The sequence below is a fragment of the Cydia pomonella genome, chromosome 3 (assembly GCF_033807575.1).
Source record: "Cydia pomonella isolate Wapato2018A chromosome 3, ilCydPomo1, whole genome shotgun sequence".
Taxonomy (NCBI): Eukaryota; Metazoa; Arthropoda; class Insecta; order Lepidoptera; family Tortricidae; genus Cydia; species Cydia pomonella.
This window is the reverse complement of record NC_084705.1, coordinates 15,556,579-15,700,757: the sequence shown is the minus strand read 5'-3', so window position 1 is coordinate 15,700,757 and position 144,179 is coordinate 15,556,579. Positions and strand designations below refer to the sequence as shown.

Here is a 144,179-nt window from a genome sequence, read left to right as displayed (position 1 = left end):
AACCGACCTCAATCAACAAGGCTCTATATACCGCAGGACTTTAAAACAGTAACAAACCTGTACCGCCTGTATGTGAAGTATTGTGAAGACAAAGCAATCACACATCTTAGTGACCGACTTTTCAGGAATCTTTTTTCTGAGTACAACTTAACCTTCCACGTACCGAAAAAAGACAAATGCAAGCTGTGCGTTAAATATGAAAATAATACGAACGTATTAAATAAAAAGGAGACCAACGAATATCAAAAACATCTCGAAGAGAAAAATGCATCCTACAAACGAGCTGAAGAACATCGAAATATGTTATGTATTGATAATTCGACGGTGATGGCTAGTTTCGATCTACAGAAAGTTCTGAATACCCTATATAGAAAAGACAGTAGAAAAGGCTAAAAAGAGACAAGAAGAAGAAAAATTAGGAAAAAGAGTGAAAAAAAATACGAAAAAGTAGAATAAACTACGTCTTTTCTTATGTTAGTTTCGTAAAATATTATAATTGTATGTGCCAACTTAATCAAAAAGTGATTGTTTTAGTAATTAAACTATACTTTGTGTTTAAAAGTAAGAAACAGAAGTAAAAATAAGGAGTTTATTTTTGTTTATTAAATAATTGTGATTTATTATACACTTGGTTACTCGATGATAAGTGTTATCTAATAGGTAATTAAAGTAATTATGTTTAAATTTTTGAGTAAATTTAGTGTTTTTCTAAAAAGAACAAACCTTTTTTATAATTAAACGTGTTTCTGATTATAATTAAAACATGTTGTACCTTTTAATCTGTTTTTTTAATTACTTACTACCTTGCCTCTGTTTATCTTAAATCAATGGGTTAATTTAATATTTAACCTTAATAAAAGTGAATAAGTGTGAAAATGCATTAAGATTGTTTAAAACGTAAGTCCACTTTTCTAAAACTGTGCGCCTTACTTTAATATATCTTAGATATTTTGTGACATACATTAAACTGCCAACTGTTTTTCAAATTATATCCGTACATCAACTAGCGTAACTACATATTTTTGCAAAAAAATTGATGTAACCGCCAGGCTATTTTCGAAACTATAATAGCTATCTTATTTTGAACCAGTTCATCTAAAAGATCTCACAAAAATAGGATAATGGTGAAAAACATACCGAAATTGGACAAATAAATAAAAAGTTATAACACTCTATCTGATTTGTAAAACAGTTTTTCGCTTCTCCTGTAAAATCGTCATTTGGCGGTTACAGCAATTCATATTACAATCGACGATTTGCTGTTACATCTGTGAACAGATAACTCAGATTTCGTAAATCTAGCTTCTAATACGACAGAGAATGCCAAAAATTAAAAAGTGTTTGAACACTCCTCGGCTTTCCCTAGCAGACATACAGACAGAGTTACTATCCGATTTATAATCTTAAGAGGGAAGTATACCACGTGATCGTGATCCCTACAAAACGAGAAAAAGTTTTTCCACTTCTAAATATTTCCCATTCTCCATGATTTTTAAGTATGTTATTGGTACAATAAAAAAACTAGGTTTATAGGTTTCCCTTTTTTTTTAAATTCGCAAAACAAGTTTTATATATATATATATATATATATATATATATATATATATATATATATATATATATATATATATATATAGATAAATACATAGAAATAAATCCATAACTCAGAAACGATTATCTGTTATAAACACACAAATAAATGCCCCTACCAGGATTAGAACCCGGGACTTGGCTACGAGGCCGTTAAGTACCTATTTCAAAAAATATTTCGAATGTAGATATTTATAACTAAACCTGAATATTACGATTAAAAACGTACCTCTTAAAGGCTAATTCTTATACTTAACAAATTGCTTTCTTTGCATAGGATGTAAAGAGGTAGGTACAACTTCGCCTATGAGCTCAAAGTAGTTAAACAAAGAAATAAATAATAAGTAGATTAAAATAAGCAGTTAAACACATTTTACCTTCCACCTAGAGGCACGTGTTTACCAATTATATAGGTATCGATTATTTAGTATTTCATTTCAATTCAAAAGTATATTACTTACTCCCCTTATTCCAGGATCGTAAGAATATCAATCAATCTCTTGTTGATACGAAATTTACCAACGTTCCATTTTTGTCGGTCCCCTGGGTGTAGACGATCCTCGTATTATTTTGTCGTCACACGCTAAGGTTTACATTATTTATACTCAACTGTCTAAACGAGAATGACGAAAAACGAAAACGTAATTCGCGGCGTTAAGCTTTAGTTTTCCTTTTAGCAGTTTTGAGGAAAAACATTGTGGATTCACTACACAACTTTTTTTAATTCCTTCTAAATGCTGATAGTGAAAATATTAAATAATATATCGAAAGTTCAATTTTAGGACTAGCCTAACTAAACATAAATAGTAGACACACAATGTATAAGTAAATACTCGTACACGAAATAATTTGAAAAATGAAAAGATTTTAATAAACTTTAAAGATACATTTCAATGAATTATGGGATATTTGTGCAACCGTCCGTTAATTTGTTAACCAACTACGCAAAAACTACAACGTTTGATGATTTTTTTAAATAGTATTAGAATAAATTACCTAAGCGCAATATTAAGATTGGTTTTTATTCCCTTTTTGTCATTATGTATGGGTTCCAAACGTGATCAAAAGTGATAAAAGATGGTTATGTTATGGAGAAGGTGGACAAGAGACGGCGAATCAGTATACAACTGTACAGTTGTTATGAGTTTCTTTCAAAGAAAACCGAAATCATTATTATGCATTGCGTCTGATGCATGTCATGCATAATCCCTTTTTCTATCTTCAATTTTATTATTATAACAATGATGCGATCCGTCATTCCCCACCTAAGAATAGGTTGATTGTAATAAAATACCAAATACGAAACTGTTGATTAATTTATCCAAAATTCACTTGCGTAATATAAAAACAGTAGAAAACTCTGATAATTCAACTGGAAAACAAGAATTGGCCGCGGCCTTTCGAAAGGGCCCAGTGATTCAGTGCCATGAGATATACAAGAGTCGAATTGAGGATACCGTCCCTTTCTTGCAAATGAAGCCGACACATGAAAGCTCTATTTTTGTCTCATAAGACGTTAACTTCAAAAGATTAGGGATTGGTATGCCAGCGTTCACCTTTGTTAAATGAAGCAAATAAAATACTGACTGTGGGATTTTCCGTTGTTTCTTTTGTAGGTACTAGGGCTTCTTACGAAGCTGGTTATTATGATTTTGAGAGGAAGCATTTGCCCGTTGTTGTACCTAATTCTTAATTAAAATTTAAGTATTATACTTTTTCAATTCAATAATACGCAATATCTCATCAACAGAATACTTACATCAATAAGAAATAATTTGAGGTTACGTCTTAATGAAAAAAAGGTATAATTGTATAGTAATGCAATGCTGTAATGTTATAAGTTACATATTTGATTATTTTTCAAAGATGTGTCAGTTAACTTTCGTGCGATAGCCGATTACCGTTTTAGCGCTACCTCTGTTTTTTGCAACGGTTCACTAAGGGTGCATAGGTTCCGTTTCGTAACCTAATCCCACGAATTTACACGGGCACTAGAGTTTACGAAAGCAACTCCCATCTAACATTTTAACCTACAGGGATTTATAGGTTACAGGGACCCATTGAGTAGGATTGTTCCAGTTTCCTTACAGCGTTTACTTACCCTAGAAATCTCCGGCTTGAAAATCGCACGCATAACGCACTGATCTAAACATATAGTTTAATTTTATAGAATAAAAGTTGCGATTGAGTTGTATCTTCCATTAAAACATTATTTGTACACCGCAAAGAGCATATTGTATTAATATAATTGAAATAAAATTATTAAAAAGCGGCCAAGTTTGAGTCGGACTCGCCCATGAAGGGTTCCGTTTCATTTATGACGTATTAAAAAAACTACTTACTAGATCTCTTTCAAACTAATTTTCGGTGGAAGTTTGCATGGTAATGTATATCATATATTTTTTTTAGATTTTTCATTCTGTTATTTTAGAAGTTACAGGGGCGGGGGACACATTTTTTTACTTTGGAAGTGTCTCTCGCGCAAACTATTCAGTTTAGAAAAAAAATATATTAGAAACCTAAATATCATTTTTGAAGACCTATCCATAGATACCCCATACGTATGGGTTTGATGAAAAAACATTTTTTGAGTTTCAGTTCTAAGTATGGGGAACCCCCAACATTTATTGTTTCTTTTTTCTATTTTTGTGTAAATATCTTAATGCGGTTCATAGAATACATCTACTTACCAAGTTTGAACAGTATAGCTCTTATAGTTTCGGAAAAAAGTGGCTGTGACATAATCGGACAGACAGACGGACATGACGAATCTATAAGGGTTCCGTTTTTTGCCATTTGGCTACGGAACCCTAAAAATACTGACACATACCTAATGACGATATTTTACACTTACCTAGTAGGCAATCCAAATACAAACATACTGTAACTGCAAACAGATTGGAACATGAGTATCGATTCGACACGGCAGGTGCTCCATCTGGATCGAGTATTGTGCATATATCGAACACCAATCGATCTGAATAGTAGAGTAGCGAATCTTGACCGAAATAGGACACCGAGTGTGTAGACATAATGTCTTGCATTTCAATGGGTGAAAGCAATTACACAACAAAATAGATTCGAGATCTATGATTAGGTTATAGATTACCTAACTTGGAATAAGTATGTTCTTTATCAGAGGATGTATCTTCTACGCAAAGGTGCATAATTAAGCGAAATTTTTAATAAAGGCTTTTTAAATATGCAATACAAATAATAAAATAGAACTTGGTATGGGTTAAGCACCAAGAAAGTGTATTTGGTTTTTTAAGTGCAACACGTAGTATTTTGGTCAAACTTATCTACTTATTGTAAAATTTTGAGATAACTTTAAAATATTCGTTTTATAACATGTCAAAGCCAAGTTCTAGCCAAGATAACAACTGAAAAAAGTTGCAAACCACTTTTCGCGAAATTAAATATACTCACCCTCGAATCCTTATACATCTTGGAAACTTGTAAATTTGTGTGAAAATACGAAGACTTGTTTAAAATCCAAAACCCCAAGCCTCAACTACATAACTTACGTAATCGGAATAAACTTGTGCAAGCAATTCCAGCTAACCTCCAAATGTTCAGTAAAGGCCCTTACTCAATGTCCATTCGAATTTATAACCTCATCCCTCAGTATATAAAAAATGAAACCAAATATAATAATTTTGTAAATAAGCTTAAGAGTTACCTTCTAACTGAATGTACATACAACCTACAAGAATTTTTGAATAATTCGAATAGATAAATACTTAATAATAACCATTATTATTTGTAGGCGTAGGGATGTGACGACCCCATTGCCCGCTGGTTTTACCAGTGCAATCAGTCAACGCAGGGCAGCTTGTGGCGAGCTGTTGGGGAGTAGCGACCTCACGTACCCGAGTGCTCCTGGGGAGTTCTGTTAGCCGCAAGGAGGGTGGGTGGGACAGGATTCTCTGCCTCTGGCTTGCCTTAGCCGGCCGCCCAGAGTGGAGTCGTTAGAGCTATAAGCTCTAGGGGTGGAAGTGAAAAATTACATAAGACGCGAGTTGGCACAGTGGCTGCTCGGAGCCACTGGGTAGAAAGCGGCGTACACCTCTCGACACCCCTGAGCCGCTCACACCGGTGTTGCCCTTGAGCCATCCTAGATGTCGCTTTTTGTGGGGGCCCATCTTGCGGGGGCGAGTCACAGTTTGCCGGAAATAAAATTGAATATCGTTTTATTAGGCAGGCGTCCGGTTTTTTATCCCGTAGCCCAGTATTTAGTCCATCTCTTTCACCCAATAGCCCAGTTCATTTTAGATTCCATCAACCCTCAAATAGTCCTTACACCTTGGCGGGTGCTGCCTCTGCGTGCGTCCCATGACGCGGGCAAGGGCAACATCCGCTAGGTGTACCCCTTACATTTCATAAAAGTGTCAAAAGGGCCTCTACGTGTTGGCTTCGGCTCCGCGCATGACTCCCAAAGTTCCGGAACACCATTGTTCCGTGATGGGAAAAACCATAATTATGTACTTAATAAAAATGGAGCATGATAAATGTTAGAGTGAAATAATAATAACACTACTAGTGGCCCGTGTAAATTCGTGGGATTAGGTTACGAAACCGCAGGGCAGCTTGTGGCGAGCTGTTGGGGAGTAACGACCCCACGGACCCGAGTACTCCCGAGAGTCGGTCAGAGTCTCTGTCTCCGGCGTGTCTTCGTCGGTCGGAGTGGACCCCAAGGGGACACGCAGGAGTCTCAGCTCTGGCTTGCCTTCATTGGCCGTCCAGAGAGGAGTCGTTAGAGCTAAATGCTCCAGGGGTGGAAGTGAAAATTTGCATAAGACGCGAGTTGGCACAGTGGCTGTTATCAGCCACTGGGTAGAAAGCGGCGTACACCTCTCGACACCCCTGAGCCGCTCACACCGGTGTTGCTCCTGGTCGTCATCACGACGGCATTTTTAGGGGCCCATCTAGTGGGCGGCGAGTCACCGCCTGCCTCGATAATGCGACCGGTTCATGGGTGTCTATTGTTGGGCCTGTGAACGGGTTCCAGCAGGCGTTCTACATGACATTAAAGCTCTCCAAGGGGCCTCTACGTGTTGGATCTATATCCCCACGCAAGCCTATCAAAAGACCGGGATTTATAGGCCCGTGAAATCCAAGGAGACACTACTTATATAGACAATACGTGATTTTAATTATTGTGATACTGTAAATATTTGATTTTAATTACCTATTATTCTATTTGTCATTATTGTTTACTGATTTATTTTATAAGAGAGTGCCTTAGAAATAAGTAGATTTAAAAATGTTGCAACGCCCTAGTAGGGTCCATGATTGTACTCTATTTAAAGACCATCTTTAATACCATGGTTGCAATGCAACGAATAAATGAAATGATAATGTAAAACGGTAAACGGCAAATGTGAAACAACAAACGTAAAGGATGCACTTATGAGGGGGATCTATGCATCATCTGTTGCCTGTTGAAGCTTAGTGGAGCCTTCGACAAATTTCTAATATTTCTTGTAGGACTGTAGCCACTGTAGGTATAACTTTCATATTAACATAGCATGGTAGTCCTTAACATGTATCTACACACATATCATAAACTGTCTATGATGCGATTAATAAGCCGTAAATTATGCCCAGAATGAAGATAAACTAGTTTTGATAATACAGATGCGAAAAATAGCTTAAAAAGTATTTAAGTACAAAATATAAAACTTAATTGAAATACTATTTCAAATAAAAAAATACTTTTTTTTAATACAAATGCTTTGCGATGACAAGTAGGTACTCTCAATTAAAATTACTGCTCTGAATTTCCGAGAATCTCTTTATTCTTTAAATACAATGTGTCTATCAGTCCTCTTTAGTGCTAATTTTGAGTTTTTTTCTCATGTTACCCAGTGGAATGAACTTATAAGTATAGTTTTTTAATGATAAATATTTAAAAGCAATAATTTAGATTTGTACTGTTTTACAGCTAGTATTTGCCTCTCGTTGGTGTGGTAAGTGTTAGTGTTTCACCAGGGCAGCAGAGTTTGTCCATCTCTTGTGCTTAGAAACACTCACAACGCTCAAAATGCCATATTTAAAATAAAAATCGCTACGGTCATACGCGTAGTTCCTAAATTGATTCAAATGCCTTCAGGCATTAAGTTCGCCTGTAGTAATTTTTTTTACAGTGCGATAAAGTTTCAATAAATAAATTGTATATTTTTTTTGGACCCGGGTACATCCTTTGGACCCGGGTACGTCCTTAAACTACGTCCAAAAGAGAGGTATGGGCGTTGTGAATGTCATCTCGCTTTGTGTGGTAGGGCAGATCTAGAGCAGAGCCCAACTGGGGAAGTACCTCCACCTTACAGAAAACAGCAGCCAAATAACACTATAACACTAGACTCTACTCATAGTGTTGTGTTCCTGCCAGTGAGTAAGGTTGCCAGAGCTCAATGAGGGGGGGCGGGTTTAGGGTCGGCAACGCGCATGTAACTCCTCTGGAGTTACAGGCGTACATAGGCTACGGAGGCTGCTTACCATCAGGCGGGCCGTATGCTTGTTTGCCACCGACGTAGTATAAAAAAAAATAATTAAACAGTCCCTAATTAAAAGAATGAGAGAATTGCAAGGATTGTAACTTCAGGCGTGCGTGCGTGCGTGCGTGCGTGCGTGCGTGCGTGCGTGCGTGCGTGCGTGCGTGCGTGCGTGCGTGCGTGCGTGCGTGCGTGCGTGCGTGCGGGCGTACGTGTTTATATACTTTAGTTTATAAGTAATTCTGTTTCATTATAATTACGGGATCCTAACCATCTTTTTACAGAAATTTTGCATTTAGATAGCGGTAAGTGATAAATTGATAGTTTATTGTTTATAGCATTATACACGTGAGCGGATTGGTCGTATATGGTGTAGGGACAGCATTGTACTTTCGCCGACGGAGTGATTCGATGTTCAAATCAACCACCAGCTCCTAAAATTAAGCTAGCTACTACGTTTAAAAGCGGCTTAAGAGAGCTTAAAAATTAGTCATAATAATAGGTAATATTCACGATAATCGATGAAACACATGTTACAGACAAATTACTACAAGCAGATAATTATATGTATATTATATTTTAACTTCCTCAAACTTAAATTATAGGCAAAAGTCAGCCTAGTAAGCTAAGTATTTTTGCTTTATTTTCCATTCAACAGTCTAATACAGGCTGACATAATTAAACGAGGTTTTTTCATTTTCTTTTGTAAGTATTATTAAAAAAGAATTCAAATGAAGCACGAAATTACAATCAACGAAAGAGCCCTTGAAGATGATTCCACAAACCGTTAGATCCTTGTTTAATCAGGCAAGTAAACAATATGAACCTTTTTCTCGTTGGGCACAACAAATATTTACTTAGCGTTTCTAATGTCTTTTGCTGGGAGCACAGAAATAGGTTTTTTAGCATACCCGTTGCTAAGATTTACATTGCAGCTTATTGTGCAATATATGCCGTATTAATAAAGCTCATATTCATCAGCAATTATTCAGTTTTGCCATACGAAGATTCTAAAATGTACGAGTAAGCGATAAAAATGTTCCAATAATCGTAATGCAAAGTAAATTATGTGTACGGAACTCACGCAAGAAACCGAGAATTTAAAATATTTTAGTTATATTTTAGCAGTTCACTTGCATAATACAATGTTTTAAATAATATATTGCTTGCTAGAGGCTTCTGACGGTGACTACGTCTGCGTAGAAGTCGTTAACTAAACGTAAACTTTCAATATATTCTCCTCCAATTGAGGGGGGGATTTAAATCTTCTCGGGTCAGTGGTGTAGGGTTAGAGCCGCTGTAGCTTTATTTGACGTTCATAAGCGCATTGTATTATGCCTACTTGAATAATAAACTATCTTTATCTTTATCAATCCCATTTTCAAAAAATCCACTTTTGGTGTAGCTCTAGGTACAACATTTAAATTTCAGTTATTTTTGTGTTGTCTGTATTTATTTGAAAAATTTACTTTTCTTAAACTTGCTATGAAATGATGACATGAATTACGTCAAATTAGGTCCGGAAATACTACATATCAGGTGGCATGAGTGAAGATGATATGATATGTAAAGGAATTTCATACTGCCTTACACACCTAGGACTGTAAAGCAACCTTCTTTTGTTTTTTAACGTCATATTGTGACACAACGTCTTGATATCCAACCATCAACTAGCTTCAGTTAGCTTGCTACGGTGATTAGTTGTGCATATTCGTTGCTAAGCATCGGCGGTGGCGCATCGCGCAGGCGCGCGGACTTACGCGCGTAAGGTTGTACACCGCTGGTAGAGTGGCGAGCCGAGTAGGTCGCCACAAAACAAATTGACTACAATTTTTTGTTTTAATTGCAAGTTTGAGAAAAGCACTATACATATCTCGGCGAGAAACGGGGTTGCCGGCCGCGTATCTCTATCCGTATATATCTACTTGGCCTGCAACCCTACGTTTCCCGGCCTCTATAGTAATGTACTATTATATAACAGTATAACAGTATTATTAATAAACAAACAAATAAACTTAATTTTGCTTTTACTTCTTCTTTCTAAGTCTTGAAAACATCGCTGAACGTTATTTTATACAATAACTGGAATATTTACCCCCTACATATCTATACGGGTTAAAATATAAACGATGGTCCACAAATTCTCTTTACCTATTTATCATCATTTTTTTCCGAACAGCGATATTTCTGGTAGGACCGTATTTGAGTAGGACTTTCGGCCTTTTAATCTTTTCATAAGATTCCGTGCTACAAGCTACAACCACTAAAAAGAGCACTTAGATCCGGTCCCACGTGCGGTGAGTCTGACTCTTGTGCACTTTGCAACCCAGTAATAATAACTATATTAGCACTAATTGGTATTGTAAGGGTGCAGTGCAATAAAAGTTAAAAGCGAACATTAAAGTATTATTTATATTTATTGATTATTTGATTTCGTACTGATGTAAAGATAAAAATATTGTCTTATTATTTCATATGAACGTCATCTTTTAGTTCTATAAAATTGCGTAGTGGTTTTTACATTAGGATGATCTTAAATTAAAATTTGTCGTACGACATAATTATTTAATTGTTTAATTATCGTATTTTTTAAACTATCAAGCAAAATGCGGCAAGACCTACTCAGACTACACACGTAGATACCTTAAGGGCACAATAAGATAAATTCAAAGAATAAAGACTACCTTTTTCAGCGGATGTGGTAAAAGTTTTTTGGGTTCCGTAGCCAAAACGACTGAAACGGGACCCTCATAGTTTCTTCATGTCCATCTCTCCGTCCGTCCGTCCATCTGGCCGTATGTCACAGCAATTTATCTCAAAAGCTATGCAGTATATCTGAATGAAGTTTGAACCATGGGTGTATTTTGTGAGGCGCTAGTTAGTTTTGAAATACAAATAATTTAGAGGGCCACTCCATGCATGTAACTAAAAATAAAATAAAAAATCAATAAATATCAACGTTATAGTTTGTATGAAGTTACTACTTTTTAAAATAATCGCTTTGAAAGTCCAAATTAATGTATCGCACACATTTTTGAAGCGCGTTTATAAATACGATCAAAAAATCAAGAAAGTAAAGCTCAATAAATACAGAGAGTATTTAAAGAAAATTATTTTGAACATAATTAGCTTTTTACAACAAAAAAAAAATCATTTTTTTACTAAAACATATTACGTGTACTTTGCTAATCCGCGAAATAATAAGGTGCTAATTAATTAGTAATAACTTACTTGCGTATTTTTAGATGCAAATAAACAAAACTAAAACTTTGTCGTGATACTCTTTGCATAATGTCAAAAGCTAAAATTTCATAAAAACCAATAGGGTGAATCCTGTTACCATAAATAAAAAATGAAATTAGGCAAGAAGGAGCGTCTCATAGCACAAGTAAAGGTTTGCCCAAAAACTGTTCATTTGTAAGCATGCATCTTTGATGACAAAGTTATGTTGGTAGCTGTGCCCGTGCATAAGGACATCTGCAAGGTTCATTTTGTAACCTTATATCATACCTAGATATTCGTAAAAGTACTAATCGCTGCATCACTAATATGTATAAATATTTCTTATGAACTCAACCGCTCTCAGTAGCACTCCGCCTTCAATGTATAAAGGTATTAGCTAGCGTTCCTAATGACGATGCTAAGTGAATATGCTTGTACGTACTTAAGTACTGTGAAACCATTAGACTGGTGTTGCAGCTTACCGTGCGCAAGTTACCGCGAAGTTTAAGCGGTTCTTCCTGTGTAAATGTAGGTTGACTTTAGTCAACTTCATACCTATGTTTTAAGAACTCGAACTGAAGATTTTACTAAGTCTTATTTTATTTTTGTTCATAATAAACCCGAGGCATTTTATATTATTAAAAAAACCCTCCGCTAATCAAGATTTATTAGATTATAAAAATAAACAAAGGAAAGAAAATTGCTTTAGCAACGATTGTGATAAAAAAAAGCTCATAAAACGGTGAAATCCGTTAAATAAATTTAACTTGGGCGATAAAAGATCACATTGGATTTTTTATTATTAGAGTAGGTATTGCAAAATATTAGTGGGTACCTTAGTTAATTTCTTTTGCTGATGTGAATGTAAATAATACAGAAATAATTATTACACAAATATACCTCGCCCCACAGTAGCCTCAAATAAGGCTTATATTGTAGGTACCTCCGAGACGACTAATTCTCATCTCCTATCCCATACAGGGATAAGTTTACCATTGCTGTGTTTATTTTGCTCTGTAACTCTGTTTATCGTGTTTTTATTTCTATGTACAATAAAGTATTGACATACATACATACTATTTATATATGGCAGCGGGCGATCATAAGATCAGCAAGATTGTAATATTTTTGTGTAATGTTTTGACGGTAATCACATTAAACCAATAGATAAGTAAGATAAATTCGTTAGGTTGCTTCAGATGCCCGATGTGCAAACTGTCCAGGAAATATTAGCCCCTCGACTAAGGGAACGAAACAAAGATTTTCGGCCGCCGACATATATACCTAATAGATAGATTTATATTTAATTACTTACACAGAAAACCGTCATAACTCTGGAACAAATATCTGTCAGCATATACACGAACGGTTATAAACACACAAATAACTGCCCTTACCAGGATTCGAATCCGATGAGTATTATAATACTTGAAGGGACAACCAGAAATAAGACTCAGTACCTAATTGAAATTCGTTTATGATACCTCTGAAGTTGCAGGCGTCCATAGGTTACAGGGACAGCCCTGACCGCTTTTAATTATATGGATGCTTGTATTTCATGATCGATCGGATCGGTGATAAAATAGTATTTTGTGCAATATATATAATAAGGGTTCTTAAAAATCCAGGGCCGAAGTTACAAAACGTTACGAAGTCGAATTTTGTACAGACAGGCCCGAGAATTTTAAGATCTAAAAACTTACGTACATTGAATACAATATTTTTTTCTAAGATAACGACGTGGGCCTCGGGCTTTCGCATGGTATTAGACTAATATTACTAGTGTGTTGCCATGGTACCCTATACGATTTGACAGTTCGTCTACTAATAATATTAGTCTAATACCGTTCGAGAAATGGGATCCTGGTGACACCTAAAATGATAGGAAAATAAAATCAAAGTAAATACCTATACAAGAGTAAATTAATTTGGTTTGTAGATCTTTGCTACAAGTTAGCATTAAAAAAACAACAGTTATATTATATTGTGTAAAGTAAGCGACGGCTAGGCTAGCGCTCCGCGCTTCTAATGAAGTTAATTTAGACAACACTGGTAGTCTTTTAATTAACAAATAAAACTGCTGTTGTAGAAAAAAAAATAGAAGACTTTTAATTCAACCCTATATACGGCATTGAGTCTCCAAGCGTCAATTTTGTCGAACTTGATATCTGAGTACCTACACAATCAACTAAGAAAGTATGTAAGGATTTAATGTACTCGTATGTATTTCATGAAATGTGTTTTGAGTTTTTTTTTAATGATTTATGTAATTAAGTTCTAATAAGTACACTAGTATTAAATCATTGTAATGTTATAGTACATTACTATAGAGGCCGGGAAACGTAGGGTTGCAGGCCAAGTAGATATATACGGCTGAGCGTAGCGAAGCCGGATAGAGATACGCGGCCGGCAACCCCGTTTCTCGCCGAGATATGTATAGTGCTTTTTTCAAACTTGCAATTAGAACAAAAAATTTTAATCAAACCTACTCGGCTCGCCACTCTAACAGCGGTGTACAATCCGTAAGTCCGCGCGTCAGCGCGATTCGCCACCGCCGTTGCTTAGCAACGAATATGCACAACAAATCACCGTACCAAGCTAACTGAAGCTAGTTGATGGTTGGATACGTTGTGTCACAATATGACGTTAAAAAACAAAAGAAGGTTGCTTTACAGTCCTAGGTGTGTAAGGCAGTATGAAATTTCTTTACATAGGTATCATCTTCACTCATGCCACCTGAAATGTAGTATTTCCGGACCTAATTTGACGTAAGTCATGTCATCATTTCATAGCAAGTTTGAGAAAATATATATTAATTAATATTTGTAACGCTTTGGCTTGTTAGCTGTAAGTTACAGATGTTTACCTGAAATACAGAAGAAGAAGAACTATAAACTAAGAAACGTTGGAACGTCCAAAATGTTACTTACAAACCGAAAGTTGTAAAAGTGAATATTTCTCGATCTTCCTGCGGTAATGTCAACAACGAAATCACTGCCCGGATTTTTGACCTCACCTATTGTCACCTTAAAAATGCTACGAAATGAGCTATATTTACCAATTTTGTTAGACCTCAGCTGTTATAAACGATGATTCACGATAGAACGGTTCGGGCCCCGGACAAGGCTTCCGATACTTTCTTTTTCTATGACAGGTGATCGAGATCATGTCATTTTTCCATAGAAAACTGAAGTATCGGACGCCTCGGACCGGGCCCGGACCGTTATAGCCTCATCCGAGTGATCCTTAACCCATTCAGGGCCAGCGACTCAGCCTATGGGTCATGATTAAACAGTTCCGCAGGGCCAATGACTCACATGTGAGTCCTGAATTTTTTTTTATTTAAACATAAACGAAACATAATTTGACGTAATAACGTACGTATCCATTAAGTTAATAACCATTTTTATGAGGTATATAACGAAAAAAAAATTATAAAGATTTTTCTTTAATGAAACTAGAGTCCAGAATATTCAATTTTGGTTTACAATCAGTGCAATATAGCAAATATATTGGCTCAGGGTATGGGTCACGGTGGCCTGACGCTACTTTTAAAAACTAAAAATGTTTCCGTAGGAGGCTAAAATAAACTTTATTGGCTGGTTTTAAAGCTTACTTCTTGTTGAAGCTGTTTGATATTGTACCATTTTACAAGCGATTACTGTTTGGATGACGGTAAGCAACATTCACCAAACCGTAGTATAATAATATTTTGTCATAATATTTGGTGATCGTTGTATTGTATCTTAGGCAATATTGCTATTAATTAATTTTTTTTTTGTTTCAATATAAAACAAGGCAGTTGAAACAGTCACCTCTTACTAATATTGTATTATCATCATAGTGTATTCTTGTTCCTCGCGTTGTCCCGGCATTTTTGCCACGGCTTATGGGAGCCTGGGGTCCGCTTGACAACTAATCCCAAGATTTGGCGTAGGCTCTAGTTTTTACGAAATCGACTGTCATCTGACCTTCCAACCCAGAGGGTAAACTAGGCCTTGTTGGGATTAGTCCGATTTCCTCACCATGTTTTCCTTCACCGAAAAGCGACTGGTAAATATCAAATGATATTTCGTAAAGTTCCAAAAAACTCATTGGTGCGAGCCGGTGTTTGAAACCGCGACCTCCGGACACGCTCTTACTGCTAGGCCACGCTCTCATATTATCATAATAGTGTGTGACAAATATTTATAAGTTTTTGAAACGTCTTTGTGGTTTCTACGGTAGACTAGAAAGTAAGTACTATAATACATTTTAAGTGCTCTACTATTACTATTATAATGACGTTTACCAAAACAAAGATGATGACCGACCAGGTGTAAGCTTATCGCCCGATAAGCTTACACCTGTTCCGCACACCAACACACAACAAGTGTGTCCGCACTTGGACAATAAACAATGAATGCATCCGAGCGGCGGTATTTATCTTTCATATATATGGTATTTTTCACAAGCGTTCAAGAAGTGATTCACCCCATCCCCTTATCAGAGATGTATTTAGGAGTATTATGGGAAATATTATTTAGTCTCGATTTGACTCAAAAAATAACAACAACAAACACAGCAAGTTAAATATGTAAAAGTGTTCATTCCTACAAACTGCATTATTTTGGATAGGCACAGAAAATAGGTGGTTGGTGTAACAAAACCAACCAAAAGACGGCAATAGAAACTCTAAACAGCCTGCAGCGCACGGCTTGTTTAACAGCAACAGGCGCCTTCTCCTCGACACCGGGGGCGGCCCTAGACGCACTGCTGGATATTATACCACTCCACCTGCAGGTGCAAAAGGAGGCTAAGCAGTGCGTCTACAGAATAATTATGCACGCTAAACAGGCCAAAATGGCGCTCTCAAGCATTAACCAAACTAAAGGCCTGGGTTTTTGCAAATAGAACCCTTAGCATGCCCACCGATGACACGCACACTGAATGTCAGTTTACTAAACTGTACACAGTAGAAATACCTCCTAGAGACAAATGGACCAACGACCAAATGTACGTCGAAGAGGGAAGCCATATTTGGTACACGGATGGTTCCAAGAAAGGCATTGATGTAGGATGTGGGATCTATGGTGAGAGACCTAAGCTCAGAGCCAGCGTCAGCATGGGCACATAGGCCTCAATCTTCCAGGCTGAAGTCTACGCCATCAACAAATGTGCGGAGATTAACCTGGATAAAAACCTACGAAACCAACATATCTACATCAACTCAGACAGCCAAGCTGCTCTGCTGGCACTAGAATCCCTTGAGTCAAACTCAAAACTAGTCCAGAACTGTAAAACAAACCTCAATGCACTGGCAAACTCCAACAAAGTCACACTTAGATGGGTACCAGGGCACTCCGACATTAACGGAAACGAAGAAGCGGACGAACTTGCTAGAAAGGGCCCAGAACCGTTCTGTGGAATCACAAAACGGGATGCATATTCACTGCTCAGCAATTTAGAAAAAATAAGGGCAAACGATTGGTGGAAGTTCGTAAAAGGACAAGAACACTCGAAAGCTCTAATCAAAGGGTTCAACAGCAAAACTGCTAGGGAGCTTCTAGGGCTCAAAAGACACAAAGCCTGCGCGGTGACCAGAATTTTGACTGGACACTGTAAATTGAACAAACACATGTTTCAAATCGGTAAGAAACAAGACGCGACATGCAGGTTCTGCCATGAGTCAGAGGAGACTGCAATGCACATTCTCTGCTCCTGTGGACCACTAATGTCAAAAAGAAGTACCCACCTAGGGCGGCACGTATTGCAACCCTATGAGGTACAGAACATTATGGCCCAAAGAATCTGGAATTTCCTGGATTCAACGGGCATCAGTAATGAACTTTAAAGGGCTGTCACAATAGACCAATCGACGTGGCATTCAAAGGCCCGCAAACTACAATAATAATAAATAAAAACCGGCCAAGAGCATGTCGGGCCACGCTCAGTGTAGGGTTCCGTAGTTACTCTTCCGTCACAATAAGCTAAACTGGAGCTTAAAATATAGTAAATTGTTAACCAACGGATAAAACGGTACCTTTCACCCGAGTTAAACAAATAGGCAAATTTGCATAATCAGTACCTAATTAAAGTAAGTCTTTTTACTATGAAGGGAAAACTTTTTGCGATAACTCAAAAAAAGCTCAACTGATCATGTCCGCTATAGTTTTCATTTAATGTCTTTCTTAAGCTCTACTTCCACGATTTTTTTCATATTTTTTGGACCTATGGTTCAAAAGTTAGAGGGGGGGGGGACACATTTTTTTTTTCTTTCGGAGCGATTATCTCCGAATATATTCACTTTATCAAAAAATGTTTCTTGATAACCCATATTAGTTTTGAAAGACCTTTCCAACGATACCCCACACTCTAGGGTTGAAGCGAAAAAAAAAATTCACCCCCACTTTACGTGTAGGGGAGGTACCTTAAAAAAAATTAAATTTTTAGATTTTATTGTACGACTTTGTCGGCTTTATTGATTTATATATCCATGTCAAAGTTCAGCTTTCTAGCACTAACGACCACGGAGCAAAGCCGCGGACAGACAGACAGACAGACAGACAGACAGACAGACAGACAGACAGACAGACAGACAGACAGACAGACAGACAGACAGACAGACAGACAGACGGACATGGCGAAACTATAAGGGTTCCGTTTTATGCCATTTGGCTACGGAACCCTAAAAAATAGGTGGTTAGTAAAAATGTTGCATAATGTTGTTCAACTGGCCGGCTTCATAAGCGGCGTTTATTTACCGTGTGCGCCAGGCCAGAGACCCATAAGCTGAGTAATACGTTTTAGCTAAAGATGGTTAGTACGGTAGCCCGGTGTATTGTGTACGCTCGACGGGTCTTGGCCATGAATGAGTTAAGGTTGACTCACGTTAAACCGGGCCGGAACCGGGCCGGAGCTCCCGGCGCTTCGTTTTCTATGTAACGCACTATGTGATCACCGATCAGCCGTCATAGAAAATGACGTGTTGGACGCCTTGGCCCGGGCCCGGCCTGGTCTAGTGTGAATCAACCTTTAATTTTGGGCGAGCATAGACAACTAATTTGTCACGAGTAGCACGTAAATCAGCGTTATCCAGCCATATGGCGGTTGTAATCAACAGCTCGTGTTTGTACTCATTATGCTGGCAACGTGTTACGGGATTAGTAGCTGCGTGGTATCTGACGATATTCGGTTTTTTAATTACATTGTACAGGTAGGTAATCACGACAAAATGACATGATAAATTTCCCATACCTCATACAGGGATATGTTCGCCTTTGTTGTATTAAATTTACTCTATAATTATATATCGTGTTTTTATATAAATTTTCTCGTGATTTTATTACTATGTACAATAAAGTAAGTAATGTATCCGAACGTAGCAATAACTTAAACCAGTTAATTTTTAGGTCATACTGAGCAACTTTTACAATCGAACCAACACTGAAATTGCGAAAAAAAAATCTGCTGTTTGAAATTGTTTTTCGCGATTTCGGACTTGGTTTCATAAGTAGTAAAAGTTGCTCAGTATAACCTTAACGTTATTGGGTTTGAGTAATTTACGTTCAGATACATACTGTATACATACCACTACCATACAACTATTTAATCAATATAACTTGTAATTTACAAATATGATCATAAATCTAAGCCTAAATTCGCCTGATTCATTATTTTTCCCAGGACACTGGCCGCGTTCTCTCTCTGCACGGTGAGGCTGAATTTTGTGCAAATAATGTGCAAGCTCGTAGGTCACCAGACACCCAGACTACTTTGCTTAAAAAATCTTTCACTAGGTTTTTGGTGTCTGACGATCAAGGACCGAAAGTTTCAAACGCAAGTGCCTAGCGGCACATAATTTTCGGTTCAAAAATGCATATTTGCGACACTTTGCGCAATTCGGGCGTTGTCTGCTGCAATCCCCGGCTTACTGGTAGAGCGCCGGACGTGAGATGGGGCCAGCGTATCAACGCATGTTACATCCCACGTCACCACGAGTAAGCAGCCATCGGGCTTTTTGCCATCTGCCGCTGATAGACCAACTGGTTCCAGGGTTGCTGGTATGGAGACGGTACCGAGTGCTCTGTGGATTAGGTCATTTAGAGCCGTGTGTCTATAAAATCAGCCGGCGCTTGACTAGCAGTGGAGTCCATGGTACCCATAAGCGTCAACATGGCTTCCACAGCGGGAGCAAGCGTGTGGCTCGCAGGCTTTCAAACCTAGCCTGAGCAGCCAATGCCCTGACTTGGGTTCCGATACTGTGAGCAGTCTAGCACATTCACAGGGGTTAGAACTATTGTCCAAAAGGGATACATGGGTTGTTTTTATATTTATCAGGTCCCATGCTGCTTGGCTGGCTTTTTCGGTAGGTGGGCTCTTGCCGAGATTTCTAGCACTCCAAGTTGACACTGCATCTGCAAAGCTCGCCACTACCACAACCGTGGAATTGGTGACATTAAGAACGCCTCGGATGATATGGGCGACGCTGGAGACAGATGAGAGAAATTACATACATACATAAATGTTTGGCAACCGTGTTGTGATATAAAAAAGCGGTACGATTTTTCAAAAACTCCTTTTCAGAACCTACGGCGCCTTGACACTAAAATTTTAGGACTTTACGCATAAACACAATTAACGCCTGGCACTGACAATTTCCAATCCATTTCGGGATTGATAACTAACGACAGTACGTAGCGTCAATACTTAATTTTTGGACCTTTTGGATGTACGAAAATTCTCACTGACAGGTGACCGTGGTGAAACAGGGGCCGGGTATGCATTTGAAACAAGTAAAACATATTGATAAATATTTGCATGAGTTAGAATACTTTAATATCAACGGATATCCCAAAACCGCCATACAAAACCACCAAACACAGCAGTCTCCACAGAAATTCATAGTTAAGGTAGACCTACTTTAAACATGATATGAACACAGCAAGTTGAATAAAAACCGAAACTAATGCCCAAGGAAACACGGGCTGTGTTTTAATGTTTTTCAGATAAATTATGCCCATAACAGAAACCCAGTAACAAAAAAAATGCAATAAACTATTGTTATAGTTTTTGAGATACTAGAACTGTTAGTGTTGCTCGTGTAAGATTGGTCTAATTACTTAATCGAAATTTCCATTGTAAGTAAATTGAATGGCATCCTACAAGCATTGGCAGTGTACATTTATGTATACGAGTATATTGTTAATTTAAACCTTCCTTGTTAGGTTTCCCACAGAAACGTTCCATGAAATACGTTCACGAAAGACAATTGTGGTTTGCAATTTCAAACATGACATAAATCGGTATCAAAGTTTCAGTTGGAAGAGCATTTTCCTGTTTGGTCGAGAGTTTGTGGTCGCCAAATAGTTGAGGCCTCCTCTTAACTAAATTAACCACCTAAATGCCAGCTGTCACCCGCATGATGAAAAGTATTTAAAACTAGTATGTCAGTTTTGTTTTTAATTAACGAACGCTTATCAGTCAAGTTGTTAGATTGATTCTATCTACTATGGTGCTAATTACTGTCATACACTGTCTAATAAGCATAAAGGCTTTTCTTGACATAGCGTAAAGAAAAGTAGTCCCTTACCTACCCAAGTAATTAACAAAAAAAAAAAGTTTATTCACGTTTCATACCTTATAACTATTTAGAATATACTTCTGCCAAACCACAGAGTGGTTTGTTGGCAGACGAGGCTCCTGTAATAATAAAATTGTGTAATAAGCTAGGTACTTTATACGTAAATTCAACTTATATTATTATCTATTTAACCCCTTATCGCATGCGCCCTATATGGCAGTTATCATTTTCAGTTCTATTGATAGCTATTAAAGTTTATTTTTAAACAGATACTTTTATTTTTATTAGCTTATACTTGTTCGTTTAACTTGTTGGTTAATTGTCTGGTAAGAATCGCACCTTGTCTTAATTGTTTGAGTCCCGGGATAGGACATAGGATATTTTTTATAACGAAACCGTCCCTCACGGGGATAAGATCGGGATAGCCTACATTTACTTACTATGGGAGCAATTCTGCGAAGCTAAGTTGTGGACAGAACTTAGTAATAAAATAACTAATTCAAGGATTTAAAAGATAAAATATTGCGTGCGAGCGAATTAAGTAAGTCACCATTTTGAAAATTGTAGGTACCTTTACTGTTTCGACAAAAAAATCTGATTTATAAGTTTTGTTTTTTCCTCGCAAATGTGTTGAAAAACGTCGTATGAAACGCGTGTGCATTGGTCATTACCCACATCGGCTTTCTTATTGCACAATATCGCCTCGTGTGTAATGACCAACTTAGCACACTTGTATCATAATGTACTATTATGTACTTTGTCTATATGACTTTCAATGCCGTACCTACAAGGTTTTTTTTTAGATAAATTGTGGTAAATAATGTTAGGTGTATGCTTTCTATCGCTGTCAAATGTGTGATATGAGATAAATGTGTGTAATGTGTGATAGAGTATAAATATACCTACCTACCTACCATGCGGACTTCTGATGTGCCTCTGAATTTCCACTTTCCGGAAATATTCATTATAAAGTACATTGTAAGAGAGGCTAGAAAACCGCTGAAGGTGGACGAGTGAGTTTGAGGGCCAACACTTTAGTGGAAGCTCTCAAATAATACGAGTCCATCTTTAGCGTTTCCGGCCGTGGCATAACATTTTTTATTATTATTAGGAAAAGGTAAGCATTTGACCACAATCTCACCTGATGGTAAGTGCCGATGCAGTCTAGGATGGAACATGCTTACCTAAAAGATGTCTATTCACTCTCGATTTAAAAAGATCCAAATTATAGAGGACTGGGAATAGATTTGCAGATAAAGCTGGATGCGTAGCATTGAGTGTGAATCAGCGGCAGAGTAACGACGTAAGGGTGAAACGGAAGTCCGCGTCTAGTCCCACGGTGGCAGAACGGAGATGGGGGGATTACCTTATGCAATCCCATCGCACACTCCCCGAAATGTATCCTGTAGAATACCGATAAACAGGCTACCTTTCTACGGTGTTCTTGGCTCTACAGTCCAGCCTCTACCAATCTAGCATCTCCAATAAGCTTCCTAGCGCGTCTGTCAATTGAATCTAAGGCGGCTAGCTGATACTTGGCGGACCCATCCCAAAGGTGGCTGCAATACTCCATACACGACCGGACTTGAGCTATGTAAAGCTGCAGATGCTGCCCCGGTGTGAAGTACGGCTTGACCTTAGAAAGGACGCCTAATCGTCTAGCTGCTGATTTAGCCAGAGATTCAATATACGCCCCAAAGCTCAGGTTAGATGAGATACTTATGCCAAGGAGCTGAAGTTGGTTGGATATCGGTACGGATACATCTCGGAAAGTCGGAGTCAGGTCGAAAGGACTCCGTATACGAGAACAGACACGCCTGCGTTTTGGTAGCGTTGAATTTGACCAGGTTTGTATCGCCCCAACCGGATACTGCCTCAAGTGACAAATTCAGACGGTCTACCATAGCCTGTCGACAAGATTGGACCTCCTCTTTTTTGGCCCGCGCGTTGGAGAGATATATGCCGACGACAGTGCTGTCATCGGCTTACCCAAAAGTATCTGGGACTATCATTTCATTGATATGCAGCAGAAATAAGGTCGCGGACAGAATAGAGCCCTGAGGAACGCCGGCATTGATAGCCCATTGTTCAGATGTGTAGCCATCTAACAACACCCGGATGGAACGTTCGCTGAGGAAATTCTCAATCTAGTTGCACAGGCCGTCTGGTATCCCATATGCTGGAAGCTTGCTCACCAAACTTGCGTGCCAGACCCGGTCGAATGCTTTAGAGACATCGAGAGATACCGCAAGGGCTTCACCATGCCTTTCGATTGCCTCGCTCCAAAGATGAGTAGCATGCACCAGAAGATCTCCAGTCGAACGACCCCCGCGGAAGCCATACTGAGAGTCGCTGAGTAAATCGTTATCCTCTAGGTGTGATAGGAGCCACTTGTTCAGTACACACTCCATAATCTTGCAGAGTATGGAGGTGGCTGGGATTGATCGGTAATTGGCTGGGTCTGAACGACTACCTTTTTTGGGCACGGCTTGCACGTTTTCAAGCTTCCAACATTAGGGTACTACGCCAGTTTCGAGGGACAGGCGGTACAGGCGTGTTAAGATTGGGGACAACTCGGCTGCACAGTTTCGCAACACAATAGCGGGGATTCCGTCGGGACCGCTAAGTGCTTTTTACGACTACTGTGAGGAAATAAGAAAACATTTGCGTAACCAATATATCATAGAAATTAATATTTATATTGGCGTGAGGACAACTGTTGAAAGAAAGCGATGTATTTTTGCCAGAAACATATATATTTTCTTCACTAGAAGAACTCATTTTAATAGCGCAGATACGTGTTTCTTGTATTTTTTTGTCAAACACAATTTACACTTTACAATTCCTTTCCACCTTTTTTACTTTCTTATCACTTTTAAGAGACGTTTTTCTGTTGTTGGCTTCAAACCGAATCTAAACTTAGAAGCGATTTTTCTAAAATACCACAAAAAGCTACAAAAGTAAAAACGCCTTAAGCGTAAACTGGGTGGTTTTGACGTTTCTTTTTTTTTTAATAAGTAATTGGTTCTATAAACAACTTCATTTTATTTTTGAAGGAAAAAGTTGTGCCAAAAAAGATAATGACAACAATGTAACATTGTAGAAGTGGTGGTTCAGGTGCTACAGCTATTGCCTACTTTCCAGCTTGGTTTTAGACCATCCATTGCCACATTTCCGATCAGTGGCTTGAAAAGTAAATTACCGAGATGATTATAGGTATGTCATCTTCATATTATCTCATAATTTTCCCCAAGGAATGGAATATTACATTGATACATCTGTACCTGGAATCGGCTAAATGATGCTGATGAGCAGTTGACAGAAAACTTGTAAGCGCCTTGAAGGCGCTTATACACTTGCAACAAACATTGTGTTGAATACGATAACGATATTAATTTACCATTATTCAACGTATAAATTAAGGGGCCTCTGTTACATTCTCATAGCTGGAAGGTTTTTTTTTTGCATTGATGTTTTTTTGTGATAATTTCAATTAGTGTCCATATATTTATGGTTGTAGTATGGGTGCAAACTAGTAGTTAATAAAAGTTTTGTATTTTGTTTTGTATTTTCGCACCTTCAGTTACTTCAAATTGCAGATTGTTTTTAGAGTGTTGATTTTTTAGAGTGTAGCTTACTCCTGTCACCTACTAGATCTTTAAAGATTTTAGTTAAGTATTTGTGCATATCGTCGTTGCGCTTTCCAAAACAAACATGTGCAAAGTCATGACTTTTCAGTAGAAGAAAAAAACTGTTACTTAATCCAAACCCATAAGCTGAAAGCCTAAAAAAATATGTCAAAAAATTGTATAAAAATATATAGTTTTCAATGAATAAGAAATCACTTATGAAATCTGCAGAGTTTAGGAGATTTTTAATTTTTTAATTTTTTCATTTTTTGTGCATATGTCAGATTTTTTTTAATGTAATATATGTGCAAGCTATATAACCAATAATGCTTGTAACCAATTCTTAACATTTTGGTTTTATATGTGCTTGAAAGTAGTTGAAATAACGTAAACCAGTGTCACATTGGTCTTTTCACGGCTTATAAATTGATATTTTTTCTGTTTTCAATACTATGTGTGAACTTTTGGCCATTAGCAAGACACCATTTATCTTCGACATAGGTTCTCTTAGAACTAGCCCTGCAGTAGTGGCTTGGCACCTTTGACTATATGGCCAACCATTCCTTAGTTGAATTGGTTCTTCTTAAACTATTCTTCCTCAGATTGCGTTTCTTCTGTTCAGGGTTCATTTCCATGCAATCATTGATAGATTTTATCCATTCAATTAAAGTCTGGCTGTCCACATCTAACGTGTTCAGCAAAATGCTTTTGACATACCCTTACAAACTCTTTATTGCCATTTGGTAGCATACAATCAACAGTCCATCCATATTGAAAAGTTCGCGGGGTTTTGGTTACTGCTGTTTCATTATCTTTTTCTCTTTTGTTACAAATCTTAGTGTCAGCTTGTCATCATTTTGTTTTTATTTTCTAATATTCTTCCCTAATACTGCTTTCCCGTCACTCATAGTTTTTATTAAATAACCTATCACTTTCGTTATTGTGAAATGTACAATTTATTCCTCCATTTTGTACTAACCACTACGGCCTCGTAATAATTTTCTGTCTAGAAGAGATAACATTAATACATTGGATAAATTGCTTTTGGTAAATTACCATTTTTCGAGAATCGAGTGAGTTTCCATGTAAATAATTAATTTCGAGGTAGGTATATAATAAAAAGGACACAGCAATAAATATGCGAGGGACGTAGTAAATAACTAAATACGAAAATCTTGTCTAATAAGTACTAGAGCCCACTGAACATTTCAAAAGTTGCATATAAATCAGACCTTGTTTTGGCGAACTCTCCGGCGATTCATAATTTTGCGGGGTCCTGTACCCGAGCTGAAAAGTACTTTCAATTTATGCCACTTTCAGGTGTGTTGGCGGATATTTTACAAAAATCTGCTAAACAGCCTGCTAACTTTTTTGTAATTTATAACTTTTTGTGGTTTATGTAATAATACCTAAGGGACTTTAATATTTATACCAACTGAGTCTTAATGAACTACGTCTCTACAGTTTTTCCCTGTGATTGTCTTACGGTGTATGAGTATTATATGGACAATTGCTAGAAATCAGGCAGCTTAAAAGTCATTAAACATGTTGATGGATCAAAGGGATTGATAATTGCATTTTTTATTTCATTTCTCATGCTCTGAAAGTCATTGTTGTTCCAAAAAGGTGCAGAAAGTGATACATTTCTAAACTAGAGCATTCCCAGTACGGTTTTTTTTACGATAAGCAATTTTATTGAAATTTGGTTATATACGAATTTGTTATATTATAATGTACATTCTGATGTTGAACTTGCTATTCCATATACAACGATACTTTTACCTAAATGGTTAATTGAATTTTGAATTGAATTTTTTAGGGTATTTACCCTCAAGAAATGCTATAAAAAATAACATTTAGTCATTCTTTTAAAAACCACAGGTATTTTATTTTCCTCGTGTTCGAAATGAAAAGTGGAGTGTTTAACTTGAGTGAAAGATATCATTTTATCCTCGGACTATTGGCGCTCTCACTGCGTTCAAGTGCCAAATTACCTTAGCAGAAATGAGTGCCTTTCATTCCTTGGTTAACAATCTACTATTTCTTATTGCTCACTATAAGTTGTGCAGTTTAAATATGCTCTAGCATAAAAAAAAAGAAAAAGAGACAGATAGCATGTTACGATGTTGGCTGTACCCTCAGGACCAACCCTAGCCAAGTGACCATTGTTTGTAGAAAACGCGAAACGAAACTAAGATAATGTATGGAAATTATCAAGCCACTTTTCATTGCATCTGTCATCCCTACATTTTTACGACCCTAAGTTTGTTGACGTTGATGTCATATTGGCTGTGGCCCCTAATCAATCATGTCAAAAATCATTAGGGTTTTTTGCGAAAGTGAATGAAAGTTTAAAATTTTCTTTATTGAGTTCATAATTTAGATTAAACACCAAGGAAAAATCTTTTCGGTATTAAAACCAATAACTACTGTCCCAGTGACTCTCCACGATTCGATTGAAAATATTGTCGAAAACAAAAAACCAATTTAAAACATCCAAGTAGTTTCCAATACTATGTTATCTGTAAATTACTCTTGATTGAATAAATATATATAATTTTTATTTAAAACAAATATATAGTCAATTTAATAAAAATAAAAATCGGCCAAGAGCATATCGGGCCATGCTCAGAGTAGGGTTCCGTAGTTACTCAGGAGCTATTATCTCAGAATATAAATTACTTTATCAAAAAATGTTTGTTGAAGACCCCTATTAGTTTTGAAAGACCTTTCAAACGATACCCCACATTGTAGGGTTGAAGCAAAAAAAAAAAAAAAACACCCCCACTTTAAGTGTAAGGGATGTACCCTAAAAAAAAATTTAGATTTTATTCTACGACTGTCGGTTTTATTGATTTCTATATCTATGGCAAATTTCAGCTTTCTACAACTAACGACCACGGAGCAAAGCCTCGGACAGACAGACTATAAGGGTCCCTAGTTGACTAGGAACTGAGTTTTTTTTTTTGACGATAGTTTGTGAAATCCTTAGTATTAAATTTGATTTATGAATTATATTAATTAATATTATATATGAAATAATATTTACAACATCGATAAATTGCTCTGATAATTAGCTTAATATAATTATATCTAATACTGTCTTACTATTCATAAGTGCTTGTTGCTAGGCCTACATGAATAAAGTATATTTGAACTGAACTGAACTACGGAACCCTAAAAAAGGTCATAATGTCTTTAATGTACACAGTATCATAATTAGGTAATTTCGCAAGTTTCTCTGCATTTGACCTTAAGATGTTTTTACTGTGATATTCATGAAAAATTTTACGTTTATTTTTTATCATATATAAGATTTCAGTTATAATTTACTTTCTCTTATGTTTCTATTGGAGTGTAAACTATCTAAAGTTACGAATAGTTCATAGGTATACATATAAATAAATTGCAATACACTTACGGAACTCTAAAAGCCTTTGCACGCAAACTTCTATCCGAAATGGTCTACAGGATTTAAAGGTTTAGCCATCTATTTTCGGATTCGTACTACGAAATAAATTACCGTAGAAACGTTCCAAGGAAATGTCGACTTGGGTATAATTTCCTCACTCCGTCACATTCACAGATCAGAATAATAATATTATAAGACTGTTATTAAACCTTTCTGTCTGGAATAATAATCAGTTTTAGAAGTATTTGTCATAAACCGATCTTCAATAGACACCCCAATTAAAATTCCAATTCCAAGGCTAGGGTAAATTTGGAATTATATCATTGAAGGTACAATAAGATGGCGATTGCAACAGCTTATAACTACTGTAGCGTATAAATTGCGTTACTGTCTTTGCTGCATTGCTGTCGGGATTAGAACGTTTAATCTGTCACTTGTTTTATGTCATGAAGGAAATTCGTGATGGCGTCGTGCCACGCGGCGCCGCGTTGCATCGGTAAGAATTCTACGACCCGGGGGCAATTTCTCTAACGATATAAGTCTAATATTATATGTATTCGTGTGTTGCGATGGTAACTTATATTACTTGACAGTCCGTGGACTAATAATATTAGGCTAATACCGTTTGAGAAATGGGCCCCAGTATTCATCGCATTCATAATTGATTGATGAGATCTTGCTTAAAAATTCTTCAAAACTTGACTCAGTTTCAAATTTAATAGTCATAAAATTTATTATCACTCATTTTCAACACCCCTCCTTTGAAGTCCTTTGTTTTAATATAATTTTCATCTTCATTCATGTTAGAAAGGTATGCTTTCACACAAATTTTCTTTTTAAGAGCTTTTTATTTCTACGCCTTCGTAACAACGGCAAGAGCAGAACGCATGTGAAGGTATCCAAAACCATATCAAACACTGGGCGTCGTATTCTTTACGATGCAGCGCGGCCCTTTGAACGGGATGCCACGGCACGTTGCCGCAGCACGCCGCGGCGTCATCCGCACTGTGAATTTCCACGCGGCACCTTGTGTTTTTACGAAGCCATGTATTTTCACGGATCAGCGTCGGAATTCTCGTTGGGCCGTGGACGTGTCCGGGCTCTTACCGCGCCGAATGTATGTCGCGTTCTATTTTGTATGAAGCCGTAAAAATAAGACAACAACTTTAGGTCCACGTTATATTATGTATTGTTATTTAATATATCCCGAATACATAACGCTCCTGGGGTGCCAGGAACAAAATTATTCATCATTGAATACTTATGCCTACTGAATACCGCATTTAAAGTGACCTTCTGTATTATTTACCTAAATAGAATAAATTCTTTAACCTTTCGTAAAGGTAATATTGGTAGTGAGAGAAAATCTATCTTCATTTACCTTTTGCACAACTTTTTACACGAGCAGCCTGTGGATCTCTTATACCCAGAAACGGCCGGTACAACGCTCTCCGTGTACAGTACAACAATGCAGCAGTACTGCAGCGCATCGGGGATGTTTGCTGAAGCTAGGGTAGACTGTTTCTACACCACAATGCGGAAGCGGTGCACATCCCTGTCGCGTAGGGTGCGGGACAGCTCTAACATCATCCTGAGGGCATTTGCGTCCAGGTTTGACTGTCAGTACATGAACCATTGCCATATGATACATGTACTGACAGGCAAGCCAATATACTGTATGTAGAAATAGTATGTTATGTCATGTGTTTACTAACCTTAGTTGTAGGAAGACTAATTAATGTAAATGTGTAATTTAATATAGTATAATGTAATTACTAACAAACTATATGGGCCTGTTTGACCTGAAATAAATGTATTGAATTGAATTGAATTTAGTTCAAAATGCCAGTTTCTCAAGCAAATACTCGGATTTTCCTCGAGACTCTCTAAAACGTCAAGTTTGAATTGCGATATTGATCTCTATGTCGTCGTGACTCGAGTGCTAATAGAATTGTGATGTGCTACTACAACGTTTTCCCATCTCACAAAGTTCTCACTGCCTGTTCTACTCTTGTTTTAAATAAATTAACTAAAGGTTTATTTTAATAATATTGGTGTTAAGTTTATTTAATAACCACATAAACCATAGGTATAAACTAAACTTAATAACTAAGTTATGTTAAAAAATAACCTATAAAATCAAACTCTATTTCTAACCTTTTTTTAACAGGTGGATTTATTGTTTAGTTGGGTTTTTAATTATGGGTTAAAGATGGCCCCGTTACGTCTCGTCTTAATTGTGTATTTTATTTATATTTTTATTGATATGTGTTGTTTTTTTAATTGAATTGAATTGGCATGTGGCATGGTGCAGAGCATGCTGGCAGCATTTCTCCGCTGAATCGTATTGCTTTGAGCGAGGAAGCTGCTAGCTCTTTTGTCACTGGTGATGTCGATTATCGGTATATTTCGATAGTTGTAATATCAAATATATAATGATAATAATTGGTAATATGTATGACGCCATGCATTATAAATATTATATTAGATAAATAATAAATATTTACACAGATTGACTATGTCCCACGGTAAGGAGGCTTGTTTTATGGGTACTCAGAAAACGAAATATAAGGTGCTAACAAATTAGTTACCGATATTTTAAGATACGGTACTTTACACTAAAACAATTAACTAGAAATTAAGAAAACTTTACGCGTAAACTTTTTTTGTTTTCATTTACCTAGCGAACAAAACAAATAAATTATAATACTATCTGGCACTTTGGCACTTTTTTAGAACCACTTTTTTTACCATGATTAATCAAAGATGGAAAAAGATTTACCACAATTATAAATAAGAAGTGAAAATTGGCTATGAAAAACCTTGCAACCCCCAAAAATTACATATTAATTATATGCATATTAATCATGCATTTGACATTTTGAAAGACTTCCGTATACACTACCGCCCCTAGCGGCAAAATTAAACGCGGTAGCTCCCATTTCATCAGTTTTTTACAAGCTTTTATTTAAGTACTTTCATCTGACCGTTGTCTGTTTGTAATCAAATCTTGCAAGTTAATTTTGATCCACTTCCCGGTTTCCGATGAAGCTGAAAATTTGCATACATATTTAAGTCGGGTGACAATTCAATATTATGGTACCATCGAGATGATCTGATGATGGAGACAGGAGGTGGCCATAGGAACTCTGTGATAAAACAACGTAACCTAATTGCGTTTGGGGTTTTTAGAATTGTCTCGATGTGTATTAGTTACATGTGGAAAGAAAAGTACAGTCAGCGATAAAAGCTAGTACTAAAAATGAAATTTTTGACAAAAACTTATTTCATTTGAAGTTTAGAGTTTTTTTACGGTATAGATCGTGTCATTCATGACGACGCATGCTTTGACTCATATTGTCATGTTATTAGAGGTCAGATTTGACAAATCTGCGCGTCATCGTGGATGACACTAACTATACATACACCCCTTAATTTGCTTAAGGTGTAAATACTATTTATTGCTGCCATTGAAATTATTCAAAATGGTCTTTGCATTGCTGTCATTCAAAGACCATTATCTGTATTGCCATAATCTAGTTTCCTTTGTATTGCTACTGACGTGAATAGTATGCAGGTTACAGAGAATTTTCAAAAGTGACTTTATACGCTCCGTCTTAGTGCCGTCTCCGAGTGATCCTCCGTCTGCGTGACGTTTTCACATAACCTTCAATATATTAATAGTAGGTACTTACTTGCTCGGGAATGTAATAACAACTTCATGGATGGTTAACCTACTTAATTAAATATCGCTTATAAATTATGCGTAGGCACGAATTACTATTCCAGGCGCCTGATTCACCAACGCAACAATTGTCACCTGACAGTGACAATTCGCCATACATTACAGGTCCAACAAGTAAACATTGACATTAGGTACCATCATTATTTAGAGACCCAGAAATGGACAAGAAATGTTGAGTGTCAGGTGTCAATTGTCACCGTGGTGAAACAAGCATCATCGTAAATTGTTCGATCGATTTTAATAAAACTCTGGAACAACAATAAAATGTTTATTTGAATTGTCTTCACATTGGAATGTTCAACCTTTCCAACATTTTAGAACCTGTAGAATTCTCGGATGATGTCAAACGCGAATGTCAGGAATATCAGCTTTGATGTATAAGAGGATCCTGGAACAAAGGGTAAGGTTAAATGATAATTTGAGACGAAAAGCGATTACTATTATAGCGTAGACAGATAAAACATTGGTTTCACTAATGAGATTTTATTACATAAATACGTGGAATCGCTATATTATTATTGTTAGAAAGAAGGTAAGCGATATTGACGTATTTTTATTGAAAAACACTTTTGAAAAATAAGTAACAATTATAAATCATACACGATCATTTACACTCTTTTGCTTTCATAAGTAATAGTTACTGATTTTTATAAAGCGTTTTTCAATAAAAAATACATGTCAAGATTGTTTACTTACCTTTTTTCTAATGCTATAAAAATGAACATGTCTGGGTGGCTGACGATCTTCTTTGGTGCACAATAACTCGATATTATACCAGATGGGCCCTTTAACACGAGCAAATAATTAAAACATACATATATACTTTTCAAACGATAAAACTTGAGTTTAACAATTTTTAAAGATTATGAAATACTTACTCCCTATTTTACATACAAATTAATTATTATCTTCAATGTACGCTATCATCATTGTAATTGACGTTGCGTGCCATGCTTTAAACATAACAAAATACGAAATACATTGTGTCTTAGAATAAACTTTTAAGTTACTAGAAATCAAAACAAAAGTTATTTTCAAAAGTCGCTGTAAAAATGTTGGTCAGTTGAGGAGTATAGCCTACGAGTAAAGTAAAATAAATTTATTGCTCCTGTTACAGGGCTCACTCGGTCTCATTCGTGAAATAACGATATATATAATACAAAATTAAGTACCTCCATTATCGGAATCCGGCATTGTTATACTATGCATAACCGAATCTCTTAAAAAGATATAATCGGCTTTAAACCCAGTGCCATCAAGCCTATCATTCGACCTAAAGGTGACCCTCAGGAAGTTTCGCTCAGATTTGAATTGAAGTTCCTTAAGCTGCCCACAGTACCTATGGCCTTCAGTATCCACTATTTTGTTCGAAATTTGTACATAGTCGCTCGCCGACACTGCCTCGCATCTGAAAATATCACATGTATTTTCAACTAGTTTTTGTGAATACAAATAAAATTTTACTGTCCTATATACGGTTCGTTAGGTGCGACTAATGCTTAAAAGTTATTTGTTGTATTTCTAAATCAGTTAACGTAATAAAACAGTATTAACAAAGTTTATTTTAAACCTGCATTGATATCGCATCCACCCTTAAATGGTTGATAATACTTAGTTAGGTCATAAGTTCTGTAAAAAGATTTTTACTGATAAAATGAATACAAAGCTTTTAACGAAAAAGTTTGCTTTGATTTGAAAGCTTGTTTTATAAAATCAAAACGTAATATAATTAGTTTAACATTTAGATCGCGTCTTTATTTACTACTTCTTTACTTTGGGATTTTCGTTAGACGGAAATACGCGGCTGGATTGTGAAAAATTATACTTTACAAAAGGGATAAAAATCAGTGTTACATTAATAAAATAGGTACAATTGTTTATTTGTATGAACTTAATTTATTAGAACGTTATTTTATTACCAGCTAATACCCTTCAAACTTAGGGTACTTTTCAGTGACACGCTAATTTTTTACTGCCATCCAACGAGTAGGTTTGGTAAAACACGTACAGTCGCAACTTTTGCTACATCAATACATATGAATTATATATTTTCAGAAAGATAATAGTTCCAGCTTTTGTTTTATGTAAGATTTAACCATGTGGAAAGAAAAGTAAATAAATAGGGATAAAAATCACCTTAAACAGATCACGTATTTTTTGCATATTTTTTTATAATATTTTTTCGAATACTACATAGAATTATGCAAAATTGAGACAGCAAATTACAATATATTATATTGTAAGTAATTAAGCATTAAATAAGCTTTCAACCCATGAATAATAAGAAATCTGTACATGTGTGTGTGTAACTGTGTCTGTGCTTTTTTATCAGTCAAAAATTTTTTCACAGAACTTATGACCTGACTAAGTATTGTTTTACATTTTATTAGTTAGGTTCTTGCAGTACTTATTTAGGTTTTATACTCTTTCTCAAATAATTCGTGCATTCGTGATCTCTGAGTCATAAGACTAACATCTTCCTACTCAATAATAAGACTTTTATTTTTAAATTAAACTTCTGTCGTCTGACCAGTATTCGCCAGAATTGTGTACTTAAAAATTAGGCATACGAAATAAGAAACACAATAATGGCCCGATTCAAAAAATGAGATACGATAACGATAAGTTCTGGTTTTGATAAGTTCTCATTTAGATATTGTTTGTATGTCGTATAATTGGCAGAAGCAGCTCGATTCGGGCAGCTAATGTCACTTTGACGCTAGAAATATCGTAGATAGATCTTATTGGGGGAGAGGGATAGAGGTTATCGATCTTTAAAAGGTCTCTCCAAGATCTTAAACGCGTCTTAGTCATTCTTCGAATCGGGCCGTAAGGATCTATTTTATTTAGTTATTATTTAAACTTTATTGCATGATATAAAGTTGTGCAAATAGCGGACTTAATGCCTTAAGGCATTCTCTACCAGTCAACCATTGGACCAAACAGAAACTTGTAGTTAGTGCAGGATTGTAGACAACGAGAGTAAATATGAAACACAAATCACATTAAATATGTTAAAACGGGTCACTTATGTATTTTAAGTCGAAAACAACCCAATTTTTTGTTGGGTGCAACCCATTATTTGACAATAATGCCGTAAACCCGACTGTTTTGGACCGAATTGGACCCGGGTATGTCCTTAAACTACGTCCAAAAGAGAGGTATGGGCAATGTGAATGTCATCTCGCCTTGTGTGGTAGGGCACAGCACAGCAGATGTCATTCCAGATCCAGTTCTGGGGAAGTACCTCCACCTTACAGAAAACCGCAGCCAAATAACACTTGACCCTACTCATAGTGTTGTGTTCCTGCCGGTGAGTAAGGTTGCCAGAGCTCAACGAGGGGGGTGGGGTTAGGGTCGGCAACGCGCATGTAACTCCTCTGGAGTTGCAGGTGTACATAGGCTACGGAGACTGCTTACCATCAGGCAGGCCGTATGCTTGTTTGCCACCGACGTAGTATAAAAAAAAAACGAGGGTAGTTTCTCGCCTCCCTTGCACCCGCCTGCTGCCGAGTCATCGGGCGCGGAGGGCTGCGGCCCGCAGTCTGCGCCGGTCCGTCAACGCAAGCTCCTGATGATACTCCTCGGTACGGAGTTAAACATGTCGAGCGTTTTCGACTTAAAATACTTGAGTAATTCGTTTTAATATATTTAACATGTCTGTGTCTCACGGAAGTTTTGTTATTAAAATTATAAAATCATGTTTTTCTAAACAATATTCTATTTATACCTACACTTAAACATATAAAAATAATAGCAATGATATACCTACATATATACAACATGAATACATACATTATGTATCGAGGTATGTAAGTAGCTATATAACTGAACTATTAAAGATAAAACTAGATTTAAAAATATAAATAAATACAACATTTATTTATAACATATAAGCAGATTACAGATTACAACATTACATTTAAAATAAAACTTACAAATCTATGCATTGCTTGTATGATAAACAATATTACTTCTATAGGTAAAGAGCAAACATTTTAGCGCAGATAATTTGAGAACTTATACGTTTAATGTATTTTCACGGAGCCTTAGGATCATGAATATGTAAAGGCAATATAAATTCACTAAATCGGCAGCCAACATTCCTTAATCGTGTCAACATACAATTGACAGCAACATTCCGGGCGAGAAACAAGTTATACCAAAGTATGTACTATGTTGTTCCCTAACATAAAGGACAGGTACATTTTTATTCAGTTAATCTTACATTTCCTCATTTAAGCAGACAAAAAAATGTGAAAGACTTAATCTACCTAAGTTATCAAATCTGAACTAGAGTAAAATAAGTAATCATATTAAACATATAACATATACCGTTATTATATTATACCGTTCGGAAATATCCTAACTATTGAATTCTATATTTCAACGGAACTCGCGGCCACAATTCCTAGTTACATTTCTGGAAAAAAATGTGTCGTTTTAGCATATTCCGTTTATATTCAATACAAAGCGTCACTATCCTATTGTGTGTGACTAGACGTTCGACACGAGGGACGTGCGGAATAAAATCCCACCGCTCGACGTTTGTCAGGCACACACCGCGCTAATATATTTGGGACAAGATACGTGGCTAGGGCATGGAATTCCAACTCAATACAAATGTTTGAACATAGAGTCTGGCTAACCAAATATTGTTGACAGATATTTCCTTGTTGTATCACCAATTGTCTATGATTTAAAAAAGCTAATAGTCTGTTGTCAATTTATGTCATTCAATTAAATTGTTCGCGGTTTATAAGGGGTTTATTTCAGTTTATTTTAAATAATATTAATAATGACTATACCAAGTGAGACCCCCCAAACTATTATTTAACCTCGTAAATAATTACGACAATGTGCGAAGTCGACGTGAAGCGTTGTATAACGAAAAACTGCAATGTTTACAAGTCGTAAACAATTTAGTAGGTTGGTGCTTTATTAATATTTTGGTACTTTAAGTACTTGTTCTAACATTTGCTTATTACTTTGTTTAAGTACATGAATTTCTTAATACCTGAATCTCGTGAACAAGTGTGTAAAGAAACGGATAAAAAAGAAGTTCTGGAAAATATCAATAAAATCAAAACATTGGAACGTAACGAGTTACTGAAAACCAATATTTAGAAGGAATCTGTGGAGTGACTGGTCAGAAGTAATTTGATATAAAAATATAAATTATATAAAAATATCTTGGCGAAACATGTCTATACATATATGTCTTTGTACTTTACATAGTGCACGTCAACGTATATTTAACTCATTTCCTTAGGTACCTTACGTGCGCACAGAAAATCAAAACTATTTTCTAGTATCCAAACTATAATTCCTACTACACAAAGTGTGACCAGCCCAAGATTTTTTGAATTTCCCGCCAAAAATGTGCGTAATATTTCAGTAGCCAGACTCTAGTTATTTGTATGTTACACATACTTTACAAGTAGTAAGACTTAACTGTTCTTGCTTACTGAAAAAAACAAATAAAAGAATAAGAAATTATAATTTTGGTTAGATGGAATGGGTTTATGATGATCAATGATATTATATCTCAAGATATGGAATATCAAAACAGAATAAGCGAAAAAAATGCTTCCAACGTTACGGCAGCACACACTCGCAATATGTTTATTGTTTAATACTTAAGTAATAACCTACACATGCCAAATGCGTGAAAGAGAAAGCATAATTAAAAGAATAACTAAGTAAAACAGACACGACTTTTGTTTGTCACTTGCGTGTCATATTGTGCGTCTTGCGTGTATATATATTTAAAGATCAACGAAAATCCGAAATGAAAGTGGTTGGTTGCGTCCCACGGCGCCTCTTAGTCTGCGCAATGTATGTATTTAAGAAAACTGCAGGACAGTTTGTTGGCAGAGGGACTCCAAACTAATAATAATACCTATTTTACAGTTTTCATATTTTATTAGTTTATAACAGAAATGTAAGGATTTTGATTATTACGATTAGGCTTTTAGGTTTAGGTAACTAACTATTTACAAGAAATAAAGTGTTCGAATCGAAAAACCTTAAATTATAAGTTAATATTTAATTATCTGCATGACAAGCACTAAAGTATGAATGAAACTTAGCATGTCAATCTATATTCGCAATGGTGCGTCTTTGTTGCTCTCGCTGATAACATAAGCATGTCACATTCTTTGTGACAGCCCAAAATGGTTGCCCGAATTGTTTATTTTAAAATTAAATCGAAGAAAACGGATTATTTCCGCTTACGAGTGATATACGTTATCAACGTTTTTGCGCTTCCTTGGGTGATTTGAGCAATTAAAAAAACGTAGAACCGCATTATATGCGTAATTCACGCTATTTGTGGAAACTTATTGGCCGGTGTACACCTCTCGGTTGCGTCAGCAGCTGATACTGATAGCATGCTGTACAATTGTCACAAGGTAAAAGTTTACATTTCAGAGCACGTATGAGATGTTGCGTTGGAATCATCTTAAATCGAACTACATCTGACGGCCCGATTCGAAGAATGTCTAAGACATGTTTAAGATCTTGTAAAGATCTTTAAGAGATCGATAACTAAACAACATGTCAAAATTGATGTTTATTTCGATTCCGCTGTGAACCCAATACGATCTATCTACGATATTTCTAACGTCAAAGTGACATTAGTTGCCCGAATCGAGCTGCTTCTGTCAATTATACGACATACCTTGTCCTTCTTCTGAGCGACATACAAACTATATCTAAATGAGAACTTATCTAAACCAGAATGTATCGTTATCGTATCTCATTCTTCGAATCGGGCTGTGTTGAATAATTGTACTAGGGTATAAGAGCAAATAATGTTTTTTCCTATTCCATTGATAACACTACGATAATACCAGTGGTTGACTGGCAGATAATGCCTTAGACATGAAGTCAAACATTTGCTCAAAAGTTAACTGGAAGAGATTCCTTAAAGGGATAAGTTCGCCTTTGTACTAATGATGAGTGTTTTATTTCCTGTTTTGTTTTCATTTCTGTACAATAAAGAGTTTTACTTATTTACTTACTTAGTCCTCAATTTGTACTCAATATTTTATGTGCAATAAAAATAAAGTATAAATAAATAAATAATACGGTACCAATGAGTTACAAAATAATAAAAAAATATGGGGATAAAGTTGCTTATGAAACCTTACTACACGCGGGTTATTCCTTAAATCAGATTGATTGAGAGTTTAATTTCAAGCAAATACTATGACTTCTGGTTCACGCTGTAAATTTTAAAAATCACCAATAAAAACAAAGGTTACTTACGGCACCACTCCTTCAACATCAAAATACGTAAAATGTAAATGTATTTTTTCGTTTTCGTTTCCATGGAAAAAGTAATTGCATTCTGTATCCCGCGGATAAAGACCAGGATAGTTGGGTGACGTCACGGCTCCTCGGCTCCATTCGCTGCTATTAAATACGAAGGCACATGGAAATTCCAAAAGTTGCGTTCCCGTCGCAATTCCATAATCTAAAAAAGTTAAAAGTCAACATTAACTGCTCGTGTTTCAATAAAACGAGATCTTTGAAAATACAGGGCATTAATATTGTATGTAAACAAAAATAAATACACGTTACATATAATTACGTAAATAAATATAAAGTAATCGTTAAATATTTTAAAGTGTTTAGTATATAGGTAAAAACAGAAAATAGTATGACTATTAAAACTACTTTTTATAAATATCTGACATGAATATTGGCAAAACATAAAAAACGGCTTAGGTAGTCGTGCACTAGATAATGGAAAATTAAACATAGGTACACAATTTGTTTTTGTTCTTTGAAATGAATTTAAATAATTACAATAAAATGATTAGTAAAAGTAGTTAGTCATTAGGAGCTAGTTAAGGCTAGTCAACTTCTATGAAGGAGGTAATAATACTTGACTTTTCTAACCGCTACTAAAGTCATGTTCTTTTGACGCAAAATTAGAATAACAATTTATTTACAATACTAACCTTCTACAAAATAGTACGATATCTTAAAACCCCTACTATGTCTCGACGAGTAAATCCCTCGAAACTCAATAGACATCTTCGGTCCATTCGACATTATTGGCTTTGGTACATCGTTTCCACAAAAGGAAGCCATCTTTTCAAGTCGACCGTCTACATACAAAAACACGTCCAGAGAATCCATGCTCTCACAACTGTAACAGAAAGATTCAATGAATAGTATTTACATGGATTTTAGGCGGTGGTTTACGTTTTGAAGATTTGAACCAGCTTATCTTAAAGAATGTGGTTTGTGTGAAAGCGCTCGCTTGGTATGTTTCTGAACTGAATTTAAACAGGACAAGAAGTCTTTCGCTCCCTACAACATTATTACGATCTTTATTTCGGCTATTAGTATACTCGTATTTGTTCTGTACCCCTAGTGTAAATATTTTCGACAGCGAAACGTGACGTACGCGTTTGCGTTAAGTGTCATTTTGTATGAGATTTTTGACTTTCCAAAACGTCCCATTTGGCGCGCTGTTTAAAAACCCATACAAAATGAGACTTAACGCAAACGCGTACGTCACGTTTCGCTGTCGAAAATATTTACACTAGGGGTACTGATGTAAGCTTCGACATAATTTAAAGTAAATTCAGAAAATTACAATTTTCTATTGTATACACATTGTCATATGGAATATTAAATTACTTGGTAATTGAAATGATGAGCGAGATAATAAACGAAGTATTAGGCACATCTCATTCCCATTACACTATGTAAAGTAAGTTAGTATGGAAAGTTAAATTAAGTAGTAATCGTTATCATGAGTACCTAACTAACAAAAGTAGTCTGGGTACTTATCTAAGTAAACTAATAAATTATTCACCAGGTTTCTATTAGAATAGCGTAGGCATTACCTTCATTGTAGTGCACTAAAATATGCTCTAACACGATAAAGATAAGAAACTTTTCTTACTGTCTGAATGTGAAGATAGTAACTATGAGAAAATATTTTTGAGCCCAGAGAGGACCACCCTCTTTTAGTCTAAACTTATCCAAGAATAATTATATTGTAACACAGGATAATTAATACTGTATGTAGAATGTATTATTAAGTTTTTGTTTCATTTCCATTACAAAATCATATTAAAGGATGATTTACGCTAGACTGGGCCGAGCCCAGGCCGAGGCGTCCGACACGTCATTTTCTATGACGGCTGATCGGTGATCACGTGGCGCTTTCCATATAAAACAAAGCGCTGGAAGCTCCGACCCGGCCCCGGCCCGGTCTAGCGTGGGTCATCATTTATTTGTAAGCTTCTTAGTGTTTTTATTATTTGGTTGTAGGTATACAAAATATGGTGGTACGTCAACTTAGTTTAATAACGTACGTTGTACAAATAGCTATAATTAAACAGTTTCTCTACCTGTTGACATTTAAGGTGAACAAAAAATTAATAAATTAAAACAAAATTGGAGCTTTATGACCTTTTTCGTAAAATATCCAACTTTATATATGAAACGACTGTTTGTCGCGTGGCGCAAGTCATTTAAGTCATTTATTAGGGTGAAACAAAGAAAAATACATACATAACTATTCCAGAGTCATGAAAAATTACTCGCACAAATATAAATATTGTTTTTTATTTCAAACACATGAGAGTTTACATCTCGCTCCAACATACTTACATTCATATATCTTAAATTGAAACTAATGTTTTTAGTACTACATAGGCTACGGAGACTGCTTACCATCAGGCGGGCCGTATGCTTGTTTGCCACCGACGTAGTATAATAATTTTTTTATAACGAATTCCCACTAAAGTAAGAAGTATTCCTAAGCTGTGTAGTTTTTAGGGTTCCGTACCCAATGGGTAAAACGGAACCCTATTAATAAGACTCCACTGTCCATCCGTCTGTCTGTCTGCCCGTCTGTCACCAGGCTGTATCTCATGAAGCTTGATAGCTAGACAGTTCAAATTTTCACAGATGATGTATTTCTGTTGCCGCTATAAGAACACATACTAAAAAGTACGAAACCCTCGGTGGGCGAGTCCGACTCGCACTTAACCGGTTTTTTTTTCAATCAGCCATAATTAAATAGGTAATAATAATGGGTAAAAGTTATTGAAACACTCGTAAGGTAGGTACCTAATATTACATTATCAGATTACTCCTTTATTTGTTATGCTCTATTATCACATTACTATCAAATTACTTCTTTATTTGCTATGCTAACACATTGAACAATTGAACATGTTGTTCTCACACTTAGGTACATTGCGACCGGTTTCGCGATAAATTTTCCTGCCGTGGGATTTAGTGTCGGATACATTTTATATGAGATCAGAAGACATGGAGATGTTCCGTGACTGGAAATCAACTCGAGTGTATTCTTAAATTTAAAGCAACGAAAATGACTTCATTGTTTTCTTCCAGTATGGGTGAATGGATTTTTTTTACATGTTGCCATAATTTGTAACATGGCAAACCTGCATAGTACAGTCACCGCACGCACTGGCCGGTAATAAAAACATATGCCCTTTTCGCTCGTCTTCTGTTTTTTTGAGAAATTTCTCGACAATTTGAAAGCGAATCGCACAACTCAAATTACGTTTTATTAATGTTATTTAAAGCTTAAATGCTGTATTTATGTTGAAAATTACTTCGTACTTAATGGGGCTGGGCTGCCTATAACGCAGGTAAAGATTGTATATGTGTATAATGTTAAATTGTGTATAAACTTAATCTAAGTCTTGTACGTCACTGTCACTTGCTCTTGTAATTGAATAAGGCTTGGGTTAGGTTCCGACTCGAAATCTAAGAACGTACGATTGTTGCAACCTTTCTTCTGGTTTAAAACTAAAGACGCACGATTGAAGCTACTTATTTTCTTGGTATTTGCTCCTGAAGTTTTTTGGTTCTCTCTGCTTGCGCCTGGTGAGGCGGCGTAGCCGGCAGTAGCACCCGCTGCCGGAATTCATCGTTCGGCTCGATGAAGATTGGAATTCGAGAACGTTAAGGCCAGTGACGATATTTTTTGATTAAGACTCGCATACATAGTAAGAACATAATTTTCATTTACTACCGTTCTAGTTAGCCGGCTACAAATTATTAGGTTTTATGGGTCCCTCTTAAAATCCTAGTTTTATGGCATTTAAATTAACCAAATGTGTTGTTTTCAACCAAAAGGTTGCTGTTTGCCATAAAGATGGTCTGACAGGTTATTCGTATAAAGATACAAGCAAGTTTCGTCCTTACGGTAAGTGACAGTGGTGCCTTTTAGCAAGTTTTTAACTCAACTGCATGAACCCTTATAGTTTCGCCGTGTCCGTCTGTCTCTCCGTGGCCTTGCTCCGTGATAGTTAGTGATAGAAACTTTAGAAGGCTGCATTCTGGCATGGATATATAAATCAATCATGGCGACAAAGTGACACACGCACAAAAAATATTTAGCGAACATGAAAGGATAAGCCGTTTTTAAGTTATTGCAAAAAGTCAACGACAACATAACAAGAGATAGTTCATCCACATATACATTGAAAATCTCTCTCTCTCTCTCTCTCTTGGTTTCTAAATATGTGTTATTCAACCAGTTAATAATTTAAATTTATATAAGTATTATGTATTTTAACATTACATGAGTAATGTGATAGCGGACCTAAAATTATCACTCGTCTGAGGGCTTACCGCGAACCACATTCGACGTGTTGCCACCCTGTCACGTCATCAGCATACAAATATAATGCTAAGATAATCTAAAACTTACTCCACCATGCTAGCAGTTACCCTCTGAAGGCTAAAATCTTCGAAAACTAGTCGGATCCGTTCCCTTCCCCTGGCCTGGAAGTCGTAATGGCACTTTGTCTTCTGGGGATACGGCGCTGGATGTAGAGGTGACAATAGTTTGCCACTCTTGCTTTTATCACTACTGAATACTTGGTCACAAGATGAAGCTAAAAAAAGTAGAAAAGAAAAATATCGAATGTTTATTTTATTAGCTGCTTATTATCATGAAAAATGAAGGACTTTGCAGACTGTGAGGTGTCGACGTTATGATATGCTTATATGTTAGATAGGTATTTAATATTCAATGAATTGCAAAAAACGCTAGGTAGAGGTATTGTATGAACAAACATATTCAGTTTCTGCTTCGCAACACGCCTCAACTTATAAGGAAAATATTGTACATTAAAATAAACGAAATATTTCGATATGTTTATTAGAATTAATGATGCTCTTGTTCCAAAGAAAAATACTCACTTGCGGCACTCACTGCCGGGCCCAGTCCGGATATTGCTTCGCTTGTACTGGACTTTTTATTGACGTCGCCATCTGTGAAATAAATTCCAAGTTATAAATTACTCGCGATTACTTCAATATTACTTAGTAGTACGCATTATGCGTTCTAGATTGTCTGTATAGACGTTGTAGGTAGGTATACTTAATTTTAAGTACTTATTTTTCCAATTATCATTCTGTTAATTAGCTTACTGAACCTGTATTAGTGTCGTCCATTTCAAATTGGTAGCTCGCCTTGAAGCCTTGTCCAGAGGCGTCCGAATTAGCTGTAAACTGGACCAGTAGATCCGGCCCAGTTGACAATATTTCATACCCTAAAAAATTCAATTATAATCAATTTATATAATGACGTTTCAGTGTAATTTAAAAAAGTTATACTGTAGGCCACTACATAGTTTACATCACCTTTTTTAAAAAAACCTTGACTTACCTGCTATCTCATTGCAAAGCATAGCGAGAACCGGTGCTGTTGTCGACCGCCCGTCGAAAACTTTTATAATATCAGCTCGATTGAGACAGCTGCAACAGAAACATAAAATGAATAACTTGAAAAATACATTGTTACAAGCCAAGCATTTTTCACGATGGTAGATGGTATACCTTTCATCTCCTTTCTGAAGAAACGATTCCTCGAAAACTAACTTGATTCGCTCATGTTGTCTGAAACAAAACAAGTAGCTTATAAAAGCATTGTTTTTATCAATATCAATTGCAAAAACATTGTTCATAGTTATGAACCTTAATTTATGAAAGTCAGTCACTTGCCGTTTAAGTTACATGCATGTACGTGTGGTTGGGGTAAACTGGAAATGTAATACAATGAAACCAAGACTCAGAATCAGGAGGGTGAGTTAAGGCCTAATTATGGCCCTTCCTAATTTTACATTTTGGTACAATTTTTTTCCAATTCACCCATAAAGTACCGACTTTATTATTCATTTAAGCTCGTTTTGGCATTCTATTTTTGATTTACATCTCATGAAAGTTATGTCGAAGCGTACCATAATTAGTTAATTGTGAAATTCATCAAAATTTGTAGAACAATTTGGCGTTGAATTTATATATAAATAAAAATTATTCATATACCGGTACAGATTTACGCAAGCTTGATATTATTGTTTTACACGAAGTTAAGAATATCACTTATGTATTAATACATACAGATACACTTCGTACAAACCTGGCGTGAAAATGATAAGTACATCGCACGTTGCTGGGATAGCTCGAAGGATACCTTGGGCTATACATCCGACCGTACAAGGGCCGGTTGGCTTGCGAATTAAACACGTAGTCACACCATGTGTCTGGAACATGTACGCCATCTGTCTCGAAATTACCTGAAGCCAAAAAGTTTTATAGTTCAGGCCTTTTATTTAAGTTAAAATCAGTTTTGGCATCATTTACATATTCAACACGTGTTTTTGATGTTAAGTGTCCGGGAAAGTTTCGGGACAGTTTGTATGTGTGCGTTTGAAATAACTACTAGAGTGTTAATTCCTGGTGTTAACCTTGATTGTTAAATACATAAGAACTTTTAACCATGTATGTAATTAAATATGTTGTTTAGTTGTAATAATATTATTCCTTTTGGCTACTTGCTTTACAGCCCGATTCGAAGAATGATGAAGACACGTTTAAGATCTTGGAAAGATCTTTAAAAGATGGATAACTAAAAACATGTCAAAATGGACGTTTATTTCGATTCCGCTGTGATCCCAATAAGATCTATTTACGATATTTCTAACGTCAAAGTGATATTGGTTGCCCGAATCGGGCTGCTTATGTCAATTATACGACATACCTACAAACGATATCTAAAAGAGAACTTATCGTTATCGTATCTCATTCTTCGAATCGGGCCGTTATTTTTGTTATGGTAACTAAAACTAAAACATCTAGGTGGCAGAAGTCTTCATTGCGCGTTGGTCACAAAAAGGAGGGTGCATGTATCGGATTTATGACCAAATTGAATAGTGATTTTTTTTCTCTCTTGGGTGCGTGAATAATCGGTGTGAGTATAAATATCGCTTATAAAATAGTTTAGCATAAAGTATAGGAACCTTTTATGCTAAATATACTTACGCCTATCTATAAATCTATAGGTGCCAACGAAACCGGTGGCATTATTAGCTTTGCTTCCCGTATGAAACTCCAGCACCAGGAGCGGTCCGTGGGAGTAGAGCGCCGGCGGGGCGTCGGCCCGGCTGCCGCAGAGCGCGCGCCACGACGAGTACTCGTTCACTCCAGGAGGCCCCGGCCCGTGAGTGCCCCCTTCGGAGTACACTTTCAGATAGTCGCCTTGGATGCAGCTGAGGGCAAGAAATGTAGCTTGTTATTTTTAAATATTAATATAATAATTGATATTAAATCGATTGTGGCTTTATAGGAAATTTGTAATTTAAAATATAACTTGATCTCCATACACACTTTCATCCCCTTTTTAATCCCCTTAGGGGATGAATTTCCAAAAAATACTTTTCTTCTATTTTGATTAAATACCTTTTTACGATGTTTCAAATCCCATCTCAAAACAAAACTTGAACCTCATACAAATATTCATCCCCTTAGAGGTTGAATTTCTCAAAATCGCTTCTTATCTGTGTATGTAATGTAACCTGGTGAGCAACTTTCAAGTTTCTAGCTTTTGTAGTTTCGACTCTGCGTTATGAATCAGTCAGTCAGTCAGGACACGCACTTTTGACTGAGCGTAAGTGAAGGTCTTCGTTTCAGCTTTCGTTCGGATGCTCTCCTCTACCGGTCGTATTTCTCAACCAATGATAGAAATGTGTATAAAGGACTTAAGTTCCAGTACGGTCTATGACACTTAAGACCATTGTGAGTCGAAGTGAACATTATGAACGAAGTATTTTTTTTAAGCTTATTAGGCTTATCGCGAGGTTTATAGCTTATAGAGCCACTAGTATATATGGTAATATGTTAAAGGTTCCCCATTAACAGAGAAAATTAGAAATGCAAAAATTACACGGCACGCTATGCCTACTAATACTAATACCTAAATTGGCTTGTTGTAATTGGTTTGTTGGCGCGGCGCGAACAATGACTTACTTTTGTACGTAAAACGACTAAGATGGATCAAAAACCAGATATAACGGAAAATGCGATGGCGCGGTGTCTTATACTATCTCTGCAACTATAATAGCTATATGCATAGTTTTCATGACGATGTTTAGTAAGGAAGCCTATTTTGCACTAGAAACGACGCATTCGGAGCTAAAATAACCCTTGTGGGCGGTATTTACTTTGTGATCTCATCAGTTCATGGACGTATTTAGAAAAAAGTGATGTCATTTTTTGATAGATCTTCCTTAATTAATATAAAAATATAATACTTGGGATTATATTCATTTGTAAAAAAACTGAAAATTTAGACATATTGATACGGATAATTTACCATTGATCTTGTGCCACTGTGTGCGAAAATGTTTGTACAAATTGTTGCAAATTAGCTCGGATAGCAAGATCAAATAACCAAAAGTCGCAGCTCGCCTCTCCTGGCCGCTTCTGACCTTCGGCCTTCGCATTTAAGATACTTGTGGAATTTTAGAAAACATGCACAGATTGGACGCTTTTCTACGTGGGGCTCGGTCTTCGGTCATCGAATTCAGCCACGCACGTCTTTCAGGCACGCCTCCTCGGGACGTTGCCCTTGAGCTTAGCAATAGCTATCTACACCACGTTTCACGTAAACCATTGCGAGTTGCGACTGTATCCCTAAAACAACCTTACCGCATTTTTGTTCTTAAATCCGACTCACGTTTGACTGCACATTTCTCATACGATTTCCTGTCATCTGTAGGTAAAGAACTATTTTGTGTCTTTATTACTAAATTTTAGACCCAGTAGTTTCGGAGATGGTATTTTTTTGCCAATTTTCTTGAATAACTTCTAAACTATTTATCCAAAAATTACCAAAAAAAACACATTTACCGCCCAAAGGTGTCAAAGTGTTACATGTCCCTCTTTGTGGTACGGAACCCTAAATGAGACTTCAGTCGTCGTCATAGGAGTCAAATTTATGGTAACCTTGAGTATTATAATTATAAATTCGTAATCTAGGTGTAATGACTGCTTTAAAGCACGATCAGTGCCTATTCAAATTATTTTCAAAATGTGAAAAGTTGTTTAGTTAATATTTCATTTTAAATAACATACCCAGAAATTGCATAACCAAACGTGTGATACGAGCGTGAGATACAAATTTGTTTCCATATCAGTTGGTGTTTTTGCTCATGCGTTAGTTTCGGTAGAACGGCTAAAGTTTTAATCAACGCGCCCCACATCGGCTATGGAAGAGATATAGGTACGTACCTACAAAAAACATGCTAGCAAAATGTTTGATTTGAAATTTTAATATATGCTTTTATGTATGCCGGAACTGTTCTGGTAATTTATAGCACAATTTAAGCACTGCTTGAGACGGTTTAAAGCATGATAACCCTTGTCTTTTAAGTTTTTTTTGACAGAAAATAAGTTTACTGCAAAATAAACAACATACAATATTTAAAGTTTACTCTTAAAAATCAGCCAAGTATGTGTCGGACATAGCATGAACGGCCCTGTACGAAAAAACCTATCTAGGGGATTTGGTGAACCTATGAATATTACACACATAATTATCTACTGCTACAGCACTATCTGTAATGTACGTGGGAGTTTTCAGAAAAAAGTGTTCCCAATTAGCGTGAGTACTGAGTACCTAGTTAACAAAAGTTAATTACTGTCAGTTTTATGACGGCAATTAAGCATGCAATCTTTATGGAAATCAATTTTTTGCCTTGCGCAATTTTTTGGTGCGACTCTGTCCGTCCATTCGTCTGTCTGTCTGTCACATCGCTAAATACCTCGAGAACCACTTAAGCTATCGATTTGAAATTTGGAATAGTTATGAAATGAACAACGCTGACCCCGACACATTGAAAGTTTTTTTTTATTAACTATGGAAAATGCCCAATATGAAGAGGGGGCAAAATTTCAAAGTCTGGTGACTAGGTCAAGTGGGGTATTATTTAAAAGAGCTCAAATTATACATTCCAAAAGATTTTTTTCTTTTTTTTTCATAGTGAAAAAAAAATTATTTATGAAGGAAAATATAAAAGAATACCATTCCCCCTATATCTCCAAAAAATACCATAGAAAAATTATGAAATTTTTACATAATATTTACATGACTATAAATTTTACAGGAAAAATATAGTCAGACCTCTGTCTTAATAATTTTTTATTAAAAAACATTTCCGAATTCAGTTTGCAATTTCACCAACTTTACGTGTGTTTATTACACTTGAAATTTATATGAGATTACCTTAAAGACACCTTGTTAACAAATAAAATAACAATTTTTGAAATCGGTTCTCATGATTATTATTATTTATTTATTTTCAAACACATATGATAGAGAATTATCCTGGAAAAACCAACAATTACGCAAATTAGTTAGACAATTAGCCGATAGATGGCGCTGTAGACAATTACCCCTAGTATTGGTACTTCTGATCAAAAGACTTTCGCCTTTATTGTTACACAAGATAATTCAAAGTTTGTACGGAACCCTCGGTGCGCGAGTAAAACGAACTCGCACTTGATCGGTTTTTTTACATTGTCATTATCTTTTTATTGAAGTGGAATGCTTAACTATCGTCACAAAACGGACAGTGATTAACTTTTATTAACAACTCACGTTAATTGGATACACTATTTTCTGAAAATACCCACTTTACAACAATAGACTACGTCAAAACAGCAAAACGGTCTACACCGCGAAAGTTGCCAACAATACGAAGTGAAGTCCAATATGGCGAACGCATTGCGGCTGAACAAGTTGATGTTAATTAGAAACAACATACGTGACCGTACCAAACGCGTAAAGGTAAGGACTGAGTTACAGCGGAAAAAATATCACAAACATTGGCTTTTGTATATTATATCCTATTCCATAATTATGAATATGTAGTCTGTTTAAATCATGTCCAAACATTTTGCGATGCCAAAATGCTGATCATATATGGCTATAAGGTAACTTTTTTATTAGAAAATAACTATTACAATTTTTACTAGGGCGACGATAAACAAAGAATGATGATAGACATCTATCTATTATTTTTAATTGGTATCTTGAAGGAAGCCCATTTTAGCCCAGTAGAGGGACAGTAGTCAGATTGCTTAATTATTTTAACTTTACTTCGAAAACACGCATATTTATCCACTTGCCAAAGTGTTTGGTCTAAAAGCGACCAATCAATAATTCACTAAAAAAAACATGTTTGAGGTCGCGTGTTCAAGCGATGTTTCGGGTACGGTATGGATTTTGAAAATGCTTGCATGGACGCAGTTCCAATGGGGCGAACAAGATGAATCCGGCTTACCGTTGTTGTCATTTCAATGCAAGTATGCACATAGAAATGAGAGTATTTTAAATTAAAAATCTAAGCATGATTTTTCACTTGCTTTTATATATTTTACCTTGCAATTTATGTATGTAACTATGCTTGCAGGGGTCAAGCCTTGCAAGCTAAATTTGACCCACTTCTCGGTTTCCGATGAAGCTAAAAATTTGCATTCAAATATGTAAGTCGGGTGACAACGCAATATTATGGTACTATCGAACTGATCAGGTGATGAAGACAGGAGGTGGCCTTAAAAACTTTGTGATAAAACAACACAACTTAATTGTATTTCGGGTTGTGTAGAATTGTCTCGATGAGTATATGTTGCCTGTGGAAAGAAAAATTACAGTCAGCGGTAAAAGCTTGTATCAAAAATGAAACTTTTGCCAATAACTTATTTCATTGTCGTCAGGCTTGAAATATGAAATAGGGGGGTACCTACTGTCATTCTCTTAAATTTCTTGTCCATTCATTCTAAAATACTAATTTCGAGTTGAATATTAAGTTTGTAACTGAACTAGACGTATGAAAAACTGGCGTCTCCGTTTGAATGAAATACTTTAATATTACATCTTGACAGTTCGCTGCATAGTCAAAGACTTTGTTAAGGAACGCTGTCATTAGCTCCGTAAAGGTCGTGTTCCATGTTCAAAGAGAATTAATCTCATATCACAGCGCGACACAAATGACTTTCTTTTTGACGACACATCTAATTAAGAATTCAATTAGATCGCTTGGAGGGGCTGGTAATATTGTCACAGTGCTTGTATCCCAGAACAAAAACGATCTTTGTTGCGACACTATAAGCGACCAAACGGACATTTTGACCTTTTTTGTGTGCAGAATGAGATGTCCTGCTGTGGACGTTGTTACGCTCGAATCACGGTCCCTAAATGACCGCGGTATACATGACAAAAATAATTTAAGTCTCTATGTAGGAAACTTATTACACTGTTTTCTTTAAGTTGTAAGAAAAAAATGAATGTAATACAATATGATTGTAATATCAAAAGTGTGTCATTTCCCAACAAAGGCACAAGATAATCAATATAATTCACAGGGTTGTAATTATTTTCAGGGCTACGCACCCGAAGAGTTACAATATGCAATTGGGCACCATAATTCTAAATAAAAAAGTTTGTAATATGAATAGTAAATAAACGCACATACAGCTATTAGCAGAATTTACATATATTTTTCCGTAGTAAATGAAAGATTTGCAGTGTTCGCCTTTCAAACGTTTTGTTTGTACGTGTTTATATTATTTTATTCGAATTCCAATACCTATTTTCACACCTATAACCTACCTTGTTTCTTAAAAATAAAATAAAATTACACGTTATTATAGTAACAAATAGTTAATTATTGTTGTTGTTTTATAGATTTTGCTTCTCCATTATTTATTTTAATTTTGCCATCCAATATACTTGATACCTATTACCTGTTTTAATAGCTAAACCAGACTCAAGTAAAGTGGTGGTCGTCATTGTTTAAGAATTGTGTATTAGAAAGTACAAGCAAATGTTACATAGGTATAAACGAAGCTCTCATGTCGATAGCAGGCAACTAATGGTAGTGGGCGTAACGATTAGTGGATATACCTATCGAAGTATTGATTAGCACTAGTCTATTAATATGATTGTTGCTTACTAAGTATGTACATATTATCTGTAAGTACAGTAAAAATAAGCACGTCTAGTGTTCCTTTAAAAATAAGGACTTCAGCGATACAAAATAATAAAATATATAGAATCAACAATTCTCATCCGAGTGTGATTTTACACCAAAAATCTCTAGTTACCTTTATATCTCGTTACTAACCCCAGGAAAAGCGTAGTAAGAAGGAAAATTCGCTTATGGCCAAGTTGTTTGAGTAATATACATCCGTAACGTTTTTACGACTACAATATTGCGTTTCGCTGGCTATATTGCTTTTTTAAAAGCTACGTCATACCTAATTCAGGCTCTGTAGCCTAGCTTCAATATGCGTTCCTGTAAAAAAAAGGCCAAATACAAGGGTAACTCTTATTGGGAGGTTCCGAGTTACATAATATGTACTGCAGTTCATAAACTAATGCACCATTAAATATTGCTCAAATTAATATAGCTAATACCTTGACGTTATCAAAAAGGGTCGCTCTCTTCTTAGGGTTCCGTAGTCAACTAAGAACTCTTATAGTTTCGCCATGTCCGTTTGTCTATTCGTCCGCGGCTTAGCTCCGTGATCGTTAGTGCTAAAATGCTGCAATTTAGCATCGATACATAAATCATGCATGGCAACAGAACGAGAACGGTAAAATAAAAACTACAGAAAAAAAATTAGGGTACCTCCCATACGAAATGGTTTATTCTTCTTTATTTAACTCAATAGATTGAGGTATCATTGGATGTGTCTTTTAAAACGAATAAGGGTCTCCAACAACCATTTTTTGATAAAGTGAATAATAACCGCTCAGAAATAAAAAAAAAGTGTCCCCCTTTTTAACCATGGCTCCAAAACATCTCTTCTTCCTCGCGTTGTCCCGGCATTTTTCCACAGCTCATGGGAGCCTGGGGTCCGCTTGACAACTAATCCCAAGATTTGGCGTAGGCACAAGTTTTACGAAAGCGACTGCCATCTGACCTTCCAACCCAGAGGGTAAACTAGGCCTTTTTGGGATTAGTCCGGTTTCCTCACGATGTTTTCCTTCACCGAAAAGCGACTGGTACATATCAAATGATATTTCGTACATACTCGTAAGTTCCGAAAAACTCATTGGTACGAGCCGGGGTTTGAAACCGCGACCTAAGGATTGCAAGTCACACGATCTTACAGCTAGGCCACCAGCGCTCTTGGCTACAAAACATATGAAAAAAAAATCGTAAGACAAAAGCTTGTAAAATAATTTCAATGAAAACTATAGAGAACATTCATAGTGCTGCCTTATGCTAGTAATGTTCATAATAGTTACTAATAGCCCCCGTTTAGCCTATTATGACTGAATGGTAACTAAGGAACCCTACATTAAGCATGGCCCGACATGCTCTTGGCCTTTTTTTTCTGTTTAAGTACAGAACTCTAAATAAATTGTGAAATAGCTACATATCATTGGTGTATAGGCCACAACTTACCTCCCAAGTGCACGCTTGATTACGTTTCGTTTAATAGGAACTAATTCCAAACTTTTTACAACTCTCATTTGGCTCGGCAAGAACATAAACTTGGTAGTGATAAAGAGACTCGTTACACCGTACAAGTCATTATTCTGTTATGAGAAGAATTTTCGTTGAAGAGGCCCCGGGGTGGAGTGCGAGTAATCGCGCGAGATGGTGATGGTCGGCTTATACGAGTATGCGTGTGTGGGACACACGGTCACTAGGCATACACGAGACTGCGATGTTATATTTAACCACTAGGGGAAGGCCAGGAGGGGGGATAATGGGGTGAAACCATCTAGCAGCTAAATTCGCTGACTAGCTCTGGCAAGTTAGATAGCGCAGACGGAGGATGCTCAGTAAGCATGTAAATAGGGTCTGTGTTGTCCTTCCTTAAAAGGCGGTGTCGCAGAAAAAGAAAAATAATGGAGTTTGATCTAACATACTTTTTATTTAAACCACGTATCGAATCTGAACTAGGTTAGAGATATGCATTTGATTTACGTCAAAACTGTGCCTATTTAATAAAATACTGATTTCCATTATTGTTCCTCAATTTGACCGTTAGGTACTCTTGATTTATAAAAACATGGCCGTGGGGTAGAAGCAGACTGTTACCGCCTGTGAAGTGAGTACTTGATGGCTTAAAATTCTCAAACCGGTAGTATATTATATTCGGTAAATCTAAATTATTTTAAATGGTGAATTGAAACGCGTTACGTATAAAACTACCTACGTAATTTAAGTGCAATATAAATTTGGCTTGTTAAACTTTACACCAGTGTACAACGCAACGTTATTCCATAGTTCTATATAGCTTTATAGATACGAGTAAGTATTATACGCCGCAGGGCAATGTCATCGCTACAAATTAAGCAAAGTTATCTTGCGAGGATAATCAGACGCATCGTTTTCAAATTACTTAACCGGCGTTGATATTTGTCTGCCAATAAATGTGTGGATCATAAATATACCCTTATTTAATAAGTAGGTAATGTTAGTTTGACTGATTACTTTTGTAGAAGATGTTTAAAGTTTTACTTCATGTAGTTGAAATTAAAACCAGTAACGACAAAGATAATCAAATACAATGCCTTTATTTAATTTCTTTCTTGTGGTCGTCATCTTTAGGGTTCCGAACCCAAAGGGTAAACCGAGACCCTATTACTAAGACTCCGCTGTCCGTCCCTCTGTCACCAGGCTGTATCTCATGAACCGTGATAGTTAGACGGTTGAAATTTTCACAGTTGATGTATTTTTGTCGTCGCTAGAACAGCAAATACTAAAATGACCCTCGGTGGGCGAGTCCGACTCGCACTTGTCCGATTTTCTATTACGTAGATATAGTTGCCTATTCTGGATACTATGAAGCGCAATTACACTGTACCTCTATGTCCAATAATGTATGTCATGTAATAATCTATGTCTTCTTCTGAGTTACCGAAACGGAAACTACTTAGGTACAAAAAGTATTACTTTTAGTAAAGAAAAATTATACTTAATACAATGCCTTTGTTCAAACTGAATATAGCATGGAACAAATGTAGAGATTATAGTTATGCCTAATTTTTGCTCGTCTTTTCAAATCACAATACAAATCAGAAAATAGTCTACATATTACATAAAATGAATTTCAGACAGTCATCCATAAAGTTCTTCATGTATACAAATGACGAAGGGAACAATGCAAAATTAAAGCGGTGGAAAGTAATTTCCCTTTACAGTAATGAAATGCGTACAACTCTCAATCTGATGAAGCATTCAATACCTTTGTTACTTGTACCTACATCTGCGAATGGAATATCTATTAGGTAGCTACTGTTACATTCTTATATGACACAATATCGTTGGTAAAAAAATAAGTATCATTGATACAGTGAAATGAAATGGTCATTCTTCGAAATACTTTTAAAATAGGTACATACACTCAACTGCAAAATAAATATTCTTTTTTGCACACTAATATAACAAAAAAAAAAAAATCTACACGCAACTGAAGCACATAAGTTAAACAATGGTAGAAAACAAACGGTCTTATTATTAAAGAGCCACATAAATAGGTAGTTTTACATTACATATTTTCTCATATCACCTTAGTCTTGCTACAGAAAGTTATACAAACGAATATGGGAAAAAATACCAGTTACGTGGCGGTTATGCAATTATACAGAACTCAGACTACGTGTTACAATCAATCAAACAATAATTAATCATTTATTTATTTGCAAAAATACAGTAACATAAGGTGTTAGAACTATTCAGGTACAATGTGTATTTTGCTTGAAAGCAAGCGTGCAAATATAATGTCCAATCTAATAAAGGAAAAAGTCAGTGAGTAGCCATAAAACAATAAAAATAATTAGTAATAACCAGGAGAAAAAAATATATAATAAATTTGGAAATAATTAGAAAAAATTTCATAGTTGAAAAAAAATTAATAAGTCAATATTATTAAATCATACTACAGAAATGGTCATTCTCATTACTCATTGAAATCGAAATATTTTTTAATGCTACAAAAGTCGATTTTAAGAAAAACGAACAAACGCAAAACAAGAATAACTAAATTAGTCGCCTACCGAACATGTAATTAAGGTAAGCATCTACTGTTAACTCGGTTATCTGTCTCAATGTTTGAATTGATTTGCAATGGTCGCAGCTCCTGTTTGTTCAGCATTTTAAGATAAGTGAACTTCTTGTAACTAAATCCATACGGGCAAGAATGTTAGTGTGAGTTAATCAACCTCCTGACAGTTAATAATTTTTATAATAATGGACAAAATTGAAAAATGTACGCTTCCGGCAGCACTTGAACCCGTAAACTCTGCAATCCGTGCATTGCTCTTAATCCATTGAGCTACGGAATCCGACCAGAACCTCGCAAATCTTTCCATTCCTTCCCTTATGTTTACACGATTTTGGGGTGGCGTAAAGCGACATCTACCGAAAGACGATTACATATTCTAATGGCATCGGAGTCTCAAGTTGTATTGAGAATTCACCAGTAACAATGTGCTAACCCATACTAAACCAATATAATTTGTATCATCGCTCGCAGAATAACGAGTATCTGCTTGTTAAAAATTAATTAATTACTCGTAGTTTTCGGAAGAAGAACTCCACTTTATAAGTATTTACTTTACTATTACTTTTAGTGCCTTTGCTGTGATGCAGTGCTTTCAATCGTCAGCCCTCACAATTTATCACATTCAAACCTTTTCACAGCTGTAAGAAAATAGCGCCTCCCACAAAATCTATGCTATGAAATGATGACATGACTTACGTCAAATTAGGTCCGGAAATACTACATATCAGGTGCGATAAGTGAAGATGATATGGAAAGGAATTTAATACTGCCTTACACACCTAGGACTGTAAAGCAACCTTCTTTTGTTTTTTAACGTCAAATTGTGACACAACGTCTTGGCATCCAACCATCAACTAGCTTAAGTTAGCTTGGTACGGTGATTTGTTGTGCATATTCGTTGCTAAGCAACGGCGGTGGCGCATCGCGCAGGCGCGCGGACTTACGCGCGTAAGGTTGTACACCGCTGGTAGAGTGGCGAGCCGAGTAGGTCGCCACAAAACAAATTCACTACATTTTTAGGGTTCCGTAGCCAAATGGCAAAAAACGGAACCCTTATAGATTCGTCATGTCCGTCTGTCTGTCCGATTATGTCACAGCTACATTTTTCCGAAACTATAAGAGCTATACTGTTCAAACTTGGTAAGTAGATGTATTCTATGAACCGCATTAAGATTTTTACACAAAAATAGAAAAAAAAACAATAAATTTTGGAGGTTCCCCATACTTAGAACTGAAACTCATAAATTTTTGTTTTCATCAAACCCATACGTGTGGGGTATATAGATAGATAGGTCTTCAAAAATGATATTTAGGTTCCTAATACCATTTTTTTCTAAACTGAATAGTTTGCGCGAGACACTTCCAAAGTGAAAAAATGTGTGTGTCCCCCCCCCCCCTGTAACTTCTAAAATAACAGAATGAAAAATCTAAAAAAAATATATGATATACATTACCAATATTACCATGCAAACTTCCACCGAAAATTGGTAATACGTCATAAATGGTACGGAACCCTTCATGGGCGAGTCCGACTCGCACTTGGCCGCTTTTTTTGTTTTAATTGCAAGTTTGAGAAAAGCACTATACATATCTCGGCGAGAAACGGGGGTTGCCGGCCGCGTATCTCTATCCGGCTTCGCTACGCTCAGCCATATATATCTACTTGGCCTGCAACCCTACGTTTCCCGGCCTCTATAGTAATGTACTATTAAAATAAACTAACTATTCCTTGCAGGATGGTCCAAGGCATATGTTTTCTAAATGTCTTGATTGCTTTTTTCTTTCATCCCATTCAACTAAAAACATCAAAACTGAAGTCGTTTTGGTATCCTTATCATAAGAGTAAATTTTAACATAAGTGCATTTCTATTTAAAGTTGTAGGTACCCCTAACTTTTTTTTTATAATTGGGATTTTTTGGGTCCATTGGGTTATGTCTTCAATACAATCTTCTATGATCGTAAAAAACGGAGAAACAAAAAGGTTATGAAATTTTTGGGACATTTTTAGGATCGAAAAACCTCGTGATTCTGATTGAAAATAATATAAAAATTACAAAATCTAAAATGCAAGTTTTGGGGTAAACCTGAAATACATGAACATACCCATAAACGTGTTTATTTATTATTTTCACAAACGGTAACAAATAACAACTATATAATGGACATTTAAAGAATAAATGAAACAAGAAATTTCAAACATATTTTTAAGCCAATCCCAAACACAGGTTTCGTGTGCACCGCAAAGAAAGAGCAATAAAAATAGTGAAATCCTGTGAACACAAAGCGGCGACTCTTGTCGGACAATAATTTGTCGAAACGGGCTGTACGACGCATCAGAGACCTATTCGGTACTGCGGCCCGGCGATTGCGTTTAGGTAAATGTGAATTCCAGTAGCGATTTAGTCCTTATGATCCCTGTAATAATGGAACATGTTACATGTATTGTTAGCAGATTTGCATACACACATACTTATGTGTGTAGGTATATGTATGCATGTACATTGTACTATACAGTATAATTATATACCAACGAATACCATTTATTAAAACTGGTTGATGGGGAACTGGAGTTTATTGTAATGACATTCTTTTTAGTAGCTTCTGAGCATATTTTGTAGCATTAAATTATTTAATATATTTGTCAACTCTTTATACGGTCGGTTAACAATCTTATTAAATCTTGTTTACGTTTTTTATCTATGTAAGTGTATGCGTACTGTGCACTATTGATATGTAACTCGGCCCAATTGATCTACATTTACGCTGTTATTGACAACGCTCATGCGCCTTGACAACTGTTAATCAGTAACCTAGGTAACTATTTCAATAATGGCCAATGACACGTTTTGTGTATTGTTTATTTTGTATTTTGTAACCAGGCGGAAATTCAAACTTCAATATGAAGTTTGACGCCTGCCTTTAATATGCATTTTAGGTTCTGTCATTAATGAGAATGTAAACAAACAATATAAGGGGATTTAAAATAATATAATAAAATATTTTTAGACCCACCGTAAAAGTGTCATTTTGGGTAATCGCGCCAGCCAAGTGAGTAAAAAGTGCCCGAGTTTTAATAAAATAGGTACTTACCGATAAACTCGTATATCTGACCTAAATATTAACGGGTTGGAGTAAATGGTCTTAGTTAGTACTTATAGTATAGGAGATATAATACTACGGTAATATTATGTTTACTAAATCCAAAGTACAGTGTTCGTAAATGTTTACCGTTAATTCACCTTCAATATCAACGTGCCTAATTGACGACTAAAACATTCGTAGTTTTTTTTTTATATATTGTAAAATGGTCAGAATAAAGCTGCATGTTACGCCTTTGTTAGCTATCTGTGGCTGTAGCGGCGGTTTTCGTTTTATTCAGTGGCAATTCAAAAACAATCCAGTAAAGATATTATTGTATTAAAATAACGTAAGCTTTCATATTACGAGTATGCGCAGTGATGCTACTGTAGAACAAAGCGAAACCAGTGCAGTGTAGCGGTTCGGTAAATACATTAAATAACTTATCTGTGTCTTAATAAATCAAATATTCTATAAGGTTCTTGTGTTTTAATATATTTAGCGTATGTGTAGATTTTTATGACACGAGGAAAAAAAATATTACCATGAGTTTAGATGGATATATTTTACGTTGTTCGTCATTGTATGCCGGGCCAGTGGTAATTTGTAAAACCCCTGTAAAACCCTTCTTATAAATTGATCCAAATGACAGAGCAGAAATAGTGGCGACGGCTCAGATAGAGCTGAAATGACGAGCGATTTGTCACCTAGTTATTACATTCAAACTGTTAGGTTCTATTTTGCTATTACAACGGTCGGCTTCTAAAATATCTAACTTAAACTGTTAATATCAGACAAGCTTGCAAGCGAAGCGACTTTAGATTAGAAAATAAAATATTAGGAAACTAGTCCACCAGGAGCGATAAAACGCGAAAACACGATACATAAAATAGTAATCTAAAACGGATATTTGATATATTAATAATTATTTTATCGCTGACTGCAATAGAAATTTGAATACAAAAAACAAAGAAATTGAAAATGGACAGGAGTTAAATTCGTCATCTTTTTTTGTATGGGAAAAAAATGTCCAGAAACCTATCGTGTGTAGTATTAAATGAAAGGGCTTTTCAAGCAGATTCTAAAAATATATCATATCAATACATTTCAGTCATTCTTTTTTAATTAGAATCAAAATAATTTAGAAAACATACCAACGGCCAAATTCGATTCGAAGAATGAGACACGATAACGATAAGTTCTGGTTTATATAAGTTCTCATTTAGATATTGTTTGTCTGTCGTATAATTGACAGAAGCAGCTCGATTCGGGCAACAATTCGGGTAGATAGATCTTATTGGGATCAAAGCGGAATCGAAATAAATGTCGATTACATATCGATTTTCCAAGATCTTAAACGTGTCTTAATCATTCTTCGAATCGGGCCGCAAATTTGGGCTTCTCCAGATACTGTTATTTTTGTAAAACATACCTCAAATTATACCGAATATCCTCATCTCTAACCTTAAGAAAGCAATTTTGAGAAAATGTTATACTTTTAACACCATTTGCACCATTTTACTGAATTTTGGGGTGTACCGCTTGGACTAATAATAAGGAATAAGTGTCAAATGAATACATTCTCATCAAATAAGATGATTAATACAAAATATAAAATCGAAATATAGTAAATATTATCTGTAAATATGTCTGCATTTTAAGCATTCTTGAAATCTAGAATACATAATGGAAAACATATTTTACACCCTTATTCAGCCGCAAGCCACCGAGTCGATTTGCAACATTAACGGCAACCCTTGTAAGTTGTGACGTCGGATACAGTTTGTTAGTTCCGTGCGATTAGTCGCGACTATGTCACCGCAACGCGCCGCGTGATCTATAACCGGAGATACGGCCTTTGAGGTGGACAAAGAGTTCCTAAATTTTGGATAGGAGGGTTTCAACAAATGTTTTTTGTACAATATGGGGCCCCGCCAGCAAGGCCCTCCAAGCATCTTAATTGGTGTGTAAAATGGAATATTGTAATTATTAACAAATAACTAATAATTCAAATGATACGAGTATACACTGTTGACTTGTACTTACGAAGGCATTTAGGAAAGATTTAGCAGTAATTTACCTAGTTTTATATTTAATATTTTTCTAACAGATGTTTCTGATGACACAAACTGAAATTTTGTGATCTTATTATATTATGATATTGCCATTCCGAGTAAATATTTAATATCATACGGAAGGATATTCATTTAATGAGTGCTGGTGGGCTATCAATAAAAGCGCTAGTGGCCTAAAAGTAACAGTAAATTTTAAGAAAGTAATGTAAGTACGAAATGACACTTTCTATTTACAAATTGCTTTACATATTTTATATTGATATGTTTCGTTTTAAAATACGTATATCGTCAAGGATTGTATTGCTCCCAATGCACTTTAGCGTCACTAACGTCGTACATTTTGTATGAGAACGTAAAATCGCACCTGGCTGGAAATATCAAGGGATTGCACTGGGTGGATGTTGTTTGATTGGCTATGCATTTTACATCACGAAAATACGGACTAAATTTAGGATACAAAAATACCTTTACAAATAATAATATAATTGCATGTATATAGAGATTATTTTAGTTTAGGTACAAGTGCAGATAGGGCCTGGGTATTTATTCTAAACCGATACAAATTTCAATCAAGGAGCATGAAGAGAGGTAATAAATTCTAGAAATCAAAAGGTGGAAATAATACTATTGCGATGCGTACAACTATTTTTTTCCTATTATAATACCAAAATGTATTCTAATAATATGTATTCAAATAAGGCTGTTAATCAGAATCTCTATTTTTTCTTCTAAAATATCTAGCAGTTACTATAGTATCATATCCATTCCTGTATTACCGGTAACTCCCTCTGTAAACTCGTTACAGTAATATTTATGGGCCTCACCGCACCACAATTGCGGTAGGACGACGGAGACAAACGAGAACCAACAAAAGATAGTTTGTAAGTTCCTTCATACTACCCCTTGCCACGACTTGCCGCGTCTAATTTAAATATTTGAAAGTAATTAATATTCAATTAGTGTACGGCTTATGGCTCGAGATTGCTGAAGTAGTTACTTTACTAAGTTGCAGTATTGCGGAAAATGAATTCAATTAGTGGTTTTATTTAATAAGGGGATGCGCTAGCTAATTTATTCAGTGTCATTGTAATTTTATTTATCTTGGGTTTTGATTATACAAGGTAAACAAAATTCTCGGGTTATAATGTCAACAGTAGACTTATTCAGCATAAAACATTTCAATTGCATAGCTTCCATACTTTAGATTTTATTCATATCTCACTCACTCACTCACTCACTGATGATCATCAAAACCCTTAGGGTACTTCCTGAAATCTTAGGGAGCTGAAATTTGGTACGTAGGATAGTATTAGTACACAAACAACAAAAAAAAATTCAAAAACTTGAATTTGTTTGATCCTAAAGGGGGTGGAATTTTGTATGGGGAATCAATAACCGCTGAACTGATTTAGTTGGGTCTTGATATGTAGATAGTTTTTGTTATGGGGAAGGATATAAAATAGTTTTCAATCCCAAAATCACCCCCTAAGGGTGAAAAAGGGGAGAAAAAGGGCGTTAGGGGCGAAAAGGGATTGAAGTTTGTTTGTATGGAGAATCAGTAAAAACAGATTGTATAAAAGATGCCTCCAGACAGTATTTCAGGATTTAAATTAGGGGATGGAAGATTAAGATTAGATTACGTTCTAACAAGTATGTATGCGCGAAAGTGACGGGCATAGTGACAAGTGATAAAAATGGAACCATGATACCGCGGCGGTGATGGCTCGCACTGTCGAAAAGTTATTAGATCTCATGTAAAGCCAAGCTTCTAACTCTACAAGCCCTTCTACACCTTAGTCAAAATGGCTTGGCTGTTTTTGATGGGATTGCTTTTAGCACAAAAATACAAAGGTTATTTGTGAATATTTGTATTTGTGTATTTAAGCGCAGAATCTTAGTTTTAATTACTTTCTATAAACTTAATTTATCTACTAATAATTTATATGCAAACTTACACGTTTTACTTAAATTTTGACAATTGCAATTTATGCTGTTCTAATTACTCGTACTTAATAAATATTTAGAACAGCATAGAATTAACGATTCCAGACGTTAATGAATTAAGGAACAATTTTGTGTTTCTGACTGATTTAAAGTAAATTCTTCCTAACGTAAAGGCTTGCTACATACCGATCTAACTAGAAGAAGGTTTCAGACATTCCGTCTCTAATTGGAACAGACTTTGCCGTAAATAAAGTAGGTAATCAAAGAACCTTCCTTTGATGCTCTTTCAATTGTTTCAACTCATAATACGCGGATAGGTATTGGTGCCAGAATAACATTTATTGGTTTACAACGTAAAAATAAATAACATAATAACTAGTTATTATAGATTTAGATCTAGACATAACACTAGGTTTATTAAACAAGTCATTGTCAAAATATGAATCTGACAAGCTAGGTTCTTTAAAAGACATTATAAATCTGTAAACTTGACAGCTAAAATAGCCTAAAGTCCTTTTCCTAAGACGCTAGTCCTCTTTTTTGAGTTGAATCGTCAGATTGTTGGATTCGACTAAATTATGTAATAAATAATATTGTAATTAATTATTACTTTCGTAGAATTCCTCAGCAGACATCTTGCAGGCCATACTTTTTACAGTTTAAAATTCTTACCATCCCTTGTCTATATATCTTAGTGGTGCTCAGAGATTTGATCAAACACATAGATGACATTGAAACGCAAGAACAAAGAGTAAAACGCTTTGCAACAAGGCGGAAAGACTTGGCCCTGCAATATTCCTCAACTCAAAGTGGCTAAGCACTGTGTTACCAAGCTGTTTATTTTTAAGTTTTTTTTGTAATGTTAAGTAATGTGTATATTGATTATTGATTGATTGTATAATTACGTTTCATACACACTTAATGGTGTTACTGAAAAAATAACTGACCTGAACTGAAGTGATGAGATAACTGGGCCAAGAATCGATGGTCTCCTTTGACTACTATAACACGAATCGTCCAGGTGGCAAGGCCTCTTAGCAACAAAGTGTAGGTACTTAAATATAAACAAAAAAAGTGCAAGTTATTTTTATAATATTAGGTTCCTTTGTGGTTTCCCTGCGTGACCGAATCAGGAATGAGGAGATTCGCAGGAGAACCAAAGTTGTCGACATAGCTCAGAGAATTGCCAGTCTAAAGTTTGCAAAGATTAGTTTACTCGAAAAATGTTGCACGATTTCTAATGATCGCCCTTGAGGGGCCCTTGAGTATATACTTAAACTTAGCAATCGATCACCCACCAACCTTACCAACACACATGGCGCAAAATAAACGACACTTTAACTCTTGTTCGTGCTCCGACATATTGTCGAGATATTGTATGGCTAGTTATAAACAATACTTGTAGCAAAGGTATGAAACTTGCACTAGAACGAATTTTTAGCGGAGGCGGAAATTGTTCCTAGATTCTCAATAAGCGCTTTATACCTGAAACCTCCGATCAAATGTGTTTCTCAACGATCAATAGGGAGTGAAGGCCACAGAAAGACTTTGTATATTGTTTCATATTATATTATGAGTACATTAGGTACCTACCTAACCCTGAAACAGGGTTAGGTAGGTACCTAGGTACTGAAATGCGAAATTTATACAAATAATATTGTTCCTTGTTAAGCATTTTACAATTTAAAAATATTGGCTTATATTATCACTAAAATAAAACAAGAAAATCGATAATTACCTTCATGTCAAGTTGTTGATTTTTTTTTCTTTTAATCCACAGCGCAGGCTTCGTCAAAAGCATAGGTACCAAACAGAATTCGTCCAATCTGCATAAGTGATAATCTGCCACAGGCTTCGTCATAAATGTACGTACAACATAAAATCCGTAACAAGCATTGTCCAAATTTGATTACAGACAGCGGCACAGGTGAAACTAAATAAAACATTTTAAAATAATATGGTTTTACTTATTTTCCTATGAGTATGACACAATCTTGGGATGAAGTAGGTCGTTGACTGAATAAATTTTATATTAGGTATAGGAAAATGATTTATCCAAAATCCGATCGCTCTCTAAACTTGGGTCACATATATTACATATATTGTAACTAGCACAGGCCTCGGTCTTTTTGGGCTGTTACTGCACACTGTCTTTAAACGCTGGTTTCAATTAAAATGTATTATTAGATATAGTGAAAAGTACAGCAATGTACATATTTAATGAATAATAAATAAATAAATAAAAAATCCTTTCGTAGTTTTAACTAATTTATCAATTTCATTATTTTGTAGGTATCTAGTTACATACATTATATATCATAAGTCTGGTGACCGATCAGAACTAACAAAAACTCAGGAGTTTTCACGTGATCATTACATAATTATGCATGCTTTGATATTCGCACACCTCTGGAGTTGCGTATGTCCATAGGCTACGGAGACTGCTTTTGCTTTTTTTGCTTTTTTGGGCCGTATGGTTGTTTGTCACCGACGTAATATTAAAAAAAAACGTAATTTCTCAATAGAACAGCGCCTACCCGCTTAAGGCGGTATACCCGCTTTAGGCTGGTCTCCCCTACAGCTGTGTCAAAAAGCGCATTTAAGGATAGTGCTAAATATAAACTTTTGATATAATTTATTATTCATTAATTTAAAACTTGGCTTACTTGTGGTATTCGAGCTAAATGCGTAGTTTGTAAAATTTCACGGTAACTGCCAAAATTTTCCTCCATAACCATGTTAGAGTGGTGCCGTTCATTCCAAAAGTTATTTTAGTAGGACTTTTTGTCACTCACACAGTAATGTTTAACATTTTTACTAAACAAATATTTTTAGCATAGGGGCATTTATTATGAGTTGATTTCCTTTCATTTTGACTGTGAGTTCTTGTGAGTACCTATATTTTATTTAACAACCTATTTAAAAGAGACATTATTTCAGAGAATCAGGAGGTAAATATCATAATTTAAACACAGGATAAATCCACTTAGAACTTTTAAGTAACTTCCCACCTGATACCACCAAGTTGCTACCGCAGGGGCTCATTTCTCAATCTGTATTTGACTAATATAATTAGTGTGTTACCATGGTAACCCTTAGGTTACCACCTTCTAAATGGTAACCCATAGGTTACCATGGTAGTACACTAATAATATTCCGTCATTACCAGTGGCAACATGTTGGTAACATATTGGAATAACCTTTACATAAGAATTGTCACTACAGACATCTGTTAAGCTGCGGTCGCAATCCGATGATTTTTTTAGAAAGTTATACTCCTAGTCGCTTACACTAGGGTAAGAAAAGCTATTTCTTCTCGTATGAAAAGGGAACTTTCTAAACTAGTCGTTAATAACCCTGTAAGATTTACAGAAATACTGCTGGACAGCCTATTTATGATAATGAAAGTAACAAAATAATACATTCAAGGAAATACGGTGACATTATATCTACCTACGTCAATATTTTAGGTCAATATTTTATGAAGCACACTTTTTTAAGCAGAAAATAAGCACATATTTTACCATTACCATACGGGTTTGGTAAAAAATGTACTTGTTTTTTTTTCACGATCAGTTTGGAAAGTTACTGATACTAATATTTTTCAAAGCTACTTAATCTTCATCCAAAAATAATATCAGGCCATCATCCAATTTATGTAAGAATTACAGTCTTACGAAACAAAGTTTTCTTTCTTGTAACTTCAAACATAATTGTTTATTTCAACCGATGCTGTGAAATGGAACAACAACTTGTATTGTTCAATTTTATGACCACTCGAAAGCTTTGCAAAGCCTATTGTCACGTCACTCTTCAAAATAACCGGGAAAAATAGGGTTAATACATTTTCATTGACATTTTCCTCTCCTTTGTTAACCGAAAATGCTGCGAAAGTTCTTTAGCTTCCTCGGTATTGACGAGGGCTTTTATATTGATTAAAACTAATTTTGTCGTGGAAATGTTAACACAATACAAATAAATGAATGTTTAACTGAGAGTGTTCCAGGATTTGATGGGATACTTAAAAGTAGGTATTTCATGTAAATTAGTATATTGTTATATGAATAGACGTTAGCGACCTTCTTGAATCGATGCGACAGCAACAATTGGGTAAGTAAAGTTTACGAAATTAAATGAGTACATTCACGAAGACTTAGGTAGTACCTATAAAAATTTCAGGTTGAAATAGACCTTGAATCTTCAAAACATAGAGTAAATTATAAGCTTTTAAATATGGATCACATTTTTAACCGACTTCAAGATTTCAAAAGGAGGAGGTTCTCAATTCGGTTGTATGTTTAAAAAAATATATGTTTATTACTTCATAACTCCGTCGTTTCTGAACCGATTAAGAAAAATATTTTTGTGATTGAATTGACATACAGATTGGTCCCGTTTTAGTCAAAATTTCAATTCTAATGATAGAATTCATGAGGAATCGAGGGAACTCATCAATCAAAACAAATGTGATAGGCATACATATCGTGATTTTTATATTTTTATCAACAAATCAAGCATTCACATATAAAAAAAATTACATTTGATGAAGTTGAACTGCTGATGCTGATCAGAATGGAACTCTTCAACGACGCATAGTTCACGTTTGGCGATTTGTCCTGTTCGCTGTGTTTTAAGCTAATTATTTATGTTTCTATCCTATTTACTTACAAATAGAACTTGTGTTTAAAAATAACTGCTAATCTATAGTTTTCTAGTAATTGTCTGGTGCTTTATTTCATGGTGTGAAATAATTTATTATAATTACAGTCGAATACCCTATTGCGGGTATCTTACCAGTCAACCATAGGGCAAATATGAAATGTGGGGTGGGTGCAGTGACAAAAAAAAAAACATTTTACCTCCTTTTCTACATAATTAGGCATAGGACGCCGTCTTTTTAATTTCATTCTATGAAATCCAAAATTAACAATAATCTTTCTTTCACCGGTCTCCCTACGATTAAAATTACGATTTTGTAGGTACTTAGTTATGCCAAATAATTTTGTTACAAATATTTCCGCGTTTATATAAAAATGTTTTGAATACAGTGGTATTCAAAATATTTGTCTAAAGTCCTATAAATATCCACTGATATTTATGAGACATTAGACAAAAGCATATTATTAGTTTGTATGTATCATTGTAGCAATTTGTTTTCACAACATGTACCTACTAGCCTACTAACTACTAGTAGTGACTTGCTAGTCTAGTTTATTTGCAGTAATAATTGGAAATGAAACTCCGTTTTCAACTCTTGAATTTCTATTAAGTAAATAGTACACTACTATTTACTAGATAATAGACCAGACCAACCAAATGTTACTAAGCCTCACGATTTAATACGCTTGCAAATATTTTTAAATATATCCCGCATAATATAACTATATCCATTTAATAGCGTAAGACGAAACTGCTTGAAAAACGCCATGTCAAGGGTTCCACAATACGTGTTTATTGCCATTGAAATGGCTGTCTTTAGCCGTTCACATCGACGGTTTTACTGCTTGCGTTGTGACAGAAATGTAAATTGATCCTTGGAACGGTTATATTTACGTTAAAAGAAAAAATAAATTTTTTATACTCTAATATTGAATGGAGGAAATTATATTATACTTGGGATTTTAAGTTCTTTGTGACTGTTTTAGAACATTAATTTTATCTAAGGTAACGGTTAATTGTGGTTATATTAATGTTTCGAAGGTATCTACTCCGCCGAGATCAGACGTAGCTTCTTTCTCCCATACACATCTTACCAGAAGTAAGTATATATAGAAATAATTGAATCCGTCTATAAACACCCCCACCCAGTTACAAGTAATAAAACAGATATGATCTATTTTAGTAACTGGATTTGTTGACAAGTTGGATTTCTGGAAAAGTATTCCACTTTGCGCTATGTGGGCGTATGTACTTCCGTTTATTTCTTTATTTTAGGCACTTACAATTACAACTTTGAACTCCTTGTGTTGTGCAAAGAAAGCTGTTGCGGCGCAGAGCAGGAGCAGAATTTAAAAGATTTGCTATTAATAGAGTTAGACCAAGCTACTACTGTGCAAGGGTTATTTTATACGTCATACTTCTATCAAATTATGACGTTTACATAACACATTCACAGTCTGGGCTGTCAAAATCGCTGTTAACTTAGATTGGTCTATGTCTTTCCTATCACGAAGCCAACACGTTGAGGCCCTTTTGACACTTGAATAAATAAATAAATAAATAAATATTATAGGACATTATTACACAAATTGACTAAGTCCCACAGTAAGCTCAATAAGGCTTGTGTTGAGGGTACTTAGACAACGATATATATAATATATAAATATTTATAAATACTTAAATACATAGAAAACACCCATGACTCGGGAACAAATATCCATGCTCATCACACGAATAAATGCCCTTACCAGGATTTGAACCCGGAACCATCGGCTTCATAGGCAGGGTCACTACCCACGAGGCCAGACCGGTCGTCAAACTTGAATGAAATGTAAGAAGGTACACTAAGCTGATGCTGCCTTTGCCCGTATCATGGGACGGACGCATAGGCAGCACACGCCCTGGCACCCACACACCTTGGTGTAAAGACTATTGAGTTGATGGAATCTAAAATAAACTGGGCTATTGGGTGAGAGCGATGGACTAAATAGTAGGCTATGCAATATAAAACTGGACGCCTGCCTAATAAAATGGTATACAATTTTATTTCTGGCAGACAGTGACTCGCCTATACGGTAATCCGGAAGTCACAGGTTCAAAAGTTCAAACCCCGACTGGTACCAATGAGTTTTTCGGAACTTATGTGCGAAATATCATTTGATATTTACCAGTCGTTTTTCGATGAAGGAAAACATCGTGAGGAAACCAGACCAATCACAATACTTAACGCCTAGTTTACCCTCTGGGTTGAAGGATCAGATGGCAGTCTCTTTCGTAAAAACTAGTGCTTACACCAATTCTTGGAATTAGTTTTCAACGCGACAACGCGAGTGGGACAAAGCGAGGAAAATGATGCTCGCCTAGCAGGAGCAGGAGCATTCGGATACGTAGAGTCGCTACTCCTCAACAACTCACCAAAAGCTGCCCTGCGTTGTCTGATTGCACTGGGAAAACCAGAGAGCGATGGGGTCGTCACATCCGTACGCCAATTATTGATATATTATTACTTACTCCGCATCTCATAAACGTACAAAAAACTTGTATAACGTTGAATACTTACTCAAGATGTTCCTTGTAGACGTCGAAGTCTGTAAAGACGAGCTCGACGATCTCGTGTGGCGCGGCGAGGAAGGTGTAGAGCACGCAGTCGAGGTGCGGCGGGTAGGCGCGCGGGTAGTCTGGGCTACTGAAGGTGCCGCGCTCCTTGCCGAGCGTCGAGGTGAAGCGGATGCAAGTACAGCCTGGCGAGAAAAGAAAATGGACATAAAATTACTTTTAACAGGCATAATAAACGTTCGTCGTACTAGCTTATTAGTATCATTAATTAGTCTGAAATTATCAATATTTCTTGAAGTATCTTTTATTTTATAGTGTACTAATTGTTTGTTGTGTTAATATGCTCTAAATATTACGTTCATTAATTGAAAACTTGTATTTCAATGATAAAAAATTTCACACACAGGTGGCAAGAACGTTATTAAAAACAAGATAGAATTAGTTACCCATATAATATCGGGTGGGACCTGTAACACGAGCAAATAATTAAAACATGGTGTTGCAGGCGTCCATAGGCTATGGTGACTGCTTACCATCAGACGGGCCGTATGCTTGTTTGCCACGGACGTGGTATAAAATTAAAACTTAGATGGTAAAAACGGTGATCTTTCAAAAATAATGAAGTCTTTAGACTTCCTATTTTTCGTATTAATTAAATATTATTTCAATATACGTCATCGTCTTTGTAATTGAAGTTGCTTGTAGCGCTTTAAACATAACAAAATCCGCAATACATTTTCAGTCGCTGAACAAATGTTGATCAGTTTGAAACGTCAGATTGTAGTTTAATTTTTTGCTCTTATTACAGGCCCCATGATTATATTAAAGGTTCATAAAAAAAATAAGACTAATGAAACTCATTTTAAGTATATACAGTCCAATTTCAAACAGCACCAAAGTTTGTGCCATAAATATGACAGCTAAGCTATAAGCGAAGTAAAATAAAATTATCTTCATATTGGAGCTGACATTAGAAAGAGGGATGAAATGATTGTAATAACATACAAAGTATCTCTACGTAATATCACATCTGAAGGAAATAAGCGTAGATATGTACTTATAAAAGAGAACAGCAATATAACATGTATCATTTAGATACGTACGTGAAAACTGTATTTATTTTTTGCAAAAAGTAATAAGTGTGGATATACGAGTAAGAAAGTACCTCAAAGAATTTTCATCCGAATATGTTGATGCAGAGGTTAATTTATATGTATGTATAAGTGAATATTACTTATATTAACACAGGCAGCTGCATAAGTAGTAGTTGACCCCCCTGCAAACAAACAATGCAGGGGGATAAACTATCTCTGTAGCTAACTGTACCTGTGGGGGTTAAATTAAATGATGACAAAGGTTCATTGGGTTGAACATTAACAGATGTATGATCCCCGTTGTAAGAAAAGATGTACCTACCTTACCTTATGCAATATTTATTTCAAATCAGTGGCGGTACACGCACAGTGGTAGAATTTTATTCTCGTTGTATTTATTTACATGTATGGTAAAAATGATTAGTACCTAAAACTTAATGGGCTTAGCAAACGCTTTGGATGAGTTTACCCATAAATAACGCCCATTAGGTTTTCCATTACTCTATATTATAAAACGTGTTATGACGATAAGGAAAATAATGCGCGAGTATTACGCGTGCAAACTGGCTAAGTTCCAATGCGGTATGTGGACAGTGGTTCCGTTTATCAATTTGGTTTATATTATTAAAGCAGCTATGTAGAAATATGAATTTACTTTTTAGACCATTTTCAATGAAAATATTGAAACACCGTAACGCAAGCCATATTTTGCACCGTATCATAAATGAAACCTAATACCGACAAACACGCGTGCTCGGCACGACACGACGCAATTATAGTTTCTTTTTGGTGTAGTAGTTTAAATTTTGTATATATTTTTTTATTATTTTGTTCAATTCGTTGCATACATAAAAAGTTATTATAACTGAAATTAATACTTTGCTTATTTCTGTAAAACAGTTTTTAGCAAGTTGGCTTAACTGGCTGGCTCGTAAAAGAGACATACCTTTGGCACCTGTATAAAAAAAAATATTCAGCATCAGAAACAGTAATGTCCATTCCTAAAGGAATATTACCTACTTATTTCATGGTGATCTCCAAAAGGTGGCAGTTATTGCGCTCATGCCTAAAACGAGTTTGTGCCGATGAATATTTAAGACTAAATCTCGTATATGAACTTTGTTTTACCTCATGTAATCTCGTTCGGTGTGAAAATGAGAAATCCAAGATGTTTTAGCAAAATTGAAAATAAACGTACGCAACGTTTCAGTTTGTGTTTCGGGGATATAGAGTTTAAATAAACTTTGCGCCATTTAAGCGAATACATAATATGAAATGGATCATATCATGTTCCCTCACTTTATATAAAAACGGCATATATCCTTGACTTCTCTGATAGTTCATTGCATAATAATAAGCATATTATTACAATATACACATAGCTACTAAGATGAGTGTCTAGGTGAAAACTGAATAACATACCCAACCAATCATTAGGGAATTGCTCGAAAATTTTCCCGCAAAGCACTGAGAGTACCTAAACTTTACTCCTAAGTCGCTTCCATCCATTTAAGATTAAGTAAGGTTAATTAAGACCTCAACATCTTCCATTAACAAGAAGGACTATATAACCCAATTAATCAACAGGCGAAATCTAATAAGGCACCACATTTCTCCTTTCCGGTATCCTGTCTTTAGCAATTTGTTAAAACTGCCAGAGGAAATCAGGGAAAATTCAATTATATGCCGCCCGTGTCCTAGCGAGCCAGAAGCTTTTAAATTATTTATCGGTATTTATCTTTCTTCGGTTCAATGTTTCTAATAAATGGGAATCGGTTCGGGGTGACACGAGTGACTGATGGGTTCTCTGCATGGGCAAATGCATTGGTATCGAGTTTGAACGCGGGTGACGGATTGGTGATTAATGCAATCAAAATGACACAGATGCCGATTTCGAGCGCTATTGATGACGAGGGTTAATACTATTTTATTTATCATGCACTTATAGGCCTATCAAAAATTATAACAGTGTATGACAGCAAGATAGAAAAGTAAAGTCCAGCATTATACGTTTTTTTTTAAACTTGGAACTAATCTCTTTTTTGTTTTTCGTTCTGTTTCTCCAACTGGTGAGACATATTGTGCTGCAAGTTGACACCACTTTACAAATAAAGCATTTTAAATCTCAAATGCCGGTAAATTGCGGTAATTTTGGTTGTACTCATTTGGCTCATAGGCATTCGCCTGTAATTCTACTAAAGAACGCATCATAATAACATGAAAACCTATTTGACAAAAACATCATCATCAACTGGTTAGTAAAAAAATAAGTAGCAACATATTTTTACGCGCACCGAATGGAGTATGTGCTAATAAAATAAGTAAGGGAATTTCACACCCACCGGGATTTATAGCGAGTCCTTCATCTACCGTGTGCAGAGATAAGTGGATGAGCAGAATAAGCGCAGTTGATGTCTGAAAAAGAAAAAAATTTTTTTATTTAAAATCATTTTAGAGATCCGTAGCCAAAATTGCAAAATCGGAACCCATATGGTTTCGTATATGTTAAGTGTTTAAAAGAATATAACGACTTAATTAAAAAGTACTCGGTCCCCTTAGAAATGTAATATTTAAGTAACTTCCAATATACAATAAAATGGTATTCATTCAATATGTACCGCTGGAAAACTAGACACACACCCAGTAGCTCTGTGAAATCTGATTGGAGACATAACCCCGGTATCTTTTATAGTCAAATAAAACCGAAATCATAATGCTGTTTGTGTCATTTGCTGTTTTACGACAGACACGTAGCTATTCTATTAGATACTCAAGTACATTGAATATGACACACTGATGTTATGGTTTATAATAAAATTATTGGGGAATGATCTAGACATTCTGATTGATATTGATATTTTATTCCTATTTTTAAATTAGTAGCAACCCTAAGGTCCGAGAATGATGGTTTTCATCATCTTTAGCAATTAGGAAGGCAGATAAAAGCTAATCATAGATGGTGCTCTTCTAGATTCCAAACTATAACAGAGAAAGATGTAAGTTGTATAACATAGGGAAATGACATACAATTAGATGTTCACCGTCCCAATAGCCTTAACCATAATCCTTTGATCTTGATTATTTTTTCATCTTGGCATTAAACCATCAGCCATTCCCGCAAAAATAAATAACAAAACCGCCCAAGAGCATGTCGGGCCATGCTCAGAGTAGGATTCCGTAGTTACTCTTCCGTCACAATAAGCTAAACTGGAGCTTAAAGTATGGTAGATTGTTAACCAAGGGATGAACTGTGGGTGTACGTCTTTTTACTATGAAGGGGAAACTTTTTGCGATAACTCAAAAACAGCTAAACTGATCATATCCGCTATAGTTTTCATTTAATGTCTTTCTTAAGCTCTACTTCCAAGATTTTTTTCATATTTTTTGAACCTATGGTTCAAAAGTTAGAGGGGGGGGACACATTTTTTTTTTCTTTCGGAGTAATTATCTCCGAATATATTCACTTTATCAAGAAATGTTTGTCGAAGACCCCTATTAGTTTTGAAAGACCTTTCCAACGATATCCCACACTGTAGGGTTGAAGCAAAAAAAAATGTTCACCCCCACTTTACGTGTTCCCCTACACCACCCGTGGTACCCTAAAAAAATTAAATTTTTAAATTTTATTGTACGACTTTGTCGACTTTATTGATGCATGCCAAATTTCAGCTTTCTAGCACTAACGACCACGGAGCAAAGCCTTGGACAGACAGACAGACAGACGGACATGGCGGAACTATAAGGGTTCCTAGTTGACTACGGAACCCTAAAAACTGGATAATGGACTATTCCAACACTATTGAACGCCGTATGAAAGCATTCATAATGGCACATGTTCCATGTTCATGCATCAAAGATGTAACTAGGTATCTTGATAATACCCGCTGCGTCGTCCTGCCCTCATCAAAAATGCCAATGTATATGTTACCGTAAAAACCCGTTTTCCTTACATTCGTTTTCCGTATCGCGTCAGTGAAAACGCGTTATCACTAGTTGAATCTACTTTTCCGAAACGCCTTGGTGAAAACTAGTTTTAATTGGGTTTTTTAGTTAAAACTAGTTTACACCGAAGCCTTACGGAAAAGTAATTTTTACTAGTGAAAACGCGTTTTCACAGAGGCGATACGGAAAATTAATGTTGAGTAAGGAAAACGCGTTTTTACTAAAAACGGGTTTTTACGGAATCTTATGTACTTACACTGTAACAAGTCTGATTCTGTAGGGAAGGGAAGGCAGCAAACAGCCGGGTTAGGTTACATAAATAGTTTGTTTAGTAAGTATTTAAATACGATACACTACATCCGTAAATTAAAAACCAATTTAAATAGAACACGCAAAGTTATTGAGCTATACTTGAACACAAGACCTTCGTGAGCCATAGTAACTATTAAGCCACATGCTCTGATATTCTGCGAACAAAGGCACACGAAGTTTTAAGCCTTGATTTAATAGCTACAGTCGCCATCAGATATATCGGAGCGGCCAAGGTGGTGTATTTGAAAACGCACTCTAACGCCTTGACAATAGAGGCGTGTTCAGATATTTGTATCTCGGCCGCTCCGATATTTCTGATGGCGACTGTAGATTGATAAGGCATAACTTACAAGAAAATGTGCATGAAATAACGCTGACCTAACTGACCAACTAAGATAATTATCATTTTGATTCTATAAGAAAAAGAAATATCACAGATGAATAGACAATTTTTCAGCATTCGAAATATTTACATATTATTTTTTTAATCGACTATTTAGGGTTCCGTAGCCAAATGGCCAAAAAAACGGAACCCTTATAGATTCGTCATGTCCTTCTGTCTGTCCAATTATGTCACAACCACTTTTTTCATCATTATAACACTAGTTCAGTGTGGGTTAGATTCGTTATATTAGTGAATCGTTTAGGGCTTCCTGTTCATTTGTCAAATAATATATTATAAGAATTTATAAAGTACACAAATTTCGTAAATTTAGAAATGTTCTCGGAAATTGGTGTAAATTTTCAAAACATGTTTCTAATTTGGAAACAAAAAAAAAATGTAACACATACATAAATTTACAGTCAGCGTATCAGTAACTTTAACTACAACAAAAATGCAACATAAAGTATGAGTTCTGATCTTTTGTACTTACTTAGTTGCATAAGTTTTTTATTTGACTACATTCTTGATGTAGGTACATAATATATTCACGAAATCTGTTCTGAGAAGCTGATGTAAGTAAATAAAACCCGAATAGCCAGTACTTAAAGCTACAAAGCTGTACAGATAAGTGGAGAAAATAAATAAAGGGAATGGTATCATTTAGTAAATATACGTGCAATTAAACCTTTCAGGCTTCGTTTTGTCTGGATAAAGTTTAGCTAGTGGACTCGCAGTTTACCGTAATATAATATGTTATGACAGCAAATGACGCTATTTTATTTGTAGAATTTAATGTTCTTTCTAATATAATTTATTCGCTTTATTTGGCTTTATTTACAGCGAAAAACCGTAAGGTAGAACGGGGTTGAAAGAACCACTATCATCGATCATCGTGCATATTTTGAGAAATAGACTAAAATGTTTGATGGTATTAAAAGGTACATGAGTATGCGTTGAGAATGTAACTGCACGCTAGTCACAGTTCGCCTCTTCGTATGAAGCAAGATTAATGCGAAAATGAACATCAAGCCTTGCAAAAGCTAAAAACCTAGCTCCCCGAGAGTCGAAACACGTTGTTTGCTGCAGGAAGTCTGTCTGGCACGAATGTCTTAAAAATTAGTTCAGAATTATGAATAGTACGGTCAAATTAACTCAAATTTCACTAAAGTCAGGAACTAATTCTAAGGACTAATAAAATCACTACGGATTGTTTTGTATGGGCTAAAAATCGAACTTCATACAATCGTTACTAAATTCACCCCCCCCCCCGGAAAGGGGTGAAATCGGCTGAAAATAATGTAATGGTTATAACTAAGAAGAGAAAAAAGGTGTACTCGGTGTAATTTGGCGTACGTTTTACAACACTTATATCTAAATTCGCACGTGTTATTTATGTTAATTTAAGCTACGGAACAGGTAAAAAAAAAACAACATTTAAAAAAATCTATTTTGGCCATTGCGGGTCTGGGGAAAGTAATGTACTCGGTGCAAATTGAGTAAATAATTAGAAAAAATATCTAAATCCAATGTCAAATTCGCACCATGGTGCGACACCCGGAAAGTAGTTTTTCATGTTTTACTGTCGTTGTACTTCGGGGGAAATTTTAATACTATTGGAAATTGATGCAATCATATTCATTTGATTTTGTTTACATTCGCACCCCATAAAAAATTGGCATTTTTATACGGAACATGCAGTTTTGTAATCAAGTACCAAAAACGTAGAGCAATAAATACACAGAAGCGACAAGCGCGTGATTAGTGGCAAGAGAAGGAACGCGCGTAGATGCACCGACGAAGCACGGCTCTTGAGGCACGAGTAGTGGCATGTACTGCAAAAATAGTAGGGTTTCTGAGTATAATAAATAATAATAATAAATAAATATTATAGGACATTATTACACAAATTGACTAAGTCCCACAGTAAGCTCAATAAGGCTTGTGTTGAGGGTACTTAGACAACGATATATATAATATATAAATATTTATAAATACTTAAATACATAGAAAACACCCATGACTCAGGAACAAATATCCATGCTCATCACACGAATAAATGCCCTTACCAGGATTTGAACCCGGGACCATCAGCTTCGTAGGCAGGGTCACTACCCACTAGGCCAAACCGGTCGTCGAGTATGCAGACAGACAGTCAACAAATTAAATACAGGTACACTCAATGTTTGTTAAATTCGAAAAATCGCGTTTTTCCATATACTTACGAAAACGTTAGACTACTTAGTTCACTCAATGATTGCTTAAAACAATAGTTCCGTTTTAATGCCAGAAGAAAGATTTGTGCTCGTTGCCCGTCAAAAGTGTCAAACAAACTGTCTCGGAACAATCGCTGCGCGTAGGGTTTGAGATCCGGATATCCGAAATATCCGGATATCGGGTCATAAGATCCGGATATTACGGATCCGTTAAATATGGTTATTGACCTATAACGGGAACAATTTTCTAATGAAATTTATGAATAATTTCATACCATTTTGTCATTTAAATATAGTATTTTCATATATTTAATCAATTCAAATACTAACAGCACATCAATTTTGATAGGTACATCATGTCACGCAGTAACTTTATACAATGAATGCGAATGTTGCTTAATGCAAACATTAGATCATTGGATATCCTGATGACTTGGGGCTATAGGCTCAAAACAAAAGCAACCTGAAGGCCAAGGCTAGGATAGTAGAGTAGGAAGGAGAGAAAATTGGTCTGATAATCAACCACTAGAATATCTCCAAATGAATAGGGCTAAGATGGTCGGCTCTTTATCATTTGTCATGAAGGGCATAGTGACAAGTGATAAAAATAGAACCATGTTGCCACCGCAGATCGAAAAGAAAAGACCTACCTAAAGTAATCGGGAAGAGGAGATAGATGTTCGAATCCAAAATGCCCTAAGATGCTCAGCAGCGCTTCGCCGAGTTCTAGTGTCCAAGCTGATCAGTAGATTGTCCATGATTCAAGTCTATAAGATAATAATTAGATTTTAATGAATGACATCGGTAAGTATTACACTTGGACTCTAAATCAGAAAAAAAAGAACAAGTTCTTAGTGAAGAAGACGAAATTCTGGCGGAATATTCTGGGACCTATCAGAGATGAAGATAGAGAAGATGAAAGCGTAGGAAAAATAGGGAGCTAGAGTAGCTAGTTGCGGCACCCAATATAATTAGCGAGATTATAGCCGCACGACTTCGCAGGCTTGGTCACTTGGAGTGGACGGGAGAGAATCGGGCTGTGAAAAGATATACCACAGGAGCGATGTAGCCCTAAAACGCCCTCGGAGTATCCAACTAGCGTGGAGTGGTGCAGAATAGAGCAGAGTGACGTTGTTCTTGTGTCAAAGGCCAAGATTCTTTTTGGGTCACTTCATAGTTAGTATTTCATGACGAATGAACACGAGGTGAGGCATTGGATGTATTTCCAACTATGCACCAGCTAATCCAGATATAAACCCTCCTTAGAGATAACATTATGTTAGCTATTATAGTAATCAAGTAATCATTTAAAATTAGTTGGGGTGATATCATTGTATTAAAACATAGTTAAAAACGTTATTTCTGTGTTATCTAAATCAGTTTATTCGGATATTTATTTTGGTGGATATTCGAATAATTAGAATATCACAATATTCTAATTGCAAACCCTACATATAACTTCCCAGTAGTGACACAAATAGGTAATGTAAATACTGCGAGGAGGATCTTGTTTAGGAAAAACCAGAGCGATCGAGTATATTCCTTCAACAGGATCCTCTCCTACAGCATATAAAAAGGGCTTAACAGACCCACATTGGGACCAATTTACCTGAATAGCGACCCACAAATGCTAGATTCTTGCAACTAGGCTTGGCGAAAGAAAAATGATGGACCAACGTACACCTCTGCAAGGAGCTATTGTCTTGCAAGTGCAAAGAACGCTGTACAGGGTGTGGGTGAGTATAACACGGATTTAAATACACTATGCTTTGCGCATGCGAAGGTGCATGCTCTGGGACAAAATAATACGTAAAAAAATAAATATTTTTGTTTAATTAGTGTGTAACTTTAATTAGCTAGAGCCGGAGTAAATTACAATAAAACTATCTCAGTATTCTTAATTTTGATAATAATACTTTTATCGAAAATATTACTTTACTATAAATATCGTTCAGCAAGTTACCTTTACTTAAACATCATTTGCCTTGCAAATTGTATTGAAACAGCCATCCGACTCTTGGTGGTGTCATCCGGTATGGAACAAAAATAGTGTAATATGCTTGTTTATAAACCGATTTTCAAAATTTTAATGGAATTTTATAGCTTATTAATGTAGCATTCATATCTTGAATCTTGATACAATGTCTTCCTGTAAAGTTACTAGTAAAGTTGATGAAAACAAGAAACGGATTTTTTTTCGGGAAAATTTAAATAAAACTTAAAATTTCTCGCAAACTATGGTATTTACAAGATCAAATGTATAAACGATATTGTAGCGCATTTAATTTTGCTTTTTATGACACCCCACACAAGCTTACATGTGATATACTTGCTGTGGTATACGCAATATTCTGAACACGGCACCGGCCATTTTGATGACGTCATAACTGGTGACTTAACCACGTTAGAAACTGTCTCTCGATGGTTTTTTAGTCAGAATAACATGCTTAACAACATACTAAAATATGATGCTGGTTTCATCAAAGGCACCTTTTGGGCCCTATATGACCATAAGGGAAGCGACTTCATACCTACTCGTATAAAATTTTTTTATACAATCAAACACATTTGAATAAGTAGTCGATAAAGCAGTCAAACACCGATAGATTATTAATATGTTGTAACATGACATCACTATTTTTGATCTCACATAGACAATTTACGCACAAACTTGCATTTCATTTTTGGTCGCACTTTTGAAGTTTGACAGTCGTTCTTGATATCCTATTTCTATGTATCCGGATCCGAAATATTGTCGGATATTGCAAACCCTAGCTGCGCGCTGCGCTATCTCCCCGCCCCGCGCGCCCCGCGCCGCGTGCTGCCAACCACCTTCGCTTGCAGTTCGTAGCGATTAATTCTATTTACTTTTTGACAAACTTCCGGTAAAAAAAATCTATTTTTTATTTAGTGCAAATGTAGTGTCTTTAGATATGTACCGTTTTTAAAATTTTCACGTCTCTCTTAATTTCCCCCGAAGCACAATGTACAAAATAATTAAAAATACATGTTCCATAATTTGCCCAGGCGTGCAAAGTTAACTGAATGTTTATAATGCTTTAAAAAGCTTAACTTGAGATTGCACCAACCGACTGACTTATCCTCGAGCCGCAATCGAAAAAAAAAATTTTTTTTTGGGTATCATACATTGCACATCTTTATAATTAAGATATACTATGCACCAAGGTGTTCTCTATACACTACTTAGCTTGAACCTAATAGCTTTTAATTTACTCCAAAATTACGGCACTTTATAGTTTATACCTAAAATTTAACGGTCTTCCGTACATAATAGAAACGGTGCAACTCGGGGGAAACAATCTAGTTGCGCCATCTAACAAATCCAAAAAAAGCACGACTACACGACTTACTTCCATACTTTTTCCTAACTTGACTATACTAGAAGTTGTTACTTATTGTAAATATAATTAAATCGGTATATGAATACAGCGGTATCAATGTATCAATTCATATATATATATATATATATATATATATATATATATTAATTACTCTTTTAGGTATGGGTTAACTGGAAGAGATACCTCTTAGGGATAAGTTCGCCTTTGTACTACCCAATTATATTCCATCTGATGTAATATTTATTTATCTCGTACAATAAAGTGTTTACTTACTTACTTATATATATAAATCAGCATTGACGAAAAGTGTTAGACCGAAACATATACACAGTGTTTTTTTTATTTCCGTTAATTTAAAGGGTGCATTCCTGAGCTTAAATTGAGTAACTTTCTCAAACACACCTGTATTCTAATTAAGTAACTCCATTTTGTGAAAACCGCTTCGACTAATATTAGATGAGTGTTTTAGTGATTCCCAGAATTCTAAATAGCTTTTGGAATTTCGTTTCTATACGAGAGGTAGAAAAATGTTGACGCACATTGCTAAACACGATGTTGTTGAAATGCTGACACATAAGCACAGTAAGCTTCAGTTATTGTGCATCTAAATTGCCATTTCACATATTTTTTGGGCAATATGAAGATTTTGAGAAGGATTGTTTTATTAAAACCATCGAAGCTCTCTATAGAGGACAAACATATGTATAATAAGCACTAGATACGTTATTTTGCTGACTTTGTTGTAGTAACCAACTGTCTACTTTATTTACCTGTGCATAGAGTTTAATCTATTTTTTTACACATTCATTAGGTTAGAGTACCTGTATATAATTTTTGGGCGGTTTCTTCTACCACTTCTAAAAAAATTATAAACAATGACCAGAACAAAATCCACAACGCAGGTTTCATGCAAAGTGCACAAAGAGCATAAGTAAGCAAGTTCGTCAAAAATTGCAAGGTAGAAACCAGCCAAAGACACGGGCATCGTTAAAAATGTACAAGTAGAATCCGTAACTAGGTATCTAAAACAAATGCAACACAACATAAAAACCCCGAGACGACATGCACCCCCAGGAAACGAGCCAAATATACTTGTGGCATTACCCCGTTGGACAGTTGCAACGATATTAATATATACTCAAGGCGGTCGGCTGCCTGTTTCTTCTCCCACTGTACAAGTAAAAGGTCAATGTTGCCTATGGTGTGGCATTTGTCTTTATACCTGAGAAAAAAAGACTTGTTTAGCCATCAAACACTGAGCTGGCCCCGCCAGTGCGAAATTGACGTCGGGTAAGGCAGACTTTGATTCCACTCACGTTGACGCTCTGCAAAACTTCGTTATTCCGAGCGATCAAGCCCTCCTTGATCTAGCAGGCACCAGAGAAGTGAGTATGAAAAACCTGTAGGTATTATATTTCGATTTAAGTTTCCCTTCCATTTCAAAAATTTTGCATTCTTTGATTTAATTCAGCAACAATAAACTAGAAAATCTACCTTATTCTCTTTAACGCGAATATAAATTTTAAATGCTAATTATATGTATAAGCCAGGCTACAAAAAATACTCGACATAAAGTTCAAAGCATTACAAAGTTTTTCAGCAAATCTTATACTCAAAGGCAGTAATATCACGTAAATATGTTAATGTATATAATTCAATTGTGAAGTGCGATAACCCCGTGAATTAGGCAAAGACACGTTGACAGCTTTAGGGGGAACACATGGATTATGCCTATAGCTTCGGATTAGCGGTGTATGTTATGATGCGACGGAATATTTGAAATTTTGAATATCGCTATTAATAACGTTGTAATGTCAGTGTTGTGGGTTATCTGAGAAAACATTAATTTCATACCTTAGTTGTGATAACATTAACATGTATTATTTTTGTTTATAGTAAGTTTTTGAGTATTTTTGTCGTACCTACTTAATACTTACGAAGTAAGTATTGTTTGAACAAACACATGTTTCAAATTGGAAAGAAACAAGACGCGACATGCAGGTTCTGCCATGAGTCAGAGAAGACTGCAATGCACATTCTCTGCTCCTGTGGACCACTAATGTCAAAAAGAAGTACCCACTTAGGGCGGCACGTATTGCAACCCTATGAGGTACAGAACATTACGGCCCAAAGAATCTGGAATTTCCTGGATTCAACGGGCATCAGTAATGAACTTTAAAGGGCTGTCACAATAGATCAATGCCTGGTCGACGTGGCACTCAAAGGCCCACAAACTACAATAATAATAATAATTTTTAATTTTTTTTTTAAATTTTGGACCTTTTCGGAGAAACCGAGGGTTTTGCCTGTGCAATTGCAGACGAAGTGATGATGACGAACAACTATCGGAAATATATCCTGAAGGACGGTACGGTCGACATTGGTCGGGCATGCCGCCGTCCCGGAGAGTCACTCATGCATATAATTTCCGGTTGTTCTCATCTTGCTAACGGCGAGTACTTGCACAGACATAATCTCGTAGCCAGGATTATTCACCAGCAACTGGCTCTTCTATACGGCCTTGTGGACCGCGAAGTACCGTACTACAAGTACTCACCTGCGCCAGTTCTCGAAAATGGTCGTGCCACGCTCTATTGGGATCGATCTATTATCACTGACAGGACTATTGTAGCCAATAAGCCTGACATCGTGATAATAGATCGATCGCAACGCCGGGCCGTGCTCGTCGACATCACCATCCCCCATGATGAGAATCTCGTGAAAGCCGAGAAGGACAAGTCCAGTAAGTACCTAGACTTGGCTCACGAGATAACCGCCATGTGGGATGTTGATTCGATGATCATTGTCCCGATAGTCGTTTCAGCGAATGGTCTCATAGCGAAGAGTCTCGACCAACACCTTGAGAGACTCTCGCTAGGTGGTTGGATCAAGGGTCAGATGCAGAAGGCGGTGATCTTGGACACGGCGCGGATAGTCCGCCGGTTCCTCTCTCTGCGGCCCTGACCACCGGCAGCTTGGGCCCTGCCCCGCTGCTGGCGGCACCCTAGGTTAGGTTTTTTATAATGTGTTTATATGTATTTTGTATTATTTTTGTATGATTTGTTGTATTTTACTTTTATATTCATATTATAAAATGCCTAATCTAAGACACAAGATAAATAAAGAGATAATAATTTTATATTCATATTATAAAAAAACCTAATCTAAGATATGCAATGAATAAAGAGAATAATAATAATACTTACGAAGAAAGTAGACTACCGCGTCCCCATTTTCCTTTCTGAATATTAAAATTATAGAAAAAAAAAATTACACAATTTCCAGGGGGGAAAAGGGAACTACGTTTGTTTGGAAAACCAGTCGTCCACTATCTACTCATACACCGACCCACCTACTAACTTTCTCGGGAATTATATTTTAATTTTTAATATAACTTTTTTTTACATTTGCTCCTGCTGCTACTATTTACTGTCACCGATATAACTTAAACTATTTTATGCTTTTTCATAATGAGGTTTACTAGTTTAAATTACACTACGACAGGTGTTATGGAACTGGGACATATTGAGCCAAGTTTAAGCTAGGTGTCCACAAACCGCAGATAAGTGAAATTCTCCTGTCTACCCTTATACCTTATTGTGAGAACTTCAATCCTTAGGTTCTAATATTTAAGCCAACCAACGTAAACAAGGGAAATAATAATACAGCTATTCATTCCCAATTTTATAAACTCCTATAGGTATGTTGTTTTATATTATTTATTAATTTTTACTTTAGATCTCATAAAAAACCGGTTTGCAAGATTGAAGTGATTCCATAAGAGCTCCGTCAACAAAGTTTTGTTCTAAAAACAACAAAATTTTAATAACAAACTTCCGTGAGACAGACATATTAAATATATTACAACGGGTTACTCACGTATTGTAAGATTTGTAAGTCGAAAACGATTAACATGTTTCACTCCGTTCCGGGGAGTATCGTCAGGAGTTTGCGTTGACGGACCGGAGCAGACTCCTCAGAACGGAGTTAAATATATCGAGCGTTTTCGACCCCGTTGTAATATATTGAATACAACAAATTTTTATTAAACAATAAATAATTATTAATTATACAATAGGAAAAATACATGAAATTTCAAAACGGAATCGGACCATAAATATGTTTCTAACGGATGCAAAATCTATAGTAATGAGCGACGTGTTCGACATTCATCAGCCGTTATTCTCTAATCGAAACTTACCGATTTTTTCAGTAATTATTACAAAGGCAAGTCCAAACAGATCTAACTAAATAACAGTCTCCCACTGGAATTCATTTGTCAACCAATTTTTATTTTACGGGTGTCTGTTTCATACACCCGTAAAATACAAATCTGTTTCACATATCTGTGAAATGAAGTCGGTCTCATTCTATTGTCATGGAGTACAAAAGTCATTTCTTATAATTCAAAATGATTTAAATATGTTCAAGGGCACGGCCTACATGACTGTAAGAAGAGTGAGGTTTCAAAACGGAGAGAAAGTTCCAGCTTTCTAGCATTGCTCCTGTTGCAATGGTATTAAGCTGAGCATAGTTAATCAGTTTAAATACTTATGACAATTCATTAATTCCTCTAAATGCGAAATGTACTTAAAAAATTTAGGGACATCGTAGTTTCCTCAGAGACAAATTTAGTTTGCCAAAACATATTTTCAGCTATTTGGGGCCTCAGAGTGAGTGGCCCAAAGCTTTTTCTAAAAGTTACGTCTTCATTAATTGGGAATGCAATGCAGCATATCAAAGTATTATAGCAAAATATCAAGGCACAAAACAAGAATTTAAATTTCAATTCCACTTCCAGTTATCACCAAAGTCATACACTCGTATCAACAGTCTATTATTATTTTTAATTACAAAATAAAATTAGTAATTGCAATACAAAGGAGAAATAATCAAAATGTATACAAAAAACATCTCCCGAGTAACCGTAAATGTCTCTTGGTCGCCAGAAAAGTGACCCGGGAGAACGGTGACCCAGAAGACATTTAAAAAAAAATACCATTTTTTATTCTATCTAGAAAAATATTTCAATAAACACTGCTGTAACATATTAGACCCAGGGCCCTGACAACAGACCCAGGATAGATCTATTTAGCTTCAAAATAATATAAACGACTAAATTACGTTCGGAATATCAACTGTAAGTTAGTGGACCGACGATTAATACATCCTATCTCATTTCGTACCCCAGACGAAATGGTCGGGAGGAATTCCTAGTTGCGATTTTTTCATACAAACGCTCTCGACTGATTCCTGGAATGTTAACCTAGAGCAGTGATTTTTTCAAATAAGATCAATATCATCAATATCTGTGCCGCTATGTTTGCTTTTTTGGATTATTTTATTTTGAAGTAACATACAGTACCTCGAAAATCGCAATAAGGTCTCAATTGAATTGGCTTTAAAAAAAGGCACAGTATACAAATATGACAAAAAATCAAAATAGATTATTTCTTCCTCATGCTGTTTCCAAAATTTCATAAAGATTGATTACGTTTTCGAGGAGGAAACAGTTGAAAGCGAAACCTCGATTTTTGAGTTTTTTGCGTGTGAATTTTAGTCCGAGCTGCAGTTGTCCTTATCGCATGAATTGGAGGCGGAGGCAGGTTCTAAATATACGTACACAGAAGGAATAGTGATGGGCATAATAAGTTAATGGTTAAAATCATAAAAAATACACCAAAAATCAACAGTCGATCGCCGTAATATAACCAAGATATCACGTAGTTCTAAGAAAAGTCCTACATTACGTCCAAAATTAAAGTAGACCTAATATTATGTAGTACGAAAGTACCTACACATACGAATGCAAATGTCGATGTGAACGCACACATATATTTCGGAGACAAAATAGAGATAGCACTTCGAAATTAGTTTCCTTACAATGCTTCAAGAGGGCTCTCTTTGCATATATATAATTGCAATATTTTACCGTCAAAATCGCAATTGTTAGCACATTGTTTACTTATCAAATTGCGTTATGACATAGGTATCAAAGTTTGAGAGCCACAATTTTACCAAATTTTTGTATCAGGATTAAGATCGGATACAAAAAATAAAACATTCGATGACAACTTTTAAGTTTGTATTGTTGGCTGCAATTTATATACGTAGGAGAAGGGCAAAGATCGGACCTATTTCTTTGTGATACCTTATTCAATTTCCATTAAAAGTAACTTTTATTCACCATCCGATGTTCTCCCTTGATGTCAAAACTCTCGTTACTCTAAAAAAAGTATGTCTCATCTTTACACATGTAAGAAACTAAAACCGTTATATATTGAAGATTACCAAAATTCAGGCCGAATCTACGGTTATTATTTAACGATTTGCTCCGTACTTCAAGAATCTGACACGATCTAAAAAAAGAAATTCGCGAGTTCTCTCAATTGGTCCCAAAATTGTCCAGCATTACCCCAACATACCATACCCAGATTGTCATTGCGATACGTTCTTCAATAAGGCGGCCCAAGTCTAGCCCCATCGTACTACTACTACTATTTATATTGTAGGTTAACCATACCTACTTACAAAATTTCACAACACACCATGATCACACCCAACTTATTGTCACGGATAGGTACGACGACGACCGAAGCAAGGCATCATTCATTTATGCAGTCTTTATCTAAATAGTAATTAATAGAAAAGTAAGTATAATATAAAAATTAAAAACAATATTATGTGATAACATCAAAATCAACTTGCATCGGGCAGCGCAGGATGAATTCCGGCCGGCTCGCCGGCGATGTCAACGGAACGGCGCGCAATGAGCCAGTGCTTGCGTCTCGCATCTGTGTGCGCGCACTCACACTTAGATGGCTCCCGCTTCCGCCCACCGCAGCGCGACAGAAACATAGCTTCGAAAATTCGAGATTTGAAAAGTTGCTCAGCTAGGAATTGCTCTTAAGAAAGTGCTGCTGGATACTGTCATATGATACTTAGATCGGCTGCCTATTGAGTTAGCGATACCGCGTTGTACCCTTGCTTTCGTTGCAATTATAATGTTTTTGTATTTTTCTCCGTGAGCTTCTACGGATTATCGTCTTATCTATTGTTTAAAAACCGCAAAGGCGCGTGCCACTATGAAAAAATGGGCAGGCCGCATAGGTAGCGTTTATTGAATTACTACTCTATTGAGCACGGAATAACATTCATTATGAACTAATACAGAATTCTAACAGAATAGCTGTCTGATCTCTATTGGTGCGTCTAAGGTAGGCGACTAAACGCTCTCAAACCAGCTTAACTTGTGACACAGTCTTGCATTTTTTTATAATAACTGTGCTTAAACATTTGTACAAAAATAAATTTTTAGATATTTTATCTATCTTATTTCAGAGTCACTATCTATCTTAAAGTTAAAATTGTTAATTCTGTATTCATTATAGTTTCTATTTTCCTCCGTGAGCTTCTACGGATTATTGTCTTATCTATTGTTTAAAAACCGCAAAGGCGCGTGCCACTATGAAAAAATGGTCAAGCCACATAGGTAGCGTTTATTGAATTACTACTCTATTGAGCACGGAATAAGATTCATTATGAACTAATACAGAATTCTAACAGAATAGCTGTCTGATCTCTATTGGTGCGTCTAAGGTAGGCGACTAAACGCTCTCAAACCAGCTTAACTTGTGACACTGCGATCCGAAACAAAGATACGTATTCGAAGACCTCGCTTGCACTGGTAATGCGAGCGCACGGCTAGTTAGCGCCAAGGAAGCAATGTTATGTTTCTCGAGGAGCAGGTAAAAAACAGGGCCGGATTTTCACACAAATATATTTGGGTGGTTTTACGTTGTTTAATTTAAAGAGATAAAACATAACACTATTTAAATAGTAGGTACACATCTAACAGAATGGGTTTGTGTAATTACAATAATAACGAGATATACTCATTTTTATAATCAACTGTTTAAACAGTTGTTTGCTAATACTTAAAGCGGAAACTTGTAAGACACTAAAAAAATGTTCATACATTTAATCCAGCTTAACCATATCCATTTAACAATCCCCTACCCCAATCTGTTAGTATTAGTACCCAGACCGAGACCGGAAGGTAAGCGCATTCCAAAATAATGAGTCATCTTAACGCTAAGCAAACATGCCTAGCGGTGACTCGTCATTTGTGTAATTGGTTTTATAAGCGACATTTTACATGGCCCAACGATAAAATATTTATGATTGTTTCTTAAATGTTAAAAAATGTAAAGCGTAAGATACGTATTCGAAGACCTCGCTTGCACTGGCCCCACAATTCCCCGGATAGTGCTATATATAATGTGTATGATAAACTTTTTTTCATTACTTCACGGTCATTTTTCCCTGTGTCCAGCCGCCTTTTAAAATTATACCTTTATTTTAATGTATTATAATATATAGGTCTATATTTATAACTATTTTAACATTGTTTTCTGTGATTTTACCTACAGTCGAATAACGCTCTTCAGACTTCTAACAAACTGACACTGTTTGTATGGTTTGTTGAAAGAGTTAGCGTGATTTGACTCTAAACGATATGCATATTTTGTTTTATATTTATTTATTTTATGCATACACTATTATGTATATGTTACTTTTTTTTTTGTTGACTCATAATATAAATTTGTCTAAATGTTTTACTAAATGTGTACTCTATTGTAAATAATATATTTATTTTAGTGTACATAATTATAACATATAGGTCTATTTTAACATTAGTAGTACGGGATTCTTCTTCTTCCTCGCGTTGTCCCGGCATTTTGCCACGGCTCATGGGAGCCTGGGGTCCGCTTGACAACTAATCCCAAGATTTGGCGTAGGCACTAGTTTTTACGAAAGCGAATGCCATCTGACCTTCCAACCCAGAAGGGTAAACTAGGCCTTGTTGGGATTAGTCCGGTTTCCTCACGATGTTTTCCTTCACCGAAAAGCGACTGGTAAATATCAAATGATGATATGAAATGATTAGTAGTACGGGATTGTTAAATGGATATACATATTTATTACTGTTTTACCATTGTTTTATTGTTTATTTAAAATTAGCCTGTTAAAAGTTTAAAATTAGCAAACAACTGTTTAAATAGTTGATTATAAAAATGAGTCTATCTCGTTATTATTCTAATTACACAAACCCATTCTGTTAGATGTGTACCTACTATTTAAATAGTGTTATGTTTTATCTCTTTAAATTAAAGAACGTAAAACCACCCAAATATATTTGTGTGAAAATCCGGCCCTGTTTTTTACCTGCTCTTCGAGAAACATAACATTGCTTCCTTGGCGCTAGCTAGCCGTGCGCTCGCATTACCAGTACAAGCGAGGTCTTCGAATACGTATCTTTGTTTCGGATCGCAGTGTCACAAGTTAAGCTGGTTTGAGAGCGTTTAGTCGCCTACCTTAGACGCACCAATAGAGATCAGACAGCTATTCTGTTAGAATTCTGTATTAGTTTATAATGAATCTTATTCCGTGCTCAATAGAGTAGTAATTCAATAAACGCTACCTATGCGGCCTGCCCATTTTTTCATAGTGGCACGCGCCTTTGCGGCTTTTAAACAATAGATAAGACGATAACCCGTAGAAGCTCACGGAGAAAAATACAAACTTTAAGTCAGGAGACTTAAAAATGAGCCATTGTTTTGGGACGTACAGACAAATATTTATTTATACAAACATATAAATACATTTTGTTAGCGGACTTTTAGCTTTTAGATGTAAATATAGAATACATATATTAAGTAAAAACCGCAGCCGTTACGCGATTGGGACATGCTTTATTTATATGGGTGTTTTAATTTTTCTCACGGGTCACCAAGAAAAATCGTCAAATTTAAATAATTCCGTTTATTTGTATATTCTAGTTAGATTGACTTTGTGGTTGATTCATTATAACATACCTGATAAATTACAAAATGATATGACAAAAACAGTTGATCGACCCAGGCGCTCACGTTGATGTTATCCACGCCATAAAACACAAAAAATACGCGTCAATGCAGTAGCGATGGAGGGATAGCCACAGATTCACATATACCATAGATGACGCAAATATATCTACTTCGATCGCCTATCCGAAACCCGACCAAGCTTTGAGGTTAGCCGTTGCTATTAACAGTCAACAACTGACGCGCGTGGACGCCTAGTTGCGTAGTAATTAACTACAATAGTCAAAAAATTGCAAGAACCCAAAAGCAAGGACATATTTTCTATCACAGGTAAGTAATTTTAAAATTATATTATGCGTAAATTCGTTTTAAAACTATATTTTAAGTATTCGAAGTTGTGATTCAAATAATATACCTAAGTCTGACATTGTATGTTAAAGAGACGATGAATATCGGAACAAGCGATACTGTTGCGCACTTCATGGTACAGGACATTTATCATTCTTCTGTCAAATTTAGGGAGTAATGTTGTTCGTTGTACAACATATATCAATACATAGATAATCGATTTTAATCGATATCGAACAGACGAATGTTATGATATTACTCGTAGGTATGCTATTAGGTATAAAAAACAATTTAGCAGTTATTCATAAAAACAAGCTCATATTATCATCATTTTAACCGACAGCTTTAAATAAGGAGGGTAATTTTAACATGGGTATACGTTTATACGTTTAGTACGTTCATAAATTTATAGTGTCTTAAAAAAAGAAAAATTGATTGCTGCCATAAAAATCGAATGGGACGGAAAAAGATTCCATGGCCATGTTCCTCTAGATTTTGATGGTGGTTTAGACATAGATGACGTTCCGGATTCCGAACACAAGATAATGAAATGACGAGAATAGTAATGTTATGTTTAGGGAATGCAATAACCGGGCGTTTTTCATTACCGGTAATTTACCGACGCGAGGTCCCACTAACCGGTTAACCGGTAAATTACCGGTTATACGTTTATGATATAAAAAACGTTGATTTTGCATTATTATTGATTGTGTCCTTATTTTCGTCAGTAACCTTTAAAAGTAATCAACAGCACGTTATAGAAACATCGACAAAACAAAATAATGAAAATAAACTATAAACATTAAACAAGATATATTTGAAAAAAAATGAAATGAAAATGAAAAATGTTTATTTGGGTAACAAATAAATTACAATTATAATATAATGGCTGGAGTTTCCTAGTAGATGAATATATACATCTGTGTCAGGAAACCCCGCTCTTCCGTTTGAGGTTTACAATAACTGTTTCCTAAATAAACTAGGTACATATTTGCAAACTGAAATTCATAGTGCATAATGACAATTCCACATTACAGGTGTGTGTGTGTGTGTGTGTGTGTGTGCGCGTGCGTGCGTGCGTGCGTGCGTGCGTGCGTGCGTGCGTGCGTGTGTGTGTGTGTGTGTGTGTGTGGATTGAGAGATTGTTGGATAATTGTTTATTTTGAAAAGCGTATAACGTGTCCTTGTAGTAAAGCCTCTGTTTCATCATAGTTTAGATTTTTAAGCCACTGCATAAGGTTTATTCTACAATCAAAAAATGTCATCGGGTATTTATTTGTTTCCGTGTTAACTTTATTGTACAGATAAGCGGATTGGTATGAGAACTGTCTTTTTGCAAAAACGGACTTGCAGGCAGGTGAGGGCGCTATATTAGTGTTTCTTCTACGATTTTGGGTGACGGGTTTATAGTTAAGTGTCTTGTGTAGCTTCAGTAGTATATGCAAAATATCAAGTTTTCTCATGGTTAATAAGTCGCAGATATTTACTAATCATATTAAATAAAAAATCAAACATGTATCATTTCAAAGCGAAATGAACTTATACATTAAATAAGCAACATTAAACTTTTTTAATTCTTTAAAAATCGCAGTAATCAAAGGGTAACAAAAAAGTGACAGTCGTCATTTAAATGTCATACATGTTTGCATTTACACATCTATCAATATAATATTGTTATTAAAGTAACTAAAACCGTAATCAACATTCATTAAAATCTAGTAAATATAAGAAAAAAAAAATTAACAGCAAGATTAGTTTCATATCATTTTAACACTAGTTACTTTAAAATTGCACTTTAAGAGGCCGTTATCGATTTTAGTCGCAAAAATGTCAAATTGATAGATTAAGCGCATGAAATTGTACACCTTTTGTTAACTATTAAAAATAACAAGTACTGGTTTCTATTAGCACGTCTTGTTATCTTTCATTATAATTTTTTTTTTTAAACAGACTCACTTAATTAGTAATGATTTTTTTCTGATGGACGTTTAGGTAAACGCGCGAAAAGCAGTGATTTTGTCGATCTTATTTGTAAATTTCGTTAAGTTTGGACTGCTAAAAATGGTAATTTTGTATTACACATATCCTGTACTTCAACTTTAATAAACTACATTTTTGTTACTATAAATTTGAAGTAGTGTAAATGAAAGTTAGACGAAATCAATTTTCTCCAGAAATTCAAAACAAGTGACAATTTCTCTGAAAATTGACTTAATTTCAACGTAATTTTGATACTTAAACAATCTACAACATTTGCTGAAACTGTTCTTATACATCATTTTGTATAATTTATATGAATTTTTAAAAACTATCCCTTCTCGTCACCTATTACCGGGGACGCACGCTTGCGACCTCATTATTAAAAGGCAAGATGAAAAAACGTGCTAATAGAAACCAATACTTGTTATTTAGATATTACGTAACAAAAGGTGTACAATTCCAACGACTATATCTTTCAATTTAAAATTTTTGCTCTAAAATCGTTACCGGGCTCTTAAGATAGGAGTTGGATCCGGAACATGTCATCATCAGATCATTCTGTTAATTATATATAAAATATAGAACGTTGCTTAGACATTCATGAACGATATCTTGAACACAAGTAACCAGCGGTAGAAAATGTTCTTTCGCATTCCACACTTGTCTGACACTACAGACTAAAACAAAGGACACTGAACATAGTAAGGCGGATCGGGTAGGGGTGGCGAGAAGGGAAAGGGCGAGGGATTAGCGACCACTCATTTGTCACAAAACATTGCTTCCTAGTTCCTACTCCGACGAGATCATAAGATGCAGAAAAGTAAGTATTTTAAGTGTCTCTTCGTAATCGTAAACCGTAGTAATTGTTTTTTTTTATAAGTACGAAGACATAGATGGGCTAATTCAACAGGTTGTTACATTTTTATTTGCCTATACAACGTTCGGTAAATTCCCGGTTACGGCTGGAAATTACCGGTATTTTACCGACAGTAATATTGGTCAAATTACCGGGTAACCGGTTAACCGGTTAGCATTCCCTAGTTATGTTAGTCATTGGAATAAATGCTAGTTGGAAAATGATATAATAATTTTAACAGGATTATTTCGTTCCAAGTTTAACTTTATTTGATGGCTTGATAATTTTTTTTATTTACTTTTGTTAACCCTGTTGGGTATTGTTTAATAAGCGGAGCAAATGGCCAACAAAAAGCCCAAAGTATTAAGTTTTATTTTTAAATTATTCGCGTTGTCCCGGTATTTTGCCACGGCTCATGGAACCCTGGGGTTCGCTTGGCAAATAAGTCCAAGAATTGGCGAAGGCACTAGTTTATACAAAAGCGATTGCATCTGACCTTCCAACCCAGAGGGTAAACTAGTCCTTTTTGAGATTAGTCCGGTTTCTTCACGATATTTTCATTCACAGAAAAGCGACTGGTAAATATCAAATGATATTTCGTACATAAGTTCCGAAAAATTAATTGATACGAGCCAGGGTTTAGAGTCGCACTCTCCGGATTGTAAGTGTGCTCTTACCGCTAGGTTTCTAGTGCTTTTTATTTAAAAATTACAGCGCGTTTATTTTTAAAATTCAGTTCAGATATTAATTTTTTTATAATTCCGTCTAACATTCTCTACATCTGTCTTTATCATTCGTCTGTCAGAAAATCGATGTCAATCATGTTAACCGATTTGTGATTTTAACGAGCGGGGAGAGAGCGAGCGAGTGCGTCGATATAATTGATGAGTATGAACGAGGCAGTTGAAATAAATAAATAAATAACGGTCAAGTGTAAATTATGTGGTAATGACTGTGTTTTTATTTATAATTTTGGTTTTATGTGTCTATATAATTTATTCATTTTAATAATAAAAAAAATGGTGATTGTTTTTTGCTAAGTAGATAATAATTACACAAGAACAACCAATGCTTGGAAATAAACTTAAAATATTGTTATAAATAAAGAACGTCCTCCAAGTCGCCCTGAAGGCTGACCGCATTGCCACGTTGAATGCCAATGCTTATACGCTGAGCGAAATACTGGCCAGCCTTCCAGTCACTTGTATAGACCTTGCAAAGATGACGCGCTCTTGGCCCCCACGGCTGCAGCGTTTTGACCCCAATCGCCTAAAAAATTTAACTAATGCCGAGGGTTGCGTATTTGCGGTCTTTGAGGTCTTCCACCGCGGACGCGACATGACTAGCATCAATGCAGATGCCCGAAAGGTGGAACGGCGAAAGATTAGAGGGCAACCCATCTTCCAAGCACAAGCGTCATACTGTCAGGCCTCATACCGTCGTCTCTTGCCAGGCTGACGTGCTCCAGTATGGCAGGAGCATTGACGCTGAAAAGGGCCCTTCGGATTACATCATTGATGCTGGCATGTCGGGGTATGCGTCCAGCGCTTCTGCCGCCAGAAAGCCCACGATGTCCAGCTTTCCACCATGACACCACAGCGGCCAACGGCCACATGGCAAACTTTGGTTGGTAGGTAGGTCACTAAACTGTTAAGGCAGGTGACTCTAAAATATATCATCCTCTATTATCATTTTAAGTACTCAACGCGCATCTTCTACCGTATATTCAGATTAAAGTCGCCAAAAGCATAATAAGTAAGCCATTATTCTCACCTCCTAAATCGCCTCGAGAAGATTAATTCACCAAGTGCCGCCTTGAACAATTTTGAGTGGCGCAGGTGTATAAAATACGGTCGAAATCTTGTAGCGAACATGTTGGAAAAGGAGTGTTTTCATTTTTAACAAACCTTTATATTTTATTATTAATATTATTCTTCTCCCTTATATTTGTTATGTACTTTAGAACTCTTACATTTTAAACATTAGGATTCTTTTCAAAATCCAGTTTTGATGGTGGGGTTCATGAGCATCCTAATGAACTTTTAATTTTGTTTTACATTCTTTTAACAAACATTTAATTTTAGTACTTTGGCATCCTACTACTACAAATCCGCCAAGTGCGAGTCGGACTTGCGCACGAAGGGTTCCGAACCATTATCTAAAGATCACTTTTTTGTATGGGAGCCCCCTTAAATATTTATTTTATTCTGTTTATAGTATTTGTTGTTATAGCGGCAACAGAAATACATAATCTGCAGAAATTTCAACTGGCTAACTATCACGGTTCATGATATACTCGTACAGCCTGGTGACAGACGGACGGACGGACGGACGGGCGGACAGCGGAGTCTCAGTAATAAGGTCCCGTTTGACCCTCTGGGTGCCAAAATAAGTATACACGACTTTATTGTCCATATATTAAGGTAGTGTATACATATTTTTGACACATTTTTGGTATCGATATCTTCAGACGTGACTGTACAAAAAAAACATGCATATAGGCCAAATAGCCCACTGTGTATCTGGTACGCGACTGAGCTAGATGACGGTCTCACATATGTAGGTATATGTTTTATTTATATTTACTTTTTTTTATACACGTCAGTGGCAAACAAGCATACGGCCCGCCTGATGGTAAGCGGTTATCATTATCATCAGGCGGGCCGCGGGTAGCCTATGTAGGCCTGAAACTCTAGAGGTGTTACATGCGCGTTGCCGACCCTTACACCCCGCACCCTCGTTGAGCTCTGTCAACCTTAATCACCAGCAGGAACAAAACACTGTGAGTAGGGTCTAGTGTTATTTGGCTGCGATTTTCTTTAAGATTATGACTTCCCCAGTTGGGCTCTGCTCTAGATCTGGAATGACATCCACTGTGCTGTGCCCTGCCACACTAAGCGAGATGACATTCACAGTGCCCGCCCATACCTCTCTGAGTGCCCATATCTCTCTAGTGTCCATACTTCTCTACTTGTACTTTTTTAAGACATATTTACAGTATGTGTAAGCGTGTATCTTAAAATATCTCGTATACTGAGGGACCGGACCGTCATCTAACTACGTCAGTAACTAAGTAATAATTAGCTTTGCTATAGACCTAAATAAACATAGTTAAATACTCGTACCTACCTACAGGAAGCCATCTAAATGTTTCCTTTCCTGCATACATGCTTAGCTGCGCATAGCAGCCTACCGTAAGGGTATTGTGAGATAAGCCATTCGCAACCTTACTTGCTTGCATGTACCTAGTGTAAGCATACCAGTGTCTAGTACAGTCAGCTTCAAAAGTAGCGGATCAAATAACGCTTCATAAGTATCTACCATTCCGTAACAGCTTAACAAAAAGAGATGTCCTTAATATACAACAACTAAGACTGTAAAAGATATATTTTTGAATGCGAATTTTAGAAAATTATCTTCATTTGGAAAAGTTATACGGATATCAGATACTTTTGGCGCGTTGTTTCATCCGCTACTTTTGATGCTGACTGTACAAGTATTCGTTCTCAAAAATAGAATTATCTGGTTAATAGTGATAAGGTAATACCAATAAACGCTCGACGTGTTTCGATCCGAAGTCGAAGATTTTCGACTGTACACGTCACGCGCTCGATCATGGCGGTGCAGTCGGTTCCTAGTCGACGGTCCTCAAAAACAGATCGTGACATATCGAAGTTATAAGTTTTTAATATAGTTTTAGAGCTCCGTAGTTAGCTAGGAAACCTTATAGTTTAGCCATGTCTATCTGTCTGTCAGTCCGAGGCTTTGCTCCGTAATCGTTACTGCTAGAAATCTGCTGCAATTTGGCATGGATATATAAATCAATAAATCTGACAAACTCGTAACATTTTAGGGTACCTAAAGTGTGGATGATTATTGCACGTAAAGTGGGGATGTTTTTTTTTTCGCTTGAACCCTATAGTGGGGGGTGTCGTTGGATAGGTCTTTCAAAACGAATAGGGCTCTTTAACAAACATTTTTGATAAAGTGAATATTTTCAGAAATGTTATTATGCAATCGCTCCAAAACAAAAAAAAATACATCCTCTAACTATTCACAAAATATGAAAAAAATCGTGAAAATAGAGCTTATAGAAATAGAAGACACTTTTGACACGTAGTCACATCGCATCCGTTACTACGTGTTTCGACGAAAGGGGACGGCCGCTCATCCATGCAAACGTAGTCCTCATTTTCCTCTCTGGATACTGACTTTATGGAAAATATTTTTACATGATTTGATGTATATTAACCATAGCTATTCCTCTACGTTTGACTTTTTTTGATTTTTCTATTTATCGTAAAAATTGGGGCAAGAAACAGATTTCATACTAATTCTTATAATAATTAATAGTTTAAAAAACACTAGAAAAACACGCCTTTTAACCTTGAAACCTGTTCGTGTTAAAAGTCCATTACGTGACCTTTCTCACAAGTGCAAACAGGACTATGATACGATATTCCATCATGGAATGCCAGTGCCTATCTTCCGGCTTCATCATCAGACCTTGAAACCTAATCGTGGTCAAAGTTCATTACAAGACTTCTCTAACAAATCCAAACACAGCTATGATACGATGTTCCATCATGAAGTTCCAGTTCATATCTTCCGGCTCCATCATCAGATTAGTTCGATAGTACCATATTATTGTATTGTGATCAGAACTACATACAGCTGCCAATTTTCATGATACTACGATCCTTGGAAGATGGTTAAATTAGTTATGTAGTTAGTAAGTTAGATTCCATTACATATGTAGTTAGTTACATACAGGTCGACCTAATAAAAGCGTGTTAAAAATTCGAAAAAATACCTGTGATTGATATACAATAAATTGTGTCAAAATATTAACAATAACGTTAATATTCCGAGAGGAAGAGATTTCATGAAAAGGCGATTTCGCACTGCTTCTACATAAAAACGTAGTCCCCATTTTTTCTCTGGATACTGACATTATGAAATATATTTTTAAACAATTTCTATTGTACCGATATTGACCATAGCTATCTATGCCCCTTCGTTTGATTTTATAAGCGTTAGGAGCTTTTAAAAAATCGTATAGAATTTGTTAATAACCCCCGACATAAAAGAGGGGAAGGGAGTTATGCCTACATTTGACGCCAATGTCTGTCTGAGGCATCGTACCTTTCAAACGGATGGACCGATTTTGATGCGATGATTACGTGAAAACAAGTTTCCTTGTGGTGGTTCTTAGCTGTGTTTGATAAAAATCGATCCAGCAGTTTGAAGACTATTTGAGGTATAATAGCGTATTTTTTTATATAATATTAATATCCAGTAAGGAAAATGGGGTTTACGTGTGTATGGAAAAACGGTCACGTGACGTCGTCCCCTTTCCATCAAAATAACTTGTTTTATCTACTTAGCTATAACTAAGTCAAAGGAAAGATGAGTTAGATAAGTCAACTTCAATGCCAGTCCGACCAGTGAATTAATAACTACACTCGGGACTTCAATTCTTGATATCTTTAGTATCTTTGCGAAGGTTTCTCATATTACCATTTCCATCACGTACAAATTCCAGTAAAATATTACGTTTTCTTAAAAAATGTGCAAGTAAGGCATAAAGAAGTCTTCAGCCGCATTAGAGTAAGAGGATTAGAGTGCCAAGCGCGGGGTACCCGAATGACTTGATTTGGGCTCTTGTGGGCTTTCTTTGTCCCTTTATGATACTATCAAAACGTTGTATAACAACGTACGAAATACTCGAGAGTATGTCAAGGGTTGAAAATGAATTACTGTGTATAAATGTAACTCCATTTAGCAAAATTATACAGCTAAGCTTTGAATCATGCTTTTTTTTTACATTAACTGAGGAGTATTTTGCAATAACATTTTAATCTCTCTCTCTCTCCATGTTTTATAAGGATACTTCTAGCTCTATTAGATATGGTACCAATGTAAAGTATTCTTGGTTGAAGATAATCCCAATATCAGATAGTCGAACATCCACGCAGCTAAACTTAATTACAAACAATTTTATTGAAATTATCCGTATCTAAATAATTATACTTTCTATTTTTTTATTTCACTTCAGCAGGTAAGTATTCAGAATATCTAGGTAACTGTAATTATTTGGAACTAGTTAACAATTTACCACTTTTGCAAAAAGGCACATAATCATGTTCAATTTATTCAAACTCCATTAATAGTACCATCCATCATTCAAAAAGGTATAACAGTCCATTAAAAGCTATATTAGAAAAATTATAGTTTTACCGTACCCGTTTCCATTACACACAGTTATCGTTTGAGTTTTCGAAGTAATTGTCTACCCTAACAGGTTAACAAAGGGTGACTTCGTTTGCTTCCCTTGAAAGTTAACAATTTGCTATTAAATTTCCTTATTTGATTCTACAATAGCTTTATGATTTTCCGACAATCTCCACTAAGTAGTATTAGTAAAACATTCTACTTTTAAAATATTATCACTTTTTATGTACTCAACACTCATCAACCCACCTAACAAAAGAGGGCTATGGTTTTCTAGCGGTCTGAAGTAGGCCTGTGTTCCTCTTTTATAGCTTAAACAGCTGCAAAAGAGGAACACAGGCCTACACAGATAATTTTAAAAAATCCTCATCATCATTATGGTGGCCTTTTGGTGATCCTGTTGTAGTTTGTAACCTCTTTTGTGCTGACAAATATTTAGTTTTCTAGTTCTATTTTTTGATATATTTTTGATTTGCTTAGTTACCTCTACTTCGAATAAAACACTCATGTCATAAACATCTCTTTTAACTCTATTTTTACAAAATACCTAATTTCCTAATTTCTACAACACGTTATCAGCACGAATGCTATAATTAATAATGGAAAGTTGAGTTTAAAGTGTATTACGTAAAATATTGAGTTGTAGTGTTAGTGTGATTTAAAGAAAAAAATACAAATAGTAAAAATGTCACATGAAACGGGAGATACTGCGAGTGTTAGAAATTCCCCTTCGAGCGCATCTATTCCATTTTTTTGCTTAAGGAGCAAAGATGGATATCCTGCATGGAAATTCAAGATGCGCAATTACCTATTGCACGAGGATCTGTGGGAAACAATCGGTGGCTACCCAGAAGGAGACACGACCCCTGCCCCTACAAAGGTACGAAAAGATTCGAAAGCACTAGCAAAGATATGTTTGACAGTAGATGGTGCGGCAATTACTCATGTTAGATGTGCAAAAACCGCAGCCGAAGCATGGACATCTTTGCAGAAAGCTTTTGAGGATAAGGGAATGGGACGAAGGCTAGCTTTAGAGCGAAAAATGTACAGGTTGAGTCTGTCGGACTTTTCGAATATGGAACTGTACATTAACGCAGTTATGTCAACCGCACAGGATCTGGCGGATATAGATGTAGTCTTAGAGGATAAGTCTATTGCTGCAATACTTTTGGGAGGTCTCACTCCAAAATACGAACCTCTCATTATGGCTTTAGAAAACTGTAATGTCGACGTGACTACAGACTTAGTTAAGACAAAACTGCTAAATGAAATGTCTAAAGATGCGGCTATGCCATCAGAATCCGTTTTTCATGCGAAAAAGAAGCCGAAGTTAAAGAAGAAGGATATTATTTGTTACGAGTGCAAGATGCCTGGACATAAACGACCAGACTGTCCAATGAGAAGCAAGAAGGAAAAGACCAATGCGGTAACTAATAATAATATGACACTTACAGCACTTAATACTTCTGGCAGCTCAAGCAAGGACATTTTTTATGTAGACTCGGGCTGTACTAGACACATGACTTCTAGACGAGATTGGTTTCAGAATTTTACGATACAGAATCAAGGTACCGTTACTGTCGCAAATGGCGAACAAATTAAGTGCTGCGGAATTGGAAATATTTCAATAAACACACCCGAGAACGTGGTCAACAAGATTAATGATGTTGATTTTGTACCAGATTTAAAAGCTAATTTGTTGTCTGTACATAAAACGGTTGAGAAGGGTTTTGTATGTGTTTTTGATATTAATGGATGTAATTTTTATAAATCTGATAATTTTCGTTTTACAGGTGAATCTGTTGCTCATGCCTCGCCCTGTGGTGGACTGTACGTTTTAGACGGTACTGTCAATGTTCCCGAGAATGTGGCAGATAATTATATGACAAAGGATGTGCACTCTGACTGTCAGGATAATTATCAACTTTGGCATAAGAGGCTAGGACATTTGTGTCGCATAGGCATGAACCAACTGAAGAATCACGAGGTAGGCGTAAAATATTCAGTAGTAGATAAAAATAGTTGCATCGCTTGTGTGGAAGGTAAACAAGCGAGGAAACCTTTCAAGAAGGTAGCGTTTAATAGGGCTACTTCCCCCTTAGAGCTGATCCATATGGATCTCATGGGACCAGTGTCTACGACCTCTTTTCAAAGCAATAGGTATATGCTTACGATAGTAGACGATTATACGCGAAAGGTGTTTGCTTATTTTATTTCTTCCAAAATAGAGGTCAAAAATAAATTTGGTTTATTTCAAACTTTTGTTGAAAATCAACTAGATAGGAAAATAAAATCGGTTAGGACTGACGGAGGTAAGGAGTTCGTTAATAAGGAGTTTGTTGATTACCTTGCTTCAAAAGGTATTGACCATCAAACGACAACGCCTTACAGTCCTCAACAGGTTGGAGTCGCGGAACGCACACATCGTTCAGTTACAGAGAAGGCGCGGACGTTGCTTGCTGAAAGCTCACTGTCGAAAGCATTCTGGGAAGACGCATTCCAAGTTGCAGTGTACCTGAAGAATAGGTCTCCTCATCGAGCCTTAGGTGGACAAATTCCTTATGACAGGTGGTATGGTCGTAGAAGTGATCTTAGTCACCTGAAGGTGTTCGGATGTAGAGCACTTGTCCATATACCCTCATCTCACAGAAGGAAATTAGATGTCAAGGCACAGGAAGTGATTTTCGTCGGCTATTCAAAAAATCCAGGTACTTACGTATTTAGGCATCCTGCTAACCCACAAAAAATGTTGATGTCCAGAGATGCAACTTTTTTTGAGAATTGTTTTACAGAGCTAAAACAGAGGTCACCAGAACCTGAGGTACAGTCAGACTCTATTTTATCTTTTGAAGATAAAAGAGAGACCGAGTCTGACAACTGTCAAGATTGTCAATTTTATGACTGTGATGAAAGTTACGACGCGGCGCCATCACCTTCGCCGATAAATCTAGAAAGTGCCGAAGATTTAGTATCTACAGAAGAGCGAGAGCCCTTCAGTGAACCAAGGCTACCTAGTGCGGATGAAGAGACAGCAACTGTGGAAGAGGAATCTCTCCCTGAGCCGAGATACCCCTCAAGAGATAGGAAACCACCAGATTTCCTAACTTACAATGTGTCGACGGTTGATTCTAGCGAACCTACGACATATTATGAAGCTACTCATGCCGATGATGCAGATAAGTGGAAACATGCTATGGCTGATGAGTATAATTCACTGAAAAAACTCCACACATGGGACCTAGTCGATAAGCCTAATAAAAAGGTCATACCATGTAAATGGGTTTACAAGATTAAAAAGGACACGTACGGTAATATAACGAAGTATAAAGCGAGACTCGTCGTAAAAGGTTTTCATCAAGTCGAGGGAGTAGACTACGATGAGACGTTTGCACCAGTGATTCGCCATTCTTCCCTCCGCACTTTATTTGCCATAGCTGCAGAGGTGGGATTAAGAATGAAGCACTTAGACGTTGATACCGCATTCCTAAACGGAGATTTAGAAGAAGAAGTTTTTATGGAGCAACCTCTGGGTTTCATCGAAAAAGGCAAAGAAAACAAGGTTTGTTTGCTGAAGAAATCCCTTTACGGCCTTAAACAGGCACCGCGAGCATGGAACAAAAAGTTAAACGAAACGCTTTTAAAAATAGGTTTTATAGGAACTCCTTCCGAGCCTTGCGTATATACGAAACTTTTTGGTAAGGAACTCGTGATATTGGGTATCTTTGTCGATGACATTATAGTATTCTTTAAATCAGATTCAACGTTTGGCACTGTCAAAAACGATTTGTTGAAATATTTTTCACTAAAAGATCTCGGAATATTAAAATGTTATTTAGGATTGCAAATCGAATGTAATTCCGAGTGTATTAAAGTAAACCAGCGAAATTATATTCTCTCAATATTGGAAAAGTTTAACATGAAGGATTGTAAGACTGTGGATACTCCTTTAGTTAAAAAGAATATGGAAAGAAGAACTGATGGTCAAGTAGGTGAGTCTTATCCGTATCAGAACTTATTAGGGTGTCTCATGTATCTGACGGTAAACTCACGACCCGACATCGCTTACTCTACAAGCTATTTAAGTCAGTTTAATACGTGTTTTACTAAGGAACACTGGAATGCTGCCAAAAGGGTTCTGCAGTACTTGAAGGGTACTTTAGACTATTCCTTGGTTTACAGGAAGAGTGGAGAACCTTTAAAAGGCTTTTGTGATGCGGACTGGGCAAATTGTCCGATTGACAGAAGGTCGTACACCGGATACACCTTCAAGTTAAGTGGAGGTCCAGTATCCTGGGAGTCCAAGAAGCAGCCTACAGTGGCCTTATCATCAGCCGAATCGGAATACATGGCACTAGCGTCTGCCACGAAGGAAGCATGCTACTTACGTCGGTTTATCTATGAGATAACAGGTAAACTGCATATAGTTAACTTAGCTTCTGACAGTCAGAGTGCCATCAACCTCGTTCGAAATCCTGTACACCACAACAGGACGAAGCATATAGACGTCAGGTTTCACTTTATTAGGGAAAAGGTGTCAAATAACGTTGTTAAATTAGAGTATATCAAAAGTAGTGATATGCCTGCCGATGTACTTACGAAGCCACTAGGACCTATAGTACATAAACGGTGTATACTTAACTTAGGATTAGAAACTTAAGTTTTTTCTTTGTTTTTTTTTGTGTTTGTCAGGCACAACTTCGATTAAGGGCGGCTGTTGTAGTTTGTAACCTCTTTTGTGCTGACAAATATTTAGTTTTCTAGTTCTATTTTTTGATATATTTTTGATTTGCTTAGTTACCTCTACTTCGAATAAAACACTCATGTCATAAACATCTCTTTTAACTCTATTTTTACAAAATACCTAATTTCCTAATTTCTACAACAGATCCAATTTTGGATGTAAGCCTCTTGCAATGTGCCTCGCCCTTGTTCACTTTCTTTGCGCTATGACGGCCATGATGTCTCTAGCTTTGCACATGCTTTGGATCCTATCGTTACGTTTCCGGTCTCGAGAGTGATCCCGAGCATCGCTCTCTCCATGTCTCTTTGCGCGACTCGGAATTTCTCAGCGGACTTCCTTGTAAGAGTCATAGTTTCCATACCATAGGTGAACACGGGCATGACACACTGTTTTAAGACCTTGACTCTGAGACTAGGGGTATATTTTTCTCAGGGGTAAAAAATACAAATAATATTTGTTTTAAACGCCTTTCACATTTACTGTTAGTACCTTTTGAAATCATCTAAGCCGTATCTTCATTTTCTTCGTCAATTCCGACCCATCAATTGCGTTGGGTACACTAAGTGCTTACATTAAATTTAATATTTCCTCTTTATAAGATAATTTCTAGCATCGACTTCGCATAATAGTATCTTAAAGTAAATGAAATATACCGAGGTGATTTTGTTTATTTATCCAGTCCATGTTAATTGTTAGATGTTCCCGATCTGAGATGGACGGGTGAATAAATTGGAAGCATTTTAGGGTTAAGTAGCCACTTTGATCAGCCAAATTTCTATTATAAAGTAAAAAACATGACGTTACATTACGTTTTTAAAGACGCAGAAAAAACAAGTAGGGCTTATTAGGATTAGTCGGATTTCCTCACAATGTTATCTTTCACCGAAAAGCGTCTGGTAAATATAAAATGATATATACATAAGTTCCCAAAAACTCGTTGGTACGAACCAGGGTTTCAGCCCGCGACCTCTGGATTGAAAGTCATGTGTCCGTACCGCTAGGCTACCAACGGCTACCTTTTTATGTTTCAAAGATATCTATCGCCGGGAAATTAATAATTATTGTTTCTTGGCAGTTTTGTTGTAACTTCAACCTTTTTTTTATAACAATGAAAAACTGCAAAAAGGGCCACAAAAGTGGGAAAAAGCAAGGGAAACACCAGGTATCTACTTGACAACGTTGTTTCCACTTCTGGCATGGTGAGTTTTCCTCTACCAATTAACTTATTTCTCAGTAGCCTTCTGGCTACGGCTACAAAACCCAATAAAAATTGGATAGCACTCCATACGAGTAACTTAATGTCAAATGTTGCCTAAAATCAACGTGTCGTGTAGGCTTATAGCTCTTCAAAAATAACTCAAAAACTACAAGGCATTTTTTTTTTTAACTTTACAAGAAAAGCCAATAGAGATAATCGTTCCACAAAACTTTAAAAAATCGCCATAAAAAAAACATCCCCACTTTACGCATAAAAAGTATATTATCATACATATTTTCTGTATTTTGTTTTACCACTTCGTCGGTGCGATTAATTATATTCAAACGGTCACTGCGCTAAGCCGCGTACGCACAGACGAATAGACAAACAGACAGACGGACATACCGAAACAATAGTAAGGGTTCCTGGTTAAGTATGGACCCTAATAAAAGGACATAAGAGCCGTGCGTTCATGTGTTCTAGTCAGATTTTGATAAACCATGATTTTTTTTTCTATTTCATTCAATAAATTTGATGAATTCCCAGAAGTAATTGGAACATAAACGTGTTTTTTTAGTTCTAATCTATGGATTGAAAACTCACTAGTTCTAATCTATGGTTGAAAACTCACCTAAATCTTATATCCGCAAGAATTTACATAACAAGAGACCTGGATTTACCATAGGTTTCCCCATCGTTTAACTCCAACGAATACACATGTGTTAGTTTCCAACCCCTATTGTTACAGTTCCTCTACGATAAAGTGGTTGAAAGTTTCCTAGAAAGTTAACGGAGAACCAAAGTTTAATGTGTACTTGATTCTAAAGAGATTTATTGCCGTCTGAAGGCACGCCCTTTAGATAAGTAGTGAAGCAATTCTATTCCAAAAAATATTTTTTTTTATTATAGTACTTGTTTTAGCTTCAGATTATACATATATTAGAGGTAAGGAGTGTAAGAACAAGCTCATCTCACTCATTTTTTAACTTATCTACGTGCAGTATATTATAAACTCAGTTGGATTAACCAAGTAATTAAAATAAAAGACTTTCATCGTAAATTGCGAATGTACATAGCCGAAATACCTCAAACCTAATTTTGAGGGCTTAGAAGTAGGCAACTTTCGATTAAACCTTTCGATTAATAATTATATATTAACTTATTTCTATTATCAACGTTTGCTATGAAATTTGAAAAGGGTCGCGATTTTAAATTATGTGAAGTTAAATATCCGGAGTTGTGAAGTTATAAAACTGTTGTAAATGTTTTATAAGATGGTTTTACTCAATTAATTTGTAGTTAAAAGTAGTTAATATAAATCGATAGAAACGAGTTTATTTTAGTTTAAACATTTTTATATCAATTATCTTATTGTTTATATTGAATAATTTCGTTTTAAAAAGGGTGTTTAATTATAAGATAACATTTCTTGGCAACCATTTTACAAGGTAAATAATTTTATATCACATCAGCTCGTAAATATTTTCTTTGTTCTTCCAATTGTGATGAGAAAGTACCATGTTATCCCCAAGAGTGGCAAAGTAATTTGATGCAAGTTTTCAGTTGTTTCCTCATGTTGTCCGTAAAGTAGGGGTGATATTTAATACCTTAACCCCTTTGCGTGGAGTGTGGCCTTGATAAACTATTTATCGATAATGTGAATATTTTCTTAAATAATCGCTCTGAAAGTTATATAAAATGTTTCCAACTCCAAGAAATAATGGAAAAATCAAGTAAAGTAAGACATTCAATGGAAACTATTTAGAATCTATTTAGATCGGTTGAGCAGCTTTTGAGTTATCGCAATAGTCATTCCCTGTTAGTATAAGGACATAAGTGCTTCGACGATACTTTCTTTTGCTTATTACGTTCACAGTCTCGGCCAAACCTCCTTTTTAGTATGCCGACGGACGGGTAACTACGGAACCCTACACTCAGCATGGCCGTTTGGTCAGTCGATGGTCTTGGCCGGTTTTTTCATACATTATGTACCTAAGAAGAACATGTTCTATCGGATCTACGTTAACCTAAGAAACTGAAATTGATTGGGAAAAATTTTTATAATTGAAGATTTTTTCGACAGGCTATATTTTTAGACTTTGCAGCATTAAATCACCCCCAACTAAATTTGCCATTTTTGAGCAATAAAATGTAGCAAAGACTAAAACGATAATGGTATCTACATCGTTACCAAGATAAATTTTTTAATGCAAAAATAAGATAAAAGTAGCATTACCGGAGCAATCCAATATATTATAGTCATAGTCATAGTTTTTTTATTTCCTAGAATTGTGGTACATTGTAGATGGTGGATATAATTTGAATTTTTCATTTCATTAATTTTATTATGATTTAAATTACTTATCTGAATTTAATTTTCTTGCCTGCTCCACATTAATAAAGAAATATCACAATTTTATATTCACCTCTCTTAATTTGTGTAATAAATTTTTTACAATTCGTAATAATGCCAAACAAAGGTTTATACTTATCAGTACTTATTAAGACTGAGTCGACTGTCCAGTGGCGGCCTCATTATCTTGCCGCATTAAGGGAATTGCGTTTTCTAATAAATCAATTAATTCCTGTGTAACTCAGTAGTACCTGGGCGACCGAGCTTTGCTCGGTTATAACTATTTATTGTAATATGGTGGTGTATAGGTGATAATCTTAACTACATTTTTTACTAAATTAAACTTGTCTAAAACAATAAAAATTAAAAAATTATATATAAACTTGAACATATAAAAAAAAAACAAAAGTTAGTCACCGGGCGAGATTCGAACCCGTAACACTCGTTTAGCAGTCCGCGTCTTAACCCGCTGGACCAGATGGACAGTGGCCGGCAACACGAAATTAGCGACCATATTCTGCGTCGTTAGAAAAACGCATGAAAACTCGAAAACACGCGTTTTCCCAAACATAAGACTAATCTAGATAGATTGTATACCCCCAAAAACCCCCATATACCAAATTTCAGCGAAATCGTTAGAGCCGTTTCCGAGATCACAGAAATATATATACATATATATATACAAGAATTGCTCAAAAGGTATAAGATATTAATATGATTGTCTTACTTATTCCCCAATTTTTGATTTATTTGATATAATTTTATATAAGTAACTTACTTTTGACTTTATTATCACCTAAACTGAAAAATGTGGCCAACATTTGCCGTTTAGTTGACAAACCAAAAAATTTATAAAATGAATCTATGTGTCAGAGACCATAAGCAGGGAATAATTCCCCAACTATATAATATTAATATTTGTAAAGAAGTTAATTGGTTAATTTGTAAAGAAGTTAATCAAATGCCCTTTATTAGAAAACTCAAAAGCCCTAATTAGGGCGCCAATGGACGAAAGATTCAGTCTTAATCTGAATATCTGAATTTTGTATTGATGTTAGTCAGAAAAGGGAATTATTTTTCTAATAAAATAGTACATTACGATAAAAGTGCGAAAAATAGGAAATTCAAAACGAGTGGCGATGAATTAAAACACGATCGAAGGGAGTGTTTTAAATCGAAACGAGTTGCGAATTACCTATTCGCACATGTATCGTACAACGTTTTACAGTACATATGGCCCTTTAAATGTTTGGCACAGTAACGTAATATGCTAATTTTCGCACTAGTGCGATAAAGTAGCACCATATGTACTGTAAAGATTGTTTTAATCGTTATTTTGTCTAAAATGTTGTTGACTGAAATAAGTAAAAGCAAATGTTATTTTACTTTCCAAAGATACTTCGCGTGAGTACCATAATTTAAATCTGTGTCCCAGTATTTGAGCAAATAATAAAATAGTACGATTTCAGGGTTCTTTACCCGAAGGTTAACAAATGAAACCCATGCTAAGCCTCCTAATTGCCAGTCTATCATTGGGTTTTATTTCATGAACCGTAATAAATACTTAAAACGGCTGAAATTTTCAGTGTATTAATATTGTCCCTAAAATAACAAGAGGCTTGATCATAAACTTGAGTTCCTTTATATCAATTGTATTTACATAATCTTTATACTTATAAATCTCTCTAATTCGTTTTATACACATAAATATAGGTTTTCTATCACATTATTGCTAATCCACCAATAATAAAATAAATGTCAGTGACTGCTACTGTAAATGTCATTGACGTCATTGACTGCTACTATTAATTGCTAATCATTAGGGTATACTCGTAATTTACCCTAAATCATAAGACCGAAACGTTGGAAACAAAATAAGCTCTCGATAGACCGGCTAAAAATTATAATTTAATATTTGTATTGCCCTGGCTGATAGTTGTATTGCCCTAAAGTGCTACAATTTACCCCGATATTTGTGTAGGACTGATACAAGGATGCTAAAATCATATCCTTTATTTCTGGCTTAGCCATATTAGGTTACAAGCGCTTATGACTTCGTAACTTTTCTCTAAGAGCGACGAGCCCTTATTTATTCGCCTCGGAATAAACTTACAACATTATTGCCGTTTCGGCTTGTCCTCAGAGTATTATACAGACTCTAGACAGGCTTACAGTCGGTGATATATTAGTTATATTACCATTTAGATTCAGACACTGAATTACTTATAAATTGAATTAGATCGGTAGTTTTATTTTATTCAATTACACACACACTTTTTTCTCTTTAGAAGTGTCTCGCTAGACGAATTTCACTGCAAGGAAATTAAAAGAGACAATGGAGTATATTCATTAATTCTCGTGATAAAGACGAGTAAAATGATAATACCACGGTAACTATCTACTGCACATCCTTGTGTTATCGTGTAGGTCGGTTTATACCATAAAAATCTCAGACCTTTAAAGCACTAATAGCTAATTAGGTACTTCAAACCATTTCTTCCGAAATTGTTTTGGTTAGGAACGTTGGTTAGTTAGTAAAATCGTATGTTTTTTACCTACCTTCATATTTTGGTTAAAATTCATTTCCGGAATCTCGGATCTGTAAACAAAAATTACTTTGTTAAAAATAAAATAACTCAATTTTTATATGTATAAATATATCCCGTCACAATTATGCATTTTGAACTAAAACGTAGGAAATTTAAAGGTAAGGTTTAAAGTAGTAAACTTATAAATATACAACAAACAGTTTGGAAAGTACAATATGCAAACTTTCACATCCATTTCAAAAAATATACAATATTGATTTTGTGTGTTGTTGTTCGTAAATATCACTTTACGATGCACAAACTTTCAGCCACTTAGGAATTTCGTGATGAATTTATACGAGTGTCAGCTTGCCGATGAATTTGCGCGGCTTTTTTACTCTTCAGTGGATGTTATATTTCAATCCCTATAAAAATTTATGTTAGCTGAATAATAACATCGCATTAGTTAATTTTGGTTATCAAAAGTTCTTATATAGGCATAAGTACTTGTCAAAAAAGTGCAGGTCGTCATTCAAGACATGCGTTGCTTCAGAGGCCGTTATCGATTTTAGTCGCAAAAATGTCAAATTGATAGATTTAGTCGATGACATTGTACACCTTTTCTTAACTATGTATCAGAAATAACAAGTAGCGCGTCTTGTTATCTTTCATTTTGATACATCAATTTTTTTTAAACCGAGTCACTTAATTAGTAATGATTTTTTTTCTGATGGACGTATAGGCAAACGCGCATAAAGCACTGTTTTTTTTTGTCGACCTTATTTGTAAATTTCTTAAAGTTTGGACTTCTAAAAATGGTAATTTTATACTGACATAACAACGTGAATTAAAAACAAACGAAAAAAATCTAAGTATAAATTATATTTAACGTGAATAGTTCCTAAATCATATAAATTGATTTCTTGTATTTGGGGTACTGTTCAAAATTTAGTGTCAGTATATACGCGGTATATAAAAGTGACGTACTTATATAATAATGTAATTTATTTAGCGAAAGCTAGTTTTTACTTGTTTTTAGAATTCCTTCTTATTTATTATCATTTCACTCATAATAAATACCATAATATACATGATAATAAATACCTACGTTATTTAGACACAAACTCCCCTATACCATACCTAGACACTGATTCGTATGGGCCTTACCTCATTGTAATTATACACCGTGTATTTTTGATACGATCACATAATCAAAGGATAGTTAGTTTAGGCTGTAATTAACACACTGCCATAGGTTTTATAAAAAAAAGACAACTCTTATTTTTTCATACAGAATAATTCAGCAAGCAATATATCACTACTTTGTTTTAACTCAAAACGTCTCATTAATGACGCGACGTCACAACTGTTACAAGTGATCATAATGTACGAAATACATTGCCGCTCGAAAAAAAATCAAAAATTAATTATGCTCTGGTAGTGAAGACTAAACTAAAAAATCTTTCAGTATTGTTTTATAGCACTAAAATCTACGTCTAATCTAAGTTTGAGGTTATACTCGTATCAAAAATACACACTCTATAAGTACAAGTGTGCATTTTTTTAAGTATTACGAAACAGACCTCGTCTTGCTTCGATACATTTTAGGTTCACAATTGGTTTAAAGGCAGTATTCAAAATGTTACTATCCTCCCCAACAAAGGATTTTAAAATAGTATCTGATTTTATGAGCCTTCTTAAGTAAATTTAAGTATTATTATTGGAATATGTATATTAAATTAAGTATATATATATATATTGGTTGTTATGTATTAATTATAAAAAGTATCTGGTATACAAAATGCTAAAAAAGTGAATTATAATAAGTATAACATAAGTTTTTATTTGGCTAGACGTTTACTAGAATAGAACAGGAAAACAGCTAAAGTTGAGAACAGCTTAGTGATAAATTGCCGGGCTCAAGCAACTCACATAGTTACATACAAACTGCCCCATTTATTCTTACTGTAATTGAGTATAATGTATATTTTCCATGAATACTTTTGGAAATACAGAAAACTGCACTTATTTGAAATATGTTTGGCGTAGCAAGAAAAGACACAAAACAGTACATCTCTAAAAATGGATTCTCGTTACAGAACATCTGTGCCTAAGCAAATCAAGTATACACACGCTACACACACACGCAAACGGCAAGCCAAGTTTAAGAAAAAATAATATAACGACGCAGCAGCTGTATGTGATATTACACAATCCACTTTCAACCACTTCATAACTAAAAGACTAGAGAGACTAACTTCGGACCCCTAATTTCATAATTATTACCCAAAATTTACTATATAGTGTAAAATGTCATGTTAATAACAAACTGGGAAATTGACCAATACGAGAAATAGTTAAAGAAAGTATTCATTCCAAAATGGTCTCAGAAAGTACACTTCAAGATAATGTAGCGATTAAAACGGCTAAAATGCTGTTTTCACTCTAAATGGGCTCCCATGCGACTACGTTTACGCCCGACGAGTTACAGCAGCAAACTTAAGATTTACGTACTCACTGACTTACTAAGCTCTGAGCTCTAAACCACTAAACTACTTTTGATGAGAGTTAAGCTTTTATATCCTCTTATAAAGAAAAGTAGTTTTTTTTTTACAAAGTACCTAGTTGCTAATTACAGTAGCTTATTTGCTGATGCACGTACCTATGGTGTTTTAAAACAGAGGAATGCGAAAGTCAGCAAACTACAAAACCAATTTGTGACTAATGTACTTTTCTTTTCTTATTATTCAAAGTAAAAAAAAAGTACAGCAAAGTTTTGGTACATAATTTTCAAGGATCGAATTGTTTTGATCCTCACACTTATAAGTCTGCAAACTTCTAGCGCTTCATGCATGACTCAAATATATTAAGTACCTAATCCTGCTAACTTATGTATAAGTTAACAATTCTTTCATTTGGATACTATACAGATAAAATAAAGGTTTCGAGGTATTCGTGATAGCTACATACGCAGGGCAAGATGATTGAAAACACTCCATTGTTCAATGATTATACGTAAATTAATAAAATATATACTTGTTCCCCCTCCTTGTATGAAATTATATTGACTCTTTCACATTTTGAGCTGTGCGGCTGTGGAACGCCCTGTCGTTAGATATAAGGTGTACAAAAATTCTTCAAAGCCATAAAAACCTTAGTGGCTTTGGCGAAAACTAGTTTTGACTAAAAATCACAGTTAAAATTAGTTTTCACAGAAGCCTTACCTACGAAAAAATATTTTTAACTAGGGAAAGCGCATTTTAATTTAAAACAGATTTTTACGGTAATATATAAATAATTACAGTTATTAGAACCAAGATAAGATGCATAAATAACTCAGGAACAATATACCCTAACCGGAATTCGAACCCGACTAGGCTAGGAGGCTATTAATGTCGCGCGTTATAGATGAAATACCGGGGATGACATTTATCTGATAATTTCTTTAAAAAAAAACCCACAGATTGTATCGTGCGATTGTAAAAATTAGTAGATTTTGCATTCACCCCTGTTGACAGTATCTAATAAAGTGACTAGAACAACTATATATAGAGTCTGTGCGAAAAGAGAAGAGTCGTGGAATTTATGGGGCCCAATACATTCCACGACTCTTCTCTTTCTGAACAGACTGTATCTACTTAAAAACCTAAACTCAAATCAATTCTACAAAATGATGTTATTTATGTCCTTGTATTAGATTATATATTTGACAAGAACGAGTAAGAGGTTACGATCGAAAACAAATCTATAACTTCATTTTTTTGCCGATAGCGTAAAGAATTATCTCGAAACTCTCGTATGAGTATGAGTTGCACGTGACACGGCAGCAACCTAATAACCCTCCAGTTACAAATCAATGTTATATTTCAAGATCTTCTAAAAACAGAAGGTAAATAAATCTATGAGAAAAAAACAAGTAATAAGCCCGTGAGATACAATCGCTTCCAAATTTCTGAAGTGGAATATTAAATTCGTAGGAAGCAATATCGGAAATTCATTAATAATGTTGCAGGCTGTGTCTAATTCCATGACTCGTCTATATTCTGAGAGAAGGAAATCCGCTGTGATACGAAAATAATTTGAATACGATATGAAAAATGCTTATAATGCTTTCGGTATTAACGGGTTGCGAGTTTAACGACCGGTTTTATATTACTGGAGAGGCATTCAAACATTAAAATCTAACTTCGATTTGATATCTACCAATTCAACAACAATTTAAAATGAGTAGAAGTATAACTAGAAAAATAGTTAGGAATTATTTTAAGGAATCCACGGAAACATAAGAGTATTTTAAATATGCAGCATATGTTATATCAGCAAGCAGCTATGATACAACAAATTCAATATAACAAACATTCATAAGACTTAAGTTACTTAGTCATAGCCAATATTAGTCATACTAAAGTAGTTCTTTTGATTATAAATTTTATAATTATAAGGTTGTGGCATACATGTACGAGTAAGTATGGCTGGCCTTCATATTGATTGGTGTTTGTTGCCAGTTCATACATTTGCTACTTGCTACCTGCGTTAAGTGGCAAATGTATGAACTCACAATAAACACTAATCAATATATAAATAGGCCCCAATAAGAATGCCAGCCACACTTATCCGTATTGACCTTACTGTTTAGTCAAATTTAGTGTCGAAATCAAATTTCGATATTAATTTTCATATGACTATGCAAACTACGCAATACCTCATGTAACTCAAATCCTACTAGTATCAGAGAATATAAAGATATCTAGATTTATATAAATCTTTGCTAGTATGCTTATGCCTCTTAATCGGATCGGCCTCAGGCATTGTTTAACCCGTAAACTCTCGAATAATGCGTTATCTCAATGGGTAAGGGATAGGTAATCAAATCTATTTCATTGAATTATGCATACGTCTCATTTGCCAACATTGGTTATACAGGCTAAATTTTGAAAATATTTGAATGAATTTTTTCGTATCTCGTCATTTGGCAGCTAGGTGCAAAGTTTTACTCTTATGGATATCTAAGATATGTTTTAACATTTTAGCCATCTAAGTACATAAACTTACGTCTTACATGAAATTACGATTTCAGTTTTGGAACTAAATCAAATATTTTTTTAGAAAAATGGTTTATGGTTTAAGAATTTATTTCTCCAAACGAATATTACAATTCACTTACATAGAGAAATATAAACAATCGTAATATACATTATTTACATAGTGCACGAATAGCATAAAATATATTCTAAAACAAAACAACTTATTTATTTTTGTAAGAAACAAGTGGGTACATATACTACATAGTGTGAATCGGCAACTGGAAAGACAAGTACAAGTACAGTACAGTGAGATTGTCATCGCGCGAGCGCGGGCGGACCGTGTTGTCGCGTAGACCAGCGTAACGTGACCGAGACATTAATAAAGAGAGCGCGCCAGAGATACGCGTTAATACTGGTTGGTCCGAGCGGTCAACACGTCCGCCGAGCTCGCCCAGCAGTTGGCAATAACAGTCCTACAACATGGATGGGGCTATATTACGTGTTTACTTTCGATCGCTTTGGCGTCATACGCGCCGATAGCAATTCAATCAATGTTGCTTGTTAAAATTGAATTCATTTATTTTTACGTATAATAAATATTTTATTTTATTTCGTATTATTATATTATATTATATTATTACTATTTTTCATATATGTATATTATTTCCTTTTTGCCATCAACCTCGAAAGCATGCCGAAGGGGCAGTATTGTTAATTATTTGTATGTAGATATTACGCGAAATAAACATAAGTTAGTAGTCTCAATAGTAATAAGTTCATGGGAAACTGTGTAACATTTTATAACAAAGTACCCTTAGAGGCATGGAACCTTCCCTATACTTCATTCAAGCAATACGTCAAAAATGCACTTCTCAAAAAGGGATACTATAAAATAGATGACTACTTGGGAGACACGGAATCATGGCCAAGTATCCAGTCTCAAAAGCTGTAATAGTTTTGCGTGCAGTGTCCCGGAGAGGCATATGGCGCTGTTGTTTCTAGCTGCTCAACCTTATGTATTAATGTTTGTTATGTTTTAGTTATTTTGATGATGACATTTACATATTAAATACATATTAGTTATGTATTCTGTAGAACTAGTTTTAAGATTGTTAGCTTAACAGTCTCTTGACGTGAAACATGTATTTCATACAATTTTTTATTTTTTTTTATTCTTTGACATTTGGAGAACCTTTACACCTCCAAATTTTATTAATGTCATTATTATTTTTCTCAGACCGTGGGGACCTTATACATCTCCAAACTTAATGTATTAACCGTGGAGACTATACGTCTCTGTCATACTGTATAATATATTATTTGACTTGGTACAGTCAAGGTTATAAATATCGATACGGACAAAGTGACAAAAATATGTACACACTACCTTAATATATAGGCAATAAGGTCGTGTATACATATTTTTGGCACTTTGTCCGTATCGATATTTAATACCTTGACTGTACATACTAGTTATGTATTCTGTAGCATTAGTTTATGAGACTGCTAGTTTAACAGTCCAGACGCGGTTTATTTATTTAGTATAAATTTTATTTTGACACTTGGAGATACTTTACACCTCCAAATTTTATTAGTATTAGTACTCTGACATTGGGGACCTTTTACATCTCCAGATTTAATATGTTTTTAACCATAGAGACTATACATCTCTATTGTATTGTAGTAATTATTTATTTTAAGATTATTATAATGTAATGTTTACCCAGGTATTGGCTGTTGTATTTATAAATGTTGTTATGTATTTTTTCATGTCACTATATGATGTTACTATAAATGTTGTATTGACTTGTAAAAGAGCCCTTGAAGCCTACTTGCAGGATAAATTTTTGTATTTTGAATTTTGAATTTTGAGACCTTAATAATTGTCGCATTCCTGACAAATAATAAAAAAATATACCAAGTCAGCTTCCCGAGGTTTGGCGCCCTCGGAGCTCGTCTCACATTCTCTTTGGTGGTGTCCACCATGGCTCAAGCAAGCGCCAGATACCTTGCCATAAACAATATTTAAGTTACTGAATTTTATAGTTACAGTACGAGTAGTTTCTAAATAAATTTGTGTTATTTTGCCTTTATTCAGATATTGTCAAGCGACGTGAATGAGACTTGTCTTAAAGATAAAAGTAATGAAAAAGCACGATTTTAAAATATTTTAACATCTCTTTTTTTTTTCTTTCGTAGCAAAAAAAAATCTCCGTTCCATCCTAAGGCATTTAACATTATTTCGAACGCTTCTATTTTGTTTTTGTCCCAGCAAAGATGCTGAAAATATATTTCATTTTGGTCCAGTACATATTATACTAGCAGAAATAATGGATTTTGTCTATAAACTACCACTTATTGGGGTACTAATAACACATAAACATCAAACTCTGGGTATTTTCTATAAAAACGTTTTTAATATTAAAAACATACTTAATATCGAAACTTAAACAAATTGTAAAGTTTAAATACCACGCCTGTGTACGAGTATCCTCATAGAGAAAACACATGTCATAATAAGCAACTAACGTGAAACGATTATAGTAAACAATACTTTTCAATATTTCTTTATTGGTTGAGTTGTTTCCGAATAAAGTAAATAATAAAGATCAAAGTAATAATAAATATGTCCTTATGTGTGATTCAATTAAACTTCGGAGGTATTTTTTTGTCTGATATGGGTATTTTCGTTGTTTATACAGTAACATAAGTAAACCTCGAACCTAGTTATTCTCAGTGCCGTAAACGTGCTACACGTTGCTCTAATTCCTGGCTGATACTTAAAAACAGTTCATTCTGTATAAATATTTAAATTCCTATTAATGGGAGAAAGCCCGATAACTTTTCAAGCCAATCTATATTTAGCATAGGAAAATTTTTGAGGTGCTATGAAATAAACGCTAAAGTTGGATAAAAAATATCGTGGTTGACCATAAGTTATATTTCCTATATAAAAATATCGTGGTTGACCATAAGTTATCTTTCCTACATAAAAATGACTCCCGGTGAAATGTTAAATACGTGTACAAAGTGAATGCACAAGTTGCCTATGACCCAATGTTCGGCTAGGTTCTTAAACAGGAGCTAATAGGTACTTAAATGAGCAACTCCTAAAAACTATTATCTAGTTTATAGCTTTTAAATGTTCCAATATGGTACATTTCTATTTAAAAAATATCGGTGTTGACCATAAGTTATCTTTCCTACATAAAAATGACTCCCGGTGAAATGTTAAATACTGCTATGTACAAAGTGAATGCACAAGTTGCCTATGATCCAATGTTCGGCTGGGTTGTTAAACAGGAGCTAATAGGTACTTAAATGAGCAATTCCTAAAGACTATATCTAGATTATAGCTTTTAAATTCTCAAATATGGTACATTTCTAAAAACTTAAATACCCCACATAGGTGCCCCTGCGGCACTATCGTCGACGTCCTTGGACACCACGTCTCTTGCCAAAGGAGCGCCGGCCGCTTCTCCCGACACGCCGCGCTCAACGATATTCTCCGCCGGTCTCTCGCCAGCGTCAACGTGCCAGCTCTACTTGAGCCCGCCGGCATTTGAAGAGACGATGGTAAGAGACCGAACGGAATGACACTAATTCCGTGGAAGATGGGACGGGTGCTGGTATGGGACGCCACCTTGTGTAGACATCCCGTCTCATTTCCACGGTACATCTGCTAAGGTCGGCGCGGCGGCAGAAGCGGCCGAAAAATTAAAAATGACCAAATATAGGGGTCTCGGCGCCGAATACAATTTCATACCTTTTGACGTCGAGACCCTTGGCCCGTGGGGTCCAAGTGCACTTAAGCTCATTAGGGAACTTTCAGTAAGGCTAGCAGAGGTCACCGGCGACCGCAGAGCTGGCAGCTTCCTCGCTCAAAGAATTAGTCTTGCAATACAGCGAGGGAATGCTGCCAGCATCTACGGCAATATGCCGCAGGGGGATATTTTTTAGTAAGTATTTTATTTTAAGTTTAGTATTATTTATTTTTAGATGTAGGTTAAACTTTGATAGTTTAGTTATATAATTGAATTTGTCACTTCTTGATTTGTGAATTCTCATCACGCTTGAAAGAGCGCAACGCTCATTACTTAAAGTTATGCTTAAGAAGCCTCGCCAGTTCTCAACCAATCTGTTGTACAAAGAGGCTGAAGTATTAAGTGTCCGCAAGCTTTACATCTTGGAAACCACTTGTAAAGCACATAAAGAAATCTTACTGTCCGAGGGGTACAACAACCTGCTAAAAGCTAGAACTTTTAAAATCCCAGTAGCTAAAGTGCGTACTGCCTTTGCCCGCCGTTTCGCCGACTTTGCACATCCCCATCTGTACAATGCAGTCGTTAAAAGGTGCGAAATAAAAGAAACAAGTGTTAGAAAACTAGGGTGTGAAAATGGCTACTTGACACTGAACAAAAAGAAGCTGAAAATATCCTGCAAATAATTACGTAGCTTATACAGACTCACACACACACACACGTACACACACACACACACACACACACACACACACACACACACACACACACACACACACACACACACACACGCGCGCACACACTCGCTGATCTCAATTATTTATAGCGAATCAAATTGATAATGATAATATATGAGATGACAAATAAATAATGAAACTATGTATAATGCATGACCGAATAGTGATAATGACAAATAGTGTATTTGAAATAGTAGGTGAAATATATGTAAAAGTCGTTTCTACGTCGTAACAGAATACGCAAACGTGGAGTCACGGGACAGGCTTAGCCTAGTGTGACCCACAAAATGTATGTAATTGTCCCTGTTTTTTTTTAAATATTTTTTTTTTTTGTATGCACTGTAATTGATCATATTCAAAGAATTTTTTGTTATAGATCTTCATATTACAAGCAGTAGTGATATAATATACCTGATACTAAAACAATGCAGCTCTTAGATTTATCGATTGAGCTCTTTTTAAGAATATTTTAATATTAAAACTGTACTTTTCGTCATCAAACCCATTTTCATATCGCTGGATTACCGAAGTTAATGACGTTAAAATATTTTATTAAAGCTATATGTTTCATCCAAGAACCAATGTGAAAGTGCCGTCTTGTAATAATTAATAGTCTTTATACTACAATGAACGGATATCCAAAAATATAATCTAATTGAAAGTAGGTAACAACCAAACATGCACAATTCCGCACAGAAACTTTTAAGTGTCACGTGAATATTTAAGTGCGTTTCAAATATAGTATATTGAATAAAATGTTTTTATAAACCACTTTACGGTGGATAATAACTGTTATATATATTTTAATACAACAAAGAAAATTGAATGCGATATCCAAAAAATGTGCTCTATCGCGGTACAGACTACACTATCAATAAGAATTACATTAATAATATTGTCACCGACCGCGTTTTTAATTTTTAATTTATTAAATATTACAATACTGGTACTATTACCTAGTTATAAATAATATTATTTAATGATTACAGGTAGTGTTTAGATCTCTATTCAAATTTTATTTCTTGTTTTGCTCATAAAAGTATCGAATTAATGAAAAATTCACTTACCCACAATTTCTAAAACTCATTTTTTCGTTGCAATGCCATTAAAAGTCCTACACTTTTAAGCATTCATAAAAAGTCAGCGTAGTTCACGTGCCGAATAAAAGAAGAAAATCTAGTCCACTGGGTTCAATCAGGCAGGCTGCCGTCGCGGTTTTTAAATTCAATTGTCTAGTGCATTATTACGTCTCTCAGCGCGCCTACGGCGTAGGCGGCGACTACGATCGTAGGCTCGTCGACGTCCGTCCGCGAAGGCTCACGCGGTAGACTGCCCGTCACTTCAGCCTCACGCCTAGGGGTTGAATATTTGTATGGAATGAAGAAAAGGTATTCGTTTTGCATTTTTTCGGATCAAGTGAGACGTTAAGGGACGATGAAAGATGGTAATTGATTTATTTTTTGACGACACTTTTTTACGGCCAGGTGCCGTTTATGTTTGTAATTAAATATTATTATGACGCACGTATAGGTTACAAGCATGTAATTTTAGTTTCGTAGAATTCAAGGTAAGTAAAATAATTTCATAGTGATATAAAAAAGGCATTATCTTCCAGTTACGCTAAAACAGACCAGGATTAGTAATTTTAATAACAAGTTTATTTCAAGCCATGTGCACCGGGAGTAGCGCGGGGTGGCATGTTCCATTAGTTTTTTATCGTGTTTATTTAATGTTTATAGAGTGTGAAATTAGTATAGGTATGCCGTTTTATAGAATAATCCATAAATACATATTAAATACATCCAGTTCTTGTGAGGAATAGAGCTAATTTAATTATATGTATTAAGCCTATTATCAACTATACAATTTGAATATTGATAAAAAAATTACTGTCCTACTCTGAATATAAAACCCATTTAGCAGGAAAGTAATCATTGTAATCAATCTAATCCAATAAATTGAACTAGTGAAGATTTAAGGGAATTCAATTACACCGTGCTAATAAATAGGTATGTACTTAGGCATATCTCAAGAACACATTCCGGTATGTTTTTAGCGCAACGGAGTAAAAAGGAAAGAACCATATACCTTCAAGTCATTCAAAAAAGCAAATTTCACTATTCTTACAAAAAATATCGTAGGATAGGCAGACTCACAGGCAGTAGGCAGGCAGACTTATCATAATAACTAGCTGTTGCCAGGGACTTCGTTCGCGTGGATTTTTATCTTGATTGTTGTAATTCTACATTGCATTACAAGATGCCAATTGTTCACTTTCTACCACCCTTTTTGTTTAATATTACGTCGGTGGCAAACAAGCATAAGGCCCGCCTGATGGTAAGCAGTCTCCGTAGCCTATGTACGCCTGCAACTCCAGAGGAGTTACATGCGCATTGCCGACCCTAACCCCCCTCCTCGTTGAGCTCTGGCAACCTTACTCACTGGCAGAAACACAACACTATGAGTAGGGTCTAGTGTTATTTGGCTGCGGTTTTCTGTAAGGTGGAGGTACTTCCCCAGTTCGGCTCTGCTCTAGATCTGGAATGACATCCGCTGCGCTGTGCCCTACCACACAAAGCAAAATGACATTCACAATACCCATACCACTCTTTTGGACGTAGTTTAAGGACGTACCCGCGTCCGAATATCCATATTAGTGCGACAGTGACAATTGCGTTTCGTTTGCTACGGAGCGTTAACGATTGGCAAGTTGGCTACACACCCAGTTGGGTAAATAATTTGACAACAGGAGACATTTGTCTGGCACAATGTCTATGTACGAAATTTTGAGTCCTCAGCTCAAAGAAATATCATCTCCTTTGAGGAAAAATTTACAATATTATACTATTTACGCAGGTCTCTCATTTGAAGCAACATTTTCAGCTCTATTTTAGATCCCAAGAAATATGTTTTCTAAGAAATTATATTTTTCTAAGAAGTTTTAAGTCCCTCACTTAAATAAATACTCATACTCGATACAAACTTACAACCATTTTTTTATCTCTTAGGGGATCAATTTTCCAAACGCTGAAATCCTTTATTTTCTAACTCAGTAATTCAATACTTACTTTGTCAAAAATTAAACCATAGATCTTTATGTAATTTAGCAATTTGTTTCTGCTGTGGTCGCAGTTCTAACCTAACCTAACCTACTTTTCTAGCAACAGTTTGTTTCTGCGGGGGCCGCAATTCTAACCTAATCTAACCTATTTTTCCGGCAACAGTTTGTTTCCGCAGGGGTCGCAGTTCTAACTTACTTTTCTGGCAACAGTTTGTTTCTGCGGTGGTCGCAGTTCTAACCTAACCTAACCTACTTTTCTAGCAACAGTTTGTTTCCGCAGAGGTCGCAGTTCTAACTTAACCTAACCTACTTTTCTGGCAACAGTTTGTTTCTGCGGGGGTCGCAGTTCTAACCTAACCTACTTTTCTGGCAACAGTTTGTTTCTACGGAGGTCGCAGTTCTAATATTACAATTTTGCATTGAGTTTCTTTTTAATAAATTTACATGAAGTACATAAGTTCTGAAATAATAATATTTGAAAAGAAAATACTCGAACTAAATATTATATTAAACAGTTCCTATGAAACAACCATCTATGAATGTCTACGAAACAAGAATACGCGAAACATAACTCTACTGTTTGATAAGTTTCTAAATATAAAAGTTTTATAGTAATATACATTCAACTGAATTACTGTGAAATATGTTTCAACCAAGTAAATGGTCTATGAAACAATAATATTAGAACTGAAAGTATATGACCCAAATAATATATGAAATAATTTCTGAGAAACGAGATTCTATGAAATTTCTGTCTGTGAAATAGGGTGACACCATGTTTCAGATTCGTTATTTGTTGTCGTAATGAAATTCTTCTTCTTCTTCTTCCTCGCGTTGTCCCAGCATTTTGCCATGGCTCATGGGAGCCTGGGGTCCGGTTGACAACTAATCCCAAGATTTGGCGTAGGGACTAGTTTTTACGAAAGCGACTGCCATCTGATCTTCCAACCCAGAGGGTAAACTAGACCTTGTTAGGATTAGTCCGGTTTCCTCACGATGTTTTCCTTCACCGAAAGCGACTGGTAAATATCAAATTATATTTCGTACATAAGTTCAGAAAAACTCATTGGTACGAGCCGGGGTTTGAACCCGCGACCTCCGGATTGCAAGTCGCACGCTCTTACCGCTAGGCCACCAGCGCTTAAATGCGCTGTCGTAATGAAATTATACAAAGAAATATACCTAATGGCGTGTACTTATCCTATTCACATTCATATAGGTATTTAATAAATAATACTTTTTAGGGTTCCGTACCCAAAGGGTCAAACGGGACCCTATTACTGAGACTTCGCTGTCCGTCCGTCCGTCCGTCTGTCACCAGGCTGTATCTCATGAACCGTGATAGTTAGCCAGCTGGAATTCCTACAGATTATGTATTTCTGTTGCCGCTATAACAACAAATACTAAAAACAGAATAAAATAAATATTTCTTTCCAATCTCGAGGTTCTCATCCAATCACCGAAGTTAAGCAACGTCGGGCGGGGTCAGTACTTGGATGGGTGACCGTTTTTATAGATAAGGGTACGCAACCCTTCCTATGCGAGTCCGACTCGCACTTGGCCGGTTTTTTAATTACTTCATACTTCTCTTTTAAAACATACCAAAATGAGATTAAATTGAATATATTACTTATGATTAGATTTTACTAAACATTAAGGTAAAACAACAAGCTAAGTAACAAGCAAGAAACGAATCAAAATACACTTAGGTAATACCTAGGTATATAAAACAATTTTTTTAGTATTAACAACAAGTAACATTGTTTCTGATATATTGGCGGTTAATTCCAAATCCAAATATATTATTTTCATTTGGAGCCAATTGCCCGAACATAGTTTATTTCAAAACCAAGAGATAACTTAGTTATAATCCCCAGAACTAAGTTTTAATTCTTATTTTAGTGTGTTCTTCCTGAACAGACACAAATTCTGGATGCGACAAGCAAAATGAAAATACATCGTACCGTGGGGGATGGTTCGGAATGTTTGTATACCAAACTTTATTAATTGATTTGCTTGCGGTCCGCTGAGAGCTGCATACCGAATATTTTAGTTTACTATAATATAATGCGATAAGGAAATATCGCCTTTATGGACATCACAAAGTTTGTGAAATTGATAATATAGATTCAGCAATCTACGGTCGAGTTCATAAATATGTATACATTTCTTCACCTCAATCCATTGCAATAAGGTGAAAAATGGATACATAATAATTAACTCGATCGCTAGTCTCTCAGTTAAAAGAATATTGAGTTTTTAGATGGTAGACACGTTTGATGACATTTTTGGTAAGTCTTGTAATTTTTAGGGTTCCGTACCCAAAGGGTCAAACGGGACCCTATTACTGAGACTCCGCTGTCCGTCCGTTCGTCCGTCCGTCCGTCTGTCACCAGGCTGTATCTCATGAACCGTGATAGTTAGCCAGTTGAAATTTCTACAAATTATGTATTTCTGTTGCCACTACAACAACAAATACTAAAAACAGATTAAAATAAATATTTATTTCCAATCTCGAGGTTCTCATCCAATCACCGAAGTTAAGCAACGTCGGGCGGGGTCAGTACACTTGGATGGGTGACCGTTTTTATAGATAATGGTACGGAACCCTTCCTGTGCGAGTCCGACTCGCACTTGGCCAGTTTTTTTATTATTTTTAACACTACCTACCTACTGCTTGTTTTTGAATCTTAGCAATTAAGAAACAGGATTCTTATAATATTATTTTTGGCATATAATCCAGTAACTTTAAACATTAGCATTTGCGTCAAATTTGGTAGTTCTGATTTTTTGCAGGCTTGTTTTTGATGTATGAATAATCCATGTTTGAGACCTTGCGCGGCGAACATAACTTTGTCAAAAATCGAAAAAACTGCGAAAATTTCGAAAAAAACGTAACTACCGGATTTGACGCAGACGAACCCCATTACAAAAGTCGACAAAGTTCCTGGATTAATAGTTTAAAACTGCTCGTTTAGCCAGTATTTCTTCTTTTTTTCAAAGATTTAGAATAGAATAAGCTCGTATTATTAACTTATAATATGCATACACCAACGCTTGCTGCTATCGCGGAAAAATAGGTTTCACTATTTGTTTCAAGTGTGATCTGACTATTCATTAACTCCTTTTACTAACTAACTGACGTTTATGTATAATATCTTTATTAGGGTGTATATTTCAGCCTAGCTTTCATGTGGATTATGATACTACGAGTATGTGTTAATGTATCCTTTTCTTCTTCTTTCTTCCCTGTTACCCCCTGCTGGGGTATAGGGCTCGAACCATTTTCTTCCACTGACTCCGGTCCTGGGTAGTTTGGGTAACCTCCTCCCACCCCATCCCCACTACACCCAACTCCTACCTACTCTTAATCTAAAATATGTGATATTAAACTAAAATTCTAAGGGATTTCAAAATACCCAAGTGTTATATGAAACTAAAGTTCTGAAGAAGAAGAAGCAACTTTTTTATTTTGATTTTCTAGGATCTTTATTTATGACATAAACACTTTAGTAGTGACAACATCAATAATTATACAAATATAATTTAGTTACCTTTCCCCAAAATTCCATTTCGTAAATTAGGGCAGTGTACGTACAACGCCATATATTCCTGCAAACATTCACATAAATTGGAGAACATCGCGCGTTGCTTGTCAACGAGCTGACACAACATTGGACAATTGTAGTTATACGTTGCATGATCGGCTACAGAGCGCACAACATAATTACCACACATAAATGGACGTAGTTAAAGGAAAAGGATTCAATCCACAGCGAGATGAGCAAAAGTTATGGAGGTTTAAAGTTAGAAATGGTATTCCTCATTACTGATTCACTTTTCCCATAATACTTATTTGGATGAAACATGAGTTTTGACGTGTTTTAAGATTCTGTACATAAACGATTTAGTTTAATGTCGTATTTCTTGAGATATTTAATTAAATGTGGGGTTGGATCCTTTTTGAGAAAATACTTTTTCCATGTAACCTTTTTCATTTTAAATAGGCAATAAGGATTCATCCCAATAAATTGGAAAAAAAAAAACGAGAAAATCACCAAGAAAAGATAAAAAACTTTATTAAAAAAATAATGTAATAGCTTATCAAAGTATTGAGTATTAACAAAACTGTTTAATGATAATAAAAGCCTCTTATAATCACTAATCGTTTACATAAAAAAAAAATTAGGACATAAATCAAAATACCATTTTTGAACAATATTTCCCATGACATACCAAATTCATCACATATTAATCTTTTCTAAAACCAATGGAAAATGAATATTTAATAGTTAATACCAAAGTAATTGTAGATTAAAAGAAATATAACTATAACCATACCACTTACTTTTATGCCTATTTTCGACATTTTTTTTTATTCTTGTCATAGCATGCCTTACTTGCAAAAAATTTAAGATCGCTATTCTCACCTAAAAAATAACATACACATATTAGAACAGAACTTTAATATATCGGAAGAAGTTTTGATGGACTCGACCAAAATAGCTTTTACTCACCATTTTTGTCGTTACAAATAGTTTTTGGAGTCGTGTCGACCAGCGCTCTAAATATACGGTCTACCCTCCTCATTTTTTATCCCATTACACCGTTCACACAATGCACAGTACCACGTTTTTTAATTTAGAATCCAATCTTACAATAAAAATCCACAGACCTGTCTTTCGCGACAATGCACAGCATGACGCAATAGCAAAATCAGTTTTGTTAGTTACAAAAATGATAGGTAAAGTTTCAAAATTATAATTACTATAATATTATTAATACCAGCAACGTATAAACAAAATTAATACTAAAAGCAAATTTTTATGAACAATATAATTAACATGGATCGTTATTAAAATTTAGCATTGTATTGCCATTTTAAATTAAAAAAAACCCCTATAACGTATTCATGTAAACTGGATCTTTTCCGTTGATTAATTTGCCACTATGAAACTATACCTGGAGTAAATTATCAAAAAAGATCCAAGTAACTTAAACCGACTTTGATGTTTGACGCTGAATATAAGAACAAGTTAATTTAAACCTGCAAAAATGATTCAAACAGTTTGAATTATTTCTTTTTCTGTTATTTTTCCTCATCTATTTAATTTGTTTATGAATTACGATCCAAGTCGACATATTAAGCAAAAAATTCAAAATTAGCCTATCATAGCAGTAAAACTGCCTTTTAGGTTCAGTATAAAGCTGTTTAAATTTAAAAAGTCAGCCTAAAGTAAAGTTAATATATTTAACATGAATCGTTTTTGTTGTTTACTGACACACCAATGCTGGAATAACAAGAATTCCACAAATGTTATCCAAGTTTGCTGAATCGTTTTTGTTGTTTAGCTAAAGTATTAACACATCGTCAAATTAGTTTCTCAAAAACGTTCCAAATGGGTTGGATCAGTTTTGTTAATATATATTTAGGACGAAAAGTATTCATTGCATTTTCTCAAAAAGATTCCAAGCAGTTTGGATTTTTCTTGTTGAAATTTATATAAACCAGTCCTGTCACTAACCTAATTTTACAACAAGGTACCAAGAGTATTGAATACTTATTGGTGAATATCATTTTTAATCTTTCATACATGGGGGATGGTATCCGATGTCGATTAAAATATGAAAACGCTATGTGAGCTCAGTGCTTTTTTGTTGAATGAAAATATACACATTAAAGGCCTGCCTGGTATACTTAACTCATGTTTTGGTATTTTTGTGGATTGGATCCTTTTCCTTTAACTACGTCCAAATATAGGTCAATAAGCAGCTCTAGAAACTTACGCAAAAATATTTTTTTCAATAAGTGTAATAAAATGTTTTTGAATAGCATAATGTTGCTAACATAGCTACTATATCCATGTATTATGAAATAAATGTTTTCATGTACACCATATACATTACATACCTTGGAATATATCGGATTCTTCACATTTGATTAGTACTTCTGTGATAACGCTTCAACGAGGACTTTATTATCGATTAATCTTTCTTAAACTGCCCTGTCTTGGTTTAGGAGCGCCAGCTAGTAAGCGTCGACAACAAGGTCTCTGGATGGTGTAACCTTGCCGCTGGAGTCTTTCGGGGTGGGTCCCTCTCTCCTCTTCTTTTTTCCATCTTTATTGATGGCGTTACTAAATCTTTAAAGTTCGGTTACCAATACAAATGGTAATGGATTGATTGGCTAATATTGACGAACTACACACTCTGTTCAGTAAAATTAAATGCGACTTAAGATTTAAGATCTGTTTCGGAACACGGCGGGAAGAAGTGTGAAGGTATTAACCTTGAGATATTAAATTGAACTTAAAATAGACATTAGGTTAAAATTTCTTCAATTTTATATCTCAAGTTATCAACTTATTCCCGCCGTGTACGGATTTGTAACTGGGCCTTTTATTTTGAATTAAAAGTGAATTGAAACAAAAAACCACATGTGATATTGACATTTCTTGTTGTGCCTACAGCCTGGCAGGTGTGGTGTTACCTAAGAACTTTGATCCCCCTGTCTTCTATTGTCAAAAACTTGGGTATTATCCCTGACCAAACATTTTCATAGACACCGTATATATCAGTAGGAGGCGGTTTCCTACGCTATATTATTTAGCGACTGCAGAGATTTCTTTCTCTTTTGAGAGCAGAGAGCGAGCAAGACCGTATGCTCGCTCTCTTTTACTGCTACTTTTTGATTATGTCTGCATTGCTTTTGAGGACCTCCGGGAGGAACTGCGTGATGGGAAGCTTGAGCGCTTGCAAAATGTATGTAGGTATTATTAGATATATATTTCGGTTGCGCAAGTATGACCAACTGCATTCATTCCGTTCGCAGCTTGGCTGGCTTGCAATACGTCGCCGCAGGAATGTGCATATTGTGCATGTTCTTAAATTACTCTTCTACGTGTTAATTAATTCCGCATCCCCTGCGTATTTATTCTCAGAAATGTATATTTGGCTTCTGCTAACGGAGCGTGGACTTCTGATGTTGTTATAATTGAGTACTTTTTATTTATGTATGTATTTATCTATTTATGTATATGTGTATAACTATATGTTTATAGGGTATGCGTATTTATGGTAAGTATTTACTTGATTTAATTTACTTAACGTAGTACTTTGTTTTGTATTATTGTGTAAACTTTGTTTATGTGCAATAAAATACATACATACATACATTAGTTATTTACTTTATCTAAACGGCGGTACCAAATTAAAGATCTCCAACTTTTTTGCTAAAATCTTATGATAGCATCAAAAACAATAATAAAATAACCATGAATTTTGAATACAGTTAGGTCCTATATACTGAGTATACTATTTATATCAAGTGTTAATAGGCCATTGGTTCGTAAAAGCTGTTAAAATTATGTTGTTCTAGACAACATATTACCGTAATTGCTCCACAGATAGGACAATGTCCCCTGGGAGTCCCGGTTCATAAGTGCAGACCCACGGTGCACTTAGTCCATGACAAGCTTATTGAGTGCTTGCTTTTGTTGGCGAATATGTACCTATCTCAACGGAATGTGCCACAAACTCCGAACGAAGTTGGTACCTAATTTTATTTTCTCAAACAATTCTCTCAATACTGACATCTTACTTTATATAAATGCAATATGTTGATATTTAAAATCGCTAGCCTGGTCACTTTGATGTCTCTGGATAGGATATGGATAGTATGTAGTTAGAAAGACTTTGAAAACTAGTTATCTTTTTTTTTACTTGATTAAAATAGTATATATAAACATTTATGAAGTTACTACGTTTAATATAACACTTGCACAGGCTATGCTATCATAATCACTGCAGAGTTATCTTGGTCTGGCGCTAAGATTTTTCAATAATAACGCAATTTGAAATTCTTTAGCTGTCATCGGACTGCTCTACACTATCGTTACGTCGTCGTTATTGGAAATGTTTATATTAAATATACTAAACCGGGTCACTCACTGTTCGGAATATTAAATTGAATAGGTAGTTGTGCTTTTGATATTCTCTGTTTTACCTACTTAGTAAGTTTTACTGCAAACGCAAACTAGCAGACAAGTTACCTGATAGCAACTGTCTATCGTTATACCTATATCGAAGTTATCGAACACAATAAATAGATAATACAACGTTACACATATCACTATAATTTTATCGACATAAATAAACCCGTGTCAATATTTTTGCTATTTATGGGGACATTTTTTTTTGTCAACCTGGTCTGCCTAACTGTGATTTCTACTTTATACACTTTTACTCAACTTCACTAAAAAGTTTGTTCTCATTACATACCTACAAGACTACCTAAGTCTTGTAGGTATATAAAATAATTTTTAATTTTATTTTATGAAGTTGAAGGCTGGTCTTGAAAACTAATCCCGAGTCTGAAAGTATTCCATTGTTCAGCTAACTCGAAGTAAATAGGATAAGGTTAAGTAAATAATAATGCCTATTACTATGATCTTAACTGGTTATAGATACAGTTAGCAAAATTATTAGCTTTAGCATATCGCTGCAAACAAATATGTATGCCCGGAGACCTACACTTACCAAGGAAACTATAAACTATAATAAATAAACCAAGTCAGTCAGGGTAATTGATAAAACAAAATAACTCGGAGACAAAAGCTATGGAGTTATTGTGACTGTAACAGTATTAGTGTACAGTTACAAATTCTAACACATTGATCAGTCATAAGTTAGATCTCAAATATTAATCAATAATATAACGGCACATATTGTACATTATAATTACGAAAAAGGGGGTGAGCTCGTAAACTACCAACCCCGCCCTGCATGATAATAAATAGATACAGCAAGACAGGTCACTTGAATCTGATAATCATCAATCAACTAACTAAACATGACTTGTAATTACCGGTACCACATGACGATACGTCAATAGTCTATCTACGAAGTTCTATTAGTAAACATGAGAACATAAATTATCTAACGCAATACATACGTATAACCTACCTAATATTATTTATATAATTATATTATAAAATATATCTTGTTATTTTAATAAATGACTTAAAAAATATTTTTACCGTTTCAATGACATTGACATCGGAGTTAACATTTTATACTGTTATTTAATTCGGAATTTTGTTTCTCAATTGATAAGTAATGAAAATGGTGATCGCTTATTAACATTATCTTACTCTTAAACATATTAATAACAAAATAGTTATTTATTCGAATAAAACCAAACCCAAAAGTGTGTCATAAATCTGATTGTACCGCAGATACTGAATAATAAATGACAGTCGTAAATCTCGTATGAAAACCCTATAAATCTAAACGGGTAGTTCTGTACAGGTTCACCACAAACGGACGGAGTGGCAGAAAATTTAACCATACCCTGCCATCGGTACGAGCAGGTAATGTAGGTTTTTCATTACCTCAATATATTATTCATTGCGGGATAGTAGAATGATGGAAGGATTCCAAATAGATTTAAATATGTAAGATAAGAAACTTTACTGGTTGGATATATTTTTACGCCTCATAACTAAATATATTTATTATGGTAAATTATAACACGTTGTGCGATAAGGGGAATATGGTTAACATTGCCAATTGGAGTGATATAATAAAAAAGCCCGGCCTGCCAGCCAGTTTTTAAATAGGGCCAGAAAATCACTGTTCAATCATAAAGGCAGACAAGTTGTCATTCCGTACTCATTTAAAAAATCCGTACTCATTTTTTGTATAATTTCTGATATTGTATTGTAATGAAAAGTCATAATGGAATGACAAAAGTGGCAGGAATCCTTAATAAAAAATCCTGATTGTCCTACAGAATTCCTGAAAAATAAAGAATATTTTGTCAGTATTTTTTCTGTTACCTCCTAAATCCTGAATATAAACTTTTTAATATTTATAACAAGGAGTCCCTATATCCATTTCAGACCTCTAGCATCAAAATTTGCGGAAGTCTCTTACAAATTTTCATCCTCTAGTTTAAAAGGTAAGAGGGGTAATAAATAGTTCCACATTTTAGGATTTTTTGTTTTGTTATTGGACTAACACTAGTTTATATACCAAATTTCAGCATTCTACGACTTTATTGGAGTTTTTTAGACATCAATGAAATCTAAATTATAGGAGGTATGCAATTAAAACTTTTTATGTTTAATAAGTCTACTTTTATTGATATCTAATCTCAAGTATTTTGTTTATACACAAAAACACGACGAAGCGATTAGAGAAACGATAGGTAGTGCCGTTGCGCCTCACTTGACTCGTCTTGACGGGGGCACTTCCGTGCCCCCATATAATGTCGTTATTCGCTTAGATGTCATTGTAAATTGTTTTAGCAGCAATTAGCTGTCTTTTACATGTGGCAAGACGATTAATTACATATACAGAGAGGAAATGGGAGAGGTACATTATTTGGTAGCAAAACAAAGGCAAAAAAGCAAAAAAAATAAAATACGTTACTCGCGAAGCAAATTGTATTTCGGCAGAAAATATGTGAACCGTATGAGTATAAAACGACACCATAAGTAGTTAAAAAAATTTCTTCATTCATATTGAGAAAAAAAACACAAAAAATGAATTACAAAGAAAGTAACTCATAGAAAATATATTGCCACAAAACTCTGAATCCACTCAAATTACTACATTTTCCGAAGCGTAACTTCAAACTAATTCATTGTAAAAGTAGAATTCGAACAATGTAATGAAAAGAGATATTTCAGAGTGCTCAATGGTGTCTCTTTTGAGTCATCAATTAGTCTAAGCGAAGATTGAAAAGTACCTACTTACATTTTCAATTCTATTTTCCTGGACAGTTTGCAAAAGTTATGTTGGCAACTTACTTCTTATCAAAATTAGCTTGTCATTTCCTTATTTTTTGTGTTACTGACGTTAATAAGATTATCGGATGCTCTTAATGCGAATCGTTCTTCTGATTCCCTAATAAGATGGAAATAAAAAAGTTTACAGTTACTTTCCTTCTCGGAAATTTAAGAGAAAAATTACATTATCTTTATTAAAATCAAAGTTTTCTATCCATATTTCATCATGTTTATTCGGTTGAATTGTACACAAATATTATAATGATTTGCCAGTACAAACAAGTTACCAAATGGTTTATTTGCGTACTAAATAAGATAATCTCCATATTAAGAAATGAATGACGATAGACTGCGAAACTTGGTAATTATATGAAAACTTTGTGAAGGAAATTTGTCGCGTATTATTCCAACTTTTACACCATTAGGACTAGCAAGGTACAATCGTCATGCGACAGCGAATTAACTCTCATAAATGAACACGATAGGAATAGGCATTTTATTAACGAAGATTAATAAATTTTTAAGTGAAGTGTACATTCAGTAGTGAAGAGCATCAAATATATATGTATTGGCAGCTAAAGTGGCCAAACATTTTGCAACTCAACTTTGAGGATGTCTTGCACTTTGCCACCATGACAATAAAGATATAATGCGGTTTGAATCTTTTGTTTAATTCTTTCTCAATCTGGATCGGACGGGATAAATAAAAGAGGGCGCATAAATAAAAATAAATTTGCATATTGGGTAATTGTAGTAACGTATTTTAATCATGTTCAAGTACCGACTTTCGGGCCAATTCGAATGTACAGTGTCATCATGTATTTCACTCACGCGAATCATCCTGATTTAGATATCATTATGATCTCAATCTACGTTTGAATTGGCCTGTCTGGTAAAATAAAGCGTTTGCCGCTAGATATAAAAGTGTAACATAAATTCCTTGAATACAATATATTAAAGTGATACATCACCCGATATACACAAACAACAAACACCCTTTCCTTACCGTATGTTATTATTAAATCGAAACGAATCCTATTTATTATTTTAATTTTGCTTTATTTGTGAAACAAAATAAACCTTACGACCCGATTCTAACTTTAAGATATGTCAAATATTAGATCTAGATATGATATGGATGGGATATTTGACGTACGTATTTTAAAGTTCTAATTGGGCCATTAGTAGGTATTTGTAAACAGAACAATCCCTTGTGTGGCATAAATAATGTTTATGAGTCTATAAAGTATTACATTATATTAAAATATAATATAGTAAAAACCATTATACAATATGTCTTTATACCAGTTAAAAATATATACAAAAATAGGCATTATATCGATTACGGTTTAAATTAAATCATAATATAACAAAATCAACGTATAATGATAATAACATTATAACAAGTAATGATATATGAAATGGCACTATGGTAAGTGTCTGTTATTTTTTTCATAATTATATTAAACATTACACACCCACTTAAATACGTGAGTCAAATTATATAATTAAGTAGCTTAAAAATATAAGTAAAATACACTTTGTGACAAATTCAACTGTTTACCTATTACTGTTCTTGTGATACAACCAGAACTATTTGTAGTTGCATTAGACTTGTCCCTTGCACCACATGTGTGTCTTCGCTCGGGCGTTAGATGCATGCAACGCTTCTCTCCCCCGAGGAAATCGAACAAACTTTGCCATGTGCATGAAAATAATCTTTTATACAGCATACTTTGCCGCAACTTCTATTGTTAAGTGCTATTCCTGCGCTCCAAGTTCCGGAGCATATAACAATAGTGCCTGAAATTTCCGCTGTAAATACATTATTAAACATGGTGGAACGTGTTTGCTGGGAAAATATTTTACTCGTATTACAAGGGTTTTCTTAAACAAAAAACAACTTGCTCTCTTATCGTTAACGTTTAAAAAAATAATAGAAAGAAGCCTGCAGCCCCTCCATTAATTTTCCCTTCTATAAAACTTGAGACCATTTATGATTCAATTACCTAATTATTAAGATTTTGCTCTAGTTATGATATGACTTTAACGATCGCTCATGCTAATGCTCATGTCACTAGGCGTCTCGGTCGCACTTACTAGCGAGTCGTGTCACAAAATAAAAAATAAACAGAAGGTCCGTTCTCGCCGTTCTTGAAAATACATACCTAAACTTGCCCGACTCACTAGGGTTGTTTCTGTATTAATGTCGATTTTTAAAAAGGAGTAGGTAATATAAGTTTACAGACATACATACATCGATTCGTTTATACATACATCTTATTATGTTTACATTCCTTAGAGACTGCATTTTGACGTACATGACAGTAGGTACCTACGTAGGGGCGGGGACGTCAAGTGAGCAACGCGCGCACAGCCCGACTAAGCTCTGCCCGAGAGTGCCCGAGAACGCCTGTAAATGTAACGTCTTGTGCGTAAATGTCACGTCTGTGTGCGTGCGGCGAAAATGGAACTTTGGACTGAGCGGACTCTCTGCTCCGGCGCGCACCGCCGCTATTTACTTTGTGGTCGTGTCTAGATCGTATCATAAACAAGACACACAAGTGTACATTTCACGACATCACGAAACTTTTGACGTTTTGACGTTTGAGCCTACTGTAAAAGTTGTAATTAGTGTAATTACACATATTTACTACTATGTTTACCATTAGATACCTTAAACTGTATCATGGTGAATATCATACATGTTGGTATTAGGTAGGGACCTAATCGAATTCTAAGCAAAATATTGCTTGCATCATACTAGATATAGATTTCGATTTAAATCAGATTTATATTAATACACATAACGACCTACGTAGGTAATTTTTAATCACCTTAAGTCAGAATAACTCTCAGTAAATACTGATTATTCATTTTCTACAAAGTTTTAAGTCTCTTGCTTAAGTTTTGATACGTCATACAATTAACCATATAGGTTAACTTCAGTGGTTAAAAAATCATTTTAATACACCGTAAGAAGAATTTTTCAAAACAGAAGAGATATACAGATATCGAACACATGTCTTGTTTGTGTGTTTCATCTGGGAAATTTATAGTTTGTTAGTTGCAATTTTACACTTTCCATCTCGGCTCTTAGGCATCGGTAGGCCTTAATAAATAAAAATAAATATTTTTTTGGCAAAAATTTCATTTTGTTATACCAACAGTTATTACATCCAATACGTTTACACAAATCAAAAAAAAGAAACATTCAGTGATGCATTACTAATAATAGGTAAACATAGCTTGCAAAAGAAAAACCATATCTTACTTAACATAAAGTGTAAGTTACAGGTTAAATAACAAAAATAAATTACACTTGTCTATACTATACATTAATATTCAATAATTTTTGGAACCTGAGCAATGAGTCAGAATGAATATCGCAGCAATGGCTAAGTTTGTTGTATAATCTACATAGTCGTGGAATGGGTGAATTAGCGCCTAAGACGGTTTTCCTAAATACCGGAGACAAGAGGTCTATTGTGTTCCTAGGATATCTATATGGGACTCTAAATCTGATTTTGCGCAAAAGTTGTGGACAATCTATATAATTTTTGTTTCTGTAGTTTCAGCTATTAATATAAATAAAATTATAATTTAAAACAGTTTTAATTTAATTTTAATTTATTTTTGACGTTCACAATATAGGTACATATAAATTGACATGAATGTAATTTGTAATGCAATCGTATGTTGGGTAATAAATAAACCTGAATTTGAATCATTTGATTGTTTGTAAACAGGTGTTATTTTTCTTAATGGATGCCATTTATTATTTAGGTTATGCTTTGGCCCAGCCCAGCAGCTCAATGGCTGCCTCAATTCTCTTGCTAATTGCCAAGTTTATTCGAGCCAGGCTTTGAATTAATCGAACGAACTTCATTTACAATAAGTCCTTAGCAATAACACAACGCTGTTCATTAAGAGCTAATATTACGGGGAGTGGTTTAGTGTAAACACGAACTAAGAACAGAATCCAAACACAAAAGCAGCGAACTTGCTATGAAACCAAATATTCTATATAGTTGGTTCATAATACCTACTCGTTAACATTATGAGCAATAACAATATTTAGTTTACAACAATATTTATACTCTTTGAACCGGGTGGTAGTTTCATCCTCCGAAATCACATCCTAATACAATTTACTCGTAAATTGTTAAATACAATATAAATGATAATAATAGAATGAAATAGATAGTTTGATTTATCGTCCAGTTGTGAGACATGGTATAGGTTTGAATAAAAATGGTTTGTAATGTTTTAAAAGTAAATTATTAAGTTTATAATAATTTACTTTGATAAAAAAATATAGTTTTAAGTAATACGGTGCTTTTTTTAGATACGAGTATGAAGTGTTGCGTTTGTCTTACCCACTCCTTCGCTCCATCCTGTAAAATCTTATTGCAGGTAATTAGACATATTTGTCGATCTATTTTTTGATCTCAAAACTTGCAATAAGTAGGTACGTCATAGAAAAAATGCTCATTTATCCCAAACGGGATTTTTCATTTTGACAATAAATGATTTTATCCAGCTAATTTATGCAAAACTCTTTTCCCTTTGCAGAGCAGATAAATTATTTGCAAACACGGACTTTTTAGGACATTCATTCCCTACCTAAATTTATATCCAATCTGGAGGGGAGAATGCGCACATAGCTGATTTTATTAAAAAAGTTTAACCGTCCTTTGCACACGGTCACCTCTAATGATCCGAGATCATGAACAGTTCAAAGGACTTTTTATTTGTCAACGTTACTTTACATGTATACGAACCGAGTTTGAAGGATTACCAGGATAACTGGGGCGCTGAATGTAAATACGTCGCGTAATGAGTTCATTAACTCAAGCATTCGGTCATTATATTGCCATACTTACTGAAAGACGTTTTTTCGTTCCCCTTTCATATTTTTCACATTTACATGATCTTAGTATAGGTACCGGGTTTATTGCGTAAAAGTTCTTGTGATGTATTAAGGAGTAGTTCAGTAAAAAAGTTGCAGTGAATTATCTACCATATTTATTTATTTTTTACTAATTATGAAGCAGTTTATTTTTTTCAGTAACTGTAGATAAATTACTATATACTTCATAACAATAAAATCATATTGAGAAATATCAGATTTTTTGTGTTTTCTCATTTTTATTGCAATGGACTTCGTAACTTTTTGTACAACACCACAATTTTCACCTCCTGTTTTCCACAATGCCACACTTGAATTTCAATTTTCACAACTATTTGTATGCTTTTAGGAATATCATCTTACGAGTAAATTATACCAATAAACTGGAGTTCATCTTCAGTAGTCAGGAAGTCTCTCCAATCTAACGTCTGACAGAGGTTTTTCTATAGTTTGGGAGACAAATTTCTGTAAAAATCGCAAATACTCAAAAATGGAAATTCCATGTAACTACTTCAAAGTGAAGTCAAATCAATAAAGTGCAATATCGAACATAAGACAATTTAATGGTGTATTAAGTAGCTTATCAAACTTAAAGAAAAAACTATGTTTATGAGAAACACCTCATAAATTTTCTCAGAAGACGCTCTTCAAAAAGTCTTAGGAGACATGTAATATAAAAGGCGAACACTTCTAATCGCCCTTTTATTTTAAATATGTACGGATTACTAAAACATGCTCTACTTAAAAATTATCAATAAATATAACGAAAAATCCACATAACGTGCTGGTACTTTTTTTCTTAACCACTCCTTATTACACTCCTAATTTTCTTGACTCTTATATTGATTTTATAGATTTAGATATCATCTATTGACTTGTTATGTGATTATGTGCTAGTATTTATTTACATATATGAACCACAAATTGGACTTTTTACAATTGAAAAAATACGCGTACAATAGATATATTAGGTTACAAAGCATCACTGAATGAATTCAATCACATAACAGTTAAGTGACCAAGCTCTCCAGTGGCCGAAGCCGTATTTGAATCCATATCTTCAGCCATAACTTCTAAATCACCCACATTTAACAATTTGTTACGGTTTCCATCTTATTTTAACACAACCTCGAAAATTGCCTATGCTGATTATTGCATTTAAAATAAAATGAAATGAAAGTCGTGCATGAGATGCTCACCAATCACCAAGACGATCGACAAGGTCATATCAAAACATGATTAAAACCATAACATCAGAATTGGGCTCCCAGTCACGCAATGGAACCCGTACCAATTTCTCAAGTTTATACAGTGAAACCTGGATAACTGAGACTTCAAGGGACATGCTAATTGTCTCACTTAAAGAGGTATTCTACTTAACATGGTTATACTTAATTCAAATAAACTTAAGTTTACCTGTTCGGGTAAAGCACGAAAATTAAATCAAATTTTACACCATTGCCCATCCAGTGTTGCGTAGTCCTAGATGTGTACGGTTAAACGCCGAATACAGATTAATGTTGTTTAAATTTTCGGACTTTACTCAAAAGGCTTAAACTTGTGTTTAATTAACCTTCTAACATTACCCGTAACATATTTAGCGAGAGAGATAGTGCTGATAGTGGTGACGATTGTGAAGCAAGATCCTGGGCAGCTGTTGACCTCCCATCTAAGCTGACGCACCATCCAGTTGTATCAAATTGCATAAGTCTGAAAGACTTAAAGGTCTTAAGGCTTTTTATGGATCAACAAAAAAATTCAACCGAGGTAGTATACGTGTAATATTTGAGGATAAGAGGATAATTACGTGTTAAGTAATTATCCTCAAATATTACGTTTTTTCGCAACAAAATATTTATTACGAGTACCTTATGATATTACAACCCAAGATTTTAATAATTATGTATAGAAATTCCGTCTTGCATATTCTGTATTCATTGCAACTATCTGTGACACTACAACAGCATAAGATGGTGTAATAAATCGTAACGACATATTTATTTGAGTGATCGCTATCAATTTGTCGTGGTGACGTCACAGACCTCTGCGTTCATTATGTTTATGGTTTTCCATTTCCGTTGCTCACAAGACAAACAGGGGGTCCTTGCCTAGTGATGCAGTGGATAAAATCTTATCATGTGCTTATCGATATTGAAATTTAAAATTGATGCAATTTAATGAAAAGAATAAGAATAGTAAGGCAAGTTTGCTAAGTTGGTAAAAAATGTTTTAGCTCGGTTTATAAATTACGTCGGTGTTATGCCATTGGCGGTGATATTTTAACTTAGTATGAAAATTTAAATAAAATGGAACTAAAACAAAAACGGAATCTGTCATATATTTCCTTGTACATTTTCTTGCGTTTTAGCGATTAATTTAGTAGCAAAGAAATAGTCCATTTTTTAATTCGAATTTGAAAGAGCGAATATAGCAGATGATCGTGCAGTGAAAAAGGCTTAGCAGGATAAGATATCGAAGGGCAGACATGGATGTAGATTTTCGTGAGATGCAACCGGTGAGAAATCGCACGAAACAGGGATCAAGAGCGGCATTCGAGCTTTAAAATTACGTTCTTAACTTGATATTAATTTCATTTATAGATAATACGTAGGTACTGAATTAAAGCTAACTTAAGGAATCCTTGAATTTATGTGATTGTCAATACTCTTTGCATTTTGTATATTATTACAGTGAAGTCTTTGAGCTCTCTTCACTCCTACATATAGCCAAATAAAAGATGTGAATGAACTTTAAAGCCAAATAAAAACTAAAGCTTTTTTTGCACCGAAACTGAAATTTGCATAAAATCACGTGTTATTCTTACTATTCATTATATTTAAATATCTCTTAATCGAAAAGTATAGAAAGTAGACACCTTGAGATTGGAAAAAAGGTTATCGATAATTTGTCAGCCCTCCCATAGACCCATTATCTGTCCATACAAACACTCGATCACGAGTAGACAATAAAAGTTGCATTTCGCCCTATAAAACCCATTGCGAGGCCTGTAAGGAACTTTATGGCAGCCCTTGGGCTAGGAATGGGTTTATATCGCGTTTGATTAAGATCTGTTCATTATTTGAGCCCTTTTATCTGTGTGTTGGAAGTGTTGGTTTGTATCACTGTTTATTTTATCTTTTGTAAAATTACTTTATGGGTTATATGTTACAATCAAATATTATTTATTTACTAAAATCATATTTGTAAGTACAACAGTTGCAAGTACAATATATAAAGGATGAATCCAATTTTCACGTTACTGAATAATTTGGTATTTAGGTACTCATCCAAGTTGTTATAACTTATAACATAATTTGAAAGTAAATTCACAAAAGTAACTGCGAATCTCCACATTTAAACTCATTTATTTTTTTATGGGGAAAAAAATAACATGTGGATTTCTTTTGGTATTTTTTTTAATGTTTTTGACTAGAATTCACCTAAATGGTAAGTGCCGATGCAGCCTAAGATTATGGGCACGCTAATGTGAAACCAAATGTTTCTTAGGACTGGCTGATAATTAGACATCGGATTCCGGGAAAACAAAGCTGGGAGCAATCACTAGCATATGGAAAAAACATCGATAGTTAATTAAGTTTAACGATACAGGATCTCTCTACTTCTCATTTAATTTGCCCCCAAAAAGGTCAAAAAATGTCTTCTGATAATGATTAATGACAAGTATTAGAATTCAATTGTTTAAAATTAGTGTCGCTGCAAAGAGGTTAAGTTAGAGCAAAATACATGACTAAGAGCTTCGAACTTGTGCTTGGAATCCGAGAATGTTTGTAGGTTTGTCTTTAGAAATACGTACACCTCTGACTCTGAGAAGTTCTCAGTGCCGTGTTAAGTCTTAAGCCATGTTTGGTACCTAAACGTAAAAGTACAGCCAACACACTCGTTCAGTTAAATTAAAAGCAGTTTTTTCTTCGTTCATGTAGGTAGCACAATATAATAAATTACTCGTTATGCTAATTTCGCCCATACATTATTGACATTTTATTATTTTTATGCTCATCCGATTATGTCTGTGTTCGTGATCTCTGTATATACTAACAATAGTCTTGTAAGTTATGTTGTGCAATACTAACACTTTTATGGGCTTTGCGTGAAATAAAATATTTAATAAAA

At 35.3% G+C, this 144,179-nt stretch overlaps 1 protein-coding gene across 2 annotated transcripts; it reads right to left on the bottom strand.

Moving 5' to 3' along the window:
• Window positions 1-31,911: 31,911 nt before the first annotated feature.
• Window positions 31,912-122,601, bottom strand: LOC133516148 (suppressor of lurcher protein 1-like). Of its 2 annotated transcripts, XM_061848925.1 has the most exons (15): window positions 122,350-122,601; window positions 111,792-111,831; window positions 73,785-73,857; window positions 70,353-70,533; window positions 45,992-46,218; window positions 45,090-45,246; window positions 44,510-44,569; window positions 44,340-44,428; window positions 44,107-44,223; window positions 43,871-43,942; window positions 43,377-43,563; window positions 39,628-39,818; window positions 38,930-39,137; window positions 32,830-33,065; window positions 31,912-32,045 (listed from the first exon to the last, which is right to left on the bottom strand). In XM_061848925.1, exons 1-15 carry the CDS (start codon window positions 122,367-122,369, stop codon window positions 31,972-31,974), a joined length of 1,932 nt encoding a protein of 643 aa, XP_061704909.1. In that variant the 5' UTR covers window positions 122,370-122,601; the 3' UTR covers window positions 31,912-31,971. The 2 variants fall into 2 exon arrangements, with proteins under 2 accessions (XP_061704909.1, XP_061704911.1); XM_061848927.1 differs by lacking the exon at window positions 44,107-44,223.
• Between the last annotated feature and the right edge of the window lie 21,578 nt (window positions 122,602-144,179).

What these genes read in the sequence shown, in the direction of transcription:
- LOC133516148 (XM_061848925.1), bottom strand. Translation starts at nt 122,369, where the DNA reads ATGAGTTTTAGAAATTGTGG. An exon ending in ATGAGTTTTAGAAATTGTGG is followed by an intron (nt 111,832 to 122,349) that starts GTAAGTGAATTT and finishes TTTTGTTTACAG; the next exon opens with ATCCGAGATTCCGGAAATGA. An exon ending in GATGTTGAAGGAGTGGTGCC is followed by an intron (nt 33,066 to 38,929) that starts GTAAGTAACCTT and finishes TGATATTTTCAG; the next exon opens with ATGCGAGGCAGTGTCGGCGA.